Source organism: Marmota flaviventris, chromosome 18 (assembly GCF_047511675.1).
Source record: "Marmota flaviventris isolate mMarFla1 chromosome 18, mMarFla1.hap1, whole genome shotgun sequence".
Taxonomy (NCBI): domain Eukaryota; kingdom Metazoa; phylum Chordata; class Mammalia; order Rodentia; family Sciuridae; genus Marmota; species Marmota flaviventris.
The window spans coordinates 10,450,144-10,585,759 of record NC_092515.1 but is presented as its reverse complement, the minus strand read 5'-3'; the positions used below and the strand labels follow the sequence as shown (position 1 = coordinate 10,585,759).

The following is a 135,616-nucleotide window of genomic DNA, read 5'->3' as shown; positions in this document are numbered from 1 at the left end:
GGTCCCCAAGAGCTTCCTGAGCCTGCTGTCCAGGCCACTCTCCACCGGTTCCATGGGAGGCTCTGGAAAGACCCCAGACTCAGAACCCCAGGGGCCTAGGAGTCCCAGGCAAGGTCAAGTGCCCTGGTAACCGGGGGTGAGTCAAGCTGAGTACAGCAGTGTTTCCCACACTTGCCTGACCACAGAACCCATTAAAACCCGTTCAGAGAGTGAGGGAACACGGGAGGCACAGGCGAGAGTTATGGCTTCGTGCAAGCTTGAGGAGAGGGCGCCTGGCTCCTTGCCCAGCTCCACTCTGGAGAGCAAGAAACTCCCTCCCCTCAGCTCAGGTGCTTCACCTACAGAGGGAGGGTCAGGTGGAGCGCGGGAGGCGGGTGATGAGGAGCTAGTGCAACCAGGACTGTGATGCCCAGGGTGACATGTGCGACACTCCTGCGGCAAGAGCCATGATGGGTTACAATGCTCAAAGGATCCAGGCCCACTACCCCCTCCACAGCACTGGGTCTGCATTCACTTCTGTGATAATCCACACTGAGGACCCACTACGTGATCCACACAGACCCGTCCCAGCTCATGTGGGGCACACAGTCTGGCACAGAAGCACAATTCAGATACAACCTTTCTGAGTGTGATGAAGCCAACCAGAGAGTGAGGAGGGGGCCCAGAATGTGTGAAGGAGACAAAAACTCGCCTGGGGGCTCAGGGAAGGCTTCCCTGAGGAGGAGCATTTGAAGGAACATCTGACAGATTAATAGGTGTTAACTGAGAAGTAAGCAAAAGGGGCAGAGAGGAGGGAGCCTGGGCCAGGGCAAAGGAGTGGACAGACAGATGGGAAACATACAACCAGGGCCTGGTAGAGGGCTGGAGGCAGGGAGAAATGGCAGAGGTCAGGGCCCCTGGGTTTCTGGTTTGAAAGCCAGGAAGTGTGGGGTGCTGAGAGGCTGTTAACACCCTGACCAACTCACCAGCTGCTGCGGCACTGCCAGGCTTTATCTTACAGCAGTTATGCAACCTACCACAGGCTTCACTCGTCTCTTTCCATTTCAACAGACACTCCAGGAGCACAAGGATTTTTGTGTGGTTCACTAAGGAATCCCCAGAGCCTACAGAAAGGCATGGTACCTTGGAGGTCTTAGTAAAAAGTTTGACAAATGAATGAACTCAGAAGAAACTACCCTGATAATAACCAGCAACACTCTCCCTGGGACTCCTAATGTGCAAAAGGAAACCTGAGCCAATAAAAATGTATTGCATAGCCATGCATGGTGGCCCACACCTGTAGTCCCAGCTACTCAGGAGGCTGAGGCAAGTGGCAGGTTCGAGGCCAACTGGGCAATTTTAGGGAGAATCTGAGACCCTAGGTTCCATCCTCAATACTACAATAGATACATTCTTGCATGTGGTGATGACCACGATCACAAAACAATAGTGAAAAAGAGTGACCACCACCCCAATTATTAAGCACCTACACTCCATGAAGCTCCATTTTTTCTCAATTACTGATTTCTTGTTTTTGTTTTTTTTTTTTTTTGGTGGCTGCAAATAAAACCTCAGTACAGTGCAAGGAAGGCAAGCCATATCCTCAGCCTCCCCCAACAGATTTACAGCAAAAGCTCTCGTGTTTCATAGACTATGTGCTAGATATCATATTGAATGCTTTAAAGTTTTGCCAGGCGCAGTGGTGCACACCTGTAATCCCGCAGGTCAGGAGGCTGAGGCAGGAGGATCAAAAGTTCAAAGCCAGTCTCTTAATGAGACCCTATCTCAAAAATAAAATTTAAAAAGCCGGAGGTGTAGCTCAGTGGTAAGGCACCCCTGGGTTCAATCCCCAGTACCAAAAAAAAAAGGTTTTAACTCATTTAGTCTTCACAAGGACTAAACTTCCAAAATGTCAAACGTGCTTCCTCTTCGGAGCTTTGCTCCTCCTTTCCTTCCTGGACTGATCTTACCAACTCACCCCCCCCACCCCCACCCCGCTAGTTCCCCAGATTTGGTGCCTCCTCCCTTCCCTTCAGGCTTGCCCCCACCATCCACCACGCACCCCTCTTCCTTCCTGGACTCTCCTGAAGTTTTCTTTATAGTACTTCTCAACAGCTAGTGGCACGTTTTATTATTTGATTCCTCTACTAAAACCTAAGTTTCATGAAGATCGGCATTTTGATTTAGTGCTTGTGGAGTGAATAAATGTCCCTCCTACCCTGTGACTTAGGTATTGCTGGGAGGCTCATCGTGCAAAGGAAGAAACTGAGGAACAAAAAGATTAAGTCACTGGACTGCATGCCTGGGGAGGGGTGGAGGCGAGTCCTCACCCTCGGTACACGCCCAATAACAATTATTATAATTGCTAACCGCTTACTCTGTGCCAGACCTTGAACTAAGTGCTTTTCCCTGAGTCATCTGGTTCACTTCTACCAATAACCTGCGAGGGAGGCATCGTCGCGAACCCCCACATCCCAAAGCCTGCCCCGAAGCAGAGGCGGGGCCAGAGGTCCGAACTCGGCGGCAGACACCGAGGGCACGCGCCCACCGTGCGCTCCGAGGCCTGCGGTCTTCCCGTCGCTGTCGGCGTCTCCTCCCCCAAGACCTCGCGCTCACCCCCGAGCCTGGGTCGGGGTCGGGAGTCCACAGCTCCGCCACCATCTCGGTGTGCAGAAATTCAAACAACACTGCATCCGCCATGCGTCAGCCTCGCGCGCCCAACTACCACGCAGCAACTCCAGCTCTTATTGGCCGGACTGGGCAAGCCTCGCCTCCCTCGTTCCGATAGAGCCCGCCCACCGCATTCCCATTGGTGTTTTAGGCTGGCCCCGCCTTCCCGCGGCGGGCTCACGCGATGAGCGCGTGAGCGGAGAGACGGAGGGCGGCGTTGCTCTGCCTCTCATTGGCCACACGTGATACCATCTTCCGCCTTTATTTGGACTCCTGCCCTTGTTCCATTGGCCGAATGCCGGATTGCACGTGACATTCTTGTTTTTTAAAAAAGCCCTATTGGTCCGCTCTAGGTTTTCCTCGAAGCACAACACGGAAGACCCTGTCCGACCGCTTCCCTATTGGCCGTGCCTTCGTTCACGTGACTCCGCTGCGCACACGCCCTCAAAGATGGTGCTGGGAACTGGTTTCCTGGTTGGTAGAGAGCGACCCCTCGTGACTTGGCCGTCAAATGCCCGCCCAACCCACTCTCTTATTGGTCGGGACTTTAGCCCTCTGTGACGCCGCACTTCCGCCCGATAGGGGATCCAGCGGGCTCGGAGCTCCTGTGACCTGGTATGGCTTTGGGCGATTGTGCTGACCCTTCACCCCTTCCTCGGGTTAGTGTACCGATCCCAGTCCCCTGGACTACCCCTCTTTTTTGACTGTCACTGGTTCCTCAGCGACTCATGAGCCCGCGTGCCTTCGGGTCTGAGGCCTGAAGGACTCACCGCCTCCGTTGGGAGGCGAATTCCGGAAGAACTGTTTAGAACTCTAGGAACCGGCCCTAGAGCCTTAATCGAGCTCGGCCTCAGTTTCCCATCTGTACACTGAAGAGGTTGGGGTCCGTTGCCCCCGTCACCTTCCAGGTTACGGAAGAGGAAACTGAGGCCGCGACAAAGGAAGCATTGTCCCTAAATCGCTAAGAGAACCAGCAGAGGGACTAGGATTCCAGGTTATGATGCCCTTTTCACGCAGGGGTGCCTCTCACGCGGTGTCTTCGCTTCTCTTTCCTAGCGCCGCGCCATGGCATCCCAGGGTCGTCGGCGGAGGCCGCCGCGGAGGCCGGGGACCGTGGTGCCTGGGGAGGCGGCTGAGACGGACTCGGAGCTCTCTGCGTCCTCGTCGGAGGAGGAGTTGTACCTGGGCCCCTCCGGCCCGTCGCGCGGCCGACCCACGGGGCTGAAGGTAGCCGGGGAGGCTGCAGAGACCGACTCGGACCCGGAGCCGGAGCCTACTGCCGCGCCGAGGGACCTGCCTCCGCTTGTGGTGCAGCGGGACTTGGCAGGGGAGGCCTGGGCCGCCGAGGAAGCCCCGGCCCCCGCCCCCGCGCGCTCGCTGCTGCAGCAGCGGCTGGCCGAGAGCCAAGCGCGGCTGGACCACGATGTGGCCGCTGCTGTGAGCGGCGTGTACCGCCGTGCGGGCCGGGACGTGGCCGCCTTGGCTGGGAGACTGGCAGCCGCTCAGGCGACGGGGTTGGCTGCAGCCCACAGCGTGCGCCTGGCGCGCGGGGATCTCTGCGCCCTAGCTGAGCGTTTGGACATCGTGGCTAGCTGCTGTCTGCTGCCGGACATCCGCGGTGTGCCGGGAAGCGAGCCCGAGCAAGACCCGGGACCTCGGGCCTGAGACTCGACTTCCCCACCTGACTGCCTCTTGGGGGTAGGCCTGGCAGCTTTTGTGACTTGGCTGTGTCCCTGTACCCTTTCCGCATCTTAGTGTCACCCTAGGGCTAAACCTGCCCGGGCTGGATAATGCCCTGGTTTCGCCTCATGGCCCTGACCCTGGCCTCTGGTAAATAGCTGCTCTGTGGTGGTCTATTTCCACCATGTCTCCTGGCTCCTCCTCCTCCTCGGGCTTGGCTCCACCCCTTCAGCCCGGTCTCATCTCCAGAGTCCAGCCGTACCCTTAGGATAGGTTTTGTTTCCTCTTGTTTTTCCTGTCCTGCTTACATTACTTACCTGGTCCTGGAGTTCATGTACTAACTAGTTTCCTTCCTCAGGCCCAAAATGATGCCCCCTCCTGACCCAAAGGGATCCTCCTGCACCAGATCCCCTGGCATGTGGCATCTCCTCCAGACCCAGGAACTTTAGGCCAAGGTGGTTCCCCCTCCTAACTCTCTAGACCTGAAGTGACACCCTTCAGGCACTTGGGCCCAGTTCAGCCCACCGTGGTGCTTTTGGTGCAGTAGGGTCCCACTTGGCAGGTAACTTGGCAGGTGTGCTCTCTGTTGGTCCCTGGGTGCTGAAAGGCTGTGGATTTCTGGCCCAGCTCCTGGGCTGGGGTAGCAGCCTCTGTGTGCACAGTCTGCTTCCTCTTTCAGGCCTGCCTTTGTCCTCAGCAGTCACATTTACACCCTTCCCCCCAGCCATACTCCAAGATCTGAGCCCCAGGATGGAAAGGTGGGAAGAGCTCTCTGTGGTGGACTCATTAAAATCCAAAACATTTCCCAACTTGCTCAGTTTCTCTTCCTCACCCCCCCACCCCCCCAGTATGGGCTGGGTGAGTTAGTGATTTCTGAGTTGAGGCGCCCCCTTTCTAGCCTATTGAAGGTGAAACTGTAATTGGATTTTTCCCTGATTTTGCATTTATTTGTATTTAATTAATTCAGCATACACTTTGGGGTTCCTGGGGTGGGGGGTTGCAACAAGCAGTCCCTGACAATATGGGAGACTGACAGTATTCTATAAATAACTGGAGGAACCATAACTTATTGTTCAGTTTTTTGTTTTTTTTCCTGGCATGCTTAGAGCTCTAAAGAAAGAGCAGTGTGGTAAAGGTTTGCTGGTCTCTGCTGCGCAACCTGGTCTGGGGAGGAGTGGTCATTTAGCTTCTCAGAGGAGGTGACCTTGATGTCTGAGCTGAGCCCTGGAGGTGTCCATAAGTGACCTGGGAGTAGACTGGAGAGGAATGCAGACAGCAGGAGCAGAGCCCTGAGTCAAAGGGGGCGTGACCTAGTGTTAACTTTCCTACACTGACAAAATCCCCAAGACAGTCAACCTGAGATAAGGAGGAAAGGTTTGCTTTGATAAGAGATTCAGAGATTCCAGTCCAAGGCTGCTAGGCCTATTGCCTTGGGCCTGTTGCAAGGTACATCACAGCAGGGGAGCGCCTGGGGAAGGGAACTGCTGAATTCTGCTCACCACCACACCCTGCCAGTGGGAGATCCTTTAACCCAAAGGCTTCCTTGGGGCTTTAAAGAGCCTAGCTATCTGGATATGGTGGTGCACACCTATAACCCCAGCTACTTGGGAGACTGAGGCAGGAGGATCACAAGTTTGAGGCCAACCTGGAAAACTTGGTAAGACCCTATTTCAAGAAAATAAAAAGGACTGGGGATGGCTCAGTGGTAGAGCACCCAAGGGTTCCATCCCCAATATTAAAAAAAAAAAAAAAAAAAAATCTGATCTATAGCACCTACTGAGGTATTAGAGGGAAGAGAGGGGGTGTAGAGGTGAGTGTGACACCAGCAAGAGCCAGAGAAAGGTGGGCTTCTAAGCTAGGCAGGAATTCTTGCTCTTCACTTAGCAACCAGTAAGCAGAGAAGGACAGAGAATCAACCAGCATCCTCAGCCAAGCTCAGAAGAGAAGAGGCAGCTGATTTCCTGAGCTAGAAGTGCAGAGGTAGCTCAGCTCACACTTATCCTGACAGCATTTGTCAATACTGAGACCCAGGCTCTTGGATTACCATAGCTTCCAGGCCTTGCTGTTTGAAGAAAGAAAGGATTTACCCTTTCAGAATGGTCCAGAAAACTGCATTTATAAAGCAGCTCTGGCTCAAACTAAGGAGTCAACATTCAGCTCAGACTGTGTAGCAGCAAAAGGACAGTTGGGTTTCAGCTCAGCCGGAACCTGCAGGAGGGTAAGATGGTGAATGAGCAGGGCTGTGAGCTAGGTCCTTGGATTTATCCTTGAAGAGATGGTCAAAGACTGAATCAGAAATAACACAAGATGCTGAGAAATTCCTGGGGAGACAGAGGGACTCTCCCATACAGTATTCTAATTTTTATTGCTTTGTAACAAATGCCCCCAAACTTAAAGGCTTAAACAGTTGTTCTGTTACACCCAAAGATTCTGTGGGTTGGGGGCTGGGTGTGGTGGTGCAGTCCTGTGATCTCAGTTACTCAGGAGGCTGAGGCAGGAGGATCACAAGTTTGAAGTCAGCCTCAGCAACTTAGACCTTGTCAAAAAAAAAAAAAAGTGCTGGGGATGTAGCTTGATAATAAGAGTGCTTCCCTGTGATGTGTGAGGTCCTGGGTTCAGCACCACACAAGAAAAAAATATATCCCTGGGTTAAGAATTGCAGCAGGGCCCAGTTGGAGGGTCTCCTGCTTCGAGGAGGAAGGGCCAGGCAGACTCTCCAATGGCTGATTCTGTAGAGGTCGTGTTAGACTGTGGTAGTCACCTAGTGCGTGGATTGGCCTGCAGAGTCCCAGGCAGTCGCACTTGGTAGCTGGGCTGGACTAACTCAAAGGGTAGGCCATTGACTTGAGTGTCTGCACGTGGTCCGTGGTCCTGGCTGTTTGGCTTGGGCTCACCATGAGAGGCTTGGGCGGCCTCACCTGGCTCCTGGGAACCATCCCTCGGCGAGCTCAGGGCTCCACAGTTGTTTACCTGGCAAACCAAGCAGATGTGGCCATTTCTGACCTAGATTCCAGAGTCCTGCAGCTGCACTGAATTCTATTCGTTGGGAAGTCACTTAGTTCACCCAAGATCCAAGGACAGCTCTTAATGGGAGTGTCAGAACTGAGAGACTGTTCATCAATAATGGAGCAAAGGAAACAGGCCAAGTCCGGCTCTCTTGGACCCTGTGTTCTGGTTGTTCAGAAGGTGCCTGAAGGAACACTGATGTCCATGTCGGGTCTCCCAGGGAAAGAAGTGATTATGGGTGGGCCCGGAAGAGGGGTGTTTGTGATTGGGGAAGACGTCTGAAGAGATGACCCTGAACAGGATTAGCTCACAGTGGGAGGGAGAACCGCTGGGAAGTACAAGGAGATGCGCGTTCCTGACGCGGGACTGGAAATGCAGAGGCGCAGGAGGAGTGGGGGGGCGTTTCCCAGGTACAGGCAAGGAAGCCACTGGGGTCGGAACAGGGTTTGGGAGGGGAGGTCGCAGAGGCCTGGAGCATAAAGGACCCGGGGGAGGCCTGGGATCCTATTCTGAGTGGATGGCAAAGCCACAGATCTGTGTTCCAGCAGAGAAGCTACTTGGCTTTGCATCTGAAAGGACCTTTCTGGCATCTGTAGACCAAAACCAGGAGACTTTCCGTAAGGGGCCAGCTGCTAATATGCTGCAAATCATGTGGTCTCCATTGAGAGCCTTCACCTCTGCTGTTGCCGAGGGAAAAGAGCCCTGGATGACAGAAATCAATGAGCACGGGTGTGTGACCAAGCCAGGCCTGCTTGGCATACCGTACAGGATGCCGAGTTTTGCAGAAGAGTTTATTCACATGTTTAGCCACATGTGGAGACTGGAGAGGAAATCTCAAATCTGCCTCCCTGAGGATAAGGTTTGAGAACATCTATGGGAAAGGCAATTAGAGGCGAGGAGGCAATCCGCAGTTCACTCATGCGCCATCAAATTTCATCAGCCATCACCACCATGGCCCACATGGGAGAGGAGTTTTCTAGACTCTAAAATTGGTAAATTAATTTTTTTTTTTTTTTTTTTTGGTACTAGGGGTTCAACCCAAGGTTGCTTTACCGCTGAGCCACATCCCCAGCCCTTTTTATGTTTTTAAAATTTTTATTTATTTAATTTTTAAATGTTTAAATTTATTTAATTTTTAAATGTTTTGTTTATTTTTTTTTTTTTATGTGATGTTGAGGATGGAACCCAGCACCTCACAAGTGCAAGGGAAGCACTCTATCACTGAGCCACATCCCCAGCCCCTTTTTTAGTTTTTATTTTGAGACAGGGTCTCGATAAGTTGCCCAGGCTGGCCTCAAACTTGGGATCCTCCTGCCTCAGCCTCCCTGTTACAGCTGGGATTATAAATGTGCACCACCCTGCCCGGTTTAAAATGGATAATTTTTTGCCAGGCATGGTGGTACACACCTGTAATCCCAGGGGCTTAGAAGCCTGAGGCAGGAGGATTGCAAGTTTAAGGCCAGCTTCAGCAATTTAGAAAGGCCCTAAGCAACTCAGTGAGATCCTGTGGGTGTGGCTCAGTGGCTGAGTGCCCCTGCGTTCAATCCCTAGTGCCAAAAAAAAAAAGGAATTTTTAAAGTCAGTAAAGTGAATAAGAGCAGGTGAAATGACTGAAGTGTAGAGGGTTGGTTCAGGTGTGTTTTAATAAAACTTCATTTTCAGAAGCAAGCAGTGGGGTATATTTAACCCTGTGCTACCCACAGAATAGAGGACCAAAATAGAAGGCAGACAGACTAGTTTGAGGACCCTGTAATAAAACTGACAAAGAGGCAATGGCCACCTGGACCGGGTGCAGCTGGGGAGGGGAGGAGCCGCCTTGGAAGGGCACCGGGAAGGCAGAGCTCCCAGGACTCACAGGAGGTGAAACAGCTTGTCCTGGGGAAGCACAGCTGTCTACTGGGAGCAGGTCAGGGGCAGGGGGTGGGGGGGAGATTACAGATCACAAAGAGAAGAATCTGGATGTATTAATCTTGGAAATCTATTAGATATCCACTAAGTACATCAGATGTAGGGCCTGGAGCTCAAGAGAGATTGGTTTTGCAGGAGCACGTTTCTGAGTTTTCCTTTTTGTAGATGGCCCCTTAACCATGGGGTGAGGCTTGGGGGTAGTTCAGTGGAAGAGCACTCGGTCACATGCACAAGGCCCTGGGTTCAATCCCTACTGCCACAATAAAGGGCGGGGGGTGGATGAGGTTCTCTAGGGATGGGTAGAGATAGATAGAAAAGAAAATAGGTCTGAGGGCAGTTTTACAGATGGGTCTCCCAAAGCTCCCAGGATAGTGAAGTTGAAGTCTTAGGTTCACTGTTCCAGGGAATGGAAAGGAGACACATCCTCAGTGTGTGACATTAGCATGCCTTTGTGTCCAAATAAGAATTTATAGGCTACCAGGTGTGGTGATGCACACCTGTAATCCCAGTAACTCTGGAGGCTAAGGTAGGAGGATCCCAAGTTTGAGGTCAGCCTCAGCAGTTTAGCAAGACCCTGCCTCAAAAAGGGCTAGGTTTGGAGCTCAGTGGCAATGTGTCCCAGGTTCAATCCCCAGTATCACATGCACAAAAAAAGAACTTATAGGCTGGCCTCATGGGTAAAGAAGTAGAAAAGACAGAAAAATCTTAATATATCAATGAAGAAAATCTAGAATTTATATGGATCAAGCTATATTTACCCTAGAAATGCAAAAGGGTTCAAATATTAGTCTATTAATAGAATTTACCACATTTATAGATTAAAGAAGAAAGAATCCAGGATCATATGACAAGAAAGCATTTAATGAAATGTAGCTCATGAATAGAAATTTTTTAAAGCTTTTTTTATGTTACTGGGGATGGAACCCAGAGTCTTACACTTTCCACCATTGAACTCTGTCGCCAGCCCTCCAAAAAATGTCTTTAAAAGCAGATAGGGCTAGATGGGGACCTCCCTAACCTGATAAAGGATATTTATCAAACAAAAACATTGGAAGTATTCCTTTTTTATTTTATTTTTAAAATTTATTTTATGTTTTAGTGCTGAAGATTGAACCCATGGGCACTCTACCACTGAGCTACATCCTCAGCCCTTTTACTTTTTTGTTTTGAGACAGGGTCTTACTAAGTTGCCCAGGCTGGCCTCCAACTTTCGAATCCTCCTTCCTCAGCCTCCCAAGCCCTGAGATTAGAGGTGTGCATGTGCCAGAGTGCCCAGAAGCAGTATCCCTTTGTTTTCAAAATCAGGAAGGAAATAAAGATATCAATCATTATCATATTTATCCCATTCAGATGGTCCCTGACGTGGTTTTTCTTTGTGGTTTTTCAACTTTATAATGGCATGAAGGCAAAATGCTCTCTGTAGAAACCATACTTAGAATTTTGGATTTGAGCTTTCCCCAGGCTAGCAATATGCAGCTGGATCTCTGATCCTTCCTCCATCTGAAGCTTCTTAGAATGTCTCACATAATAAAGTTGAGTTGACGCGGGGAGAACACCATGTCCAGTGTCCAATCCCTGGTACAGGCAAGGGTCCAGTTGATGGCGCTGGAGGAAAGATTCCCATTAGCAGCTGATGGGAAAGAGTTGCAAAACAGGGAAAGAGAAACATAGATTAGAAAAAAAGTAAAAATGCAGAAAAGAGCAGATTTAAGGAAATGTCCCCACATTCCTTTAAATCATCCTTCCAACCCTGGGGAAGGTAGCTAATAAGATGGCAAGCCTCAGGTGTTGGTGGAGGGTGTTCAGCTGCTCTTTTCATTGGAGTAAGTGACATGTTATTGCCTGATGTGATTCACTTAGAAGCCGTGTTTTCCATCAATGAATCGATAGTTTCCTTGTGCTAGGCAGTTGGTACCAGGGTCAAGGCACATAGAAGGTAACAACTGTTAACTTTTCTTTGTTACTTTGAAAATTTTTTTTTTAGTTGTAGATGGACACAATACCTTTATTTTACTTATTTATTTTCATGTGGTGCTGAGTACCAAATCCAGTGCCTCACACATGGCAGGAAGCGTTCAACCACTGAGTCATGACCCCAGCCCCAAGAACTGTGAACTTTTGATTGGAGTGAGGCCGGGTTTCCATGATATTATCAACACATTATCACCCAAGAATGGGAAGCTATACTCCCCGAAGGTATAATATGTCAAAATACACTCTACTGTCACCTTTATCTAAAAAGAATAAATAAAAATGTGTTACCAGGGCTGGGGTTGTGACTCAGTGGTAGAGCACCTCCCTTACACATGTGAGTCACTGGGTTCAATTGTCAGAACCACATATAAATAAATTAATAAAATAAAGATCCACCAATAACTAAGAATATATTTTAAAAATATGTTACCATATTTTTGATACCATATCAGTGGCTGCCAGGCACTGTGGCGCACACCTGCAATTCCAGCGACTCAGGAGGCTGAGGCAGGAGAATCCCAAGTTCAAAACCAGGCTCAGCAATTTAGAGAGGCCCTATGCAACAAAGAACCTGCCTCAAAATAAAACATAAAAAAAGTCTGGGGTTGTGGCTCAGTGGTAAAAGCACCCCTGGGTTCAATTCCCAGTATACCTCCAAAATGTAATCAACACAGTTACAACATTACAGTAATGTAATGGAATGTGACTTTTCTTTTTTCTTTTTTTTTTGAGAATTTTTAAATTTTGTTCTTAGTTCTACACGACAGCAGAATGTATTTTGACATATTATGCATACGTGGGTATAACTCCCCATTCTTGTGGTTGTATGTGATGTGGAGTTACAATGGTCGAATTTCTGATCACCTCTTCTAAACCATAAATTCTGAAATTTGGGAATAAAGTCCTCTCTTACCAGCGACCTGCGCAGAAAAAAAAAAAAAAAAAAAGAACTGGGTTTCAAAGAGCTGGCCGCAACATTAAGCTAAGAAAATGGCGAAAAATCACACGATACAGAGAGTAGTTCTTAAACCAAGGGTAAGGGTGGGACGGTCTGCGACCTTAATGTCCAGCTTCCACGCTGGAAAGAGAGCATGAACCCGGAATCTCTCTATTTTTATAAGGGGACCACAAAGGAGTTCTGATAAAATGTTCTTCACCAAATAAGGCAGGCGATAAGGCTCCAAGGGCGGAGTCTTGCTTGGTGGTGTCTTGTGGTCAGCAGGTTAATTGACATCTTGGCGAGTCACACCGTCTCAGTGCTGCGTGGGATCACAGGCCCAGCTGGAGGGGAGGCGCACCTGCGCTCACTCCCTGACAGGGAGCCCGCAGTGCCAGGCCTGCCCCTCAAGTGGCCAGGATGTGCAATAGCTCACACACACAGCCCGCGACGGCTCGTGACAGTCCTCACCGCTGAAAAGAACTAATGGTAACGTGCAAGTGGATTTTCAAAGTAATCTCCTTTGTCTGGCACGACCTTACAAATGAGGGAGCCTGAATTTTTATTTAACTGGCATTTAAGGAGGAGCATGTGGTGACAGGTGGAGCCAGGTAGCAGACCATTTATGTGGGTAGACTTTATATACTTAATTGACACATTAAAAAAAAAAAAATGGGCTGTGGCTCAGTGGCAGAGTGCTTGCCTAGCATGTGTGGGGCCCTGGGTTTGATCCTCAGCACCACATAAAAAAAAAAAAAATAAAGGCACGCTGTCCATCTACAACTAAAAAAAAAACAAGGTGGGTGCGGTGGTGCATACCTATAATCCAAGGCACTCAAAAGGCTGAGGGCAGGAGGATCTAAAGTTCAAGGCCAGCCTGGACAATTTAGCAAAACCCCATCTCAAAATGAAAAGGGGGAAGGGGGGGAGCTCTGCGTGAGACCCTGGGTTCCATCCCCAGCACAGAAATAAGTAATCAATGTTTGCGGTCCAGGCCAGAGTGAAACCTGAGATACCCCAGTTCAGGGGATTTCGCGGACCGACCTTTGTCACTAGCCCTGTTGGCAGCCTCAGCCTCCAATCCACGTGCTCCTGTCAGCCTAACGGCAGGACAGCTTGCAGAGCGGCAGGACAGCTTGCAGAGAGTCTGACAGGAGGCCTGCCCTGGCCTTGGCAGCTCCGAGGTGTGGCTGCTGCCTGACCAAGTTAGCCTGGACCCGGCGCAACTGTGGGCAGCCTCACCACAGAGGAGCGGACCCAACGGCAGGACAGGTTGCACCAGGTGGAGGGAGGACCGACCAGAGCATTTAGCTGTCTGGCCAGTGTTGTGGTCATAAATGTCAGTGCTGAGTCACTTGCGTCCTAGTGAGAGTTGGAGAATGCTGCCTGTGGATCAAACCACAGGGTTTGGTTATAACAGCGTCGTATTTTGTCAGCCAGGAAAGGCCCCATACCATGCCTAGTTTTTTGCTTTTTGTTTTAAGTAGCAGGAATTAAAACCAGGGGCCCTCAACCCCTGAATCACATCCCCAGCCCTTTTTATAGTTTATTTTGAGACAGGGTCTCAGTAAGTTGCTATGGCCTAAGTCGCTGGATCACTTGTGATCCTCCTGCCTCAGCCTCCCGAGCTGCTGGTATTACAGGTGTTTGCCACCACGCCTGTCCATGCCTGTCCATGCCTATTTTGACAAGAGTTCCTTCCCACCCATCTTACCTGTGCAGGATTCTCTGTGGGCTTCCCTAGAAGTTCACTGAGGACCCATTAACTCCATAGAGGGTTTTCTTGGGCTGTGGCTGTGGCTCTGGGTTCGATCCTCAGCACCACGTAATGATAAGTAAAGGTATTGATAAGTAAAGGTATTGTGTCCATCTACAACTAAAAGTATTTTTTTAAAAAAGATAGTGCCCACCTATAACTAAAAAATAAATATTTAAAAAAAAAAGAAGAAGAAGGTTTTCTTTGGGGTTGTAGACACCACGTCTTGCCCATCCACCCTCCGTGCTTGGTCCATCAGGTGCTCACTCTGGCAGGAACAAAACCCAGTTCCGGTTCCTTTTGCCCTGTTAGATGTGGACAACCCGGGCAAGCATGCCCATCAGTGGACATGACCATGTCCGGGGAATGGGCATAAGGCCATGAGGGCTCTCAGAAAAGCAGGAAGGATCAGTGACAGCCAAATGGAGCTTCCAAGACAGGCCACACGAATGTGAGTGCCAACAGGCTGTGACATCCATCATCCCCCTGGCCACCAGGACTTAAAGAGAGTCCATAGTAGAAGGTCAGAAGGAGAAGGGGACACATGAACCAGAAGCAGTTTCCAATCTACTTTTTTTTTTAAGAATTTAACTTTTTTTTATTTGTTGGTTTTTTTTATGTGGTGCTGAGGATTGAACCCAGGCTCTCACCAGTGCTAGGCAAGCGCTCCACCACCGAGCCCCAACCCCGATCTGCTTCTTAATAGATGGGACAAAAGGAAAAGTTTTTGCTTAAAAGGTCAAAGGAGTTTGGCCCTGTCCTTCCACTAGGAGGGGGTCCTAGGGGAGAGGAAAAGTAGAGACAGAGATGAAGATGAAGGTGTTTTTGTTGTTGTTTTTTCTAGTGCTGGGGATGAGCCCAGGATTTGCCTGCTAAGTGCTCTACTGAGCTGACTCCCCAACCCCGAGATGGAGACCTTGGGAATAATGTGCCAATTTTATGGCTTCAGGAGCCTGGGAACAGACTCTGTGAGACCATCTGCAGGGCTGACCTTCCAAGCACCCTGCGGATGGTGAGCTGCGTCCAACTTGGCCCAGCTCCTGGGAGTCCAGAGGGATATTTTATTTAATGGCAGCATTGATGGTCAGTGATACTTCATAAAATCTGTCTTAGCAAGGGGACAGGGAGAATTTTTTCAAACAACCTTGAAGGGCACTTGACCTTCTGGTGAAAAGGGACACCAAGGCTTGTCAGTGGGGGCCAAGCATCTGTTACCTGTGGGTGATGCTCCAGGTACCCCAGAACAATCAGAGCGCTCAGTCACGTTTCCATAATACTCAGTGCGTCCAGGGAGGGCAGGCTTAGAGGTGTCAGGCACAGGGCAACCAGGACACAGGAATCCACATTTCCTATTTGAAGTATGCCAGATTTTTTTTTTTTGGCAGAGTAGCAAGGGCTACATTCAAACCATGAAGTGAACCACTGTTACGTTTCCCAACTGTCAATTTCTACATTCCACTTTTATGGAAAAATGGGCATGACATCTCCAGGCCACTTCCTGGTGAAAGAGGGTGAATTTGGGAGAAGTAACCCAAAGTCCTTGTACTCTGTCAGGTGGGATGTGGACAGTGAAGGGTGTTCAGCATCAGAGCAGTCCAGAGGTCCACAGTGGCTGATGGCAGGTGACTGGACAAAGCATACATAGGGCAGGGACTTAAAGTCCTTTTCATATCAAAAGGTTTCTGTTCTGCCAGGCACAGTGGCACACACTTGTAATCCTAGCCATGTAGGAGGCTGAGGCAGGAGGATTGCAGGTTCAAGGTCAGCCTCAGCAACTTAACAAGTCTCTTTCTTGAAAATAAAATAAGAGGGGCTGGATTGTGACTCAGCGGTAGAGCGCTCGCCTCGCACGGGCAGGACGGAGGTTTGATCCTCAGCACCACATAAAAAATAAAGGCATTGTGTTGTGTCCATCTACACCTAAAAAAAATAAATAAATAAATAAAAAATAAGAGCCAGGGATGTAGCTCTGTGGTAAAGTGACCCCGGGTTCAATCTCCAGCACCCACCCCCAACAAAAAAAAAAAATAATAAGTTTATGTACCACTTTCCCTGATGATCAAGGACAGTTTTGAGTATAATTTACATTTATTTATTTATTTTGTAGTACTGGGAATTAAACCAAGGAACTCTACCACCTAGCTATATCCCAGCCCTTATTTTGAAAAGGGTTGAAAGAGGGTTGCTAAATTGCTGAGGCTGGCCTCAAACTTTCTTCCCTCCTGACTAAGCCTCCTGAGTAGTTGGGATTATAGACATGCTCTGCCAGGCAAACGAGTGGGCTTTTTTATTGTTGTTTGGCTGTTCCTTGGTCCAATTTGATCCACAGAGGATTTGGATCTATAAAATCCGTTTGGCTGGGCGAAAAGAGGAGGGCAGGAGAGGGCAGAAAGGAGGGTGGAGATGATGGAAGTATGCATGTATTAAAGTGCCACAGTGAGACCTGTTAATTCATGCAATTAATATGTGTTAATAGCTATAATTTAAAAAAAAAAAAGAAAGAAAAAAATCTATCCAGAAGGTCACAAGGGGCAGACACAGCTGTGTTAGTGGCCCAGCATGGGAAGCTGGAGGCAAGTGGGAGCCCAGAGTTAAATAACTGCCTCTGTCAATTACAGTAGCAGCTGGAGCCACCACGTGCAGCATAGGGTCATGCCTGCCGCCACAGGGCCCAGCTGACCTGAAAAATCTGCTCTAGAACACATCCGAGAGAGGCTACAGCTCTTCTGAGGATACCTGCAGCAGCCCCATTATTTTCTTGGCAATACAGGTGAACAAGGTTGTCACAATCAGGTAAGCTGAGAGCAGAGTATAGAGACGGTGCCATTTTTTTTTTCCTAGCACCGGGGATTGAACCCTGGGTCAGTCTACCACTGAGCTCCATCCCCAGCCCTTTTTATTTTTATTTTTATTTTTGACACAGGATCTCATTCTGCTGCCCAGGCTGTTCCTGAGCTCCTGGACTCGAGCAATCCGGCTTCAGCCTCTAGAGTTGCTGGGACTACAGGTGTGCCCGGCTGTCCCCGGCTACTGGTGCATTTTTCTGGTTGCCTTTTCAAGAGAGCCTAACAAAATCTTAATCCATTGAGCTGTCAACAAGCTATCAAGTTCTCGGATGTGTAAATCCCGCCTCGCATAAAAGTTAGTATTTGCTAGACCGCAGCAGACATTCCTGAGGATTTTCTTTGCCTTGGCCGATTCTTCTCTTACACAACAGCTTCCTTCCCTCAAAACCTCAGAAAACATCCTCCCCTGCTCCGTACAGTCATACAGGATTTCTGCCGTCTCCAAATGAGTTTTTCTACTGGTGTACAATATTGCATGATAAAAAAAATTAAATAGTAAAATTCTATGTTATATATATTTTGCCACAGCAGCAATAATAATAAAACACGAAGAACAACTGGAGGGAAAAGGGAGAAAGAATTTGTAAGGGAGGTTGAGAAGTACAGTCACAGGGGGAAGCAAAGGCCACTGGAAGGACTTTTTCAGCCTGAGCTGAAAATCTGTAGGAGGCATTTTTGGTTTACATACATAAACCCCTTTGTGATTGACAGTAGAAAGCAAGCGCGCGATGGCGGACGCCTGTAGTCCCAGACACTAGGGAGGCTGAGGCAGGAGTTCAGAGCCAGCCTCAGCAAAAGCGAGGCACTAAGCAGCTCAGTGAGACCTGCCTGTAAATAAAATACAAAACAGGGCTGGGGACGTGGCTCAGTGGTCCAGTGCCCCTGAGTTCAATCCCTGGTAACCCGCCTAAAAAAAGAAAGAAAGAAACAGGACTCCTCCGGTTGGTTGGATTCACCAACCAGCTCGTGAGGCCCTTTGCGGACCCTCGCCCACCAGGTCCTGGGCAAGGAGATGGTAGAGGGCGGCGCGAGGGCGGGTGGGCGTGGTCTGGGCTATGGAATGGGGCGTGGCTAGAATGAGGGGCGGGGCCGAATGCTAGCTGTGAGAGCAGGCCAGCTGATTATCAGTGATGATAACCTGCTAGTCGTGCACGCGCTGGGCCTCGCTGGAGTCCGCGTGGCCTGTGCCCAGCGCCCTGGGGGCGGAGTCCACATCTACCCGATGCCCCAGGCACGCAGGGCCGCCCCTGGCCATGGACAGGTGGGGAGTGATTGGGGTGGGATTGTAGAACCGAGGACAGGAGACAGATGAGTGCCCCCCTGAGGGTGGGGGCGAAGGGACTGCTGGAGGCAGGGGAGATGAAGGCTGGGGCGGCCAGGGCACGGAGGAATGAAGTCTCCGAACCTGTGCAGATGAGGGAGCAGGTGTCAGCGCGCCAGATGCGGGGTGAGGACGAGAGCCCGGGGCGAGGGTCGGGTCTGGGATGCAGAGCCGAGGAACCCGCAGAGGGCAGGATCTGGGGTGGACGGAGGTTGGGCCAGGACACCGGGCAGGGCCCCTGGGGAGGAAGCTGGCCCTTCCTGCCCTCCTCCTTTTCTCTCCCCCAGTGATAACGGGAGCCACCAGCGGCATGGGTAAGGCCTGCGCACCCGAAGTTGGGGTGCAACTTGCAGAGGGTGACAGCTTCTCTGGTCTGTTTGTCCTCAGATGCCCCATAGATTGGAAGGCTATTCCCTCAGGAAGCCTTCTTTCAGTGTCCCCTTTCCCCCACCTTGGGAACAGTGTTTCCACTGGTTTTCTATAGCTTCCTATCAGTCCTTTCATTATCACTCTGATTCACTCCTTCAAAACATACTAGTTGGCCACCGACTCTGTGCCAGGCATCTTCTAGGTACATGCCAGGCATCTTCTAGGTTCATGTAGCCATGAACCAAACTGGTTTTTTAAAAATCAAAAGACAAGAGGGGAGGCAGGTGTAAACACCATAAAGCACGTTCTGTCAAAAGGTTCAAACAGTTGAGGAGAAAAATCAGGAAAGGAGGGCAAAGAGTCCTGGGGATGTAGAAGTTTTTTTTCTTTAGGTGCTGGGGGTTGAACCCAGGACCTTGTGCATTCCAACCTCATCCTCTACCACTGAATCACACCCCCAGCCCCTGAGTTCCAATTTTTATCTACTTTCATCAGAGAGGTTCTCACTGCGAAAACTCTGAAGGAGGTGAGGGAGGGAGTCATGCAGACAATTGAGAGCAGGGAGTTCCAGGGTGAAGATGAAGGCAGCTGCAAAGGCCCTGAGGCAGGGAGCATGGCTTATTGGAGAAACTGGGAAGGTGCTTGCCCATTGTGGCTTTATCAGAGTAACAGGAAGGAGACTGCTAGGAGATGACAACCGAGATACTCCTTCAGGGCTGGTCTTGGGGAATCTGGTGGGTCACTGTGGAGACTGTAATGTTTATTGAGTGACATAGGGTCATGGGAGGTTTCTGAGCAGAAGAGGTAATTCCATAAGGGGTGAGGGTGAAAACAGGGAGATTAGACTAAGAGGCTCTTACAAATTCCAAGCAAGAGATGTTGGTGACTTTGACCAAGGAGATCACAGTAGAGGTACAAGGGATGTTTAGATTATGGATATACTATTAAAGTAGAGCTGATGAGATTTACCGAGAAATCGAACAGGCATGTGAGTACAAGGTTTTAACCTTATAACCTGAAATATAGTTAGACTCACTTTTTGATTCTGTATCATGTCTAACATTTTTAAAGTCGATTTCTTGAAATTGTCTATGTAACCAATCATGTCATCTGTGAACAGTTTTCCTTTCAAATCTGCATACCTTTTTTTTTCTTGTCTTATTGCAATAGCAAGGAACTTCAATATGATTTTAAAGAGGATTATAGAGTGAACAACCTTTCCCTGATCCTGATCTTAGGGGGTACAGCATTCAGTCTTTAGCCATTAAGTATCATGTTAGCAGTGGTTTTGTTCTCTTGTATATTCATTTGTTCAGGTAGATTTATTGCACATTTGTGGTGCTGGGGATGGATCCCAGGGGTGGCACATGCTAGGCAAGTGCTCTACCATTGAGCTACATTCCCAGCTCTTGAAATTTTTTACACTTTGACCAACATGTCCCTTACTTTCCTGTCCCTCAGCCTCTGGTAACCACCAGTCTAATCTTTAATTGCATGAGATCAATGTTTTTAGATTCCCCACATAAGCGAGATCATGCAGATTTGGTTTTCTATGCCTGGCTTATTTTATGAAATAAAATAAGGTTCGTCCATGTTGATGCAGATGACAGGATTTTCTCCTTTTGTAAGGCTGCGTGGTATTCCATTGTGTATATGTACCATGTTTTCTGTTTCCACCGCTGGACATTTGAGTTGATTGATTCTGTATCGTGTCTGTTGTGGATAATGCTGCCACAAAGATGGGGGTGCAGATGGCTCTTGGACATTCTGATTTCACTTTATTTTCAGCACACCCAGTGGTGGGATTGCTGGATCTGACTGTTTTTTTTCAAGTGTTGAATCCACCCAGCATTTCTGTGACAAATCTCGCCCATTCCCAATCTCTTATCCTTTCTACACATGGCTGGACTTGATTTACTAATATTTTATTGAAGATTTTTTACGTGTATGCTCATGAGGGATATCTATTTGCAGGTTTTTTCTCGTGATATCTTTCCTTGACACTGACATTGAGATAATCCTGACCTTATAAAATAAATGGCTCCAAAGGGTTTGACCAGAACACTTCAGACGGAGCTGCCATTTGTACAACAGAGAAGGACTGAGGAGGAGCAGGTTTGGGGGAAAGAGGGTGAGCCTAGGTTTGGAAAAAATGTGTCCTTGGGGACACAGCCCTGAAGTTCAGGGGGGAAGCTCAAGTTGGAGATTGAAATTTAGGCATTGTCAATATGTCAATGTCATTTAAAGTCAAAAGACTAGATGAGAAGACTGTGGGGACAGAGACATGGGAGAAGCACAGTCCAGGTCATCCCTAGAGTCCCCAGAACTAAAAGATCTGAGAAAGGAGACGGAGCAGGAGGAAAACCGGAAGCAGAAAGTGCCGGGTTTCTGTTCTAGTGACTAAAAGGCTCAGGGGTCACTTCAGGGGAACTGGGCTGACCGGGCTGCGCAAAATAACCACACAAAAGACACAAAGACCTTTTGGGGGTCGCTGTGACAGCTCCTCTGACCCTAAGGGTCGGCAGAAAGAGAGAGCGAGAGCACGGCTGACCCCTTTTATTGAGGAGAAGCTATTCGAATGAGGCAAGGGGTCAGGTTTCAGGGGGCTGAGTCTATCTTCATGATGACCACCCAGGTGTCTGTCAGCAGGTTGACTGACACCTGGGTAGGCCACACCCAAGGGCACAGTAAGAGAAGGGGACACACACAAGGCACTTCCATGGAAGATTCTATCCTAAACAGGGCAAGGGGTCATATTACAAAGGAACAGGTGAGCATAGCTCCACCCACGGGGCTGTAGCAAGACACACCCAGGCACGAGACAGGGACCCTGGAACAAAGAAGGGTGGGGAAAGCTCTGCCACATTTCTGTGACTGAGCGCCTCAGCACCCAGCCGGGGAGTGTGACTCAGTCACGTGTGAGGTTGGTCTCCCACAAGAAAGTCTAAAATTTATTGTATTTTATGTTTTGGGAGTAACAATTGAACCGAGGGGTGCTCTACCACTGAGCTACATCCACAGACTTTTTATCTTTTATTTTGAGACAGGGTCTCACTAAGTTGTGTAGGGTCTTGCTAAATTGCTGAGTCTTGCAAGTTGTATTCCTGAGTCATTGGGATTACAGGTGTGCGCCCCACCTCATTCCACATGTATTTACTAACTATGTCTCAAGAGAAAGGACAGTCTAGGCAAAAGGAACAGCATGTGCAAAGGCCCAGAGGCAGGAAAATCCAAGGGTGCTTATGGGAACTAGGTCAGTTGTCTGCTCTTCCTGGTGCTCCCATGGAGTACCACTGACTGGAGATGCAGCTGAAGACCCAGGCAGGAGCCAAGACATGCAGGGCCAGAATGAGGGGCATTGTTTTGCCTCAAGAGCCCTGGGGAGCCATGGAGTGTTCTGAGCAGGAGAGGTACTGGTGCTGCTGAGTGGAGAGTGCCCAGGTGAGCCTCCGTCTGCCGTAGTTACCTTAGTACCTCTCAGGAAAGAGCGGTGCTCAGGAGACATAAATGAGTGGATTTTCTATCATTGAGAATATAAACCGATGTCTTCACTTGGACACAGGAGGCCCCATGGGCTCCTAGACACTGTCCACTTAGGTCAGTGACCCTGGACTCCAACTGTCCCAAAGCTGCTGCCTGCCACATGCCTTCCTGGAAGACCTTCCTCAGTGCGCCCTGGGCAGGTGCTGGTTTTCTCTTTTGTTCTGCGCAGTGTCCACAGAGTCTGTAACGCCAGTAACCTCGCAGGTGGGACATGGTCAGTGTTCGGTGAGTCCTGGATCATGGCGGCTCTCCAGGCAGGGCTGCACATCCTCCTCCAGGTGAAACCTGAGCAAACTGGAGCCGGAGGGGCCTGGCTGGAAAGTTCCAGGATGGGGTTGGGTGGGGACAGGATCCGGGCTGGGACACGAGGTCCTGGCGGATGCCCAGCCAACAGTGGAGGCACAGGTGGAGCTAGGGTCAGGGGAAGGGGCTGGGGCTGGGGCTGGACAGGGGCCGGTCAGGACTGGGGCTCAGGCCTTCACCCTCCAGTCCCCGCCTTTTTCAGAGCAACTTTGTGGCAGGATTATCAAGGATCCCCAGGGGATTGGGGGGTCTATAGGGCCAGGAGACGGGAGGCCTGTGTGTGTCCCTGGACAATGTGCGGCTGAGCCCCCTGCGTACACTGACCTCAGCCTTCTGAGCTTGCCCTCCCACTGCCCCACTCAGTCTTCCCGGGACTGTTAGAGGGACACAGTATGTCCCCCCTCGCTCAGAGAGGGACGCACAGAGGCAGGGAGGCACAATGACATCAACTGTACAGCGCCTCTCGCTCACTCTTTACCGCCCTCTGTTGGAAAACCCACGGAATAGCTGGGCATCCTTAGAACACGGTACTCTATTGCCTTCTACTGGAAAAGTGTCCTAACAGCTGTAAATCAAGATCTGGGACATGCATGAGGGTCCCTTGGATGAGGTGCCGATCCGCAGTGTCCATCCGGCACAAGTGTTCAAGTGGATCTTGGTTCTGACCTTGCATTTTCTCTGGTGCTAACTTTAAAGAATTACCTTCATGGGAAACCAATGCTGCCTTTCTGAGCATGTGGATTATTAAAAAAAAAAGTCTGTGTGTGTGTGCGTGTGTGTGTGTATATATATATATATATATTTGTTTATGGTAGTGGGGATTGAACCCAAGGGTTTTCTATCACTGAGCTTCATCTCAATCCCTATTAATCAATGCATTTAAAAAAATTGAGACAGGGAGTTGGGTACAGTGGTGCACACCTGTGATCCCAGCAGCCTGGGAGGCTGATGTAGGAGGATTTCAAGTTCAAAACCAGCCTCAGCAATTTAGAGAGGTCCTAAGCAACTTAGTGAGACCCGGTCTCAAAATAAAACAAGGACTGGAGATGTGGCTTGGCGGTTAAACAACCCTGGGTTCAATCCCCACTATGAGAGAGAGAGAGAGAGAGAGAGAGAGAGAGAGAGAGAGAAGGAGAAGAAGAAGAAGAAGAAGAAGAAGAAGAAGAAGAAGAAGAAGAAGAAGAAGAAGAAGAAAAAGAAAGTGCAAACCAGCCTGCCCCCTCCAATCCTATTTTTCCAAAGTGGCCCCTAGTTAAACATGTGGCAGGTATTTTTTCCTCTATGCATATGGAAGCATGTTGATTTTTTTAAAATCCAGAATAAAATTTAATTTTCTGCAGCTTTGCCTTTTTCTAGTGGGCACGTGTCTTGGGGAACATTCTAATCTTGAAAAACAATAGGCCACCCATTGTTGTTACTGTCCCACAGTGACCCGTCCATTAGCTACACTGCTCATCTCATCATTCCCTGTTGGTGAGCCACCAGGGGTTCCCTATTATTTGTGCCTACAAACGCCATCACCAGGAATAGCTTCAAGTGTTTGTTGTCCACGTGTGTGAGTATCTTGCAAAGGAACACATTTCCTGAACAGGACTTGATAGGCCAAAGCAGGTATGTGTCTTTTAAATTCTACTAGGTACTATTTTTTAAAAACACATTCTAAAGTTTTAAATAAGAAAACGTGGGAGGTGTGGGGCAGCTGGTGAGGACAGGAAATCGTTGGTCCCATTTTCTTCCCCAGAGCATCTCAGATACTGCAAACTGCAACAGGATGCCCAGGGTCCAGGCGAGTCTGGGCCAGCAGGGGCTGCGCACAGGGCAGTGGCTCCCGCCACTGTGGGTGGTCCCCAGGATCCTCTTCTGGCATTGAAGATTATGTAGGAAAGTACTGAAGTGGGGGGATCGTGTTCCACCTGAGGGGGGCTATTCTAGGCTCGATAGACATCGGAGACACAGTACGAGGGCAAGTCAGATTTCTTTTCTTTCTTTTTTTTTTTTTTTTTTTAAGAGATAGGGAAGCTGGGAGCCCTTGCGAGCCATGGAGTTTTATAGGATGAGACAAATATGGGGCAAAGTGTTCAAAAGAAACGTGACAGGGGTGGCAGTCCAGCAGGAGGCAGTGGAGGGTGTCAGAGAGATGCAGTGACCCCAAGGCTTCTTGCAGGAGGCGTGGTCTCACCCGAGGCAGGGCCTCAGGGGCGGAGCCGCACGGTGGGCCTCGGGGGCGGGGCTCTGGGCAGGGCCTCGAGAGGGGTCTGGGGGCGGGGACTGGGGCGGGGCCTCGGGCCCTGGGACCTCAGCCGCGCCCGGGGCAGGTTGCTGGGCACCTGCGAGTGCCGGCGGGAGCAGGGCGGACTTTCCTTCGCCAGCCCCTTCCCGCAGCGAGCCCCGAGCCCCGCGTTGGGCTTCACAAAAGTCACCTGACAACCCGGCCGTCTGTCGGAGGAGGTCCTGGAAGGTTTCCCTCACCAGGGATTGGTCACCTTTGGCCTTGGGGTGCCTCAGTCCTGCTGTGTAGGTGCCTTAGTGGCAGAGAGCTTCCCCAGGGGACAGGTGCGCAGAGGAGGGGAGACCCCTACCCCGGGCTGGGGAGTAGGTGGGCAAGAGGCCCCGACTGACCCCTCTGCCTTTCCCGCTGCCTGAGTGGATTTTCCCCAGTCGCTGGGGAGTCGCTGCCAACTGTCCTGCTTTCCCTCTCTCCAGAATCCTGGCCCAGAACTGTCGGTCTTAATAAAGATGTCCTCAAAGACGCCTCACGCGGAATAAACGGACAAGAGACCAAGGGACAGAGCCGCCCTCCGCGCCCGCACACCCGGACGTGGAGCGAGGAGGGCGACCTCACTCCAGGGCGGAAAGGAGGGTTCTTAGTATGTCTGCTGACAACTAAATGGCCATTGGGTGAAATGACACGTTAAAAAATTATGCGTAAGGTGGCAGTGGTGTTGTTTGCACGCCCTGAACTGTATACATCAAAGGGTGGATTTTATGGTTTGTGAATTATAATTTGAAAAATAGAACCCATCTATACACGTGTGTGACATATATTTGTATATGTATGATCCCTTCCTCGAATTATGCACAGTATCCAAATGAATCAGAAATTCCCATTGAAAAAGGAGACCAAAAGTGAAATTTCCATTGTGGAGTGGGAAAATCTCACCAGTTAATGCTGAGAATTAAAGCAACAACGAAAAGGACCTCTAGCCAGCATTGGGCTCGAGTTCATAATATGCTCCGAGTTATTTAGAGGAAGGCATCGCAAAGTCAGATGAATGGACAGAAAATCATAAAAGAAGTATATGGTAAAATATGAGAGGAATCTGGGGTGGCCACAGGGGTGATCACTGTGTCAATCCTTCCGTTTTTCTGTGGGTTTGAAATTGTACTAATAAAATGCTCAGGGAAACCCAGGAACAATGCAATAAAATTTATAAATAAATCTACTTTGACAGATTTAGAAATTGCTTAAGATGATACCATAACAAAGGAAAAGTGTAACAATCTCAGAGAAAAATCTTTACAACTTCCATTGTACAGAAAATGTCTATATTGCCTTAATATATAAAGGACTTTGCAAAGTCATGAGGAAAAAGATCCAAGTCCCATTTTTATATTTTATATTTTGTGGTGCTGGGGGTTGAACCCAGGGCCTTGTGCATGCAAGGCCAGCACTCCACCAACTGAGCTCTATCCCCAGCCCCCAAAGCCCAGTTGTTAAAGTGTGTAAAAAAGATGAATAGACAGTTCACATGCAAAGATGCTCAACTTCATCCAGGACAATACCAGTGAGACTGGTGTGTCACTCGGTGGTAGGGCAGGTGGTTAGCATGTGTAAGGGTTCAGTCCCACCAACAGGGGGACAAAAAGGAATAACACCAAAGAAAACTCTTTTAAAGTAGCATTTTTCACCTGTGGAACTGGCAGCATTTCACAAGCTGGAGAACAGGATCTCGGGCATTGCTGGTGGCATACACGATGGTCCAACCTCTGTGGAAGGAAACTTGCCGATAGTCAACGAACCATGTGTGTTTGCTCTTACACCTAGCAATCCTCTTCCCAGGACAGACAGACAGCCACCAGCAGAAGATGAAGATGTTTTGGCCAGGCTTGATAATCTTGAATAACGGAGAGGAGACCCATGTCTTTGGAACAGGGACGGTAGAGGAAGGTAGGGCTATTATTTCAAAAGGACTTAAACCTATAGAAATTACAAGACCAGTACCTATGGATCCTTCTTCGAGCTACACAGCTCACTGAAATTTGCTTATCTGCTTTTTCATCTTTCCAAATACAATTCATGACCATGATGACGAATGGACCATTTGAGAGGAAGTCAAGACATCATGATCCTTTACTCTCAGATACTTTAGCAGGGAATCCCTAAGAACAGAGATGCTCTCTTTTATTTCAGTGCCTTGCCAACTGCAGGAAATTTATCATTGACATAGACTGTGTGTGTGTGTGTGTGTGTGTGCGCGCGCGCGCGCTTGGAATTGAACCCAGAGCCTTGTACACACACAGGCTTTGCCACTGAGCCATTTCTGCAGCCCCAACACATACTACTTTCAAGACACAGTCCATATTCAAAAAGCTCTAGTCTTCTCAATAATGTCTTTGTGGCAATGTCTTTTCCTTTTGTAGAATCCGACCCAGGATCACAAATATAGTTGCTATAGTTGGCATCTTGAGGGTCCCCTGCAAAGGCCCATGTCTTGATGACTTGGTCTCAGGGTGTGGTGCTTTTGGAAGGTTGTGGGACCTTTAGCAGGTGGGTTTAGTAGAAGGAAGTCCGGTCATCAGGGATGTGCCCTTGAAGGGGATATCAGGCCCCAGCCCCTCCTCTTCCTCTCTCTTTGCTTCTCAGCTGCCTTGGGGTGAGCAGCTGCTTCTGCCACGCTCTCCTGCCATGACATACTGCCTTGCCCCAGGCACAAAAGCAATAGGCAAACTGACCAAGGACTGAAGTCTCCAGAACTGTGAGCCCAAATGAACCTTTTCTCTTTTCAACTTGATTAGTTCAAGTACTTTGTAAGAGTAACCAAAAACTGACTAATACCACTGGCATTGGTCTTTAGTTCTTATCTTTTCTTTGTGCTGCACAACATTGACATTTTTTTTTTGGTTTTGTTTTGTTTTGTTTTATGATGCTGGGGATCAAACCCAGGGCCTCTTGCATGCTAGGCAAGTGCCATACAACGGAGCTACACCACAACCCAATATTAAGTTTATTTAAGCAGAAACTTTTGGGGGGGAGGTACTCAGAATTGAACTTTGGGGGGCTTTGCCAGTGATCTACATCCCCAGCCCTTATTTGCTTTTCAGACAAGGTCTTGTTTAGTTGCCTAGCCTGGACTTGAACTTTCAGTCATCCTATTTCAGCCTCCCAAGTCACTGGGATGACAGGTGTATGCCATGACACCCTGCAAAGGCAGAAACATTTTGAAGCAAAACAAAAACAAAACAACAAAACCAACCACTGTGTTTCATGGAATAAGGGATCTACTACCAGAACCAGAACTTACTCAACTGCAGGTGGTGCTAGGGAAAGCCCTCTAGAAAGGAGAGTTAACGGATCAGTGGGAAAGCCCTAGCGAGCCCCCCTGAAGCAGCCTGTGGGTCCACAAGTCAGACCTTGGAGGGAGATCTAGGGAGCGAGTCTGCCAGGGACACCTGGGGGGTGTTTGGAAGGCTGCTGCTCTGCAGCGGGTGGTGGGTCTGGGGCTTGTGTTGGTCAGCAGGGCAGAGGGAGAGGAGAGAGGAAACCGGAGTGTGGGGAAGGGTCTGGAAGACTTGTGCCTCTCACACTGCAGGTGAGAGCAAGGGCCAGTTGTAACCCTCTAAGGACGCATTCACACCTCTTCTGGCTGCACTTAAATAGAACAGCCATTCATGAAAAGTGACCATGACGGTGCTGCACCTTTGACTTCCAGTTTCCGTGCAGTTATGCAGAGAAGAGGAGTCTAATCACGCTAGGCCCCGCTTAACCCATTTGGCCCAGTACAAAAGCACAGGGGTCAAGCATCTGAGGCAGGAGGATCACAAGTTCAAGACCAGCCTCAGCAACTTAGTGAGATCCCATGTCAAAATAACAAAAACAAAAAAGGTTCAATTCTGAGTATCCCCCCCCCCCAAAAAAAAAAAAAAAGCTAGAGATGTAGCTCAGTGGTAAATTGCCCCTGGATTGAATCTCCAGTATAAAAAAAAAAAAAAAAACAAGGGCTGGGGCTGGGGCTGAGCAGCAGCACACTTGCCTGGCATGTGTGAGGCACTGGGTTCGATTCTCAGCACCACGTATAAATAGATAAAATAAAGGTCTATCAACAACTAAAAAATAAATTTAAAAAAACCCAAAACAGCAGAGAAGTGTGCCCTGCTTTTCCACTCCCTGAAGGGTTTCTATGAGAGCAACCCTCCTTCCTTGAGTGTCTGGAAGACTTCAGTCATGAGGACATCTGGACCTGGATTTAGTGGAAATGTTTTTAAGTTTGGGGCAAGTTCCTTTGATAAATACTGTATAAGGACCCTTCAGGGTTTCTCTTTCTCCTTAAGTCAGTTGTATAAACTGACTTTAAATTCTTGACTTTTTCAAAGAATTTTCCCGCTTCATCAAAGTTTTCAAATGTATAATAAAGTGACTGAGAATATTCTCTGTTCACCCTCGTCAGACTCCACAGGGGCGTCGCACTGTGTATTCTTTCCCTCTTCCCTCATGGTCTTGCAAGGGTTTTTTTTTGGTTATATTAATTGTTTTTTTGGGGGTACTGGGGATTGAACTCAGGGGCCCTGGACCACTGAGCCCCATCCCCAACCCTGTTTTGTATTTTATTTAGAGACAGGGTCTCACTGAGTTGCTCAGGGCCTTGATAAATTGCTGAAGCTGGGTTTGAATTCACGATCCTCCTGCCTCAGCCTCCCGAGCCACTGGGATTCCAGGTGCTACCACACCTGGCCTATATCAGTCTTTTAAATAAACCAGTTTGGTTTGTTAATTTTATATCATGTACCCACCACCATTGGCCATGTTCTCCTAATCTGTGGCTTGTCTTTTCATTCTCATAAGGATGTTTTTTGGAGAGCAAATGTTTCCAATTTCAGTAAAGTCTACGTAAGCGCGGTTTCTCTTATGGCTCATGCTTATCCTGCTTTGGGAGTTAATGTGACATGTGTGGGTCTCATCTAAGGCCACAGAGATTTTTCGCCTGTTTCCTTCTTTATAGTTTTATAGTTTTTGACTTGCCGTTCCTCCCTGTGGTCCATTTTGAACTGACTTTTATAGAAGAGGACTTTCTATTTACAAAGAGCATTTGTTATGACAGCATATATGTGGGCCTCGCTCTGTTCCGCCTGACATCTGTCTCATAACTGGACACTCACACAGTCCGGGTTTGATGTGATGATTCTGTGGATCCGTGTGACTGTATCCCTGCTGTCCCTCTTGCCTGTGTGTCCCATCTGGTCTTTGACCTCTTTTTCTACCTTCTTTTGGATGAATCCGGTATTTTTTGTTATTGCATTTTATCTTCTTTGTACATGGATGAGCCACAGCCCCGTTTCCTGTAGTTTCTAGTGGACACCCTTAACTGATCACAGGCTCCCTGCAGGGGACAATTCCAGTCCACACGTGGCGTGCAGACCTGCCCCTCAGCCCCGGTGCCTCAGATTATCCACCCGCATAATGCGTGGCAGTCGCCTGCATTTCCAGTCAATTTTCTTTGAAAGAGATTTAGATAATAAGAAAAGCAGCTTATAATTCCCCAGAGTTACCATCGCCCCTTCTCCATGCCTCTGTGCAGCCCAGATTTCCCTCTGGTATCTCCTCCTCTGCCCGGAAGGGTTTCCTGCAACATATCTTGTCAGGAGAACCGCTGTGGAGACATTCCTTACCCTCTGGAATGTCTGAAGAATTCCTTATTTTGCCTCTGGCTTGAAAAAAAAAAGAAAAAGAAAAACTTGTTTCAGCTGTGGTAGATACAGACCCCCTAAAAGTTACCGTCTTCACTTTTTTTGTTTTGTTTTTGTACAGGGTTTGAACCCAGGGGCGCTTAACCATGCAGCCCCATCCCCAGCCCCTTTTGTATTTTATTTTAAGACAGGGTCTCGCTGAGTTGCTTAGGGCCTTGCTGAGTTGCTGAGGCTGGCTTTGAACTTGTGATCCTCCTGCCTCAGCCTCCCGAGCAGCTGGGATTATAGGTGTGTGCCATGGTGCCCAGCCATGGTGCATCTTAGCCTTTTTAAATTTATAGTTCAGTGACATTAAGTGTGTGTGTGTGTGTGTGTGTGTGTGTTTTGTACCAGGGGTTGAACCCAGAGTGCTTAACCACAGAGCCCCATCCCCAGCTCTATTTTGTATTTTATTTAGAGACAGGGTGTCACTGAGTTGCTTAGTGCCTCGCTTTTGCTGCGACTGGCTTTGAACTCACCTTCCTCCTGCCTCAGACTCCTAAGCCACTGGGATTACAGGCATGCACCACTGATACCCCAGCCCTTTTTATATTTTATTTTGAGACAGGATCTTGCTGTTGCTGAGGCTGGCCTCACACTTGCCATCCTCCTGCCTCAGCCTCCCAAATCCCTGGGATTACAGGCGTGCACCACCACATCTGGCAAGTGCATTTACATTTTGGGGCAGTCATCAGCACCAGGCAGGAATATTCTTGCAAAACTGAAACTTGGTCCCCATTAAACAATAACTCACCCACCCCCGCTTCCCTCCCCATGGCTCAAGCAACCTCCGGTGCACTTTCCCTATCTATGAATCTGACCACACTCAGTTCCTTATATAAGTGGAATTGTGCAAGATTTGTTCTTTTGTGACTGATTCATGTTACTCAGAATAATAAATTTTACTTCTTTTTGTAAGGTCTCCTCTCTGTTCCAGTGTATGTGGAATATTATTCAGTTTTAAAAAGGAAGGGAAAGGGTTGAGGTAGGTCGCAAACTAGAGTAGCTGCACTTGACCAGGACGAATCATTTCCCACCACGGAAGCCAGACCCTTCAGAGCCTTCTGCCAGTGCTCCAAGACGCACAGGGTTTCCGCTCTGGCTGCTGGGAGATGTTAGGATTATCCAACACCTGGCAAGGTTTCTTCTAATTCTTCCAGAAGGTTCCTTCCCCAGTTCTCACTGGCCACTTCACACATGTGCATGCATGAGCACCCTGCTGTGTACTCAGGGAGCCCCTCTGCAGAACTTGGGGTCTCTCCCTGTGCAAATGTCTCCCCGCAGTGCTCCACCCAGTGACCTTGAGCATGGTCCCCAAGCCCCAGCTGCAGTTCCTCAGCTTGGGATTCCTCTGGGCTCAGCCTGGTCCCCACCCCAGGACCTCTCCAGGGCCAGTTGGAGGCCCAGCTGCCTGTTTCCCATTCCTTGGGGGCCCTGGTCCTCCGTGGCCTGACAGTCGACGTCCTCACCGCTGTCTCATACATTTTGTCTGATATTTCCGGTTCTTTCAGGTAGGAGGGTAAAAATGGTCCCTTTTCCTCATTCCAGTCTAAAAGTGGATCAGGGGAAGATGAGCAAAGGGTACAGAGGACCCCTGCGCTGTATTCTGCAACTTCCTATGAATCTATAATAATTTACAAAGAAAAACATTTTCAAAAGGTACATCTAAGCTGGTGCAGTGGCCCACACCTGTAATCCCAGCAGCTCGGGAGGCTGAGACAGGAGGATGGCGAGTTCAAAGCCAGCCTCAGCAATGGTGAGGCACTAAGCCACTCGGTGAGACCTTGTCTCTAAATAAAATATAAACAGGGGCTGGAGATGGGGCTCAGTGTTAAGTGCTCTTGAGTTCAATCCCCAGGACCAAAAAAAAGGGCAGGATTGGCATCCTGAAGAGAAGGGCAAGACCCGAGCTAGATGCTGTTTACAAGATTGAAATATTACAAAATATTTGCTCTGACCATAGCGGAAATCAATAACATGAAGAAATCTCAAAACACCCACAAGTATTATGAAAGTAAATAACCCAGAGGTCAAAGAAGAAATCAAAAGAGGAAGTAGAAACTGCATAAAACTGCATGAATGGAAAATGTATTGAAACACGTGGCATGAGGCACAGTCATGTTAGAGGGATTATTCATAGTTAAAAATACATTAGAAAAGAAGGGAAAGCAGTCAGGAGAGGTTGGTCAAAGCACAACTGTAGCTCAACAGGAGACCCATACACAACAGGGTGACTGTGCTTAATAGTGTATTGTGAACCTGAAAATTGCTAAGGGAATAGATCATAGACGTCCTCACAACACACAAAAGAAATGAGGAGGCGGCCAGGTAACGTATGGTAATTGGTTTGATTTAGCCATTCCACGATGTATACATGTGTTAAAACATAATGCACACCACAGATGTATGTAATTTGTATTTGTAAAGAAAGAGAGAGGCTGGGGTCGAGGCTCAGAGGTAGAGCGCTTGCCTAGCATGCATGAGCACTGGGTTCGATCCTCAGCACCACATAAAAATAAAATAAAGGTATCGTGTCCACCTACAACTAAACAAAAATAAATGTTTAGGGAGAGAGAAAGAAACTAGGCACAATGGTACACACCTGTAATCCCAGAAACTCAGGAGGCTGAGGCGGGAGGATCACAAGTTCAAGGCCATCTTGGGCAACTTAGTGAGACCATGTCTCAAACTTTAGAAAAGAGGTGGGGATGTGGCTCAGTGGTAGAATACCCCTTGGTTCCATCCACAGTCCTGGAGGAAAAAAGAGCTAAACATATATATCCTAGAGAAACACAAGCATTTAGCCAAGAAAAAGCCTGTACATGAATGTTCATAGCAGCATGATTTACAGTAGCTCAAAAGTGGAAACAAAATCCAAATGTCCACCAACTTATAAACATGTAAGTGTGGTACACCTTCCCATGACGATGTGAAAGTCAGCTGTGTTTAGGTTTGACTATGAGGAGTTCCCCAGAAACTTCTGTTAATGCAGGAATGTTTACAGGTGGAATGATTAGATTATGAGAGTCCGTCTTAGTTTGAATGGACTGACTGGGTGGTAACTAGGCAGGTGAGGCTGGTGGGAGGAGGTGGGTCACTGGTGGCCCTTCCCCCCTTCCTTCTTTCCATACTGGGGATTGAGCTCAGGGGCGCTCGACCACTGAGCCACATCCCAGCCCTATTTTGTATTTTATTTAGAGACAGGGTCTCACTGAGCTGCTTAGTGCCTCACTTTTGCTGAGGCTGGCTTTGAACTTGCAATCCTCCTGCCTCAGCCTCCCCAGCCTCTGGGATTACAGGCATGTGTCACAGCGCCTGGTAGGCCCTTCCCTTCTCTTTCTCTCTGCTTCCTGACCCCACCATGAGCTGGGCATCTTTCCTCCCTGGGCCCCTCCCCCATGACGTGCTGCCTCACCTTAGGCCCAGAGCAATGAAGCTGGTCGTCTATGGATCAAGACCTGTGAAACTGGGGCTGGGATTGTGGCTCAGCAGTAGAGCGCTCCCCTAGCATGGGTGGGACCCGGGTTCCATCCTCAGCACCACATAAAAGTAAAGCCATTGTGTTGTGTCCATCTATACTTAAAAAATAAATATTTAGAAAAAAAAAAAACTGTGAAAGTACAAACCCCACATAAAATTTTCCTCCTCTAAATGGTTCTTGTCAGGTGTTTGGTCACAATGACGCAAAACCCAACTAAAACGTAAATTGGTACCAGGACTGGGGGTCATGGTTGTGATAACCTGACCGTGTGGTTCAGAAGCCTCTGCTGCTGGTTTATGGGAGGAATTTTAAACAGTTTAGAGATGCACACAGAAAAGCTTTAGGAGGGTTCTAAGTGGAGTTTCATGGACAGTTCTGTGGGACCTCAGAAAACCAGAATGCTGATCAGAATGTGCTTGTGATGTTTCGAGGGAAATGAGGGCTTTATTGTGAATTGGATTCAAGGCCACTCATGTTATATTTTGGCAAAGAACTGGACTGTATTTGCCCATGTCCTGAGACTTTGTGTCAGGCTGAATTTAAAGATGATGGACTTGTTGATCTGGTGGAGAAAACTTGTGTTTAAAAAAAAATTTAGTTGTTGATGGACATTTATTTATTTATGTGGTACTGAGAATCAAACCCAGTGCCTCACACATGCAAGGCAAGCACTCTACTACTGAGCCACAACCCCAGTGGTAGGTGGAGAAAAATTCAAGATAGCACAGCATTCAGTCAGTGGGGTGAATATTGCTGACAGCTTTTATCAAGGATTACTGTGAGAATTGGGAGCAGAAAACAAAGCTAAAGGATATTAAGGTCTTGTAGTTTGGCCAGAAAAGTGTAGGTAAAGCTGGGGCCTGGGAAGGTGTGGTTGTTGAAGAGATCATAGCCCCTAAAGTGATGCTAAGTACTTTGCACAGAGATTGAGAAGGATGTCTGAGGGCACCTCTGGAATTTACAAGACCACACCCACTGGATAGTTGGCTCCAGGGCACAGAGGAGAAAATTCCTTTGAGAAGAGGTCCTGAGGGTGCACTGCTAGCACAGAGAGGCCGAGGAAGTTGGTTCACCACGTGGAGCCACACAGGTACTCGGGGCTGCTGAAGCTGGGATTCTAGGAGCCCAGGTGTAGTGCATGCTGGCAGCACATCTTGGCATCATCCCTAGGAATAGGTAAGGGGTCATGGTGGCTTCCCTGAGATACCTGAAGAAGGTCTGGGAAGCCAGGAAAAGTGAAGCATGGTCAGAGTCCCTGCAGGCCACCCCTGAGAGGGCCACGTGTGAAGTGTGCAGGAGAAGCTAAAGCTGGAATGGAGACCCCCAAGAATCAAGAGATGCTGGTAACATGGACTGTCCACTGAGAAAAGCTGCTGGCTGTGGAGAGTGCTAGGGTCAAAGAGCCCAGGTGGGCTGCCCAAGAGCCCTTTGGAAATGACATCTCATGGCCAAGTGTCCTAGGTCCTGGTGTGGAGGTAGGAAACCCGTTTGCTCACTGGGTTCCGATCTTTCCTGGTAGCCTCTGTTCGATGCCCCTCTTCCTTCTTTTTGGAATGGGAATGTTTACAGGGTGTCGCTGTCTATGGGATAGATGTAACTTGCTTTTGGTTTTTACAGGGGCTCCCAGCCAAGGGTTTGCCTTGAATCTCACGAGACTTTGGACCTGGACACAACTTCTGGGCAAGGCTGGAACTGTTAAGACTCTGGGACTCTTGGAGATGGACTAGTTGCATTTTTTTCATTGTGAAATAGACATGAGCTTCTGGGGACAAGGGACAGACTGTCATGGTTTGTAAATGAGGTTTCTCCCCAAAGCTCCTGTTAATGCAGGAATTCAGAGGCTAATGATTAGGTCATGAGAGCTGTCACCCTCTTAGTCCATCCTGGTTTGAAGGAGCTGGGTGGTAGCTTTAGGCATGGGGGGTGTGGCTAGAAGGGGTGGCCTCTGGGCGTGTGTTCTGAAGGGTGCGTCTTCTCTGGGCCCTTCCCACCTCTGCTTCCTGACCCTGTTGTAGCTGAGCAGTGTCCCTCTGAGGGACTTCTCCAGGAGTGGCTGCCTCACCTTGGCCTGAGCAATGGACTTGGCTACCTATGGACCAAGACTTCCAAAACCATGAGCCCCAAATAAACTCTTCATCCTCTAGGTTGTCCTTGTTGGGTGTTTTGGTCACAGTGATGCAAACCTCGCTGACACAGCTGAGAGAAGGAAAGAGCCCTGGTGAGCACCGCAGCCCCGATCCCCTGGAAACTGCCACGCTCAGGAGGAAGCAGTCACAAAGCCCACGGATTGCTTGTTTTCATGGACCTAAAGCATCTTCAAATGGTAGATTAATAGAGACCGAGTCACTAGTGGATGGTAAGGGCTAGAAGAGGACCTCGGAGATTGGAAATCCACTGTAAATGAGGATGAGGTTTCTCTCATATTTTTATTGCGGTGAAATATACATAAAAGAGATCATTTAATTAGGTTAAGTGTATGATTTGGTGACATTAACAGGGCTGGCAATGTGACTCAGAGGACCAGAGAGAGGGCAGGACCTCCGAGGCAGAGGGAGGTAGGGAGGCTCAGAGAGAGCAACGGGGACATGAGGGATGGGAGGGCGTCCGTGAAAGGGATCAGGTCTCAAGACAGAGGCTTCATGGGGGACGGCATCTCGGGGAGAGACGTGGAGCCTCCGAGGGTGGTCAGGGGTGGAAAGGTTGGAATGGGGGCCCGGCAGGCATCTGGGCTCTTGGGTGGAGGGTGCATTTGCAGAAGACCCCGGGGTTCAGGCCCAGTGATGGCGGGCGGAGCTCCCCATAGCCTCTCTGCGTCCTCCTCCCTTCTGCAGGCACGAGTCCCTGTTTGGCTCTGGGGTGCTGGTGAAGGGGCCCACACCCTGGCCTTCTCCCACCGTGCGGCCAGGCCCTTCCCACCACCCAAAGGCTTTGACGGGTGGTCTTCAGCAGATGGTTCCATGGGAAATGGGCGCTGGGTCCACAGTCATCATAAGGACACTGGGACCCAGAGGAGGTGCGTCCCCATTGCAGCGCATATCAGCCTTCATTTAATTATTAAGTGAAGGTGTCCTTATGGATGCACTGGGTTTTATTTACCCAGGTGTCAGCTGCTCCCACTCTGGGCACCCCTGGGCACCCCTGGGCATGGCACACGGTGGGGCTCAGTCGGCAGGGGGGCAGGTTCAGTCTACCTGAGGGCTGGACTGAGGGCTGAATCCCAGCCTCTGCCTGGTCCTGGGTTCCCAGCAGACCCTCACCTCCTGAGCCTGCTTCCCCCCAGGAGAAGCCTCTGTTCCCAAGGCCAGGGGACAGTGCCATGAGACTCTTGGCACTGGAGACCCACTGGGTGAGTGCTCTGCACATACAGGAACCCGGCCACCAGAGCCGCCCCACCCCACTCCCTCAGCAGAAGGGGGCCCAGCCAGGATTTGAAGGCCCCTCTGAGTCCGCAAGGCTGATTGTGTTTTCTAGTGCTTTCCATGGGTCAAGGCCGGTGCCAAGTGCCATGCACACACGACCTCCCCTTGAGCCCCCCTGGCATGTGGAAGGGTGGCTGCTCTAGGGGCCTGGGGGATAAAGGCGGGGTCCTGGCTCTTGTTGGGGGGATTGGATGCACGTCTTCCCACCCCCAAGTTTGCAAGCATGTTGAGAAGGGCACCGAGGGAACCCGCGAGAGCACGTGTGTGTTCAGTGAATGCAGCTGCTAGGCTCTTACCGCCTCCACTTCACAGAGGTAAAAACTGGGGGCAAGAGCAAGAAAATGTTTGCAATCTAGAAAACACAGAGGACCAAATTCATCATAGCCCCATAGTGGAGACAACCTAAATGTCTACCCACTGACATAAATAAAACAGGGAACACGGGTGCTGTGGAATATATTCGGCAATAAAAAGAAATGAAACCTTGTCAGATACAGTGGAGATCTCCTCTGATCCCAGTTCCTCAGGAGGCTGAGGCAGGAGGATCTCAAGTTCAAGGCCAGACCGGGCAACTCAGTGAGACTGTCTCACAACAAAGTTTTAGAAAGGACTAGTGATGTCTCTCAGTGGTAGAGCCCTTGCCTAACATTCGTGAAGCCCAGGATTTCAGTGCCAGTACACCCCCTTAAAAGTGTCACTTTTGGGGATGAAGTCAGGGGGGTAGATCTTCCGGACGTCTTACTTCAGCCTGGGCAAAGAGAGGTTAAATGATTTCCCAGGGAGGGACAGGAACCAGAGCCCAGAGAGGGGCAGCTTCCTGCCCACAGCTACACAGCCAGGAGGCTCCAAGAGTCTCAGTCTCCAGATCCCAGAGTTCAAACGTACGTGAGGTTCCAACCCCAGCCCCGGGGCTGACCCCTGGCCGTCTCCTCTTTCTGACTTCTCAGGGAAAAAAAAAATTAAAACAACACAGGCCCGGAAGCATCCATCATGAGCTGTCCATCTCGGGCCGGAGAGGCAGGGGTCAGCAGGGAGGTGACCTCCAGGCCTCCGTGGAGACCTGGATCCGGTGGGGCTGGGGGTAAGAGGCTGGAAGTTTTCCCACCCTGAGATTTTCCTGCATCAACCCAGGAGGGCGCCCTGGATGCCGCCGGCCCCACCCCCAACCTCCTTCCTCTCTTGACGCAGCTTCCCGGCCAAGGATGGATGGGCGGGGAGGCCATGCCAAGGTGCACCCACCAGGACCAGAGTGGACAGGATGATGGTCCCTGCTCAGAGTGGCCAAGGGCTGGCCTCAGAGCCACACAGCCCAGGGACTTGGAGTAAATGGGTGGCCGGCAGCTGCGGTGGCCTCCCACAGCCTCCACTGCCCTGCGTGACAGCTGGACCCCAGCCTGGCCTTGGACGGGTGAGAAGCCTTGGCCCTGGGCCCTGCCCCCGTCCTTCCTCCGCCTCACTCAGGACTCAGCCCTTCCTAGTGTTAAATAGAAACCTCTTTATTCTAAGTATCGAACGTTCCTTAATACGTTGGATGGGGGCCAGACCTTGAGGTGAAGGGAAGGGGGGGCTGGGATATTTTTGTAGAGCCTTCCAGAACACCACCCTTACACAGGGCTGTGGGGGGAGGGAGCTCTGGCAACCAGTTCCTTGGCCTTGGGAAGGCCTTTGCTCCCTCTGGCCTCTGCTTCCCCTCGGTGGGAGAGTTTGGGGCTGGCGGAGGGGACCTCAAAGGCTCTTCCCATCCCAGGGCTCTGTGAGCCGGGCAGGGAGTCTCGGGCAGTGGCACAGGGGGATGGCGTCTCAGCAGCAAAGTGGGGGGCACTAAGGCCGAGGTCTGGGAGAGCCTCAGCGCTGGGCCCGGGGCCTCGACGGGGACAGAGGCCGAGGCCGCAGGGGCAGACAGGCCAGGCTGGGCCTGGCCAACCGGGACAGGGGGAGGCGGCCCACCGAGAGGGGGAGGCTGAGGCAGAAAGAAGGGCGGGGCACAGGGATGTCCGAGAAGAAGGCACGATCCCGAGGGGGCGACAGGGCTCCCCCCTCACAGAGTTCCAGGTCCCGGGCCACGGCCAGGATCTCCTGGCGCGTGGCAGTGTTGTGCAGTCCGCGCACGTCGAGGAGGGCCGCCACGTGCTTCCGCCTGTGGGTAGAGGAATGCACAGGGTCGCAGGGGTCCTGGCTCTGGACGCACATCCAGTCCACCTGCAGACCCCACCTGAGTCCCTTCCAACACAGAATCTGGAGCCCCCTTGCCCTGTTTTCTGAATCGTCTCCTTCCCCAGTCTTTCTCCGGCCAACCATTGCGAAATCCTCCCCTGTGAGCCCAGATGGACAGCACAATTTCAGAACATTCCTCTCCAAACCCAGCACAGGGGTCTTCCTGTTCACCCCAAGTCTCAGCCGCTGGTTAAAATTAACCTTCAGCCCCAATTTAGCTCAGCTCTCCTAAATTTCCATCCGGGTATCCTTGCAACTACTGGATCCTACAACAAACCCTGAGCTTCACCTTCAGGGTCCAACCAAATGGCTCCACAGTCATCTCCTACGTCCAGCCCAGAACCGTCCACCACACTCCAGTCATAGCTCTCACCTTGGTCTGAGGCCAGGACTGAAACCTTCATTCCAAACTTGACTCAACAGCTCTCTATTTGGATCACATTGTAGAACTTTCATTCCCAAATCTGAACCTAGAATGCTCATGGACCTTGTCTCCGGCCCCCACACCCATGCTCCACCAAAATTCCACTCCAGGACTAGAATTCACCTGGGGGACTCTCACTCCCATCAGAAGCCTCAAAATCAACTCTGTTCTGTAACATTCTTCCCTAAATCCTCCTTCCCCTCCGTTCCCCCCTCAATTCCGAATCACGGCCCCAAATGAATCTCTAGAGCCACCACATATTTCAATTCAAAACACTGAGCCCAACACTCATTTCGAGAACTTTCACTTCGTGCAAATCTCTGAGGTTTCCACAGCTTGTACCTCTGACCCACCTCAGTGTCTTCATCTACCCACATCCTGAGTTTGCAATCCTTGCAGCTCCCAAACACAAATCCAAAATGTGTCTCAAGAACCTTCAGCCCCAGCCAAGCTCCAGAACATGGCTTTGAAACTAGTCCTCTCAGCCCAGCCTGTGAACTCTCAGATTTAGCTTCAGATTCAAGTTCGGATCCACTACCCAAGATTCAAGTTCAGAAACTCCAAACCTGGAGGAATGCCCGACCCCTTAGGGCTCCAGGCCTTCCTAAGGATGTGACCCCCCCCCCGCCCCCACTAGGGATCAGTTCCAGACTCCTCGTCCTCAACCTGGAACCCAAACCTGCTTATGCCTCACTCTGGTTTCTGTGGGGCTTGTCCCTCTGAGTGGAAAAGTCTGGGGGCCAGAGCACTGTGAGCGCAGGTGCTGCCAGATTCAGGTCCCCTTTCCACCTGCTAAGTGGGATATTTAGGAAACTGGAATTTCTGCGTGTAGCAGATGAGTTACGAACTGTAAATGGACCTCTTGCACAGTGGGCGTGCAGGATGCACATTTAGGACGGACATACAGACTCTGCAAACTGCCCAGAATAATGATGCCGACCAATTCCCCCAAGAATTCTAAGAAAAACGGCACTATTATCCCTAGGGAGCAGATGAGGAAACTGAGGCTCAGAGAAGGTCACATAGGAAGGAAACGGCCCACCAGGATTTGGATGGCGCCTGCGCCTGCCACTGTCCCAGTGCGTGTGCGCCCGCGTGCCCGTGCCTGTCCCCGTGTCCCCCGCGGCTCCCCTGCCGGGCCGGCCCTTCCTGCCGCCCAGCGGCCCCGCGCCCCCCTGCCCTGGGCTTCCTGTGACCGCCTGTTTGTTTGCGAGTCCTGGTGGCGGTGGCGGCAGCGGCGGCAGCGGCAGGAGGAGGGAAATCGTATTAATAATGCCTTGGTTCCAGCAGGAAACGGCCGTCAGACACGCTCGCCGCCTCCCTCCCTCGCCCGGGGGGCAGGAAACGCAGGGACGGATGCCAAGGCCGCCAGAGACGGGCAGGCGGCGGGGCGGGAGCGCGGGCGGGCGGGCGGCGCTCACCTGATGTCTGGGTAGTCGCGCACCAGCACCCCCACCTCCACCTGGATGCTGGGCGTGTCTTCCAGCTGCAGGACTTCAGCCAGGTGCGGCACCACGGCGTCCAGCCACGAGGCCTGGGACTCCTGGGGGTGGTGAGCGTGCAGGGCTCACGTCTCAGTTCAGAGCCCCCTCCCAGAGCCACCCCTCCCAGGACGGAGCCGTCCCCTGCTCTGGCTTCTCCTGGCCTTGGTTTTTCCCATCTGTACAAAGGGTCAGAAGACGGGCTGGCCGGGGGGTTATCTGGAACCTTCAGATATTTGAAGGACAATCCATACTGTAATCTATACCCGGTTTTGCAGATAATCGGGAGCTGTGCCACATGACTCAAAATCTATTCCAAGTTTGCAAAATGTTGCCATTTGGGGAAAACTGGATAAAGGGTACAGGGAGTTCTGTGCGAGCTTTCTTACAACAAGTGCATGTGATTCCACAATTATCTCAAAAAAGTTTCAAAAAAATAAAAAAAATTCCAAGGACTCCAGGCTAGAAACCAGAACAGTAGTTGACTGGGGACCTTCCAGTCCTGATGGCTACAAATGGGTTCAAAGAAGATTTGGTGGCTTAACATTCTTAGATTAGATGTTAGGGTTCTGAGTTTCTGTCCCGTCCTATTTGTGCTCATAATCATGGTTAACGTTCACGGGTGTCAACGCTGCCAAGGGACTGCCCTAAGCCTTTCACAGGAATTAAGTGATCTAACCCTGCAACAATGGGTGGGGATCGTTATTTTATTCTGCACCTGAGGCCAGCTCAGAGTCCCTGCAGCCGGAAAGCCCGGGTCTGCGCCAAGGTCACGGAACCGCGCGCTACGCCTCGCGGTCCGCCGAGAGTGGTCTTTGAGTCCTGGGAGGGACTCCGGGGAGCCAAGGGCAGCCCTGCTCCGGGGCCCCCACTCACCAACCGCCTGAACAGCCTCTGCAGCTGCGCCGCGTCCTCCCGGAGCCTCCCGGCCACGCGGCTGCGGGTCCGCGCCGAGCGACAGTGCAGGCGCCCGCGGAGCAGCGGCCGCACGTACTCGACCAGCGCCCGCCGGTGCAGCTCCGCCACCAGCGCCTGCGGGAGGCGGGAAGGAGGTGCGAGGGTGAGCCCCACCCGGCCGCCCCGCACCCCGCCAGGCCCAGGCTGCGGGACCCCCATCCCCACCGCCCGCCCAGTCCTCGGGCGCCCAGTCCTAGCACTCAGCCCTCAAGCAGCCCTCCAGACCCCAGCCGGCGGCCCTGTCCTACCCGATGATGCCCTCCCAGGCCCCTTAACAGTCCCCACAGCCCGCCTAGGGGCCCCGTCCCAGCATCTCCTCAATCCCCAAGTTCTACCTCCAAGAGCCCCACTCCGGCTGCACCGGACCCCCACACCCATTCCCAGGAGCCTCCCCTCCAGCCCCAGCAGGTGCCACCTCCCTGGCTCTGCGGAGCCACTCCCCACCTCGAGGGGGTCTCCCCCAGATCCTGGGTCCCCTGCCCCCCTCCCCACCGCAGGCCGCACACCTGGTAGGGCTCATCCTGCATCCTGCGCAGTGCCAGGGCCTGAGCGCCCAGCGTGCCCACGATGCCATCCAGGGCCTCCGGGCTGCTCAGCCACTTCCGGCGCATCAGCTTGTTGAAGTATGGCTGGGTGGGACAGAGTTCAGGGAAGTCACCGCTCTCCTCCTCCCCCTCCCTCTTTCCTCAGGAATATGATCTCTAACCCCCCCCTCAGAGCTTAACCTAGGGTGTGGGGGTGTGGGGACACAGCAGGAGGAGGAGACAGCCCCCACCTCGTCCTCCTGGGGCTCACAGTCCAAAGGGGAGGCAGACTGGTCCCCAGACAATAAGAACCTAGAGCTGGCAGGGCCACAACTGGGGAACCAGGGGTTTAGGAAGCCTAGAGTCCATGGCGGGCCGACCCAGCATGTGAGTCAAGGAGGGCTGCCTGGAGGAGGAGGTCAGGCCCTGACTCTGGCCATGGTTAGGAGCACGAGAGGGAACTGTTTATTCAGAGGGAACAGCATGCTGTCAGAGCACCACAGAAAGGTCCCTGTGGCTGGCCAGACCATCGGCCCAGTTCTCCAGGTGCCCTCGACAGGAAACGGAGACCCTCGTTCAAAATCACCAAGAACTTTAAGGCAATGACAGCAGACCTTTAAGGAAGCTTGGACCTAAGTGTGTGTTGGGGACTGTGCGACCCTGGGGCCCACACTAGTGGCTTTTTCCAGGCTCATGGCTGGGGATTGGAGAGAAGAGTCTAGGTGGCAGGGCTGGAGCACACAGGGCCGTGCCAACTTTCACACTAGGGAGCACTAGGGAGCCATGGCAGGTTCGGGACAGGGGAGAGGAGAGGGTTAGGTTTGTGCTTTGCCCAGATTAACGGGAGGAGGCAAGACTGGGCAGAGGCAGAAATTAGGGAGGAGGCTGAAGGGGAGCACGGAGGAGAAGAAGGAGGGAGAAACGAGGATCCAGGCGGCAGAATTCACAGGTGACAGTTAGTGACTCTGGGCCGGGAGAGAGGGAGTGTCTGGTAGGGCCTAGGGATGGTGGCAGTGGGTCTGTGCCTGAGATGGAGGCAGGGAGGCTCAGGGGACACAGGGGCCGTGAGGTGCTGACATTCAGGTTGGTGTCCAGGCATCTGAAACAGGCCCCCATCCCGCGCGGCCCCCCACCCCCTTCCTCCCCTTCCTCCTGACAGCGGCCCAGTTTCCTGAACCTCCAAAATGGGGCCTACGGGCTTTGGTTGAAAACGCAGGGCGTGAGGTCACAGGGACACGGGCCCTGGCGGCCTTCCCAGGCTCCCCCTGCCAGAGGCACACAATACCCAGGGGTGCGCACTCACATGTGGGCCCATTCCCTCGTCACAGGTGTCACACACTCACACCAGCGCGTGGTCTGGCTTTGAGTCCATCTCTCCCAGTCTCTGTCTCTTCCCAGTGTCCCTCTGTCTCTGTCCCTCTGTCTCTCCAGTCACCCTCATTCCCCCTTCTCCTTCCCCTGTCTCCCTTAGTCTCATCCTCGCTCTGATTGATTGAGATCCAGGACTTGAGCCAGTGGCCCAGGCCCGGCCACTTGCTGTCCTCACTTTCCTGCTCCACACAGCAGGAGTGAGATGGGAATTTAAGGAGCAGGCCCTGTCCGTCTGCATCAGCACCGAGTGTGCTGGGGCCGGGCGTCTGTATAAAATGACACTGTTAGCTGGGCGCCATGGCGCACACCTGTATTCCCAGTGGCTTGGGAGGCTGAGGCAGGAGGATTGTGAGTTCAAAGCCAGCCTCAGCAACTTAGTGAGGCCGTGAGCAACTCAGTGAGACCCTGTCTCTAAATAAAATATTAAAAAGGGCTGGGGATGTGGCTCAGTGGTTAAGCACCCCTGGGTCCAATCCTCAGTACCTCCAAAAAATGACACTGTTGGTTATGTTTGTTTAAAAAGGATTTCTCATCGTTGGGAGATACAGCCTAAAGTGTTGGTGGATGTGAGGGGATTTTAACAGAATTCAGTGGGGTGGGGCCAGGGAGGTGGCTCAGTGGTCAAGGACTTGAAGTGAGATGCCCTGGTTCAATCCCCAGCACCGCAAAAATAGTCAATCGATCAATTAATTAATTCAGGGGGAGAAAGGGACTCTGGATGAAACAAGATTGGCCAGGAGCGGACAGCGACTGGAGGTAGGCCACGGGTCTGAGGGGGTCATTCTGTCATTCTGTCTGCTCTGGCCATGCATGTAGGTTTGACATTTTCCATAAGAAGGCATTTTAGAAAAATTCTCTGAATTCAGAGAACGCCCCTCAGGTGCTAATCATGAGTGTGAGGAAGCAGATTTTTTTAAAGGGCTGGGGCTGCCGATCAGTGGTAGAGCCCCCTCCGAGCCCGCACAGGCCCTGAAAAAATACATAAATAAATACCAGCAAAGGACATAGCATGGTGGGTGGCGGTGAGGGCTTTGGGAGACAAATGTAGCAGGGAGTCGGGAGGGGGAGTCTCAGGGATTCTGGATTTTTAAAGAGACGGGGTTCTCATCATGCTGTCCAGAACTCCTAGGCTCTAAGGAGCCTCCTGCCGCAGCTTCCTGAGTAGCTGGGACTCCAGGTGCGTGTCTGTGTGCCCCACTTAGAGGAGCTTCTGTTTTAAGTGGGGTGATCGGGGAAGGTCTCATTGAGAAGGTGACATTTGGGTCAAAATTTTAAAAAAGGTGAGACAGGGAGCTACAAGGATATCAGAGGGAGAGCAAGCCAGGCAGAGGGAGTGACAGGTGCAAAGGCCCAGAGGCAGGGATGTGCCTGCTGTGGGCAGCAAGAGGCTGGCAGGGCCCGAGTGGAGCAAGGGAGGAGTGAGGTACAAGGTGACGAGGTCTGGGACACTGTGTGGGGCCCTGGGACCATGGAGGGGTTTGGCTTTTGCTCTGAGTGACTTGGGAGGCATGGGAGGCTCCTGGCAGAGGTCAGCTGTACCTGTAGTGAAGGCCACCTCCATGCACCTCCCCACTCGGTCTGGTGTTCGCTCCATGCACTCCCACACCTGGGGACCTAGCCCCTTGGGGCGGGCACAGGGACCCAGAGATGGACAAATGGGACCCCAGGGACCAGGAGAGCTGGGCATGGATTTGGGGGACCTCAGTGTCAAGGGCTCCACCCCAGCCCCCTCCTGCTGGTGGCTGTCTGTCCTTCCCCCACCACATCCTCCCACCTCTTCCTTCCTGCACCCCCCTCTGCCCCCCAAACAGCGCAGGCATGGCCATCACCCCCACATCTGCCTGCTTCCCGAACCCTGAGTCATGGGCTAAAGGGAGCTGCAGAGGGGGGGCTGCCTGCACTGGCACAGCCCCCAGCCCCTCGCCCACTCACCTGCAGCTCCTGGAACAGCATGTCAGCCAGAACACGGTGGCACAGCCTGGTCACGCGGTCCAGGGAGCTGGCGGAGGCTTCCCGGGCAGGCTCGCTTTCAGGGGGCCCCACCCTGGCCAGGCGCTCGGCCAGAGCCCTGCAGAGATCAGTGAAGCCAAATGTCAAGGAGCCCCGACATCTTGGCCCAACTACCTGCCCCAGTCTCCCCAAGGTGGGCCCTGTTTTATGGGGTGCACGAGTGACAGGTCAGATGGGGGGCTCTGGGAAGGTCTAAGGCCTGAGAAATGTCAGGGAATGCCTGGGGCTGGGGTGTCTGGAGGGTGTGCAATGTCTAGGGAATGGGGTGCTGAAGGACTCCGGGATGTTGGGCTGGGGGTGCAGAGGCCTGGGAGATCCTGAGGGATGTTTGGGAAACTGGGAATATCTAGAGGAGACTGGGGCGTTCTAGGCAGAGACTAGGGAACTTCAGGAAGCTGGGGACTATGTGGGGGCTGGGGGATGTTAGGAGACTAAGGGGTGTCTGGGACTGAGGGTGTCAGGAGGCTGGGGACATCAAGGGTCTAGGGGACATGGGGGAATTAAAGAGGTGTCTCTAGGTCTCTGTTTTTCTTGGTGCTTTGTAAATGGGAGTGAAGAGGCCTCCATTCTGTCTGTGGTTCTAAACTTAGTCTGCAATTCTGAATTCTCCCTCTCATTTCTGTCACTGTCCCCTGGGCCCTCTCTGCAGATCTCCTTCTGGGAACATGGCTGCCCAGAGGTCCCGCACTTACAGGGAATGACAAGCAAGCAGGGTTCTGCCCTGGAGCCGTGGAAACACATGTCCATCCACTGGGGATGATTAAACCGTGATGGTGTGGGCAAGCACAGAATGTGGTTCCGATATCAAAAAGGAACATGGTGACCTTTTTTCCCTTTGCAGTATAGGGATGGAACCCAGGGTGCTAGGCCAGTGCCCTACCATAGAACCCCTCCGAGCCCTGGAGCATGGGGACACTTTAAAGCATCAATGGGAAGATCCCCAAGCTGTTAGGAAGTATTCCCCGATCTGTGCGGTCAGCCCAGCGTGTCCACATGCTCCGCACCACGGATTCAACCAACCGTGGATGGAGAAGATTCAGAGAAAAAAAAATGCACCCGTAACAAAACACGTAGACTTTTTCTTTCATCCTTCCCCAAACAATACAGCATAGCAGCTATTTAAACACAGTCACCATCGTATTAGGGATCATAAGTCATCCAGAGATGAGGTCAGGCAGCAGGGAAGAAGTTTGGAGGTTCTATGCAAACACTTCACTTTAAACAAAAATCATTTTGGTATGAGGGATTGAACCCAGGGATGCTCAACCTATGAGCCACATCCCCAGCCCTTTTTAAAAATATTTTTTAATTTAGAGACAGGGTCTTATCAAGTTGCTTAGGGCCTTGCTCAGTTGCTGAGGCTGGCTTTGATCTGGTGATCCTCCTGCTTCAGCCTCCCGAGCCGCTGGGGTTACAGGTGTGTGCCCCTGCACCCGGCCAACACTACACATTCTATATAGGAGACTGGAGTGTCCATGGATTTGGTATCCACAGAGGGGACGAAGCGGGCAGGGGGATGTCCCGAAACCAATCCCCACTATGGATACGGAGGAAAGACTTCATGAAACGGGGGGTGGGGGGAGCAGAAGGAAGGAGGAGGGGAGGAAGAGAATATATATGTATATAGTTAAATAGATTCACTTGTATTTGTATAAATATGTGTGCACATTCATATATACACTTATTTATACCTGTTACTGGTAAATATTTGAAATTCCCCCACAAAACACACACACACACACACACACACAAATACTAGTTGTCCCCAAGTGGGGAGGAGGGGAGGCGGGAAGACTTATTATTTCATATATTTTCATGTGAATGTGTTAGCATTTTTTTAGATGTTCATGCACCATTATTTCACTTATTTATTTATATACGGTGCTCAGAATCAAATCCAGGGCCTCACACATCACAGGCAAGTGCTCTACCATTGAGCCACAACCTCAGCCTCATGTGTCACCATTTTTTAAAAGTGCCATTGAAGAGCTGGAGGTACACAGCTCAGTGGTAGAGATGTGCCTAACAGGTACGGGGCCCTGGGTTCAATCCCTAGCACCAATAAATAAATCAATTTAATTAAATGCAATTTAAAACAAGTTAATAGTCAGGCATGGTGGCACACGCCTGTAATCCCAGCAATTTGAGAGGCTGAGGCAGGAGGATTGAAAGTCTCAGGCCAGCCTCAGCAACTTAGCAAGACTGTCTCAAAATAAAGAATAAAGAGGGCTGGGATGTGGCTCGGTGGTAGAGTGCCTGCTGAGCATATGAGTCCCTGGGTTCCATCCCCAGTACCAGGGAAGGGGCTGGAAGGAAGTTAATTTTTAAAAAAGCAAAATAAAAAGAAATATAGAAATACACGCAATTCTGGAGCCTTTGAGTCTGGCTTCTAGGTTATCTATTATCTTAATACTCCAGTATTCTGATCACTCTATGATTCTAATTTGTGATCCTATGTGTCATTTTTTTTTTCTAGAACTCCCATACTGTAGGTTTCTCAGGTCCCATGTCCCCCTGGGTCAACCTTGTGATTCCCACCCAGGACCTGGACACTCCAAATCAGCTGTCACCCAGAAAGGCACCTCCACAGCCCGACTCTGCGAGTGCTCTCACCTCAGTGGGGGCCCACAGTTGACCAGGGAGATGGTCCTGCTGATGTAGGTGTCAGAGGGCAGCTCCCGGATTCCTGGGTGCTCATGGAATCTCTCCACGCGCTGCTGGAAGCTGGGGGGAGAAGAAGGGGCAGTTGGCATGATAGATGGTGCCCAGTGCCGGGTCAGGGCCCCTGGCCGAGCACTCAGCCTTTCAGTCTGCGACCCTGATCCCTCCCGGGCGCCTCTGCCCATCCTTACTCCTCCTCTCTAAGATCCCAGGTCCCGGTACCCAACCCCCAGCCCCGCCCCCCGCCTCCAGCCCCGCCCCTCGGCCTGCAGACCCCCTACCTCTGCAGGAACTCTGCGAGTCCCCCCAGGCAGCAGTGTGCCATCCGCTCCCCAAATTCCTGGCTGATGCGGGGCGCTCGCTCCGTGTGCTCTTCCAGTAGCTGCGTGGGCCACAGGAGACAGGTGAGGTGGGGGCAGGCACAGCTGAAGGGCGCCCCTTCCCCTCCGCCGCCTACCTCACACACATCCTGGGCCAGGCTGCTGGACCAGTCCGCCGCGTCTGTCCAGTGCTCCTCATCTTCCTGCAGCACCCGAAGAAGGGCTGCCCGCGTCTGAGCCTGGAGGAGGAACACGGGAGGCAGGCGGGAGGCAGGGGCCGCCTGTGGGTCTTTCTCTCTCTATCCACCAGGATCCCCTACCCCTGGAGCCCCAGGCGGTTCTGGATTTTACCTACCGAGGACCCTAAGCTGAAGGTGATGCTGGGGAGAGAGACTGAACCAGAAAATCTATTTAACCCTTTCTGTTCCTAACGAAGTCTGTGGTTTGAAGCTTTTATACTGAGTCTGTGGGTTAAGCTTCCTCCATCTCATAGGGGATCTATGTTTTCACTGTGTGAGGGAGCTAAAATTCTGCTCCCGGGTTCTGCCAATTAGTTCAAGACGCAGCCTCTTGAGATTCAAGAACTCCAAAGGCTTACGCATCTCTCCTTCTCTGGTCCAGTGGATTGTCGTCAATTCAATAAGCTAGCCATGTGATTCTGGACTCTAGACTCTGGGGTTACAAGGATCAGGTTTCTGCGGCTGGGGAAAGATTAGCATCAGCCAAGAAGTCCCACTGTGGCCTGGCCAGGCCGGGTGGCTGGGGCTGTTATTAACTGCATTCACTATCAGCCCAGCCATGATAAAAAGATGTTTTGGTATTGCACAACATGTTTGCATTCCTGAGCTGATGTTCTGTGACAGCTTTCTCCTGATCTAAGATTTGAAGGGTCCAAGGTTATGGAACCTGTATAGACAGTCTCTTCTTCAGGGCTCTGGTGCTTGGCACAGAACATGGAACGGAAATGACCAGTGTGGGCTTGCATGTCTATGGCCTTTGACAGAAGCCAAAGTTCACAAAGGGAAAGGGAGATGGAAATAGTGAATGGAGGAGGGGAGACCCCCCTAAGCCCACTGTGACCCTTCCTCTCTACAGAGCAACTCCAGCCCCAAATCACCAATGCCAAGTCCCAGGTACCTTGACATCTGTGACACATTCATCCTCCAAACCACGAAGAGTGCCAGGGGAGAGAAGGGGGCCCAGCTCCCCATTCTCCAGGGCAACCATGTCCACCAGCCCTAGGACCTCCCTGGAAAGTGGGAGATAAGAGACAGGGAGATCTGTGAGAGGAGGGGCTGGGCAAAGGGACCCACCTGATGACCTCCCACTGAGTTTGGGGCCCTGGGCCACTCCCTTCCTCCTTCAGGGCCAGCTTTGCTCATCCCTCAAAGGAAGTCCTTGCCCTGGCTCCAGATCTCTGAGTCAGCTCCCTGATGGATGGTGTCCGGGCAAGACTTACAGGGGTCAAGTCTAGGCTTGCTGATCTGACACGCAAGGCCTCTCCCAAGATCCACTTAGTCAGACAGAGGCTCCTTTCTGCCTCTGCTTCTAGGTTCTGCTTCTCTCCTGGCCTCAGGGGCTCCCCAGTCCAGCCCCTGTAGTCCTCCTCCTACTTCCCTGCATGCCTGGGCTGAGCAATATCACCACCGTCACCCCTACTCCAGCCTACCCGCACCTGACTTCTGCTCATTGCATCTGCATGAACAGAAAAACTATCTCCCCACGGGGTGGGGGTGGGGTGGCGTGATCCATGTCTCACTGCTCCTGGAAGCTTTCCAGACCCCCACCCTGCCTCCACCTCTCCAGATGGTCTGGGAGCATCCCTGACGGGGAGGAGAAATGGGGTCGATAGGGTCAGTGCTGGTACCACTGCCCTCTCATTCTTCTGATGACAACTTCCCAAACCCCTCACTCACCAAGGTATAATTTGGGGTGGAAAACTCCCTCTCCGGGAGAGGATATGTGACCAAATGTAACTCATCACCAAATTCCCTCCCCCCACCACAAGAAGGGTAAGATTAGGATGCAAAGGTCAGTGGTTATAAGATTCTAGGCCTGGGAGGGTCAACCATGTCCAGGTCTCAGCACCAAGAGCGGGTGAGGCTAAGGTGTGGGATTTGAAGGCTCACAAGGTGCTAAGAAAGAGCCATGAATTCCACAGTTCAAAGATAGGACGAGTTAACAGCCCTAGGATGGAAAGAGAGAGAGAGAGCAGCTAGAATTCTAAGGGCCAAAAGTAGTCAAGTTGAAGGTCAGTGCAGCCAAGGTTCTAGCCCTGGAACAGTCCAGGGTGCTAAAATTCTAGGGCAGGAAGTCTGAACAGCTAGGATTCTAGCTGTGTAGGTGTCATCCCTGCTACTTTTCTGGACTGGAAGAGTCCACCATGCTCAGTTATCAGGACTGACTGCTCAGCTATCAGGACTGCTATGTCAAGGTTGTGAGATTTGTGTGTGTGTGTGTGGTGCTGGGGATTGAACCCAGGGCCTTGGGCATGCTAGGCAAGCACTCTACCAAAGCAGCTATTTCCCCAGCCCAAGATTTTAGAATTGAAACAACCTTTGGTGTGAATAGGTTCTGGGTCAGGAAGTGTGGTGGGTGCCAAAGCCTAAGGACAGGATCGTCAATGTTACTAAGATTCTAGAAGCGTGTCCATGATGGGTCTGGGTCTGGAAGGATCAATGGTGCTAAGATCCCTAAGAGTGTAAATGTCCATATTGTCCAGGGGCTGGGACTGGAATGCCGCTGAGGTTCTGGAACAGGAAGGATCCGTGGTGACAGCTAAGGTGAGAGGTGACAACGCTGAGATTCTAGGATTGTGCTGAGGCCTGAATAGTCAATGGTGCTATGGTGTCTGGTTCTAGGACTGAAGGGCTGGCGTTCCAAGGTCCCTAGGATCTGAGGAGGCCAGGGTGGGGCTGGGGCTCTGTGCGATCTTACAGCGGCGGTCCCGCTCACCTGGGGTACACCTGATTGTGCCAGTGCAGCAGGGCGTAGCGGTCCGCCAGCGGCAGCCTCCGGCGGGCGGAGGCCCCCAGCCACTCTGCCAATGCGCCGTGGTAGCCGCGCAGGTAGACGCCGAAAGCGCCCAGGCCGGTGGGGTAGGCGGGCGCCAGGCGGCCGCGCACCACCGCCATGTCCTCCAGCAGCCGCGCCCGCAGCGCCTCCAGCTGCCCGGCCAGGCCCCCGGGCGCCCCGGGCGCTGCCGCCTCCAGGCGCTCTCGCGCCGCACGGGCCACTGCCTCCGCCCAGCGGGCGCGCAGCTTGCGGGCCGCCCCGGGCCCCCGGCGCCCATCCGCCGCCTCCTCCTGCACCAGCACCTGGCCCAGCTGCGCCACCGCGCCCGCCCCGGCGCCCGCGCCGGGCCGGGGTCCCGCCAGCGTCTCGCGCACCAGCGCCCACAGCTCGCGCTGCAGGGCCTCGTACAGCAGCGCCACGTCCCGCGCTCGGCGGCCCCCGCTCGCGCCCTCCGCCACCGGCGGCCCTGGCGCGCCCCCCGACGACGCCAGCTCCTCCGCCTCCAGCTCCAAGATGTGCTCGTCGGCCCGCGCCAGCTCGCGCTGCTGGATCAAGCTCAGGATCTCCAGCACTGTGGGGAAGAGGGAGGTCAGGGCGCCCGCCCGAGGCCCGGCCCGGGGACCGATGGCTAGGAGAGGACGCAGGGATGGGTTCCGTGAAGGGGCAGGCGAAGGGCAAGGTGGGGGAGGAAGGGAAGAGAATTGGAGTGCGGGTGGGAGAAAGTGGGGACCAGGATGGAGGAGGAAGTCAAGAGAGGGTGGAGGGAAGATGGGGGTCCGGGGTGGGGGAGGGCAGGGGTGGAGGGCCGGGAGGTGAGGTGACAAGAGAGAGGGCCAGGGCATCGAGGAGGTAGGGGGCAGGAGCTTTGGAGGTGGGAGAGGAACCTGCCCACGGGATGTGGGGGCCACAAGACTACAAGGTGTCAGATGAGGAAGAGGGTGGAAAGGAGGAGGGGGAGGCTGGGGGAGGGGGTGCGAGGGGAAGGGGCAGGGAAGAAGGGAAGGGTCTAGGGGTCAGGGGATCCAGAAGGGCTTCAGGCAGAGGGAAGCCAGAGGTTGGCGAGGGAAATGTGTATCAGGGTTGGAGGGAGGGATGGGAGCTGGGAAGGTGGGGAAATAGAGGAGGGTCCCGGAAGGTGGAGGGCTGAGCCAAGACACAAGCCAGGTGAGGGGTGCAAGATGGAGACCACCAGGGGGCGGGGGCAGAGCAGAGAGAGGGAGGAAGATGTGGGGACGGTAGATGGGGTCTTGGGGGGTTGGCATGGCTGTTGGGGTGAGCTGGCACTTTGGAAATGTTAGACTCGCCCGGGGAAAAGGGAGTCCTGGGGTTGGGAGGCTCTGGCAAAGGCAGAGGGAGGGTCCCAGCGCCAGGAGTTACCCTGCACCTCCCCCTCCACTTCCTCCCTGGCAGAGAAACTATTTCCTGGCCAGCGCTATTTCTGCCCATCCGTTTCCAGAAGGCAGGGGCTCCAGTCACCCCCTCCTCACCTCCCTGCAGTGCCCTCCCAGTCCCCAGGGAGCAGGGGCTGAAATAGCCTCTGGCCAGGATGTGGAGGGCATCAGAGGACAGAAGGGGCTCTGGGAGGTCCCCAGCACAACAGCAGCATGGGCCTGGGGGGAGGGCTGGGAACAGCGCAGGGGCTCAATCAAGGTGGGACTGGGGACAGTGCTGGCGGCTGGAGGATGGAGTTTCCAAGATGGGAGGAGGATGGGGTTGGGATGAGCAAGCCCGGCATTGGGACCAGGTTAGGAATCTGCAGAGGGGAACAGGAAAGGAATCCAGAGTGGCACGGGGTGGGCTGGGACCCGAGTTGAGATTGGGGGCCGGGAATGTGGATGGAGTTGAATGAAGGTGGAGGGTGAGGGTGGGGTTTGGGTTTGGGAGTGGGGTGGGTGCAGAGGGTACTAAGGAGGTTGAGATTGGGGTTGGGGTTGAAATTGGGGGCTGGGGAAGGACTGGGTGGTACATGACTTAGTGAGGAGGGGTGGGAGGGAGTGGAGGGTGGGTGCTGAGCTGGGCCTGGGGCTAGGGGTCAGGAGTGAGACCAGTGGGGGAAGGACTGAAACCAAACATGGGGATGGGATTGGGGTGGGAGGGAGTGGAGGCCTGGGAGTGGGATGAGGTGGACCCACTCAGGGCTGTCAAGGTGTTGGGCAAAGAGATGACATTAAAGACGCGGTTTGAAGAGGGGGCACAGGCTCTGATTCAAAGTAGAGACCCCCGAGGGGGCTGCAGTGAGTGCCCGGTGGGTACAGAAAAGCACCCAGGAGGACCCTGAGGCCTGGCCTAGGGATGGGTTGACCGGGCACAGGATGAGATGGGCTGGCGATAGGGATTAAGTGTGCCAGCCCTCCCCCTCCCACAAAAGACACCAAGCCTGGAACCCAGCACTCAAAATGTGACCTTCACTGGAAATCGGGTCTTTCCAGAGGTTATAGGGTCATAGCCCTTAATCCAACATGTCTTTATAAAAGGGGAAATTTAGACACAAAGACACCGAGAAGAGGGGAGGGGGAAAGGCCAGCAAAGTGAAAGATCAGCCTGATCCCCCCACGCCCACCAGAGCTTGCCGTGAGCCCACAGGAGGCTCCAGGCAGTATTTTTTGTTGTTTTAAGCCACCCAGTTTGTGGTACCTGGGAAAACCCATCCTGCGGGTGCTTAGATTTGGGTGGATCTAGTTAAGGGTGATGGTGGAGGTTAGGCAGGGTGAAGAGGTTGAAGGTCACGTCGGGACATGAGTTACCTAATTGAACTTGAAGGTGTGGATTGGGGATGGAGTTAGGATTGGGTTCAGAGTGGGATGGGAATGAGACGGGCCTGGGGACGGAGGAGGAGGCTGAGGTGGGGGCTGGGGTGGGGTGGGGATGGGAATGAGATGGAATCCAGGGGTCAGGGAGGGCCACGGGGTTGAAAGCAGATGCTGGAAATGACGGAAGGTTGAGTGAGGCTGGAGAGGGAACCGGGTGGAATAGGGGGTGGGGAGAGGATGGGACCCCAGTTGTGTTCAGGAATACTGGAGGGCTGGGGTGGGGCTCAGCGGCACAGTGCTTGCCTTGCATACCGGAGGCACTGGGTTCGAGCCTCAGCACCACATAAAAATAAATAAAAAAATAAAGATACTGTGCCCGTGTATAACTAAAAAGATAGTAAAAAAAAAAAAAGAATACTGGGGGTGGGGTCGGGTTTCACTTGGTGAGGGATGTGGGGGATGATGGAGGGTCAGGACCTCCCCACTCACCTGACAATGGCTCCTTCATCTTTGGGGGCTCTGGGACCTTGGGTGGGGGCTCAGGAGCAGCTTCCCCCGCTGGGACCACTCTCTCAGCCAGGGATGCCCGCCGAGGCTTGGGCCCACGCCCCAGGCGCAGGAAGGCCAGTCTCCGGGCAGCCTCCCCAGGCCCCTCCTCGTCACCATGGGCCCGTGTCCCCTGCAGCCGGGCCAGGAGGCCAAAGTCTGCTGAACTCCTTCGGAGCCCCGGGGGCAGCACGCGGCCCAGGAACGAGCGCGGTGGCCCATCCCCAGGACTGCCTGCCCGTCGGCCCTGGGCCCAGCCCAGCCGGAAAGGGGACAGGCCTGCCAGCTTCTCCAGGGTGGCGCGGCGGTGACAAGATGTTCCATTGGGCAGAGTCCCCAGCTCCCCAGATTCTTCTTCCAGCCCCGGAATGTCCTCAAAGGGGTTCCGAGAGGACCTCAGGGGCAGGGTCCCTGCCCGGGGCACCTTAGGGTCTGCCACCCCTAGGCTCTTCAGGATGGGCATTTTGACAGGCGGGCACCTGGGAAAAAGAATGACCAGGGATAGTGATGACCACTTTGGCACATGGATGTGCCAAGCACGTTGTGGGAGGCCTGATCTGAGCTCTTAGTACCCACTGAACCTCATTGGGGGGGGGTGGCACGTAGGATTCCATGATCCTGCAGGGAGCAGTCTCTCCAGGCTGCACAGCCGGGCACCTGTGCCTAGGCCCCTTTGCCACCTCCCCTGTTCACCTGGGGCCCTGTACCCTCTGCCTCCCTCGTCCCTCCAGCAAACACTTCCTAGGAAAATCCAGAATCCTCAGGGACAAAAGGAGATCCGTGGTTGGAAGGGGCTGGGGAGAGGGGCTGGGAGTGCCCGCCAAGGGGTATAGGGTTTCCTTGTGGGACATGAACGTGGCCGGAACTACAGAGGTGGCCAGTGTGCTAAATGCCACTGAATTGCACACTTTACATTGGTGGATTTGGTTTTGTGTATTTGAAAAAAAGTAAAACAACCAAACCCCTCACTAGATCTATGGACCCCTCCTGTGCAGGTGTTGGGGACACAGTGGTCACTAAGGCAGACCTGGTCCCTGTCCCTGCAGGGCTCACAGCTTCCTGAATCCTGCCCGTTCCATCTCCAAGTCTCTCTCTCCAGTCCTGGGTGTCTCAGGTCTGTCCCTCTCCCTTCCGTGGTCCCTGCCCAGCCGAGCCCTGCCCACAGTCTGCCCCAGATCCTCCCTGGTCTCCGGCCTCTAGTCCTGACATCTCCTGGACCCCTCCCCGGCTCCCGACCCTTCCATGGCTCCCCAGTGCCTGAAGACAAAGCTCAGGCCCGTCCCCACAGCCGGTGGTCTCCCCATTGCTGTCCTCCCCTCCTGACTTGGGACTCCCTGGGTGTCAGCCCTGCCGCTCGTCTACACGGAAGCTGGGCCTCAAGCTTCGGACTCGGTTTCCCTGCCCCACTCCTCCAGGACACCTTCCCCCATCCCGAGGCTGGGTCAGAACCCCTCAGGGCTCCCAGAACCCCTCAGGGCTCCCTCATGCCAGCCCTGCCCGCCCCCCCCCCCCCCCCCCCCCCGTCATCACCGTCTGGGGACAGATCTGTTTCCCCACTGGACTGGAGCCCTGGGAGGCCAGGGCTGTGGCGGTCTCAGTCACTACTGCGGTCCCAGTGCCAAGCACTGGGCGGGCGCTCGGGGAATGGGTGCTAGCAGGAAGCAGAGGAAGGAGGAGGCAGACTGTCCCTTCCTCGGGTGACGGGTCCTTCTGGAAGAGGTCAGCAGGGAGCAGGCCACAGGGACTCGGGGAGACTCGGAAGAGCACTCTTTAAAATGATGAAATAGGGCTGGGCTGCAGCTCAGAGGAGGCGCTTGCCCAGCAAGTGTGAGCCCTGGGGTCCATTCCCAGCACTCGTGAAATGACCAACTCACGGAATTAGTAAATGAATTTTTTCAAATGACAAAGTAGTCTGACCATTCAGAAAAGTGTAGAAAACAAACTTAAAACACCCCTGTGCCTGTGCTCCCAGCCACATCTAATGCAACCCTTTGTTCTCTTTGCTTCAGGGTTTTTAGTGGTGGCCCATGCCTGTAATCCCAGCCGCTCAGGAGGCTGAGGCAGGAGGATCCCAAGTTCAAAGCCAGCCTCAGCAACTAAGTGGGGCCCTAAGAAACTCAGCGAGACCCTGTCTCTAAATAAAAAATAAAAAGGGCTGAGGATGTGGCTCAGTGGTTTAGCGCCCCTGGGTTCAATCGTGGGTACCAAAAAAGTTGCCTCACAGATGCAGTGAGTGTGTGTATGGGGGGACAAGTACACAGCCACTCCCTGACCCCTCTCCTGGGTCCCCCTCCATCTAGTCCTTCTCCCAAGGAAGTGGAAAGGTGCTGTCCCTCCATCAGGTAGACTTGGATCTCCTGCCCCATGCATTCAGAAATAATGTCTTGCCTCACATAGTTTCAGCCACTTTAAATTACCCACTTGTATCTTGCAACTTAATGGAGTTTTGTTGCTGCTGTTTTGTTGAGATGGGGTCTCACTTGACTGGACTGGCCTCAAAGTCCTGGGGTCAGTAGTCCTCTGGTCTAAGCCTCCCAAGTGGCTGTGACTCCAGTCATGGGTCACCCTGCCCAGCTGATTTTTTTTTTCTTTTGTTCAAACTACAAACTTGTGGGATTTACTCACGTCCACCATTTATTTTAAGAGCTGTATGATGTTCCATTGTGTCACTATGACGAGACGCAGTTAAATAAAGCATCAGACGTTCACCGGTTCTCATATTGCTGACCTGTAGTTTTTGTTTTGTTCTGTACTGGGATTGAACCCAGGGGCTTTTACCATACACTGGGCCCATTTCATTATTTTTTTATTTTGTTTTTCATCAGGGCCTAATTAAGTTGCTTACATCCTCAATAAGTTGTTGAGGCTGGCTTTGAACTTGAGATCCTCTCACCTCAGCCTCCCAAGCTGCTGGTAGTACAGGCGGGCGCCACCACATGCGGCCCAAGGGTTGTTTTTAATGGTCACAGGGTTCTGTGCACGTGAGGGACAGGGTCAGCATAGTGCAGCGTACACAGATGCATGAGCGGCCAGGTGCTGGGGTCCTGATGGGCTGGGCTGGGCACAGAGTACCTCTATCTGTAGTGACCCCTCCTTCCCACATTTCAGTCTCTGGACTTCAGCTTGTGCTTCTTAACCTCTCTGTTTCTAGAAACACCTTTAGTCTCCATAGTCCCCTGCCCCCAGGGTGGGCAGTCATCATGGCAACCCCTTGCTGGGAGCACCCCGTGTCTGCGTGCACTCAACGCCACCCCCCAAGTACAGCACTGTTCCCAGGTGCTGATTTCTCTCATCTTCAACACTGGCTTCCGCATGCCTCGTCCATCATCCCCCCAAACTGCCTCCCACATCTCTGCAAACTGGCTCCACCCCTCACCCCCATGAGAGCAGGCTCCACTAAGGTCAATGTTGCCCACACACTAGCTTTTTTGTTGGTACCAACGATTGAACTCAGGGGCGCTCAACCCTGAGCCACATCCCAGCCCTATTTTGTATTTATTTAGGGACAGAGACTGACTGAGTTGCTTAGTGCCTCGCTTTTGCTGAGGTTGGCTTTAAACTCGTGATCCTCCTGCCTCAGCCTCCTGAGCTGCTGGGATTATAGGCGTCGGCCATCACGCCTGACCCAAACTAGCTTTGACACTCCCCGGCCTGCTCCTATATCCCCCCAGACTGAATCCAGTACCCCCCCCAAATTATTTCCAACACTCCCCAAACACAGCATCAAGGCTTGCCCCCAACGGGTCCTGACTGTCCCCTTCCTGGCTCCAGCCTCTGCAAGCTGGCTCCCGACATCCTGCCCTCTCCAGTGCCCTGTCGCCTCCAGTGCCGGGGCCCCTGACTCACTTCCGAGGCATCCCGCAAGCAAGCCCCCTGTCTCCCGGCTGGCTCCCCCGCAGGATGTCTCGGCCACCAGAGCTTCCCTCTTTGGGCCCCTCCTCCTCTTCCTCGCTGCCCCCAATCCTCCACAGCAACCCTCACCTCTGTTTGCAGATTCCGCCACTATCTAGTCCCCAGCATCTACATTGGAGCGCTGTCCTCACAGGTCACATGTCCCCAAGCCCGAAGCCCATGATACCACCCCAATCTAATCCTCGCCCAAACACAATCTCATCTTCAGCGTCTCCAATGCTGGCCGATGCTGTGTCCCATCTCGGGAGACGCTGTGCCTTCCCGGCCTCAGTCTTCCCATCTGCATTCAGAGCACATCTGACCCAGGGTCTCGTCTGGCCTCCAGCAGTGGGTTGGGGCTCTCCAAGGCCCCCGGAGCCCCCAAGGCCTCGGGCGAACTTCCTCCTGCCCGTCTCCTCTGCCCTCCCCCTGGCACCCACCAGCGCCAGGCCACTCTTGGCCCCCAGCCCCTTCTTGGTTCAAGGTGCAGGTGGCAATGGCCACCAGTCCAGCCCACCTCTGGGCTGTGCTTCTTCTCTGAAGGGACCCCAGGGTGTGTCCCCCTCCCTGCTGCACACTCACCTCTGTCCTCGGTGCCTGTCTCTGTGTCCCCACTGCTGTCCTGTCCCCAGGCTACTTGGGCCAGGGCTGCTGAGAGCTTAGATCTGGGGGGGGTGGCTTGGAGGAGGACAATTTCCTGTCAGGAAACCCCTCCCTCTCTGGGGCCAGGGGCGGGAAGGACTCATTATCTGTCTGCCCTTTTAGGCAGGCTGCGGTTGGCCTGGGAAGGACAGGCCCACAGCCGTCCCCACCCTCACCGCCCCCCCTGCCCCAGGCCGGAATCCACCCGCCCCCTGCCTGTTCTTCACGCCTCCCGAGGTGACAACACCATCCTGGGCACCCCAGGGAGACACCCCGCCCTGGACTGGAGCCCAAAACCTCTTTCCAGCCCAAGCAAAGCCTGAGGCCTTGGACAGAGAAGCTGGTGGGCATTTCCAGAGGAGCCCCCCACGCTCTGGGGTCTCCCGTTGTGAGGTGAAGACTGGGAGGAAGCCCTGTTGGTCTGGTGGGTGCTGGGCCTGGGGGGGTTATTGCTTTGCCCAGGAAACTGCCCGGCCCCCACCTTCGCCGTCTTCCTAGTCTCAGTTCCAGACTCCCCGCTGCCCAGCCCCTCTCTGCCAGGCCCCGGCTGATCTGTGGGCTCCTGAAGCCATCAGATGTGCCTGCCCTGCTTCTCCTGCTCCAATGTCAACGTGGCAAAGCAGACTCAGTCCACCGTGCTCATGGTCCACAGTAGGCACTAGATAAAGACCTGTTCTCGAACGCAGAATGCACCTGTTGTGGGACACACTGGGATTGAGGTCGGAGGTGGTTCTGGGGATGCTCCTCCTGCCAGGGAGCTGGTGGTGGACACGGCGGCAGGAAGTGTGTGGTTAGGTCTGAGATGGGAGGGGGTAGGGTTGGATGTGGGGGTCAGGTGTTTTTTTTTTTGTTGTTCAGAGGATTGAACCTCAAGTACTTAACCACTGAGTCACATTCCCAGCCTTTAAAAAATATATATTTTATTAGAGTTGCTTAGGGCCTCCTTAAGTTGCTGAGGCTTGCTTTGAACTCCAGTTGAGGATCAGCCTCCCGAGCCACCAGGATTACAGGCGTGGGCCACTGCTCCCAGCTAGGGTCTTTTCCTGTGTGTGTGTGTGGGGGGGGGGGGCTGCTGAGGATGGAACCTGGGGTCTCCTGCAGGCCAGGCAAGCTCTCTACCACCAAGAGCAGGCCAAGGCTGTTTCTAGGTTTAGTCAGTGTTCACCCTGGAACAAGTGTTCACTGGCCGGGGTGAGGTTGTGGTTGCAGATGGTCAGCAGTTCTTCTCTGAGCTCAGTGGACACTGAGGCTAGGGAAAGTGGGTCAGGGGTTAAGATTCCAAGGTCTGAAGGCCCCACTCCAAGGACAATAGTCTGTGGGGGAAGGGCTGGTTGGGTGGTGGAGCAGGAGGGGAAGGAGCAGGCCTCGCCGGCCCCCCCCCCACCCCCCGCACTGTCCGGCAGCCTCTGCAGGAGGTCCTGGGTCACCAGTGGCCCATCGTGGGCTGTGACCACTGTCAGATCCCCTGCCCCCTCTTTTTTAATTTTAAAATTTGTTTGAACTCTATACTCACATAGCACAAAATTTGCCCTTTGCAACACACAATTCGGTGGGTTTTAGTTTATTCACAAGGAAGCTGCAAGCATCACCATTAATTCCAGAACATTCCCATCATTCCCCCAAGGAATCCTGTACCCATTACAGGCACTCCCAGCCCTCTTTCCCCTCAACCCTTGACAACCACTAGGATTTGTCTAAGAATTTGTCTATTTTGTACATTTCTTATGAATGGAATCATTTTGGATCTGACTTCTTTCACTAAACATATGTTTTCAAGGTTCATCTACTTTGTAGCCTTTCTCTGTGTAGGCCTCACTTTTCCCCATCTTGGAAATGGGGTGGGAACAGTTCTGAGGAATGGGGCACAGGGGTGGGCCCCAAAGTGTGTCCTGCAGGTGTGGGGAGGCATGTGCTGCCCCCGTGTGGTCCACGGGAGGACTGCAGCTGTCTGGGCTAGGACTGGGAAGGGCTTGGGGGAGGTGGGTGGTGTCTGACCCCCTTATTCCACCCCAGGATCCCACTCCTCACCCCACAGAGCTTTGGGATCACTAAGCTTCTAGAACCCATCCTGAACTCTCCCCCACCACCTTTGCCTCTATCTTTAATACTCCTTAGGCTTCACGTGCTGAATTCTGATAATAATGAAGTTCTAATCCAGCTCCCGGGAAGCACTTGACTTTAGATATTCTCCTGGATTGGTTGCACACTGCAGTTGCTGCTGTTATTATCCGGAAACAGGAAACCATCGTGGTTGAAAGCACAAGTTCTGGAGTTGGGAGACAGCTGGGTTCCAATCCCAGTCCTACCACTCACTGCCCGTCAGTTTCTGCATGTGATTTGTCTTCCTGGGACCTCTGTTTCCTCATCTACAAATGGGTTGATAGAGTTGACCTCTACCCCATGGGGTGGCAGAAAGGGTCAAGTGCTCAGGGCCTGGCATGGGAGAGGTCTCCATGATCTACAGGGATGAAGATCTCAACCAGAGACATGCTGGGAAATCTTCAATGACCAACTTGCTGGGGGGAGGAGGAGGAGGATTTGTATGTAACACTTGGCAATTTCCATTATGTAAGAATCCCCACTACTAATTTCAAGCTACCAAGGTCAGCCCCAGAAAGCATTTTTGGGAAGAGATACATAGTAGCCCACTCCCACACAGCAGCTTCATCAAACAGCTACAATAGGTAAAGAACCACAGGATCATAGAATATGGGAAAACGGAGCAAAATAATTAGAATGTATGAGTGTATATTACCTTTGTTTTTAATATAATTTATTTAATTGCATGTTTGCATAATTTAATGTTTAATAATGGCCATGGTTAACAACCATCCCAAAATTCCTGAGACTGTAATGATCAGCTTGCTTGAGCTAGCTCCAGCACACTGTTGGAAACATCTGTTTTTCAGAAAAAAACAAAACTGTTTTTCAGAAAGGGAAACTGAGGTTCAGGAAGGTGAGCAGACTTTCCGACAGTTGGAGGCAGGACACAGACCTCCTCCCAGGGCGTGTGATTCTAGGAACAGAACAAGTGGTGTTGCTCTTGCTGTCATCCCACCCTGGTCTAGAGGACTCCCGGCGGTTCCCATAGGCAAAGCTCTTGCCGTCTCTGTTCTGTTTTTCCACCCAGAGAGCAGCATGCCCTGCAGCTATGCACCTGTGCAGGGTTCCTCCGCACCTGCTTCAGCCCGGCCAGGGAGGTCACATGCAGACCCAATCCCTCATTTTATAGCCCGGGAGAGGGAGCCCTGGAAAGATCGGGTGCCTGCTCGGGGTCGTGCGGATGGACAGAGGGTCCTCAGACCCCAGCGGAGGTGCAGAGGACACTGGAGGACACCTCTTGGGGTCTGGGGTTTTCAGGGGGTTGGACGGCAGCACTAGAGAGGCTGGCCAGCCCTCTGCGGTGGCCAGGTCCCCCCGCCATTCTGTCCCACCCTCCCGTGCCCTAAGACCCCCCACACCCCGAGCACCCGGACACGGCGCCTGGGCGAGGATGTGGGGGTGGGCGCGCCTCTGCCTGGGGCCTGCTTCTCGGAGGGGCCGGGGCGTCTCTGCTCTGTCTCCTTATCTCCATTCTCTTCCCAGGTCTCTGCTCTCTTTCTGTCTCGGGGTACGGGACTCTTTGTCCTTCTCCGCGTGTCTCTCTCTGTACCTCTCACCCTCTCTTCCTCCCTGCGTTTCCCTCTTTCTGTCCTCGGTGTTGGTCTCTGTCCTTTGCCTCTCTGTTCACCTCTTTGTGTCTCTGGGTTTCTCCCTCCCTCGGGCTCTGCCTCCGCCTCTCGCGGTCTCTTTGTGCCTCCCTATCTCTGTTGCTATCTCTCTATCTCTCCATCTCTCGGCATCTTTCGGAGCGTCTCTGGCGCTCCGCCTCAACATTTCTCTCCCCTTCTTTTCCGGTGAGTCTCGGCTTTCCTGTGAGAACTTGCTCCCAGTCAGCGCGCCCAAACCTGCCTCCGCCCCCAGCGCCCCCAGCCAGCCCGGGCCTGCGCCTTTAAGGGCCGGCGGCGGGGGCGGGGTCTCAACGGCCCCGCCCTGCCCGCCCCTCCCCCTGACGTCCCTTCCTCCCCAGCCCCTCGGTCGCCTCCCTACGCCGCCGCCCGGGCCGGCTCCGCGCCCCCTCCCCGGCCCCCGCCCGCCCGCCCGCCTGCCGGCCGCCCCCATGGCGCCCCGGGCCCACACTGCACGGGGCCACTAGGACCCTCGGTGTCCCCTCCCCCGCCCTGCCCCCTCTCCCGCGGCGCGGACTTGGGCGTCCACGGCGCCCAGCTTTTGAGCTCGCGTCCCCAGGCCGGCGGGGGGGGAGGGGAAGAGAGGGGACCCCCGGATCCCCGCCCCCCCCACCCGGCCGCCCCTGCCCCCTGGGACCCGGAGAAGATGTCTTCGCGGACGGCGCTGGCCCCGGGCAACGATCGGAACTCGGACACGGTGAGTGGGGCCCGGCCCCTGGGGGAGCCCTGGCTGGGTCCAGCCACCGATCCCGTCGCCGGGTCGTGCCCCTCGCCCCGCTAGCCCCTGCCCTCGTTTCCCGGGCCCGACCCGGCTCGCCAGCCCCTGGCCCCCTCCGACTTCCAGGCCTCTCTGTCCTCTCCCCTCTCGGCCCAGCCTGACCCCTGGGGCGCCCCTCTCTCGGGACCCCTCTCCGGTCCCTCTGGAGACCGCTTCCGCTCGTCTCTTCCCTCCAGGAAGCCCCCTCCCCTGCCTCCCACGAGCCCCTCCCTTCCCGGCTGTTCAGCCCTTTCCCCTCCCGGCTCCGCGGCCGACCACTCGCCCCTTCCTGGATTTGCAGGGCCCCTGACCCCCTAGGCCCAGCCCTGGCCCTCTCCCAGCAAGGCCGCCCAGCCCTGCCTCTGCCCCGGCCCTCGCCGGTCCGGCACCGCCGCCCAGGCCCCCTCCTCTGGCCCCAGCCCTCCCGGCTCCACCGCCCCTGTGGGCAGCTTCTCTCGAGCCGGGTGCCACCTGCCCAGGCCCAGGGCCCTTTCTGGCTTCAAGGTCTCTCTACTCCCAGGCCTGGTGCTCCTCTGCCAAGCAGCCCTGTCCTTGGATTCCCCACGTCCCCTGCCCCCTCCCCCAGGTGCCACCTGGACCCTCTCTGGTCTCTTCCTCTCTCAGGAAGCCTTGGCCTCCCAACTCCAGGCCCCCAGCCCTGGCTCGGATTTCTAGGCCCTGGACCAGTCTGACTCCAGGCCTCATCCTCCCTGTATCTGCTCCTCAGCTCCAGGCAAGCCCCCTCCCCAAGCCCCCAACCTCCTGACCTCCGCCTGCGCCCGGGCTAGGCCCCTTCCCTCTGTGGCACCAACCCTTCCCCTGGAGTTCCAGACCCTTCCCTTCTCCTGCCCCAGGGCCTCCCCTTTCCTTGCCAGGGGTCTGTCTCCCAAGGAAGCCCCTCCTCAGCTTCTGACTCAAAGCTCAAAGGACTAGCTTCCCGTAGACTGGCTTCCAGAAGGCTCCTGGACACAAAGCCTCTGGTCCTGCCCTCCTGGCTCGAAGCCCTCTTCTCTTGGGGTCACTGCTGGAAGCACTCTCCCCAGATTCCTAGGCCTCTTGGTGGCCCACAGGGCTCAGCCCCTGTTGCTCTAGGCGCTCTTACCCGGGGAGCCCCTTCCCCACACTTCCAGGCTCCCAGGCCTCTGTCCAGTTTCAAGGACTGCTCCTAGAAGCTCCCCCTCTCCATTTCTGGGAGTTTCCCCAAGGCTTGGGCCCTGGCCCAGGGATTCCTGGCCTCAGACCTCCACCGCCCCTGTAGCTCCAGCCCTCTCCCCCTCCCCCAGGCCCCTCTGTCACTACACCATGGTCCAGACAGTCCCAGTGAGCCCCTTCCTGATTCCTAAAGACCAGCCACCAAACAGCCCAGACTCCTTTTCTACTAGGGTCATTGTACCTGCCCCCCAGGCCTCTGCTGCCACCCCAGGTCCCCTTCAGAGGTCCCTCCCTTCTTTATCCTGCAGGGCCCTTCCTCCAGAGATGCCCCACTCCATTGTTGCGGTGGGCAGTTTGGAATCTTGGCCAAGGCCACCCGCCTCCCTTCCCATTCACTACAGTGAGGTACCAGGGAGGAACCTGGCCCCTGGTTCTGGGTCCTAGTGTGGCTCTGCATGCTGGTTTGCTCTGTGTCCTCAGAAAACTGGTTCTCCCTCTTTGAGCCTCAGTTTCTTGACCTGGAAAATGGGGGTGACCATTGGGTCCCTCAGAGGATTATCAAGGCAATGTGGGTGAAGCGCTCCTCTGATGTTGGCCACTGTGCGACTGTGGAGATGAGTCAGAAGGCCAAGCACTCGTACCCAGGCCTGTCATTAGTCGTTGCGGGAGCTTGCAGAGCCTGCTCCAGCCTCAGTTTCCCCGACTCTCAGGGGGCTGACGCTGGCACCTCCCTGCCGGGAGATTTTCAGGAGGATGCTCATTGTCATTTTTGCTGCTTAAATTATTCAGATAAACTCGGGTTCCAGTTAGGTTTCTCTTCCTCCCTGGCTGTGTGACCTCCAAACCTCAGTTTCCGTGTCTGTACAATGGGGTTGATACCAGGACTTCCTCTTGTGTTGGTGGTTGTGATCTGTGCCTGGTGGGGACTTAGGATGGCTGGTTCGCTCCTGTCCTACCACTCCAGACAGTGAGGCCTGCCTGTCCCCTGTCTGGAAACCACCTGTCTCCCTCTGGGATCTGAGGTGGCAGCCCCCTCTTCTATCTGGTTGCCATGGTAACAGCCATGGGTTATGCTCTCCCCCCAAGGTCTAAGGCCCCACCAGGGGTCAGCCTCCCAGGTTCCTGAGCAGCAGGCCTGGCTTCGGTGGGAGAGATGGGGCAGTTTCAGCTCCTGCTCCCAACTCCTGGGGGCTTTGTCACCACTGCCCCAGCTGCTCCTCCCAGGGGTCCCTCAGCAGTGCTGCCTCCGTGGGTGCCATCCCACCTTCACTTGTGCCCCCTGACAGGCCCCCTGCGGCCTCCTAGCCCTCATCTCAGTGCCCTGTCACCAGGGCTTCCCCTCCCCTGGGAGGAGGCCTGGGCTGGAGCAGCGCTGGGGTCAGCGCTCTGGGTTCGGATCCCAGCTACTCCACTCACCTGCCCTGTGACCTTGGGCAGGTGCTCTCCCCCCTGAGCCGCGGGGACTCTGGGGTCCCTGCCTGGAGAATGCATGTCTTATTGGCCCCCGCTGGAGGCCGGGGGAGGGCCCGCCTGCCAGGCATGTGCCTGGAGTGGCAGCCCTGGAGGTGGCTCCTGCCCAGGCTTGAGGACCTTGTCTTCTTGCCCCCTGTGAATGAGCTGTGTGACCTTGCCCAGCCCCTTCCCTCTCCAGGGCTCAGCTCCTCTGGCGCGGGGAGGTGCAGGTGCCCCTCACCAGGCTTGGGTGTCAGGCGTGGGGAGCTGCTCACCGCTTGAGGCTGGGCCGCCCTGTGCCTCGCCGTAGGGGCGGGCGGCGTGGGAGTGTGGGCAGGAGCTGGCTGGGCTGGGACCCCGGCCTGGGCCTCAGTTTCCTCCTGTAGAATGGGGGACACTGCTGTGCGGGCGTCATGCCACGTTAATGAAATGTTGGTCGTCACTGCAAGGTGGCCTGGCAGGGAGTCCCTGTGAGGAGCAGTCAGGGCCCCCAGCCCATTGGCTACCTGGCCTGTCCTCCTCGGCGTCCTCTGTCCTCTGATTCCTACCTCTGGCCCTGAGAGGGCACGGGGACGGTAAGGACTGAGCAGAGCCATTTTGGCTGAGCCTCTGACACGCTGGGCCCAGCCCTGAAAGGGAGCCACGGTCCCTGGGGCTCACAATCCAGGACAGGGCAACTCGGAGCAGGCAGGTGACCTGTGGGGGAGGGAGCCCGGGAGGGACAAGATGGCAGGAACAGAACATTGGGGACAGAGGAGTGAGGGCGTGGGAGATGGCGGGGAAGGGTGGTGAGGGCAGCCCGAGGACGAAACAGTGTTTCCCGTGGCGGGCGGGTCTCGGTGGCTGGGCCAGGCTGTTGGGGCGAAAGGAAGGCTTGGAGTAGAACTGGGGCGAGGATGATGGGACTCAGCAGTCCCCTCTGGGTGCTCAGGGACACGTTCCAGGACTTCCAGGAGACACCTGGTATGGGGGATAAGGCAAACCCGGCACATACGTACCCATGTTCAAGTTCAATTATAAATTAGGTACAGTAAGAGGTTAATAATAACCACTGCCGGGCTTGGTCGTGCCCACCTGTAATCCCAGCTGCTTGGGAGGCTGAGGCAGGAGGATGGCAAGTTCAAAGCCAGCCTCAGCAACCTAGTGAGGCCCTGAGCAACTCAGCAAGCCCCTGTCTCAAAATAAATATAAGAAAGGGCTGGGGATGTGGCTTTGTGGTTAAGCCCCCCTGGGTTCAATCCCCAGCACCAAATAAAGAAATAACTACTAATAGGACAATTATAATATAGTATAATAAAAGGTGTTTAAAACTTACAAAATGTTCATTACTGGAATTTTCCATTTAACATTTTCGGATTGTGGTTGATCACGGGTAACTGGAACCACAGCAGGCAACACTGGGTGAGGGGGGACTAGCGCCAATGTCTGGCCATCGGGCTGATGTCTGGGTGTGGAGCAGAATTGGAGGGCTGCAGCTGGGCAGTTATGGATGAAGCCGAACATCAGGATCTGTGGTGGTCGGGGTGGAATGTCATTGACTGGGTTGAGGGTCACAGCATTTAGAATAAACTGGAGTCCCAGTGAGACTGCGGAGGCTGGCTCCTGAGGCCGGGATGCTGCAGAGCCGGGCCTTCCCTCTTGTTCCTGGAGCCTCTTGTATACAAATGGAGGGTCCCGAGGGGATGTGGTTCTCTGCAGCCCGAGTTGGAAAAGGGCCACAAGGGGCCAGGGCCAGGGCCCTCGAGAACTGCCCAGCCACAGGCGCCGCTGGGGGCGGGGTCGGCCGCTCACGCTCGTCTCCCCCGCCCAGCATGGCACCTTGGGCAGTGGCCGATCTTCAGACAAAGGACCGTCCTGGTCCAGCCGCTCCCTGGGTGCCCGCTGCCGGAACTCCATCGCCTCCTGCCCCGAGGAGCAGCCCCACGTGGGCAACTACCGCCTGCTGCGCACCATCGGGAAGGGCAACTTCGCCAAGGTCAAGCTGGCCCGGCACATCCTCACCGGGCGGGAGGTGAGTGGGCACAGGTGGGCCGCACCAGAGTTTCCAGAGAGCTCAGGGTTGGCCTCGCTTCGCCTTATGACCTCAGGTGGGTCCCTGACTCTCAGAGTTTACCCAAACAACCCCAGTGCCCAGAGAAAACCAACTTCAGGCCTTCCCGAAACTCAGGAAATGGGACGGCGGGCAGAGCCCTGCACGTGGCCTCTGCGTGCTCCTGGGCCACCTCATGGCCTTAGTGGTGGCTTGGGCTCTTCCAAGTCTTCTGGAGATCTTGAGAACACACTGACTTTATTCAAGTTTGGCCTCACTCTCCAGAGTCCTGCCCCCCCAGAGTCCTGCCCCGCCAAGTCCCGTCCCCCATGCCCCCAGTGAGGAGTCCTGCCTGCAAACATTATTGCAGAAAGAGCCGTGCAAACCTCCAGCCACACAGGAGAGCTGAGGCGCATGCTTAAAGGGAAAAAAGACCGTGGGTGGTTTCATGGTTTCCTCTGGGCTCTTTGCAACTATGGAATTGGTGGCTGAAGTCCTGCTGGGCATGGACTCTCCCTGCCCCTAGGCAGCCTATGGCATAGGCACAAAAGACTCCAGGCCCCGATGGTTTTATGGGCAAATTCTACCTAACATTCAGATGTCATGCCAGTTCTTCCAGAGTCTGAACAAAGAGGCTCTGCTGCCCAAAGGGTGTGTGGGGTGTGTGCATGGTGAGCCTGCGCGCGCACAGTGCTGGGGATGGAGCCTAGCACTTCACGCTTGCTAGGCACGTGCTCTACCACTGAGCCACGTCCCCAACCCCCCCAACAGATTTGTATGTGCCAGCGTAGCCACAAGAGCCAAACCAGACCAGAACAGAATTATGGGCCAAGCTTACTGGTGAATGTAGGTACAAAAATCTTGTTTATTTTTTTGAGACAGGGTCTCAGTGTGTTGGCCAAGCTGGCCTCAAACCAAAAACCTGAAACAAAATATTAGCAAATAGAACCATCGGCAGATGAGTGGAACAAAGCGGTGCGATAACAAAGCTGGGTTTATCCCAGGAATGCAGAGTTCTTTTCCATTTGACAATTTATTCACGCACTTCGTCACATTCACAGATTAAAGGAGAGAAACCATATGATCTTCTCAATACTGGCATGAAAAGTGTTTGACAAAATTTTTAAAAATCTATTCGTGAGAATATGAGGAAAGCTAAGGGACCCTCTCCCCCACACAGAACATGTAGTTCACCATATGTGGATCCTGCACGTGGTTCCAGAGGTTTCTGAGAGGCCTGGATTATAAGGGAATGAGGCTCCCAGGGAAAGAGCTCTGTAATCTAGTGTATCTGGGGGTGGCCCGGAACCCTGTGGGAGAACTACGGACCTGGGGCTAGAGGAAGACTGGGTGGGTACTGGGGATTGAACTCGGGGTTTCTCTACCACTCAGTGACCTGCCAGTCCTTGTTGTTTATTATTTTTTTAAAAAAAATTTTTAGAATTTAATCTTTATCTCATTTATTTGTTTTTATGTGGTGCTGAGGATCGAACCCAGTGCCTCACTGTGCTAGGCAAGCGTCGACCCGACCATTGAGCTACAGTCCCAGCCTCTATTGTTTTAAATTTTGAAACAGGCTGTTGCTAAGTTGCAGAGGCTGGCCTTGAACTTGGGATCCTCCTGCTTCAGCCTCCCAAATTGCTGGGATTACAGGCCTGTGCCCCGCTGCCTTGTTTAGATTAGGATTTTTTTTTTAAGCCACTCATTGGAAAAGTGCATGGGGTTCTATCCCAATGTGTGATTTAAAATAGAAACTAAACTGTAAAATACGTAAAGTTCAATAATATTTGAATTCTTTTCCCCATTGAGGACTGCCTCAAAGACCTTTTAACAAAAAAAAAAATCTTTAAAGGTTTAAAGAGTTTAAAAGACTATTAAGCTGCATAACCTTGACCAAGTGACATGCCTCAGTTTCCCATTTGTGGGTTTTTGTTTTTGTTGGTACCTGGGACTGAACCCAGGAGCACTATACCCCTGAGCTACAACCTCAGCCCCTATTTTTTAAAAAATTGAGACAGGCTGTTGCTAAGTTGCTGAGGCTGGCCTCAAACTTGTTGTCCTTCTGCCTCAGCCTCCTGAGCTGCTAGGATTACAGGCATTTGCCACTGCACCCAGCTCGGATTCCCATTTGTGAATGGGAGTGGTCCTGGCACTCCTCCTGTGGGGTTGCTGTGAGGGTGAAGAGGTCCCATTTGTGCATCATACAGACCAGGGCCTGGTGTCCAGTGTGTGGGAGTAAAGTGAGCTAGTTGTTATTTACCATTTCATCTTTGAACAAAGATGTGATGGGCTGGGTGTGGTGGCACACATCTGTGATCCCAGCAAGGAGGCTGAGGCGGAAGGACTGCAAGTTCAAGTTTGAGGCTAGTCTCAGCAACTTAGCAAGATGCTGTCTCAAAAAATTAAAAGGACTGGGATATGGCTCAGTGGTAGACCACTCCAGGTACCTCAAAAAAAAAAAAAAAAAAAAAAGGATGGGGTGGGTAAAAGCCCTGAGATCTTGATCACCCTTGCACACACAGACCCTGGAGCAGCCTCTTTGGGGTCTCGCCATGGAATGGGGGATACTTACCTGCAGAAGTAAGTGTGGCACTGGAGATGGGGGACTGTATGTGTGTGCCCCTGGCCAAGGTCCTCATCCTCTAGAAATGGCCTGGATAGAGGGCTTCTCTGAGAAGAGGCATCCAGGGTGATCAGAGTTGGGGACCTCCCCGTGTCAAGGGCCCAAGGAATCCTGATCTGTCCCTTCCTCTCCCTCTAGGTTGCCATCAAGATTATTGACAAGACCCAGCTCAACCCCAGCAGTCTGCAGAAGGTGAGGCCCAGGGAAGGGGAGCAGGGCCGGAGCCAGTTTCCAGGGACAGCCGGGTGACCTGCCCAGCCCCCAAACCCTCCCCCTCACTCTTCTCTGTCTTCCTTTCTGGCCTCGACAGCTGTTCCGAGAAGTCCGCATCATGAAGGGCCTCAACCACCCCAACATCGGTGAGGAGGGGAAGGGGTGGGCTCCGAGGCAGGCCACCAACTGGAGCTCGTGGGAAAGGAGAGAACTGGGGGAAGAAGGACCAGGGTTACAGCACTTAGACCTGGTTCCTCACAGTGGCGTCAGTGCTGTGTGACTTCAACCTCTCTGAGCCTGTTGCCTCCTCTAGAGTGAGGGAGATAAAAAACCTATTTCAAGGTCATTGTGAGGAGTGGATAAGTTCATGCATCCAGAATGCTTCATTCAGGGCTGAGCTTTGGGATCTGATCTGTTTTCATCGGGAGCATCGTTGTCATTATCATTATTAGGCAGGGAGGCGACAGAGGGGTCTTATTGAGAGCCGCAGGGTCTGGCCTTGCAGCATCTGTTGATCCATCTTTTACTCCATAAATACTGGGTGGCTGCTGTGTGCCAGTGCCAGGGAGCAGTAAAGAAAGCGGACTAAGCCCTGGCCTCGCCCAGCTGGTGTGTGTGTGTGTGTGTGTGTGTCTGTGTGTGTGAGAGAGAGAGAGAGAGAGAGAGAGAGAGACGCAGAGTGGGGCTGACCAGTTTGGAAAACCTCCGGCCAGTAGGGAGCCGTTGAGGGTTCTGGAGTGGGGGGCTGTTGTGGTTGGCACATCCTCATCGTTCGAGTCCCGGTGGAGGGTGGAGGGGCGTCCCCTTCCCACCTAACCCTGTGCTCTCCTCTCCCCCACACGGCAGTGAAGCTCTTCGAGGTCATCGAGACGGAGAAGACACTGTACCTGGTGATGGAATACGCAAGTGCCGGTGAGGCCCGCCCCGCCCCGCGCCCCCCGGCCCCGCCCCGCGCGCTCCCGCCTGCCCTGACCCCCTTGGCCTCTGCCCCGCAGGAGAAGTGTTTGACTACCTCGTGTCGCACGGCCGCATGAAGGAGAAGGAAGCTCGAGCCAAGTTCCGACAGGTCAGGGGCCAGGCTAGGACCTGGGGCCAGCTGTGGTCAGGGTTGCCCAGTGACTTGGGGATGCGGCTCAAGTGAGGGTGCAGAGCCGGGTCCCCAGATGTACCAAGGGTGTGTGGATACCGGTCGCAGGTGCTCGGCTGGGTGGGCAGGAGGGAGTGCTGGCCCCGGGCGCAGGCCCAGGTGCACAGGTGTGGGCCGTGGGCCGGCTGGGCGTGCCCAGCTGTGGGCGTGCGCATGCGCAGTGGAGTAGGCCGTGGGTTGGGGGGCCGGGTGTGGGGCTGGTTTGCGGAGAGGGCTGCAGGTGTGCTGAGCTCTGGTGTGGGTGTGCAGGACGTGCGTGGCTGAGTGTGCCAGTGAGCGTGCAGGCATCAGCTAGGGACTGTCCAGCTGCCCTGGCGGCTGTCCTGGGTGTGAGGGGCCTAAGCCCTGGTGAGTTGGGACAGTGTCCATCTCCAGGTTCATAACCCTTTCACCGGAGCTCCCAGGAGTAAGTCGGGAGAGGGCTCCTCCTTGACGTCTTCAATCTGAGTCCCTGTGTGTGACAGTGTCTAGATGTCTGAGTGTGAAAATGTCACGCATCCTAGTGCAAATGTCTTAGTAGGTCCCACAACATCTCCCACTGTGACAGAAGTAGGCATAAGGCTCCAGGGGCTTGGCCTGCACCCAGGGGAGGCTAGAACCAGGGGCTTGGTGGTGATCGGCTTCACAGGCCACTGAGGGAGGCTGACCACTTAGGGCCAAAAGTAACAAACCTTCTCCCCTGCAGATTGTATCGGCCGTGCACTACTGTCACCAGAAAAACATTGTACACAGGGACTTGAAGGTAAGCCCCCAGCCCGCTGTGACCGCAGGGCCCCTAGCCTGGCCACTCTCCCCCCCAGCATGTCCCCTGGCGCCTCCCTAGTGGAGCTGGGCTCTCTGCACAAGCTTTTGAGGTCAAGCAAGGCTGGTGGAGGGGGTGGGAGTCATCCAGGGAGAAATAGAGTATCCTACTGTACGGGGACAGCAGGACACAGTAGTCTGTCCTTCTTAGAGCCTCAGGACTTGGGCCTCAGACTCGAGACCATTTAGGAATCCTTGAGAAGAGGTTTTAGGTCCCCAGAGTCACGCCCTGCAGGGTCTTAGAATCAGGGATCTTGGAACTTGAGAAGGGCCTTGGAGAGAAGCCATGGGGCCAGCGGTGGGCAGGACAGGGATGCATCTGGCCGGACCCCAGCTACCTGCTGAGCTGAGCCTGCAGTCCCTTATGTGCCTCTGTCCCCGGGGTGATACACACCCCACTCAGAGGGACCTGTAGGGACTGGGCTTCTCAGCTGAGACTGGCAGGTCCCGGGCTGGAGTGGGCGCCTGAGTGTGTGCCAGGCCACAGGCCAGGGCCTGGGGAACCTCTCTGTCAGCTCAGGGTTGAAGGACCGTTTTTTTTTTTTTTTTTAAATCTTTGTCCTGGAGACCCAGGCAAGAGGATCCCTTGAACCCAGGAGTTTGAGGCCTGCCAGAGAAACCCAGAGACCCCCATTTAAAAAAACTCTTGCGGACAGGTGCTTTTATAAAATCTGATAAAAATTAATTGCAGGAAAAAATGAGATGAAAAAAGGATATACAAAGGGCAAACTTTGTTTTTAAAATTATTGTTAGAGCCAAACACATAAAATGCCACTGTCCCATTGTTGTAGAAGGTTCTGGCGCTCTCTGTGTGCAAGGAGGCCTGGGCCGGGCTCTGCCCTGAGGGCTCTGGGGCTGCTGGGTGCTAACCTGGAGGCCGCACGCCCCCTGCTGGATGGTCCTGTGAGTGCACCAGGGGACCAGATGTGAGGGTGAGGTGGATTGTGGGGTTTCAAACGCCAGTGGGAAGTGCCACCCCAGAGCCAGACTGAGCTGCTGCTGGGTTCTGGTTTGGGACGAGCTGTGTGAGGTGCCTTTGTTCCCTAAGCCCTGCTGGGGCAGGAGGTGTGGGAGGGTGATACAGAAGCTAGGAGGCACAGGGAGGCCCATGAGGAGGGCACATGCTGGTGGCCTGAGCTGCTGAGGACCTCACACGGGACAGCCAGGTGTGGGTGATGTGGAAAGGCGGCAGAAGCAGCATCTGGTGCTCCTCCTCATGCTCAGGCCTGGTGGCCACCAGCCCCATGGGGCTCCAGCTGGCTTGCTGTGGGCATGAGGTGGCCTCCCCGAGCCTCAGTGTCCTTATCTGGGAAACGGCATTCACAAGGCCACCTTCCTCAAGAATTAGACAAAGCCTGCGGGGCACAGTGGCCCATGCCTGTCATCTCAGTGGCTCACAGGGCTGAGGCAGGAGGATTGCAAGTTCAAGGCCAGCCTCAGCAACTTAGCCAGACCCTGTCTCAAAATAAAACCTTACAATGTGGCTCAGTGGTAGAGCATCCCTGGGTTTTATCCCCACTCCAAAAGAAAACAAGAAAGAAAGAAAAGGATAAAACCTTCTACCAGCGGATAGAGTCGCGCTTCCTGTCAATATAAGCATCTCATGTTGACCCCACTCCACCGTCACCCTCCATTTACACACAGGGAAACTGAGGCATAGGATTGGGTCACCCACCCAGAGTCACACAGCTGGCGAGAGTGGAGCTGGGCTTTCTGCACACTTACCCCCCCTACTATATACTGGGCCTGGCACATAGTAGGCACACAACTGATAGATAAAATTACTCATATTTCATAGATTTTGTGCCGTCTCTTATTCTCATTTCTTAACTGCTGGATAAGCTGAGTCTCGGGGAGGGGCCGGGGGTTTCCCAGAGACCCCCGCTCTGCAGACCACGTGGGGTGGTGGCACCCGCTCAGCTCTCATCGGTGCCAGTCTTGTTCTGGGCCTTTTATGTGGACTTGCTCATTTTGTCCTCAGACTGCATTGTGAGGTGGGGATTGATCCCCCAAGTCCACCAAGAAGGAAACAGGCCCAGAGAGGTGAAGTCACTCCCCAAGGTGAAGTCACTCCCCAAGGTCACACAGAGTAGGGAGCAGTGCGTGAGCATCTCTCATGGACCACACTCTGGTGGCCTCCCCACTGCGCCCCTGCCCCAGGCTGAGCCAGCCCTGTCCTTCCTCCTCTGCTCCAGGCCGAGAACCTCTTGCTGGACGCCGAGGCCAACATCAAGATCGCCGACTTTGGCTTCAGCAACGAGTTCACACTGGGCTCGAAGCTGGACACGTTCTGCGGGAGCCCCCCGTACGCCGCCCCGGAGCTGTTCCAGGGCAAGAAGTACGACGGGCCAGAGGTGGACATCTGGAGCCTTGGCGTCATCCTGTACACGCTCGTCAGTGGCTCCCTGCCCTTTGACGGGCACAACCTCAAGGTGCTGGGCCCAGCTGGGTGTGGGGATCTCACCCCACCATCAGGCCGCACTCTGTCCCCTGCACTGCACCTCTGCGGGGACCAGAGGGTGGGGCTGAGGTCATATGACCAGATGGAGCAGGGGACCCTGTCCCCACCGTCAGGCGGCCAGTCCACGAGGCCGGTGCTGTGTTGGGGCTCATGACCGGTTTGAATCCCTGGCTCAACCCGCTCATTCGCTCAGGAGATAGTTGCCATCCACCTCTGACACGAGGGTCACTTCGAGGCTTTGCAAATACGTGACAAGTGGCAGCAGCCCCTGCCCGCGTGTTTGCCGTTCCATGGGGGGATCTTGGAAGCGCTGTGCCAAGAGACAGAGCCAGCGACATGAGGCTAGAGCGTGTGGCTTCATTTCTATGAAATGTCCACCTGGGGCAGGGGCCAGGTGGGCCAGGGGAGGTGACAGCTGGGGGTCAGGGTTTCTGAACGATGGAAAACGTGCTCACAGTGATTGTGGCCATGATTGCAAAACTTAGCACGTTACTGGAAGTCCTCGAGATGGACGCTCAGAACAAGAAATTTTCTGGAACTGATGTCCCAGCCGCGGAGCCAGGCAGGAAGCAGAATGAAGAGTTGAGGAGATGTGGTGGCAGGTGTTGGCCAGTGCTGGGGACAGACACTGGAAGGGGGCAGCCCGTGTGGGCCCCGTCTTCCTCTGCGTGTTTTTTTTTCCTTTGAACTTTCTGTTTTGAGATGTTGCCAGTCTCCAGAAATGTTGCAAGAATAGAACACAGAACACGTGGTCCCCGGGAGAGCCGCAGAGCTGGCCCCTGGCCACCGGGCCCTATCTGTCTGTACAGGCACATGACGAGGTTGCTCTGGTCCTTGTCGATGGACTGTGGGACAGCTCCTTGCAGACACTGTGTCCCTTTGTTCCCAAAGGCTACAGTGGGTTATCTTCTGAGACCAGGCGCATTCTCCAGACAATGGTCACCTACAGGAAATACATCCACGGCTCAGTCCTGGCCTCCACCCTGTGGTCCACGCTCAGATTCCCCCCACCGACCCAGGAGCCTCCTCACAGCTATTTTTCCTCCTTGCCGGGGACTCGCTCACGCTCTCCAGATGTGCCCAGTCCCTGTGTCCCCCCATCTGAGCAGCTGCCAGCCTCTCTGTCCCCCTGGCATGGCATGGCAGACGGCTTGGCCACTTGTTTGCAGTTGGATTGCCTGGTGCTGTCTCTGGCTGGACCAAGGCCACACCTTTTGGGGAGACATTCTGCAGCTGGGAACTCTGTCTCGCTCAGGGTGGCCCGTGGGGCGTTTGAAATCGGGCAGTCAGGCAAGTGCTTATTGAGGACAGGCAGTCAGAGGCGGCCTGCGTGATGAGCAGGGAGGGCCCTCCTCATGGTGGCCTTGCCCAGGCCGCTGAGCCCTGTAAGCCTCACTCTCCCATTCTGTTGAGTGAGGACCATTAAGATATGCACCTGGAGCTCATGTGGCAGCCCATGCCTGCATCCCTGCGACTCAGGAGGCTGAGGCAGGCGGATCACACTTTGGAGGCCGGCCTCAGCAACTCAGCGAGGCCCTGTGTCAAAATCAGATATAAAAAGGGCTGGGGAGCCAGGAGGGTGGCGCACACCTGTACTCCCAGCAACTCCAGAAGCTGAGGCAGGAGGATGGAGAGTTTAAAGCCCGTCTCAGAAGATTAGTGAGGCCCTGAGCAACTCAGTGAGACCCTGTCTCTAAATAAAACAAAAAGGGCTGGGATGTGGCTCAGTGGTCAAGCGCCCTGATATCAAATCCCTGGTACCAAGAAAAGACTCACCTGGAAGCGCCTGGCGCCTGGACCGAGTCCTGCCTCGGGGTGATTTTTTCTGAGTAGCAAGCAGAAAGCTAAGAGGCCTTTTGGAAGGGCCAGGCTAGCCTCTCATCTGCTCCAGGCCCTTGTCATCTCTCGCTGTCCGGGTCTCCCCACCGGCCAGCCAGCTCTGTCATTTCCTTTCTGAGTGACTTGGGACGAGTCTCTGAACCTGTTTCCCACCTGTAAGATGGGGACAGAAGAGTGACTGCTCGCAGCCAGCCTGGGCCTGGGGAGCCCTCACCAGGACTTGGCATCTGGCCGAGGCGTCACGCCTGGCGGCTGCTGCTCTGGTCACATGACAGGAGTGTGGTTTAGGGCTACGCAGCACGGGCTCGGAGCCCGGCCTCCTGGCTCGGAACCAGGCCCTGCTGCTTTCTGCTGTTAAGCCTCTGACAAGGGCCCACCACTCCAGCCTCAGTGTCCTCATCTGGAAAATGGGTGCTGCCTCCACGATTCAGGCAGGAGGATCGCACACTGGAGGCCAGTGATGTCCTGGCGATGGTGTCTTGTGTCTTGAGTGCGTGGTGCTGGTAGCCAGCGGTCTCCAAGGTGGCTTTATATTAAGTGCTCCCAATCCTTGGGGCCCACATGGCCTGCAGCCCTGCGGTGCTTCCCAGGCGCCCCCTCTTTCAGCCCCGTTAGAACGGCCTGGAAGGTGGCTCCCCTGCCCAGTCCCCGGGCTTGACCCCATGGCCTCCTGTTTGTCCACACTCCACTGCCACCTGCTCTGTCTCCCTGGGAGGGGATGCCTGGGCTTCCTGACCTTGGAGCCTTGCTGGGGACCCTCGGAAAGACCTTAGGCAGACAAACAAAAAGCAGGGCCGCGTGTGCTTCCAGAAGGTCCTCAGACTCCCAACCCTGTGGGGGGCAGGCAGGGAGGGCATGCTGGGCCCCACTCTGTGCCTGGTATTTAAGTAGCACTAGCCCTAGGGCAGCTACTGCTGAGGCTTTCATCGTGACCCCTGTTCACAGATGAGGAAACTGAGGCCCCAGAGGCCCCCTCACCTGCCCTCCTCTCCCCTTAACCAGGCTTGCGGAATTCGCCCTCAAGGTTCTCCCTGAATGAAGAGCTCTGTAGTCTTAAAAAATAATTTTTTTAAATTGCTGCGTCTCTGCAGTGTTCCCATTTTACAGATGAGAAACTGAGTCAGGGAGAGGGCTGGGACTCGGGGCTGCGGTCACTTCTGTCCGAGGGTTGGGAGGGAGGTGGGTGTGTGGGCGAGAGATGGGCTGGGGACACAGCCACCCCCCAGTAACCCCGTCCCCACAGGAGCTGCGGGAGCGCGTCCTCAGAGGGAAGTACCGGGTCCCTTTCTACATGTCCACCGACTGTGAGAGCATCCTGCGGAGATTCTTGGTGCTGAACCCCGCCAAACGCTGCACTCTCGAGGTGAGCCTGGCCTTGCGCCTCCGGCCAGCTCCCCACACTCTGCCTGAGTGTCCCGCCTAAGGTGGACGGGGAGCCCAGGCACAGCCCATCCGCATGCAGCCTCGCCCACTCCCTGCCACGCCAGCAATTAGCTAATGAGCTACTGGATGATTACAGGGTGCGGGGACCCAGCTGCTGCAGAGCAGGCGGGTGGCATCGGGAGGCGGGGGAGGGGCCGGCCCTCAGGATCCCTGGGTGCTGGGTGTCGGCCTTGGGCAGGGTACGCAGCCCCACCTGGGCCCAGCTGAGGGGCCAGCTGTGGATTCCTGGCTCCCTATGACACCTCTCATCCCTACAGCAAATCATGAAAGACAAGTGGATCAACATCGGCTACGAGGGCGAGGAGCTGAAGCCATACACGGAGCCTGAGGAGGACTTCGGGGACACCAAGCGAATAGGTGAGGGCCACCTCGTCCCTCTGGCTAGTGCCTGCAGAGGGGTGCCTCGTGGCCCAGCGCGCCAGCAAGCGTCCCCCTCCGCGCCTCTAGGTGAGGCTGCTGCATGGAGTCACTGTGCATTTTAAACAGTGGATCTGCACCAGCTGTGTGTAGTAGGTGCTGCTGGCTTTGACCTTGACTTTTTTCCCCCGTGAAGAACCCGTTAGAAACCACCCCGTAGCCCTCCTTCTACAGCTGAGGAGGCTGAGGTGACCATGACAGCCTGCTGCATTCCTCAGGACTTGCTTGGTTGCAAGTAACAGAAACCCTAAGAGGCTGTCATTTATAGGGCAAAGTTTGCCAATATCAGCAATTTCATGTTCAACCGAATACTGACAGTTTACTCATTCACATGACTACAAAGGCCAGGGTAGACAGCTTTCAGGCACAGCTGGACCCAGGTGCTCCAAGACAGTTGTTGGGAGTCTTCTTCCTGGGAGCTTCCTCTTCATGGCTCACTATGGGAGGGGAGCTGCCAAGAGCATATGCTGGAAGCCTGATGCCCTCTCAGAAGAGAAGGCAATGGCAGATGGCCTTGGGGACAGAACACTTTGGCTGGCGTGACATGTGTCTGTGTGCCTGCGCCCCAGGTATGGAGCAGTCAGGGGTCGGGAGCCTGCCATGGTAGAAGGGAGATGGCTCCAGACAGACCAAAGGGCGGCCGTGCGGAGCAGATGGAGGGGTCCGGGAGGCTGACCCCGCTCTCATGCCCTCCGCAGAGGTGATGGTGGGTATGGGCTACACCCGGGAAGAGATCAGAGAAGCCTTGACCAGCCAGAAGTACAACGAAGTGACTGCCACCTACCTCCTGCTGGGCAGGAAGACTGAGGTCAGAGGACGCCAGGGGCCTTCGGGAGTGTGCCCTGCCCCGGGTGGAGGGATTTGGAGGGCACAGGGGATGGAGGGCCAAGACTTCTTGTCTGCCAACTTTTTGCAGGAGGGTGGGGACCGCGGCGCCCCAGGGCTGGCCCTGGCACGGGTACGGGCGCCCAGCGACACCACCAACGGGACAAGCGCCGGCAAAGGCACCAGCCACAGCAAAGGGCAGCGGAGCTCCTCCTCCACCTACCACCGCCAGCGCCGGCACAGCGACTTCTGTGAGTTCGCCCCGCCCCTTCAGGCAGGCTCCGCCCCCAGCTCAGGGCCCGGGAATTGGCCAGGCTAGGCGACTGCAGCCCCCAGAGGCTGCGTCTGAAGAGGCAGGAGGGGTCCATCTGGAAGAGCCCCAGAGCTGAGCGCCTTGCTTCCTCTCCCATTTTCTGGGTTTTCGTTTGTCCCTTATCCCACCTTACCTTTTTTCCTGATCCGTGAGCCCAGATTTCTGCTTTTTCTTTTGCTGTACCGAGGATTGAATCCAGGTGCTAGGCAAGCGCCCGGCCTCCAAGCTACATCCACTGCCTTTTTTTTTTTTTTTCCCCTTTAACTGAGAATTGAACCCAGAGGTGCTCTAGTACTGAGCCACATCCCCAGCCCATTTTAGTTTTTATTTTGAGACAGCGTCTCCCTAAGTTGCTTGAGGCCTTGATAACTTGCTGAGGCTGGCCTTGAACTTGCAATACTTCTGTGTCAGCCTCCTGAGTAGCTGGGATGACAGGCATGTGCCACTATGCCCAGCTAGGAGGTTAATTAACATTTCACTTTTAGAGACCAGCCCAAAAGTCCTTGAATCTCTTGAGCTACTCATCTGGGATAATGCACTGATATCAGAGTCTTTGGGGAATTAATTCACTGCAACTGGGGTACAGGACTCATTGTACAAAGTGACTGCTTAGAGACCGCCTTCTCACTTCTCCTCCACACTAAAATGGGGGGAGGCCATTCCAAGTGGAATGAGGTTGGGAAGATACCAGATTGTGCCCTACATTCTGCAGCCAACAAATATCTCATCTGCTGCAGAAAATAAATAGACCCCCACCACTGTCAAAAAATTAGGCATGGGAACCAGGCATGGTGGCACATGCCTGTAATCTCAGCTACTTGGAAGACTGAGGCAGGAGAATCACAAGTTCAAAGACAGCCTCAGCAACATGTTGAGCCCCTATCACAAATAAATAAATAAAGGGCTGGGGATGTAGCTCAGTGGTAAAGCAACCCAGGTTTAATGAGGGGAAAAGATTAAGCACGAAAACTCCCAAAAGGTCTGTTGCCTACATCTTCATCAAATTTAAATTCTCCACTGATTTCTAAGTAGTTTTATTGAGATAATTTACATCCTGTAAAATTCACCCATTTAAAATGTTCAGCCCCCAGCATTACTATACTTCCAGAGTCAAGTCCATCACCATGCTCGCTGTGGGGACTCTTTCATCACACCAAGAATCCCACCCCCCCACCCACACCCACACCCCCCCACCCACACCCCCCCACCCCCACACCCACACCCCCACCCCCACCCCCACCCGGCCCTGCAGCCACTAATCTGCTTAGTCTCTGGATTTGCCTGTTGTGGACATTTCTTTTAAGGGATTCCATACACCCATACACATGTGGCTCCTTGTGGGAATACCTTGACTTATTTGGCCACCCCCCTGATGCTGCTCCCAATCTTTTGACATTAAAAAAAAGAAAGAAAAAAGAAAAAGGCGAGGGGCGTGGCCGGGGGGCTCAGTGGTCAGGCCCTTGCCTGACACTTACGAGGCCGGGTTCCACGGCCTGAACCAGGGGGGCGGGGACCCGCAAAGCCTGTCTGGACCTGAGGTCGTGTTGGGGTTCCTGGGTCCGCGCGGTCGCGTTGGTGGCTTTGACAATATATCAGCGGGACCTGCTCCTTCCCTCCCCCAGGTGGCCCCTCCCCGGCACCCCTGCACCCCAAGCGCAGCCCAACCAGCACCGGGGAGGCGGAGCTCAAGGAGGAGCGGCTGCCGGGCCGGAAGGCGAGCTGCAGCGCGGCGGGGAGCGGGAGTCGGGGGCTGCCCCCGTCCAGCCCCATGGTCAGCAGCGCCCACAACCCCAACAAGGCGGAGATCCCCGAGCGGCGGAAGGACAGCACGAGCACCCCCGTGAGTGGGCGGGGGCGGGCCACCAGGGGTCCATCCTGCAGATGCCACCTGCGGTACGTTTCTCTGACCCAGGGGTCCTGCAGTTCCCAGAGCACTGTGTAGTATTTGGGAAGAGCCTGTTGTCACCAGAGAGCTGGTGAATGGCACCGGGCAGGCCCTGCTGAGGCAGAGACCTGATCTCAGACCTTGACGTCCAAGGGGACAGTGGGATCCTTACACTCCGTGTCTTCATGGAGCTCACCGTCTCTTGGGGTTGGGGACATATTTGTCTGCAGTGGGCACCCAGGAGGCCCGGAGGCTGCCTGGCCTGGGGTGGGCATATTGTGAACGGACCAGGAGATCAGAGGCTGAGTGGGGAGGCCAGCCGGGGGATGTTCTGAGCAGGCGACCCGGCCAGGACACGGGCTCACTGGGGACCGAGTGTAGCATGTCCCTGTACCTGTATGGCCTGTATGGCTCTCCCTCAGCCCCCTCCCCCTAAACCTCGAGTGGCCTCCCAGGCCCACCTCCCGGAGAGCTGGTGAATGGCACCAGTGGGAAGAGCTTGTGGACCTCTCTGCGTTTGGGGGCCTCTGAGCCCTCGCCTGCCTGCCCCCCTGGGTTCCCACCCAGGCCCTGATCAGTCCTCCGGGGAGAGGGCAAGAGGGCTCATGGCAGGCAGCCCTTCACCGCTCCTCTTCCCGCGTGTCCCCCACAGAACAACCTCCCTCCCAGCATGATGACCCGCAGGAACACCTATGTTTGCACAGAGCGCCCAGGGGCCGAGCGCCCGTCCCTGTTGCCAAATGGCAAAGAAAACAGGTATGGGGGCCTGGGAGGGAGGGGCCGGCAGGGGGCAGGCCCCTGGATCTGAGATGATCCCGCCTGGACAGTGGGCGGGTCCACCCTGCCCTTGGTAGGATGTGCCCAGGTACCCTGTCCGTGTCCTCACCTAGTTAACCAGTCACCAGCCTTAGAACAAAGCAGGCTGCCTCGCTCTCGCCTACAAGCGGCCGCGGCAACCCAACCAGATTTTTTGAATGATCCATTTTTAGAACTTGAGAGAAGCCCCAGATCGTCACAGCTTCCACATCATCTGGCTGGGTGGCCTGGCTGGGTGGCCCAAGGCTGTGAGGTCTCTCTAGCTGGCAAGTGAGGGGACCAATTCCAGGGGGCTGGCGCATGGACAGGAAGTGAATTGGTGCCCATCCAGAAGCAGGGCACCTCCAGGATAGCCACACTCCCACCTGCAAGGGCCACTGGCCACGTGACTAGCCAACACGGAGGCCCAGCTCTAGGACGTGCCTGATAAATGCAGGCGGGTGTTACGGTGGCTGGGGGCGGGGTAATGCCGTGGGCGACAGTCGTGATTCTGGGACTACTCAGTTTTGTTTGAGGCTTGCCTCCGCACTTTGCTACTACAATTACTGTTGGGCAAATCTCTGAGCCTCTTTTCTACTCTGTAAAATGGGGCCAACACCAGCTACATCCAGCCCCCGTTAAGATTTCCGATGGTGAACAGGTGTTCCTTTACCTGGCACAGGGCTGATACACTAGGCCCTGGCTGAGCTATTTTGATGGTTTACTAAATAAAAGTAAGAATACTGATCATTCATCAGGCAGCAGTCATGTGCAAAGTACCTTAGCTGACTTAATGCTTCTAATGATATTGCAAGTAGATCCTAGTATTTCCATTTTATAACTGGAAATGAAGCACAGCAAGGTTAAATAACTTGCCCAAGGCCCACTGTAGCTGATGAGTCAAGGAACAAGGGCTGCAGACTGACTCCAGAATCTGCATCAGCAGCTGTAGTAACACAGTCTTCCTGGTCAGTTAGATTATAGCCCAAGCTGCTGGAACAAAGAGACCTTTCCAAGGGATGGTGGCTTAAGAAAGATGGAATTTTGAAGGCTGGGGATGTAGCTCAGTGGTAGAGCATTTGCCTGGCATATATGAGGCCCTGGGTTCCATCTCTGGCACCTCAGCCAGGGGGGTGGGGTGGTGGGGAGACCAGCAGGGTTTCTCAGGGAGCCCAGGCTGATTCTGCAGGTCTTCATGCCGAGACTCCAATCTGGTCTGAATCAGCTCTACCAACTGCCACTATTTCCCAATCTGCAAGAAGTGAGAAAAAACTAGAGGGTACGCAGCACTCTTGAAAGTCATGGGCCCCCACCCAACACATTGGAGCACACCTGTAATCCCAGCTGCTGGGGAGGCAGAGGCAGGAGGATTGTGGATTCAAAGCCAACCTCAGCAACTTGGTGAAGCCCCAAGCAACTCAGCGAGACCCTCTCTAAATAAAATATATTTTTTAAAAATGTCTGGGGATGTGACTCAGTGGTTAAGCACCCCTGGGTTCAATGCCTGGTACCAAGAAAAAGACAAGACCCAGAAATGGTACAAGGCATTTCTGCTTGTTTTCTATTGGCCAGAGCCTAGTCACATGACTACCACCCATGTTGCAAGGGTTGCTGGGAAGTGTAGTCTCTGGGAGGCCATGAGCAGGGTTCATAGGAAGTAAAACAGGGATAATGGATTCTGGGAGAGAGGTAGTGGCCTCTGCCACAGTCAGGCTTTCCTCTCTGAGATCTAGGCTAGTCAGGCTTTCCTCTCTGAGATCTAAGCTGGTCCCTGGAAGATAGAAATTGGAATTCTATTTCAGCTGTCAGGATTGGGAGAGTCAGAAAGGACTGGAGAAAAACTGGGACAGAGGGACTCCTACTTCCCTCATAATATCTTGAAAAAGAAAGGGGGGGGTCCCCTTTGTATTTTCACCCATCAGCAAGTTGTCATGATTGAGCTGGGTGCAGTGGCTCATGTGTAGTCCCAGTCACTCCAGATGCAGAGATGGCAGGATCACTTGAGCCCAGGAGTTGTAAGGACAGCCTGAGCAGCATAGCAAGACCCCCATCTTAAAAAAAAAAAAAAAGAAGAAGAAGAAGAAGAAGAGGAGGAGGAGGAGGAGGTTGCTGTCATAATGAATCCGGGTTTTTGACATTCACATCTGCTCCTTATCCGAGCAGCCTTTGCCAAGTTCATTTGGTTCCTGAAGTGTGGATAGCACACAGCAAGGGAATCATCTACAAGTATATGTAAAATCTATTTGGTTGCCGAGTCTGGAGAGAGGAAAGTTGGAGCAGTGGACAGATTGGAGGAGGTAGAGTTTAAAGAAGGAACAGATTGAAAAAGAGGTAACTTCCTTCTAAAAATCCATAAAATAATGCTGTGGGTCTGTAGTCTACAGCCGGCACAACGGTACATAGCAGCCCCGTAGCTCCAGGGTTTATGGGCTAAGGGCAGGACAGTGAAGAATCAGGGGGATTAGGGCCCAGGTTTGCCTCGGAGTCCCACCCTGACCTGTCATTCTCTCCACAGCTCGGGCACCCCACGGGTACCCCCCGCCTCCCCCTCCAGTCACAGCCTGGCTCCCCCATCTGGGGAGCGGAGCCGCCTGGCACGCGGCTCCACCATCCGCAGCACCTTCCACGGTGGTCAGGTCCGGGACCGGCGGGCAGGGGGCGGGGGCAGCGGGGGCGTGCAGAACGGGCCCCCAGCCTCGCCCACGCTGGCACACGAGGCTGCACCCCTGCCTGCCGGGCGGCCGCGCCCCACCACCAACCTCTTCACCAAGCTGACCTCCAAGCTGACCCGTCGGTGAGCACCGCCGGGCACCAGGTGGGGGTGGAACGGGCTGGCCTGTCTACTACTCTGTTCTGCCTCCTGCGCCCTGACCTCTCCTCCTTCTCCTTTTCCTTTTCTTCCTCCTCCTGCTCCCTTCCCCTGTCACCTCCTCCTCACACTGCAGGGTCACCCTCGATCCCTCTAAACGGCAGAATTCTAACCGCTGCGTTTCGGGCGCCTCTCTGCCCCAGGGATCCAAGATCAGTAAGTCCCGCCCACGCTCTCCCTGGCTCTGCCTCCCGTCTGCATCTGGTGTGTGTGCGGGCCGCAGGGAGGGGCCGTGCATGTGAGTGGGGAACAGGGCCTGGATGTGGGGTCTGCGTGTTCATTTACTCCTTTAATAAAGAGCAGTGGCCAGAAGCATGACCCCTGGAGCCAGACTCTCGGGGTCCAGATATCAACTCTACCGAGTGACCTTGAGGAAGTCACTCAACCTCTCTGGACCTGGTTTTCCTCTTCTGTACAGTGGCAGTCACAATGACAGGTCATTCATTCCTTTGAGGGTGGTTGTGAGGACTGAGGAGGTTGCCTTGGAAAGTGCTTTATGAATGCATTATTTAGAAATAATTTGCTCACTACTTTTATTCATTACTGCTGTTACTTGTGGGGCACCTACTTACTGTGTTCCTGGTGCCATTCTGGACCCAGGAGTGAACAAAATGTGAAAATTTCCTTTACTAGCAGTGCCGACATTCTAGTAGGGGACCAGAGAATATCTAAAATGTAGAGAGAGAGGGTGGGGGGAGGAATATCGGGTCTTGACAAGTACTAAGAAGAAAAATAGAGCAGGGCAGTGGTCCAGGGTGTGGGGAAGGGAGGGACAGGCTCGCTAAGGAGGTGTCTGCCATTTCAGCAAAGCCGACTGTGTGTGAGTGTGTGTGTCTCTCTGTTGCCTCTTCTACATATAGGTGTCCACCCACCCCCTCTTTCTCTGTCTTCCAAATTCTTCTGTGTCTTTTCTACCACTTGCACTAACCCTCTCAGGACGAACCCCCTTCTGGAGATGTAGGGGGTCAGTTCTAGCCAGCAGGGAGGGACTGGGCCAAGGCAGGGCCCGGGAGGCAGTGGGTGGGGGAGGAGGGCTCCCTATGTCCAGGTTAGACACCCTGTCCACCTCCTCCCCAGGGTCGCAGACGAACCTGAGAGAATCGGGGGACCTGAGGTCACAAGGTGAGTGCATGTGACTGCCCCTGACCACCTCACAGCCCCTCCCTCACCCCTGGCCCTCAGATGGGACCTGAGGCCATTTTCCAAGCCCAGCCTTCTGAAATGGCCCATGACCCACCTCCTCTGCCAGTTGCCCTGGATTCCTGCCCTTTGCACCACAGCCCTGAGCACCATCTTGTCCTAGCTGCAGCCCAGCTGCCCTCCTGTCATCACCCCGCCTCCTTTTGCCTCTCATCCATGGTGGCAGAGTAGCTGCCCCACCGCTCTGAACCGCGCAGTGGCAGACAGCACCAGTGTGGGCCCAGAGGGCAAATATCTTAAGATTTTAAGAGCCAGTCTCCGGCATGGGCTCTGCCATTCCACTGAGAAAACCATATTCCCTACAAAAAAATGGGTGTGGCTGTGTCCCAATAAAACTTTATTTACAAAAGCATGCAGCGCAGTATTTGGCAGCCCTGCTTTAGTTTCACCCCTACCAATTTAGAGACCCCAGTGCAAACGAGAGCCTTCCCGTGTTTCCAATAAAGTCCAGACTGACGCTCATTGGCTGGGGCTGAAAGGGTGGGCTACTCTGATGGGTCAGACGTGGCCGTATGCTCGTCATTGATCCAATCATAGTGGGCAGAGCAGTGGAAGTTCTGATTGGCCATGCGTTCTTGGTGGTCCGCCCCCTAGAGAAGAATGCTCGGGCACTTTGCGTTTTGTAAAGGGACCGCCTACACGTCGTAGGACATTTCTCATCCCTGACCTGCCCCTTTCCCCAGCATAATAAATACTAGTGGTGGTCTTATCCCAGGTAGAAAGACCCGAGAAATTTCCAAACACCCCTTTGTGCCGAAGGTACTTCTAAGTGAGTCCCTGGTCTAGAGTGAAGAGCGCTGGTCCCCCGAGAGAAGGGATTGTCATTACCACAAGAGTATTAGGTAGGAAACAAGCTCGCCTGCTCCAACGAGACCCCAAAATGCAGTAATAGATTTCTTATCCAAGCCGTGTGGCAGGGCCACTCTGTCCCATATGGTCATTCAGGTGTCTGGGTTCTTCACCCCCATTCCTTAGTCATCTGTACAGGCGAGGCTGGCTGGTGCTGCTGCCAGTCCCTGGGCATGGGGACTCTTGTGAAGGACACCAGGTGGAGTGGCAGGCCTCACTTCTGCCCATGTCCCAGAATTTAGACCCGGTCCTGCCCGGCTGCAGAGGAGTCTGAGACATGTGATCTCCAGCCAGGCAGCTTTATGTCCAGCTGAAATTGTCACTGCAGGTGCAAGAATGGTTTTGAGGGCACAGCTAGGCGTGTGTCCCAAAGTGGAGAGAGTTGTCCCTTCAGTTATCTACCCACCTAACCTTGGTCTCCCGTCTGTGACCCCTACTCTCTTCCCACCCCAGTTGCCATCTACCTTGGGATCAAACGGAAACCGCCCCCCGGCTGCTCCGATTCCCCTGGAGTGTGAAGCTGACCAGCTCGCGCCCTCCCGAGGCCCTGATGGCAGCTCTGCGCCAGGCCACAGCAGCCGCCCGCTGCCGCTGCCGCCAGCCACAGCCGTTCCTGCTGGCCTGTCTGCACGGGGGTGCGGGCGGGCCCGAGCCCCTGTCCCACTTCGAAGTGGAGGTCTGCCAGCTGCCCCGGCCGGGCCTGCGGGGCGTTCTCTTCCGCCGTGTGGCGGGCACCGCCCTGGCCTTCCGCACCCTCGTCACCCGCATCTCCAACGACCTCGAGCTCTGAGCCACCACAGCCCGGGTCCCTTCCTCTTCCTCTCTCGTTCCCTTCGCTTCTACAGGAGGAAAAGGGGACAGGGAGGGGATTCTCCTTTTGTCATCACCTCGGTTTCCGTGGATTTGGTTGGGGACAGAAGTTATCCCCTCTGCTGTTCTCCGGGGCTGCTTGGCACAGGAGAAGGATGAGGGGACTTGCCGGGGGAGCTGGCACCCTCCTGGAGGCTCCAGCCAGTCCTGCTCCCCCTCACCCTGCGTGGGGGCACCTGAGGAGACTTTGGGGGCAGGACAGGCAGGAAGGGACCCGAGGAGAACATTCCTCCAGCAGCTCAAGAACTAGGCCTCTGGCAGGGCAGGGGAGCTGCTGAGCCCAAGACTGGAGACTCATGGGGGGCTGGGAATGGGGTCAGAGAGGCAGAGTCCTTCCCCTCCCCCACCCCTTATGCTCGAACCCCAATTCCTGCCCCAGGCTGGCGCGGGGCACTTTGTACAAATCCTTGTAAATACCCCACCCCCTTCCTCTGCAGAGGTCTCTCAAGCTGCCGCTGACACCTCGGGTTTTTAAGTTATTACCCCCCACCCTCCTTCCACCAGCCCCTCACCTGCAGCCCAATAAACTTAGGAGAGTCCCCCACACCGACCCGGGGCTTTTCCTTCCCTGCCCTCCCCTGCAGGTGAGCGGAGAGGAGGTGTGTGACTGTGGCTTCTCTCTGAGCCTGTTTGGTCATCTGCAGGGCGGGAGTGGCGGCGGGTGTGAGGGTGAAGGATTGTAGTGGGAAAGGGCAGGACAGAACTTGGCCCCATCCAGGAGGCCCCATCCAGGTCCTCTCTTGGGGACCCCCATTTGTCAACTCCCGCCAACTATATTACACTGGACTCAGCCTCTTCCTACTCCAGTAGTAAATTTATTCAATAAACAGTCATTGACCAGTGCCTACTCCGTGCCCGGCCAGTGCTGGACCGGGAGACATGGGGTGCCCTGTCTGTGGGTACAAACACTAGGGAAACTATTGTCTTGGGGAGCCTGGAGAGAGAGTGAGGAGGGTTGGAAAAGAAGCTCCAGAGGAGCTCATACTGGAGTTGGGCTTTGAAGGATGAATAGGAGTTGGTCAGGACTTGGTGATGCCCTGACCAGAAGCCCAGGTGGAGGTGGGAGTACATGGTCTGACTCCAGAGAGCTGCAGGTAAGCTCAGTGTGGCTGCTGCTGGGCATGTGTGGGGAATGGAGATATGCTGCATAGGAGGAATAGTCCATCTCCACCGCTTAAGCATAAAGGTATTTATTTGCTAATCAGTAGTCCAGGAGCTCTAACTTCAGGTATGGCTGGGTCCAGATGTCAGGTCATCTCAGCTTTCATCAGTGTAAATGTAATTCTAATGGAGTCCAATAGAAACTCCTTTCCTGATGGCAAGAGGTGACCCCAGCAGCCCCCAAGCATCTGTCCCTCCTCAATGCCAACTTCAATAAAAGTCCTGAGAGACCTGATTGGCCAAGATAAGTCATGTGGTTATCCCTGAACCAATCACTGGCTTTAGAGTGGCTGTGGCCCCTAACTAGAGCTAAACTTAGGTTCCTCAAGGAGAGGCTTCCTGAGCAGTAGAGAGGTGGGAGCTACACTCCTTCAGCCCGGGCCTCTGGGGCCCCAGTGGGCACACTAGGCTTTCTTCCAAGGCACTGGGAGAGTTTTGCACAGAGAAGTTTAATTGATCCCTGAAGGCCTCCTCTGTGCAAGGATGTCTCCATCCCTGCCCTTGTGGAGCTCACGTTCCGTTGGTAGAGATAGGTAGGTATGTCTTCAGGCTGACCATCCAGAGGGGCAGAGTTGAGTCCAGTGGGTGCCTGCCCTAACCTAGGAGGGCATCCTGGAGGAGGAGGAACTGGCTACCCACATCAGATGGCATGTGAATCAGGGTGAGTATGGTCACTGTGAACAATGATGAGAGTAGAGATGTCTGAAGGGCCTTGAAAATCATGGAGAGGGGCTTGGGCTTGCTTTCACGGGCACTGGGTGCCACAGTGAGGTTATGAGCCAGGGAGAGTAGAGAAGGTTTGTGTTGGGATTTGGGGGAGGGGGAGAGATGACAGGCAGGGAGGAGAGCAGAGTGGGACAGAAGATGGGGAGAGGAAGAGTGGATTTAAGAGGCTTTTGAGGCAAAATGGGCAGGACTTGGTAACTACAGATGCCTGGACTTCGATGTGGCAGGCTCAGATTGTCAGGCTGGAGCATAGTGGTCTCTTTGGCTTCTGGGGGTGGAACTGTGACTAGAGATGGGATCTTCAGTTGGGGATAATACTCTGAAGGACATCCCTGCATCTGACAGGTTCTTCATGCCTTGGTCTTTGGGTGTCTTCTAACCTTCCTATTTCAGCCATCCTGAGAACTCACAGAGACAGCCCTGGGCCTCAGTTTCCCCTTTGTAAAGCAGAAGGCAGATTGATCTCTAAGGGCCCTTAACCTCTCTTTTTTAAATTTTTTTTAGTTGTCAATGGACCTTTATTTTATTTTTGCAGTGCTGAGAATCGAACCCAGTGCCTCACACATGCTAGGCAAGGGTCTGCCACTGAGCCACCACCCCAGCCCCAACCTCCTGCTCTTAAAGTTTGAAAAAGTGCCTCTGCCAGATTCCTGAGGGCTCGGCTTCATTTCCTTCTGAAACTTCTGTCTCTTTGGGGGTCCACCCCCAGTGTTTTGTGGAGGCCTTGGCCTGTTTGGCTGACAGGCAGTTAGTGGCATCCCAACAGAGCAGGCCCAGACACTAACTGATTTCTGTTAACTCCTCTTCCTCCCCCAGTTACTTTGCCATATTCCGTTTGGCTCCTTCCTGGGACCAAGCTCTATAAAAGACCCACCCCTAAAGACCACATAGGAAGGCTCCCTCCCAAGTCCCAATCAGGAGGAGCAATACGTTGAGCTGGGAACTGCAGGGTACACACAGTGAAAATCAAGCAATAATGAGGGGAGAACTGAATGATGAGCCTTCAGCAGATCAGATGCATTTCAGTGTGACCTTAAAGGATCACAAGTAAAAGGAGTGCTAGGAGATTCGGGCGCCATGGAAGGTTCTTGAGCAAAGTAAGAGAAGTTCCAAAGACTGGAAGCTACAGAGCGATGAAGTCAAACTGGACAGGAGGAGACCGGTGAGGAGCACACAGAGGTAGATGTACTGGATGTATGTCATGGGGAGGTCTCAAGCCGGAGGCCCATGGGCCAAATTCAGTCTCTTTGTGTGTGTGTGTGTGTGTGTGTGTGTGTGTGTGTGTGTCTGCATCTCTCCCTCTCTGAACTCTGAGCATGAGTAATTCACAGCCGAGGCTGGGAAGTCCCCGGTGTTTGGCTAAGTGGCGGTGGGCCACTCTTCTGAGTCTCCGACTCCTCATAGAGGCTTAAAGTTTTTGTCCAGGTTCTGTACCCTAATTCCGCCTCATTTTAGAGATGGGATAAAGCAAGCCTAGCACGTGCCTAGAGAGGGCAAACCATTTCAAGCACACAGTGGCCGATTACAAAACTGCTCCCTCCGCGTCCCTCAATACTGTGCCACACAAAGCTAAGGCCACCACTGTTTTTATTTATTGCTTTCCGTGGAGAAGCAGGAGCTCCAGCAGTGCTGCGGGCGCCGCGTCGGCCAGAGCTCCAGGTGGTGGGCGGGGCCCTGGACACCCAGAGGTGAGGGAGGTTTTTCATTGGCCAGAGCCCAGAGGGTGGAGCCCATTGGCTGGAACTCTGGGTGGAATAGGAACTCCAAGTAGGGCGGAGAGAGCGTCCAGGTAATGGAACCATGGTGGGCGGGACTCTGGGGAGAGGGGCGGAGCAAGGGATGAAGGATTGGGCCTCCAGTGCGCCGGGTCCTCCGGAAGCCCGGGCTCCAGCCTTTGGCGGCGGGTGGGCTGGGTGCCTACTTCTGGGCAGGGATCATGTCGTCGATGGACTGGCCCTTTTCCAACTTCTTCTCCATTTCCACCATGAGCTTCACACCGTCCACCACCAGCTGCACTTGTTCTACCTCGGATGAGCCCAGCCGGTCGGCGTTGGATATGTCAAACACAGAGCCCACTGCAGCTGTGTCCACGCCACCTGTGGGAGCAGGGGCCAGAGGCGTGAGGAAGGAGTCGAGGTTCAGGGGGGCCGGAGGCTGCCCCTGTGTCACCTGCAACAGGCGCGCGTATGAATGCCTACCATGTGACCGATCACCTGCACACAGAGCCTCCTTATGTCTGTTTACTTGGGGTCCAAGTGTCCGGCTTTAGGTACCTCACCCCTCAACCATCCAACATGAAAATAAGCCAAAGTGTGCAAGATCCCAGCAGATCCCTGCTGCCTGGGGGCGAATCCTGACCACCCATTTACCGTTGAGGAACGGATTCCCGGGTATGCAAAATGCATATTATATGGCCATGACCATACTAACTCAGAGGAGGAACAGGCTCACAGCAGGAAGCCCTAACCGATCCCAGAGCTCGCGGGGATGCTCCACCTCCCCTTCCTCTACCTCAAAGGACCTGCCCCAGACACCGCGGGGTAGGGGATGCGGGGCTGTACCTGTGCCCCGCTTCTGCAGACGCAGGCGGGTGAGAATCTCCTCGAACTTGGCGTGCTTGCTCAGGTGTGCCAGTTTCACATGCACGCCTCCACGCAACCCAGTGCCCAGGTTGGATGGGCAGGTTAGCACGTAACCCAGGTGCTCATTCCACATGAAGGGGTGGCCAGCCTTCTTAAAGATCTCCTCAATCTGAGGTGGAGGGAGAGGACCGGGGATCAATGTCCGCTGGCACTCCCAGCTACACCAGGGTTCACAGGGCCGAGGCGCGGACAAGGATGGAGGCGGGCACCAAGGGGGCGGAGCTGGAGAACTGGGAGGAGACTCTGCAGGGTTTCGGGACGGGTTCTTGGAGGCTGGCCTTGGACATAGGGGTGGAGCCTAGTTTGAGGGTGTGGCCTTGGAGGGGCGGGGCTTCCGGATGCAGTGGGAGGTCAGTGCGAGGGGCACACACCCACCTTCTGCAGCCCCACGCAGAAGCGACGGAAAACTTCCTTCATGTTGCCCCCCTTCTCCATCGAGATGACCCGGAGGTGATCCTCCTCATTCACCCACACCAGGAAGCTCTTGTTGTCATTGTGCCTAGAGTGGGGTGCAGCAAGAGGCAAGGGAGTCAGCTCTATGGGAACCCCATTCCCCCACTGTCGCCCGAGCACAACCCGGCCCCCTCCCGCTGAAGGAAGCAGGCCTGAAGGATATGAGGTGAGTGACATTGTATTTCTCGCAGAAAATTAAACCCAAAGACTGCACCCTCACAGGATATCCAAATCCTCGAATCTGGGATCAAGGACTTGTAGGGGCTTAAAAACCTCTGAACGTGGGGCTGGGGTGGTGGCTCAGTGGTAGAGCCCTGGCCTAGAGGCCTGGGCTTCATCCTCAGCACCACATAGAGATAAATAAATAAAGGTATTGTGTCCATCTACAACGAAAACTTTGAACATCATTAAAGACTCCTGGGGCTGGGGTGTGGCCCAGTGGTAAAGCACTTGCCAACTGTGTCCAAGGACCACAACACACACACATACACACACAACTCTTGGAATCTTAGCATCTTTAGCACATAGAAGCTTAGACTCAGAAACGACAAATCTTGGCAATCCTACATCTGGGATTTGAGCCCAAGGAATCTGACCAGTGCCTGGGTACACAAGCGCTTGGCACCTGCCATTAGGATTATCTTGGTTACTGTGACCACTAGTTATGCTTTCTATGAATCTTTGAATCCCTAAATTAGTTTCACATAAATCAGCTTTTTTAGATCTTGAAAGAATTCCAAAAGCTGAGAGTTACTGGGATCCCCATTTTATAGAAGGGGACACTATGGAGAAGGTAATTAATTTTTCCAAGTCACTTTTCTTTTTTCTTTCTTTTCTCTTCTCCTCTCCTCTCCTCTCCTCTCCTCTACTTCCTCTCTGGCTCTCTCTGTCTCTCTCTGTCTCTCTCCCCCCCCCCCAAGGTCTGGCCAGGCTGGCCTTGAATTCTCAGGTTCGAAGGATCCTCAGCCTCCCAAGTAGCTGGGATTACTGGCACCACAGGGTCACATAGCTAGTAAATGACAGAGCTGGGATTGGAGCCCACGGAATCTGGTTCAAGTCCATGAATGTTTAACTGCACTTCTCTAGTCCAAGTTTCCCAAAATGTGACACACAAACCCCAGGATAGGCAGAGTGGGGGAAAGGTCAGGGTCTTTGATCATGGGGTAGGAGAGGGGACATCCTGGGGGGACTGCAAGAAAAGCTGGGGCAAGAGGAAGCTGAGGGCAGGAGGAGCTCACCAGATGCCTCTGGCGTCGGGCCAGTCGCGGGCCATGCCCGAGGCCAGCAGCAGTGGGGACACAGGCTTGTCGAACAGGAAGTGGTCATCGATGAGCTGCTGCTGCTCCTGCTCGGTCATGCCCTTCAGAGGATAGTACTTCCCCTTGAACTCGCCCGTCAGGCTGTTGAGGGCTAAGGAGCCACAGGAGGCACTGGTCAACAGCCTGACCCCCTTCAACCCAGGGGTGGAGGCTGGGGACCCCACACTGCCACCCTTGATGGTTCGACCCCTTGGGTGTCCTGAAGGCACCTAAACACTGTGACTGTGGCACAATCTGTCCCTCCCCTGTCTGCCCAGGGCCCAGGAGCAGACAGATAGTCCCACCCAGTCCACCTGCAGGGGCTCTGTGCTTCGGGAAGACAGAGGGCCAAGCCTTGGGGTTTGGGGAGCCATTAGTAACCGTTAGTCTAAGACTGCCTGTGTGCTATTTGTATATATTCACATGTATAAAATATATTATGTAAGGAATAGATTTGTATACATATATGAAAAATATATATATTTATGTAATATCTAGATGCATTTTATACATTCTTATATGTATAAATGTACTATGTATAGAAAAATTAACATATAAAACAATAAATAATATGTAACATAATATATATCATATAACCTGTTATATATGTTTTATGCTATAGTATATATTTTATATTTATATATTAACATAACAAGTCATATAGCATAATGACATTATATATTATATATTAAGCTGTTAAACGTATTTTCTGTATTGTTGAAGTTTTTCACTATTGTGTCTGTGTGCTGGAAATACTACCTACTGTGTGCATCTCTTCTGTGTGTATGACGTCACATTAACAGCTCACGATCAGTCATGGTAAGAGAATTTAGATCACGGAAAAACCCTGAAAAACAGGACTTTTCCCGCCTATGGAGCCAGCGGTTAAATATTTACCAGAACCATGCCTCCTGCAGGTCCTGGCAGTGCCACCTGCGAACACACTTGTGCTTCCCCTGCCCTGGCCTGTTCTTCACCCTGGACTGGCCCCCTCAAAGTCTCTGCTGCCACCATTGCCTGCACCCCCATGGTCAACAGCTCAAGGAATCTACACAAGTGTGTCCCTGTCCCTCTCTGCACACCACCCTCCAGTGGCTTCTGCCTAGCTCTGAGTCAAAGTCAAAGCCCTCCCAACAGCCCAGAGGGCAGAGTCTGGCCACTGGCACCTCTCCAACCTTGCTCCCCACTTGGCCACCCTGCTCCAACCACCTGTCTCCTTGCTCCAGCAACACACAGTCCCGCCCCAGGGCCTTTGCACTTTCTGTCCTCCTGCCTGCAGCTCTTCCCCACAGTGCCTTCCTGCCAGGGACGTCTCAACACCTCCTTTTTCAGGGTGCTCCCCTCACCTCCCAGCCTGCCCTGAGCTCCTTCGCCTCACTTCCCACGGGGACCAGAGCAACCAGAAATTGCACCAGAGAGAAAGTGGGGACCCTGGGACCGCTGGGGTGGGACCCCTCGGGACCCCTCAGGACCACCGGGACACAGGTAACGCTGTCAGCCATCACTGGCGACGCCCCCGGCTGTTGGAGCACGGGAGCGGGAGGCTGGCCCGGGCGGCGCTCACCTTCCACCGACAGCTTCTCCACCGCGCGCCGCTCGCCGCGGGAGCAGTGCGGGGGCAGCGAGTAGCCCTTGATGCTGCGGCCGGTGCGCACGCGGCTGCTGAGCACGTAGTTGGGGTCCAGGTCGTCTCCGCCCTGGACGGCAGGAGGCGAGTCAGGGCCCCCGCGAGCCCAGACCCCCAGCTCGGGCCTCTCCCCTCCCTCCTGGGTCCTCCCCTCCGCCCTCTCTGCCCTCCTCCCGGCCGCCTCTGTCCTGGTGGTCTCCAAACTTCCTTCCACCGTCTCTCCGCCTGCCCCTCCCGCGGCTCCCTGTGGATCTGCCTTCTCCCTGTCCCCGCGCCCACTGCTGCCCCCCCCCGTGCCTGTCCCCCTTTTCCATCTGTTTCTGAGTCCCCCCCTCTGCCCCTCCCGGCCCCCCTCTCCAGGTCTCCCCATCTCCGTGTCTGGCCCCGCGGCCGGCTGGGAGCCCACCTTGAGGTTCTCGTGGTTGAGGTCCGTCTTGTGCTTGTCGGTGGGTTTGTAGCCCCCGTGTCGGTCCTGGATGATGGGGTCGAAGAGATCCTTGAAAACCGTGTAGGACTCCTCATCCCCGGCCACGCAGCCCACGGTCATGATGAAAGGGTGGCCTGGGGGGTGGGACTGAGATCAGAGGTGCTTGTCCCTGTGTGTGTGTGTGTGTGTGTGTGTGTGTGTGTGTGTGTGATGTGTACGGGGGGGCTTCGCTGGGAGAGATTGGGGTGGCATCTGGAGTGAGTAGAATATGCTAGCAGTGGGCAAAGGAGAAAGGGAGTCTTAGGGACTAGGTACAAGGTTCTGGTCCCCAAATCATGACATCTTAGCCTAAAGTACTAGTAATAAAAACCCTGAAAGACCTAATTATGGGTTGGGGGCAGCTTGTAGCCCTTGATGCTGCAGCCGGTGTGCACAGTGCGTACAGTGATAGAGCATGTGCCTGGCAGGTGCAAGACCCTAGGTTCCATCTCCATCATGGAAAAAAAATTCAAAAAGAATTGCCAAGTGCAGTGGCACATGCCTGTAATCCCAGCAGTTTAGGAGGCTGAGGCAGGAGGATCACAAGTTTGAGGCCAGCCTCAGCAATTTAGCAAGGCCCAAAGCAACTTAGACCTTGTATCAAAATAAGAAATAAAAATTCTGGGGATGTAGCTCAGGGGTAGAGCGTCCCTGGGTTTAATCCCCAGTACTCCCTGGCAGTCCCCCCAAAAGGAGCAGCGGCTGGGTCTCTTCAGTGGAAGAGCGCTGGCCCAGCATTCACGGGGTTCCAGACACCAGCAGGAGAAGCAGAGGACTGGAGCGGGGGGGGGGGGGGGGGGCCTTCAGGGTTTCAGGGTGAGTTGCTGCAAGAAGGGACTGGGGCTCTCCGGGCGGCTCCAGGAGTCCTTAGAGAAAGACCCTGGATGCTGGGAGTGCGCATGCTGCAGGCGGCGGCTCAGCGCCGAGCCCTGGGTGTGCGTGGGCCCTGGAGCTTTCCCAACATGGGCCCCCATTTTTCAGGGGAGGAAACTGAGGCTCAGGAAGATTCCGTGACCTCCTCAGGGGCCTCACTTTATAATTGTGCACAGGTATCGAGTGCCATGTGCCCGCACTCACCGTGCGCTTTCCGTGTGTCGCTCATTTGGAGTATCTCACAACTGCCCCAAAGTGTGTCCCCATGTACAGACGGGAGGACTGAGGAGGGGGTGGGGCTGGCTGGTGGCCTCCAGCCCCCCCGTCCCCACGGTGCTCCCTGGGCGGCTTACCTGGGTTGTCCACACCTGTCTGGATGACGTCATCCAGGGTGAAGCCCGATGGCGTCTCCTTGTCCCGCAGCTTCTTGTACAGGTCAGGGGTCAGCACCTTGGCCATGTGGTTGTTGTGCTTGCTGAGGTCTGGGTATTCCTCCTCAGACTTGAAGTTCAGCTTGAACTTGTTGTGGGTGTTGCCGAACGGCATGGTGGCTGGGGGGCAGAGAGAGCAGGTGGAAGGACAACGCGTGTAGTTTTAAACTGCACATTTCTTTCCAGGCCTGTCGCTCCCAAGTTTCTGGGCATCTGTCAATCTTAAACTTACCATCAATTCACTCACTTTTGAAAATTGTGCGCTGTTAACTAGCCCACCGAGCAACAGACTAAGAGAGGTGTTTTAAGAAGTGTAAAATCGCCTGAAATCCCAAAGGCTTGGGAGGCTGAGGCAGGAGGATTGCGAGTTTGAAGCCAGCCTCAACAAAAGTGAGGTGCTAAGCGACTCACTGAGATCCTGTCTCTAAATAAATACAAAATAGGGCTGGAGACGTGGCTCAGTGGTCGAGTGCCCCCCGAGTTCAATCCCCGGTACAAAAACAAACAAAAAAAACCCTCTGTGCTTCTGATACATTCCTTCCTAAATTCATTTCTGCTCTGTTTGTCAAAAACCCTGCTTGTCCTCAGTTGAGGTCCTCCTCTCTGGGAACTCCTTGGACCTCCCTGGTGACAGTGTTGGCATGGGGATCCTGGTGGTAGGCAGGTGAGGAAGATTGGCTGCGATCTGGCAGAGAACAGCTAGGGAACCAGGCAGACTGTGGGGCTTGGAGCAAGAGCGGTCACCTCTGCGCCTGCATCCTGTCAGGAAGCATCTGGAGTCTTAGGGCCCTGATTCTGACGCATCTGGGCTAGGTGAGCCCGGTCTGCTAACCTTGAAAGAACTCATTTTCTGGGTAACAAGAGGGAACCCCCAGGTCAGAAAAACACCGTGACATAGAGAAGAATGTAGGTTCTGGAACCAGATGGCCTGGGTTCAAGTCCCAGCTCTGCTATTTATGACTGTGTGCCCTTGGGCAAGTTGTTTAACCTCTCTGTGCCTCAATTTATTCATCTGTAAAATGGGGATTGATAACAGTGCTCACTTCATGGGAGTATTGAAAGGATTCAATGAGTTAAATGCAGGTCAAGCTCTTGGGAGGGCCTGGCACACCGCACACCTACTTTTGTTTGGCTGTTGTTACTATGTACAGGTCTGCGTGGAGCCTGTTGAGAAGGCGGAGGAGAGGGCGTAGCTGGGAATGAGGTTGTAAGCAGAGAAGGGACATGGACTTCATGAAGATCCTCAATCAAAAGATGAGGAGAGGGGGTGGGGGTGCTGGGCATCTGTCCCCACTTCTGCCAGCCGCCAACTCTGCAGGGCTCAGTCAGAGAGAAAAGTTCAACCTTGGGGTCAGCAGAGCAGAGTTCAAATCCCACCTATACCATTTCCCTGCTGTGTGACCTCAGGACAATCAATAGGCCTCTCTGAACCTTGGTCTCCTCTGAGTGGAGCCCTCCTACTGGGGTGGCCAAGCCCTGGCGTGGAGTGGGCCCCTGGGACTGCGATTGTTAGTGTTATTGGGCTCGCTAGACCCTGGAAGGAAGAGGGACCCTCCACAGAGATGGTGGAGGGCAGCAACGGGAAGTAGGTAGGGGGTGGAGGCCAGTGAGGTGAGGGTAGGGGTGGGGCCGGAGGGCGGGGACCCGCCAAAGTCCTGGGCACTGCTGTCCAGGGTGGCTATTTTTAGGACCTGGCGGACTCCGGCTTCCACCCCAGCTCCCCCCACCCCCACATTCCAGGTCTCAGCTTGCACCCCGTCAGCAGCCCAGGACAGGTGGGCCAGCGTGGCTGGAGGACAGCATGCTGGCCTCGGGCTCAAGGACATCCCGGGCTTCCAGCCCAGACCTCCCTTCTGAGGGTGTCCCCACCCCCATCCCTGCCAGGGACACCCCAGGGGAGCTGAGGCAAGGTAGTGACCCCCAGGGGACACCCCAGATCTCATGGAAACCGAGGTCCACTGTCACACCTCCAGGCTGGGGCCACACCAAGGCAGAGGCATGCAAAGGAGAGTCACAGAAGTCAGGCACAAGGTCACAGGGACACCACGGGAGCCCATGCCACCCAAGCGCCCCCAGCACCTGCTTTAGCAGCCCCGACAGGTGACATGCAGACACAGACGCCCCCTGGGGCCGGGTACCCAGCTCTGGTGACAGACTGTCATGCGCACAGGCCTGGGCCACCCGCGCCTTGCAGGGGGTGACGGTGAGCAGCTGTCCAGACCCGGTTTGTCCCCGGGGATCCCTCCCCCTGCCCCACAGCTCCTGCTGCAGGAATATCAAGTCGCAGTGGGGACAGGCGGGCCCACGGGCGGAGAGGACTTGGAGCCCCCGTCCACCCCTCACGGCCAGCCCGCCCCAGGGGAGCCCGACACAGGCCCTTCCAGAGCCAGGCCGCCTCCGGCCCCCGGGGACCCCGCTGTGGCCACCCTGACTCCCCGGGCAGTACCTGGTTGGGCTGGGCTGAAGGGGCTCTCTGTGTCCTGCAGGCGACTGTGACCCGGGAGGGGCCTGCAGCTCCGGCCCTATATAGAGGGGCTGTCCCTAGGGAGGGGGCCTGGAGGTGCGGAGCCTCTCACCCCATTGCCCGGGCGCCGTGCCCACCCTGGACCCAGGCGTGCCTCTCGCCCAGCCCATGGCCTTGTATGGGCTGTCCCCGGGCTGGCCCGGCCCCCCATCGCCAAGCCGGTCCCCAGATCAAGTGCTGAGTCGGGCTGGCAGGGACAGCTGGCCCCCCGCCAGGAACATGGGACAGTGACTGCCCATGTCCCGGCACGTAGAAGCCAGTCTCCCCTGGCCCCTGAAGCTGCTGCAACCGCCAGGCCCCTCCTGGGTCCCCACTCAGCCCCCAGCAGCCCTGACCCTGGCCGGGGGCAGCCCTGGTCCTCAGCACGCGTCCTGGGCCAGCACCTGGGGAGAGGAAGCGGTGGCCTCAGGAGAGCCGGGGACCCTGTGAGCCAGAGGACACGGAGCCCCAGAGAGCGGCGACTCGCCTCCTGCCACCCACCCACCAACCCAGGAGGAGGAAGGCCCAAGCCACACCTGGACGCCAGGGCAGACCCTGGACGCCCGCTGCTCCCCTGGGTGGCACGGAGAGGGCGGGACCCCAGCTGTGGGCTGACCTGCAGGTTCACACTCAGGGTGGGTTGGCAGAGGTGGCCACCCTTCCCCCGCCATGTCCCTGGGAGATTTCCACTGGGGAAGGGACAGTGAGGGACAGGCCAGCTCGGAGAGGAGCTATTTTTAGGGCCAGCTCTGCTGTCCCCTCTGGGAGGCCGGGCAGAGGCCTGGGGTGCTGGGGGGGTCGGGCGGCAGGTGTCGGGGTGGTCGCCACGTGTCTGGGTTAATTATAACCTGGTGTCTCGGGTGTCCCCAGGCCGTGCCTCCTTACAAGGGCAGCCTTGGGCCGCTGGTGGCCGCACCCATGCCCGGGAAGGGTGGGCTGGGCAGAGCCTGTCACCCCGCACTGGAGTGGAGCCGTGGAGCTGGAGCAGGACCTTGGGGCAGCCCAGTGGTGACCGGGACCTCAGGGGCTGAGGAGGGGCTCTGTCAAGTGGGGACGGCATTGAGGAGCCAGGAGCCTCCCCAGGAAAGCAATGGAGAAGGGGGTTCCTGCCCTCCTCGTCCCTCCTGCTGGGGTCTCCGCCTCCTCGGGCATCTCCCTGGCCTCCCCCAGGCTCCCGGGCAGTTGAGCTCTGGGGGGTGAATGGAGCCTCTCCTCTCCCCAGACTCCTGACGTGGGGAGCAGGGACAGGAAGGAATGCTTGAGAAATGTCCCTGGGGTCCCACTCCTGATCTCCGCACCTACCTGCCCCTTCCCAGCAAGGTCAGATTAGCAAAGGCCTCCTTGGTGGTTAGAGAAGCAGAGGCCCAGAGAACTAAAAGGAACTAGAAACAGTTATTTACTGAGCATTTATTGGGGGTACAGAAGAATACAGCCACGTTCCCTCCCTCACGGAGGTGATGTTTCAACAAGGATTTTTGAAGGAAAATAAAGGAGGTAAGATGACAGTGGGGACGCAGCAGGGGAGGTCAAGGCAGGTGTCTCTGGGAAGGTGTTATCTGAGCAGAGGCCTGAAAGAGAGGAGGGAGCCCGCCATGGGAAGTTCTGGGGGAGTAGCTGGTGCAAAGGCCCTGAGGTGGGAGTGGCTTGCCCATCTGAGGACAGGCAGGAGGCCAGAGTAGGAGCAAATGTAGCCAAGGAAATGTGGGAGAAAGAAGATGAGGTTGGAGAGGGGACAGGAAGAGGCCCGAAGGACCCTGGGGCTGAGGGGAGAGCTTCAGCACACTCTGTGTTTATGGAAGCCAGGGAGGGCTGTGGGCAGGGGGGCGGGGAAGCCAGTTGCATCACACACCTGGCAGGTGGCACAGCCCAGCCCCATGGGCTCCTGATAATCCCCAGTGGGGCATTTGACTTCTTGTTTTTGGCCACACAGTGTCAGCAGACCTTTTAAGCTTGGGGAAGTCCCCATCCTAAACCAGCCTCCATTGGAGAAGCCCAAACTACCGGAACTCAGTTTCCCAGAATCCCTTGTAGCAATGGTTCAGTCATGTGATCTGGGCTGACCCAATCAAAGGCCAGGCCCTGACCCTGCCCTGTATCTGCTGCATGTTGAATCTCACAGGAACAAGTGACTCTGGGGAGCTTATGATCCCTCATATTCATATAGTCCGTCTCAGTCCCCAGGGCCCATCCCTTCTCTGTCTCCCCAGTGCCTGCCCTAGCTCAAGACCCCCTCCATGGTCCTCTGTCCTGGACTCCTGTCCCAGTCTCCCCCTCTCCCACCTACTCCCTAATGCCAACCCCACCTGTTGATAGCCTGCCATGGCTCTCTAGTGCCCTGGAGATAAATTAGTGTTTGTTGACTAAGTAAAAAAATAAAAGAAAGCCTCTCATGACCCCCACCTGCCCCACCCCAGGCCCTCCACACCAGTCTTCACCATCGGCTACGCATCTTCCTCCGGGTGCTGCTGTAGCTGCATCCCCCAATGTGTTTGTTTCAAATGTATTCTTATATTACATTTGGAGTGTTTGGATATTCATATCTATCCATATCATGGTTTCTCTTCCCAAATCTACTTTTTTTAAATTAAGGTAAAACTTACATTCCTTGAAGTGCTCTAAGGATCAATGAACTTTTATACATATGTACACCTGAGTAGATAGAGGATAATTTTCACCTCCAAAAAGATAAAAGATGAGACATCACTTACTGGAATACTATGCAGCTGTATATAAAATATGAATAAAGCTAATCTGTATGTTCTGCTTCAGAAAAATTGGCAGGATATATTGGAGGGTTTTTGTGGGGTTTTGTTGTTGTAGTTGGTTTGTTACCAGGGACTGAACCCAGGGGTGCTTAACCACCGAGCCCCAGCCCCAGCCCTTTTTATTTTGTTGAGACAGGGTCTCGCCAAATTGCTTAAGATCTTGCTTAGTTGCTGAGGCTGGCCTCAAACTTGTGATCCTCCTGTCTCAGCTTCCCAAGCTGCTAGGCCAAAATGTATTATCAAGTGGGAAAAATTATGAAAATATACTTATTTTCACCAAAATGCTATGGAAAACACCATTCCAAAATCCAGAATGCAGTCTTTGTGTGTGTGGTGCTTGGGATGGAATTCAAGTTTACTCAGCATGCAGAGGCGCTAGGTTTCAACCCAACACCAAGAAAGAAATTGGTTAAAAAAAAAAGCAGCTGCTCAGGAGGATGACGAGTTCAAAGCCAGCCTCAGAAACTCAGCGAGAAATTAAAAATGAAAAGTGCCGGGGATGTGGCTCGGTGGTTGAGTGCCTATGGATTCAATCCTAAGTACCAGTAAATAAATAAACAAAGAACAGACGTGGATTGGGTTGATCTGTGGGTCCAGCAGGGATGCTCTGCTTGGAAGCCGACTTGGGTGGGTGCAGGCTGAAGGGGGAGGAGCTCTTCTCTTGGCCACGCTGGGGCTTGCAGCAGGACGGGTTCAGGTCTCTTAAGGTCTAAACTCAGAACTGGCGTGACTGACACCTGTGCCCCTCTACCCCTGACCAAAGGAAGTCAGGTCACGGAGCAGCATCCAAAGCCAATGTCCCCTCCATGGTGATGATGATTTCTTTTGTGTTTTCATTAAAGGGACACACACTTCTCCTACATCCACACACAACCCACATCCATCTGTATCTCCGGAAGGATGTTGGAAACTGCTAACTGTGTTCGATTCTGGGAAGGATGGTAGGGTTAAGGAGAGACAAGATCCACTTTTTGCACTCTGGTATCTACAAACATATTTTCCTTTTTCTCTTTCTTTCTCTCTTTCTCTTTTGTTTTGTTTTTATATCAGAGATTGAACCCAGGGTGCTTAACCACTGAGCCACATCCCCAGACCTTTTTTATTTTTTATTTTGAGACAGGGTCTCACTAGGTTGCTTACAGCCCCACTAAATTGCTGAGGCTGGCCTTGAGCCATCCATCCTCCTGCCTCAGCCTCCCAAGCCACTGGGATTGCAGGTGAGAGCCACCATGCCTGGCTTTTCTTTCTTTATTAAAAATTCATTTTGAGGCAGGGTCTTGCTAAATTGCTGAGGTTGACCTTGAACTTATAATCCTTCTTCCTCGGCCTACCAAGTAGCTGGGATTAGAGGCGTGCACCACCATGCCTAACAGTGCATTACTTTTTTTTTTCTTTTAGTTGTAGATGGACACAATACCTTTATTTATTTGTTTTTATTTTTATGTGGTGCCAGGGATCGAACCCAGTGCCTCACACATGCTAGGCAAGTGTTCTACCACTGAGCCACAACCCCAGCCCCAGTGCATTACTTTTTAAATTAAACTGTGGCCAAGAGTTGGAAGTAGAAAAGCCCCCAATTTCTCCACTCACTATCCTGACCAGGCGAACTGAGGCCCTAAGGGATAGAATGGGGTATTCATTGAATGCCTTCTAGACTGTGGTCTTTGAGAAATCATTTATTCCCTCTGAGCCTCAGTTTACTCATCTTTAGATGGGACTGGTCAGAGTGGGTGGCTGTATGGATTCCACTAGTCCTTGGCTGTGGAACCTTGGAAGAGTCACTCAACCTCTCTGTGCCTCATCTTCCATGTGGAGTGGGGGTAACCGGCATACCTGTGGTAAGGACTAAGGGAGGTGACCTACCGCATGCAGGATTTGGCACAGGGCCTGTTCTGGGTAGGAATTCAGAACTCCCAGCCCTCACTGGCCTGTGCACCACGGCTTGGCCCAGGGCCAGCTGGAGAATGTTTGCCTTAGTCAACACCTTTCCCTTTCCCTTTATCTCATTTAATCCTCGCTGAGGTGGTTGTTTTACAGATAAGGAGATAGAGGTTCAAGAGATCATTGTTGCCCCAGGTTACATGGAGAGGGAATGGGAAGGCCTGGATTTGAACCCACCTCTTCCTGGGCCCTTCTCCCTGCCTCTCCCCACACTGTTGACCACCACCTACTCTGTTCTAAGACTGTTTTGGATCTCTCCATGACCGTCCCAGCAGCCTCACTGAGTAGGTTGCCCCTGGGAGTCTGGTTTCACAGACCAGGAACCTGAAACCCAGAGAGGTCACTTCCTAGCTAGTGATCACACAGCCAACAATGACCAAGCTGGGCCACCTGACTCCAGTCCCCTCACTACCTAAGTGTGACCACATCCATGATGAGCCCCTTCAACCCTGTGGCTAGTAAGACCTGAGAGAGTTAGAATGTGAGTTTGTTTTTTTCCATGATCCAATCAACACTCAATCTGCAGAATGCCATCTCTGTTTGCCCTCTGTAGGGTGGCCCTGGGGACAGCGTGGTGACGGACTGGCACCTAGCCCTGTCCTGCCTTCCAGGAATTCACAGTCCAGTATGGGAGACAGACGGGTCCCCAGACAGTGATGACCCAGAATACGCAGGCTAGGGGTGTGGGAGCCCCAGAGGCTGCAGGCCTAGGCTGGGGGTGGTCCCAGAGGGCTTCCAGGAGGAGGAAGTCTCTGCGCTGGAGATTGTCGGAGGCAGGTTGTGGGAGATGCAGGTTCCGAAAGACGCTGGGGTGGGCCTGGTCCACGGAGCAGCGGCGCCCCCTGCTGGAAGAATCCCACAGTGCAGTGAGCTGGGCCTGCAGGGGATTCCAAGAGCTCGGCTTGGCCAAGTTCAAATCTTGTACGCACCCAGCTCACGACTCTAGAACTTGATTCGTTCATTCGCCCAACGAATGTCCATTGAGTACCTACTTTGCATCAGGCTCTGTTCTGGTGCCAAACATACACTGTGGACAACAGAGTCCTGCCCTCAGGAGCTGACAGGTCCCTAGGGGGGAAAAGGAACCAGTAATACGATAGTAGCTAATTGGTACTAAGTACTTCCTTCGTGCCAGGCCCTGATTAAAAAAAAAAAAAAAAATACTGTCCACATTAACCAATTCAATCCTTGCAGACTTCAACTGTTCCCACTTTACATATTAGATAAACCGAGGCACGGGAAGTTAATTGCCTAAGGCTGCACAGCCAATGAATGCTGGAATCACTTTGAACCCAGAACCCAATTCTTACCCAACGCGTCCCCAGCCCCGAGGATGTCATATGTTATGAAACATGTTATATAAAATGATCTTAGACCCTGAAAAGTTTCATGAACAAAATCAAGCAGAGAAATGAAGCAACGTTTTGGTAGGAAGGTGCCCTTAAAAGGAGCAATCACAGCTGGGAATGGTGGCCCATGCCTGTCATCCCAGCAACTTGGGAGGCTGAGATGGGAGGATAGTTCCAGATCAGCCTCAGCAATTTAGTGAGGCCCTAAGCAACTTAGCGAGACCCTGTCTCTAAATAAAAATAAAAAGGGCTGTGGCTGTGGCTGAGTGTTTAAGCGCCCCTGGGCTCAACCCTACGTACCCAAAAAAATAAAAATAAAAAAAATAAGAGGAGCCACCAGGGAAGGGCTCTCAGAAGAGGCGGCCTTTGTGAAGAGACCTGACAAACGACGGGATCGGAGGGAAGGGAGGTAAATCGAGGCAAAGGCCCGCGGCAGGCGCTGAAAGAATGTCGTCGGTCCGAGTTTTCAAGATTCCAGCGTGGCCTTTCAGGCCCCAGGTCAGGTTCGACGTGGCCGGGAGGCTGCGGGCCACGGGAGCCTGAGGCTCTGGGATCCCGGGGGCCGCGCGGGGGCGGGGCCGCACTTCCCGCGGGATGTGGGCGGGGCCGCTCACCTGCAGGGGCGTGGCTCGAGGTCGCCCCGCCCCCGAGGAGCCGCCCGGCCGGGCCGGGCCGCGGGCGCAGCGGGCGCAGCGGGCGCAGCGGGCGGCGGCCGGGCGAGAGGGGCGCGGCGGGCGGCGCGGCCGAGCGGTCCGGAGCCCTCCGCGGCAGGTGGGCGCCGGGGAGGGGCGCGGCGGCGGGGCGCCGCGGTGATGGGGCGCGGGGGGCGCGGCGGGGCCTGGCGCGCACCCTGGGCCGCGCGCCTGTGGGCCCGACGGACCGCGGCCCCTGGACGCCGCCGCCGGACCTGGGGCTCCCGGGTCCCGAGGCCCCGCCGCGCCGCGTCCTCCCCCGCGCAGGTAAACAGGGCGAGGATGGGGCGGGGCCTGGCGGAGGGAGGGGACCCTGGTGACCTGCGCGAGGCCACCGCCGCCAGAGGTAAGGTGAGGGGCTGGGGGCCGCGCTGGGGTCCTGCTGCGCCGGCGCGTGAGGCCCGAGCGACTCGGTGCGCGCGCGAGTGTGCGGGGTGTGAGTGTGGAGGGGAGATGGGCGGCCGCATGACCCCGGGACCGGGAACTTTTCTGTGATGTGACCTCTGGTTGTGTCTGTGATGGAGGGGGGTGTGCGTGTGTGCGTGTGTGTTGGGAGTCGGGCTGGTAACAGGACTTCGTGTGTGCAACCCAGAGATCATGTGGCTGTCGGTGACTTTCTGCTGGCAGCTGTAAGATTAGATATGGGTGTTGTGTGGCGGCCCTTGTCCTTCTGCCTGTAGGATGGAGTGTGTGTGCATAGGGGACTGAGGTTGACTTCTGAGTTGTGTCACAGTGCTGGTGTCCCGGAGTTGTGGGTGACTGCCCCGAGGCTGGGCTCTTGCCTGGGTTACCAAGTGTGGAGCCATGGGGCTGGGAGAGTGAGGTGTGTATGGAGAGGAAGCCAGTGAGTGTGTGTGTGTGTGTGTGTGTGTTCTCCACAGTTGCTGTGGATTGGCACCAGCGAGCGTGGAGTCCTCTCTGTGGGGAGTGATGTGTGGTTGGGATTGTCCCGTGCCTAGATGACAGGATGGAAGAGGAGAGCCATGTGTGGGCTGTGCCTGTGATTACTACTCTGCTGGCGGAGCCCATGAGGCTCTATATGAGCACATGCAGGGGCTGGTGTTTGTCTCGGTGACAGCCTGAGTGATGGGTGGCTGTGGCCCAGCTGCAGCGGGGCTGTGGCCGGGCTGTGGTGCCCTGGCCTGGGGTGGTATGCGGGAGGCCGGGTCTGATTGCGGGTGGTGTGTGGGGGGGCGCAGATTGTTACATTAACAAAACTGGGTGAATACTTTATGTGCTTGTGGTTGTCAGGCTGGCCCTTGATGGATTTGTGTGACTGTGAATGTGACCATCTATGTGGCTTGTGTGCGCAGGGTGAGAGAGCAGGGTGTGTTACACAAACCTACAGCCCCCACAGAAACTGGAGATGGTACCTGACCTACACTAATGAGGAGAAATCCACTTACAATCTGTGAAAGTGATTTGTGTTCAGGAGAAGCTGTTCTTCAAACTCTGAGTTGTGAATTTTGATTTTTTCCTTCCTGGGCTAGCACTACACCGTGCCATCCTCTCTTGTGATGCTGGGCAGCGGCAGTGGCCAGTTGGCCAGTGGTCACAGAGGAGCTGACCAGTGCTCTGCAGTGCTATGTTGTCAGCTCAGATGTCCAGGAGGCAGCTACACTAAATCCGTTTTCAGCTTGTGATATTTTCAGTTTACAATGGGTTTATGAGGACGCTGTGCCATCGATCATGGGGGGACATTCCTATATACAAATGTATAGCTATAGGAGAGTTTGGTGGCCATTGGACTCTGTGGTGTGTGAAGTGCACGGGACACTCTTAGCATATGTGACCATGGTCCAGCCAGCAGGTGCGGGGAGCTCAGGGCTGCTTCTGGTGGACAGAGCCCGGGCAGTGTGCAGGGAGACAGGGAGCTGCCCGACCTGTAGGGCACCCCACACTGTGGGCACCCATGGCCCGCAGAGTAACTGAGACTGAGTTTGGGGCCATCTGTGTGTCTAGGTATCTGGGTGCCTGTGTGTGAGTTCTGCTGGACACAGGGTGGAGGTGGAGGGACTTAGAGGAGTGGGGGACACGAGGAGGGGTCCCCAACAGATTCTTGGAGTGTGTTTGGAGGGGCTTCAAGTACATAAGGAGGAGGTGGCCGCTCGGGGACTGTGTGTGTGAGAAAGTGAGTGTCATGGATGAGTGCAGGGACACAATTTGTGAACTCTTGGGGATTTGGTTGGATTATTGGAGGTGAGGGGCAGGGGAGTCGACAGAGCAAAGCAGAGGTGTCTGTGTGGTGTTTCCGGTGGGCAGCGGGCATGGGTGTGGGAGATGTACCTGCATGTACCTGATTTCACAGGTTGCATTAGGTCATATTTCTGCAAGAAGAATGTGGATGCATATGAGTTTTTGAGTTGAGCTGTATTTTGTGGCATTGGACGTGGAACCCAGGGGCGCTCTACTACTGGCCACATACCCAGCCCTTTATAATTTTTTTTATTTTGAGACAGGGTCTCGCTAAGTTGCTCATGCTGGTCTCAAACTTGCGATGCTCCTACCTCTGCCTCCCGTGCCACTGGGATTACAAGTGTGCCGTTACACCCAGCTTGAGCTGTATTTTTAAGAGGAGAAAGTGTGTGTTGTGTTTCTGATAAGAATGTGTACTGTATTTCTTATGAGGGTGTGTATGTTAAGAGAGGGTATGTGTGTGTTGTGTTGTTTGAAACAAGGGAGTGTGTGAGTGTGGGTGTGTTGAGTTGTGTTTCTAAGGGGAGAATGTGTGTGTTGCACTGTGTCTTTAAGAACTCAGGAGGCATCTGGTGTGGTGGCCACACCTCTAGTCCTATCCACTAGGGAGGCTGAGGCAGGAGGATTACAAGTGGAGGCCAGCCTGGATAATTTAATGAGACCCTGTCTCAAAATAAAAATGGCTGGGGTTCAGTGGTAAATCACCCCTGGGTTCAACTCCCAGCACCAAAAGAAAACCTCGGGAGGACATGTGTGTAGTAGATGCTCCTGCGCCTCTGGTGGCCACACATTCTGATAAAGCCATCATAAATGGAGGCGGGTTTGAGGACTGTTGTCTACCCGGACCCCGGAGGCACCAAAAGCTAAGCACTGGACCTGGTCACTCACATAAAACCACACAAAATCCCCATGTGGGACCTCAACTCATTAGGAGGCTTTAGACCTCTACTGTCACACGGACAGTGACATCCATGGGCCACACCTGTGCCATGCGCATGTTCCAACAGGCGCTGGGCTGGCTGAGCCTGTCTGTGGTGGAAGGTGGAGCCCCTGTTCCCTCAGGGTCCATCAAGACCAGGAGCCACCATGCCGGCCCCCTCCTTCTCTCCCCAACTTAGAGGCTTCTCTGCTTCTGGTGCCCCAGCCCCTCGCCCTGGCCTCCGGCCCCACCCACCCTCAGTGGCCTGACTGGTTCCCAACAAAAACACCCTGAGAATGAGCTCACAGGGAGCTGCCGCCTCCACGTGCCCCGCCCCCCACGCCCAGCAGAGGAGGTGCCTCTGGTCCCAGGGCACACTGCCGGCTGGGAGCTCTGGGCAGGGTGCTAGGGACCTTGGAGAGGGAAGGGCCAGCCCCGCGAGCTGAGTGCAGGTGGAGGGGATCAAGAGCCAGCTGAGTGCCCTCTTGGTTAATTACATACAGTAAAATTTTGGAATTGTCCTCAGGGCAGAGCCCTGGCTTCAGAAGACAGACAGAGGTAGACTAGAATGTTCCCAGTGAGGGCTGGCTGGGGCGGATGCAGAGCTGGTTTGGCTGGGATGGAGAGGGCTCGGAGGCAGAGACTGGCCGGGTGGGTGGGCAGAGGAGAGCGGGGATGCGGAGAGGTTGGGGTCCGACTGGCCATCCTAGTGTGGGAGCTGGGGACTGGCCTGCCTTGGCAGTGACACCCCACCTCCGCTGCCACCCCCAGGAGCAGCCATGTCGGTGCAGGTGGTGCCCCCTGGGAGCATGGGGCTGGGCTCAGAGCGCCTGAACCCCGAGGAGCTGGTGCGGCAGACGCGGCAGGTGGTGCAGGGGCTGGAGGCCCTGCGGGCAGAGCACCGCAGCCTGGCTGGGCACCTGGCGGAGGCCCTGGCAGCACATGGTCCTGCGCCTGGCTTGGAGCTGCTGGAGGAGAAGCAGCAGGTGGTGGGCCACTCCCTGGAGGCCATCGAGCTGGGGCTAGGCGAAGCCCAGGTATGAGGGGCCTGGTGGGGGCGCTCAGGCCTGGGGCTTAGACCAGGTGTGCAGGGAAGCAGGAGGGAGGTGGGAGGCACGGGGACAGCAGCCGGGAGGGCAGGCTTCAGGCCACAAGTGGAGTCCCCAGGCAGCATCACGATGCCCTGAGCTAGACGGCACCCTCTGGTGGAGCTGAGGGTCTCGGGAGACTTTGGGTTACAGGGGGAAACATGAAGTGGTCCTGAGATCTGCCTCCTGGGTGAAGTCAGAGGGGTCCCCGAGCCTCAGCATCACCGCAGTCTGCGGAATCTGCAGGGCCCCTGTGGGACGCCGGGCCAGGGCTGTGAGAGGCCAGGGCAGCCCCCAGCTCAGCTCCTGACCGCCCCTCGCAGGTGCTGCTGGCCCTCTCGGCGCACGTGGGTGTGCTGGAGGCGGAGAAGCAGCGGCTGCGGGCGCAGGCCCGGAGGCTGGCGCAGGAGAACGTCTGGCTGCGCGAGGAGCTGGAGGAGACGCAGCGGCGGCTGCGGGCCAGCGAGGAGGCCGTGGCGCAGCTGGAGGAGGAGAAGCACCACCTTGAGTTCCTGGGGCAGCTGCGGCAGTACGACCCGCCCGAGGAGAGCCAGGTGCTGGGCAGGACGTGGCGGGGACACTGCCCTCCCAGAGCTCCTGAGGCTCCGCCCCGCCCCAGCACCCCAAGGCCCCAGCCTCTGTAGACCCCTCAGACTCCCAGCATTTGCCAGAAAGCCCCCCCAGCTGCTCACAAAGCCCCCCATCCTCCTCGACCCCCAGGAGAGCCCTAAGGCTTCTGATCAGCACTCCTCAAACCCCACGAGGGATTCAGGACCCAGGCTGTGTTTAGCCCCAGTTCTCATGGCTCTCGCTTTCCTGTCCTCCCTGTAGCGCCCCGAGTCCCCCCCTCGCCGAGACAGCCTGGCCTCCCTGTTCCCCAGTGAGGAGAGGAGAGGTGGGTGTGAGGGCCGCGTGTGACGTGGGAGCACAGCCAGGCAGGACCACAGGCCAGGCTGGGAGGGACCCCAAGTTCTCTGGTGAGGGAGGGGGAGGGGAGGGCAGAGTCAGGAGGAGGATGGGACAGGTGGCTGGCATTAGCGGGGATGACCAGCAGGTGAGGCCCGGAGCTGTGAACCAGGCAGCTCCCCACACACCTCACAGGCCAGGTGGGCACCGTTCCTGTCCCAGGCCAGGACACATCCCACCAGCTGGCTGGATGCCTGTGTTCCCCAGCTCAGAGGTCAGTGTGGGGACCAGCAGTTGCGAGGTGTCTGTGGCGCCTGAGGTGACTCAGTGCCTGCCTCCCCCAGGTCCTGAAGCAGCAGGGGCCGCAGCAGCCCAGCAGGGCGGATACGAGATCCCTGCCCGCCTTCGGACCCTGCACAACCTGGTGATCCAGTATGCGGGCCAGGGCCGCTACGAGGTCGCTGTGCCTCTGTGCCGCCAGGCCTTGGAGGACCTGGAGCGGAGCTCAGGCCACTGCCACCCTGATGTGGCCACCATGCTCAACATTCTGGCCCTGGTGTACCGGTGAGGGCCGCACTGGCAGGGCCTGTTCTTGGGTGAAGGACCTGGCATCCCCTCAACATGGAGCACCAGGGGTAGACGGGGACAGGGACAGGGCAGAAGAGGACAGGAAAACAAAGAGGAAGGCAGAGATCTCGGGAGTGGCTGGGACCCAGAAGTCAGCAAGGGCCCCAACCCCAGGTGGGGAAGAGAGGGGTGGCCAGAGGCTTGGCAGAGACCTGGTGGTACGGGGACACTCCTGGAGACTCAGGAGGTTTGGGGAGGCCTGAAGGGACACCTGGAGGGTGCCACCCACGCCTGGCTCAGCCAGGTCCCAGGACCTGTCTGGACCAGCCCAGCCGTAGTAGCCCAAGCTTGGCTGTCCCCGCCACCCCTTTGACTGCCTCACAGGGACCAGAACAAGTACAAGGAGGCAACAGACCTTCTCCATGACGCCCTGCAGATCCGGGAGCAGACACTGGGTCCTGAACACCCTGCAGTGAGTGGGCCCCCACCCGCAGGGACGGGAGGGAGGCCGCAGTGCCCGCCCCCTCCAACCTGCACCCCCCCTGCAGGTGGCCGCCACCCTCAACAACCTGGCTGTCCTCTACGGGAAACGTGGGCGTTACCGGGAGGCAGAGCCCCTGTGCCAGCGTGCCCTGGAGATCCGTGAGAAGGTCCCCTACCCAATCCCAGACGACCCCTTGTCCTCTGAGGCTGTGACTTGGTGCTCTTCCCTTTGATCATCTGTCTCTTGGGCCCCTGTGTGGGCCTAGATCGCCCACCGCATGGCCTGCCCCCAACCTTCTAGTTTCATCTGGACTCTGCTGCCTGTGACCTCACACGCCCCCCTCTCAGCCCTGCCCTCTGACCCCCCTGGTTGGCGGTCTACCCCTGTATGCCACCAGTGTCTGGAGCACCGCAGCCTCTGCCCCTCCTCCTCTTTCTGTAATCCCCACCTCCTGTCTCCCGGCATGGCAGTGCCATCATGGGGCCCACCAACCCCGTGATTCCAGTGGCTCGTGACCCCCAGGTCCTGGGCGCTGACCACCCAGACGTGGCCAAGCAGCTCAACAACCTGGCCCTGCTCTGCCAGAACCAGGGCAAGTTCGAGGACGTGGAGCGGCACTACGCCCGCGCCCTGAGCATCTACGAGGCCCTGGGTGGCCCCCACGACCCCAATGTGGCCAAGACCAAGAACAACCTGGTGAGGCGCTACAGGGGGCAGGGGGCTATGGGGCTGCAGGCAGGTACGACAGGAGCTCCAGGGGATGAGGTGAGGGCCCTGAGGGAAAGGTCCCCTCAGCATCAGGAAGTGCACCAGTTTATGGCCAGAGAACGGTTCCAGCAAAGAGGCCACTGGCAGGACCAGATGCCAACGTCACATCTTTATTGCACCCACCGTGGGCAGCCCCTTCTTAGCTCGTTACAACAGGGCTACCGTCACCCCCTACACGGCCAAGGCAGGGCGGGGCCCGTCTGTTGCAGCAGCAGATGCCCTCTGGGCAGGCCCCAGGAGGCAGTGTGGCCAGGCTTGCACTTAAGATGGGCTGGGGGTCCTAAGAAGTCCCCAGATTACAGCCAAGGTCCCCCTGCCCTGCCCTCCCTGCAGGCCTCCGCCTACCTGAAGCAGAACAAGTACGAGCAGGCAGAGGAGCTGTACAGGGAGATCCTCCGCAGGGAGGGCCTGCCACCAACTTTGGGTGAGCCCGTCTGCCCCCCTCCCTCCCAAGGGCTCCTCGGTGCCCCTCTCAACATCCCCTCTGTCCCCCAGGAGCTCCTAACACAGGCACAGCTGGTGAAGCAGAGCAACAGGTGAGGAGGCCCTGCTTTGGTTCCTGAGGGGGGATGGGGACTGGATGGGCCAGGTGGGGGTCAGTCACTGTCCCTGGCTCCTCTTCAGGCTCTTCGAAGGAGCAGCTCATTCTCTAAGCTCCGTGAGTCTCTCCGGCGGGGAAGTGAGAAGCTGGTGTCCCGCCTCCGAGGGGAGGGCTTGGCAGGGGCAGCAGGGTGAGTGCCGGCTCGGGTGGCCAAGCCCTGATGGTGGTGGCACCTGCAGCACCCTCCCCCAGTCCTGCTCAAGAGCTTTCCATGGCTCCCATCTGCCCTGTGACACAGATCTAACCTAGTCCTGGAGAGGACCTTCCTAGAGGGGCCTGGACATTCACCTGTCCTTCTCTGACCCATTCTCTGCAGGATGAAGAGAGCCATGTCCCTAAATGTGCTGAATACAGAGAATGTCAGAGCTCCGGGGGCTCAGGTGAGAAGGACACCTGTCAAGGATAGAGCAGAGCCACCGTGGCAGGCTCAGAGAGGCAGGGGCTGACAGGTGGGGGTGGAGCAGAGCCCAGGACAGAAGGGAGGGTGTACCTGGGGTAGAGGCAAGGGGACGGGCACAGTGACAACTGGAGCAGAGATCTGCTTGCCCGTCACCCACCGCTCCCTGTGTCTGTCCCCAGCTCCGCAGTCGGCCCTTGAGTGAGCTCCCTCGGACCCTCAGCGCCAGTATCCAGGACATGAGCCCCCGCTAACACGGATGGGACCATGCAGCTTCTCCAGAATGGGGGGTGCCACCCATGTCCTTGGCTCCCCTGCCTGGGAGGCGGGGGGCCAGTGGGTCGGACATCAGTGCTGCCTTCTTCCCCGTAATTAAAGGCTATAGATTTGGAATGTCCACCTGAGGGGTCCTCTGTGCTGCTGGGACAGGGCCAGGCAAGACGAGGGCGTCACCTCACACTGCTCTGATGAGCCTGCCCCGCTCACATCTGCTGGGCGATCTGCTCGATCCTCCGCAGCGTCTCCTCCGACTCCAGCTGCTCCAGGCTGAGCAGGGACAGCCCCAGCTGATCCTCCTGCAGGGATCAGAGGGAAGTTGGCCAGGGCCTGAGGAAGCTGCTGCAGCGCCACAGCAGGGGACCAGGACTCCAGAGGCAGTGGGGACAGGAGGGCTAAGGGACAGAATTTTGAACTGGGAGCTGTCCACGAAATCCAGAAGACAGGGCACTGGGCCTCATCTGCCCTCCCCAGGCAGCTGCACAGGGAAGCAGTCACACAGCTCCCCCAGGGCCTGGCATGTGGCGCAACGAGGCGGCAGGCTGGGGGAGCACAGCTGGGAGGGAGCAGGGCCCAGGGCTCACCCGGTGGAAAGGCTGCGCCATCTGCCTCAGGAAGTACTTGGCGACCTGGACGCCCTCGTCGACGGTCAGGTTGAGGTTGGCGTCGGTGAGGTGCTCCTGGATCCAGCGCGGCAGCTTCCCCCGCTTGTCCGCCCTGGCGAACCGCTTTGCGTGGGAGGGTGGGGACAGGGTGTCAGGCCCAGGCTGGAGAAGCCTGGCCACCGCTGCCCCTGCCACCATACCCTGCCCATCTGATGGCGAATGGGGAAACAGCGGGGCTCAGAAGCCAGGGTGGGGTGCAGAGGCCCCTGAGCCCGTACTTTGTCGGCGAAGACCATGAGGCCGTAGTCCGTCTTGCCCCGGATGGCCCGGCCCACACACTGGGCCGCGTGGCGCATGGCGTCAAAGGTGAGGAAGTCGTTCTCGCGGATCTGGAACTGGTCCCGCAGGTATTCCAGCCGTGCCTGGGGCCAGGGGGTGAGGAGGAGAGGGATGGGGAGCCATCCCTTCCCAAGTGCCTGTGCCCTCCTCCAGCCACCCCACAAACCACCTGTGTCCCCCCTCACGTGGCTCACCTTCAGAATGCGGCTCTGGGTGTAGACATAGGGGACACCAAACATGATGACTGCCCGCCCGAAGTGGTGCACTGTGGGCAGGGGTGAGAGGTCACGAGTGAGCTGCAGGGGGCTGGGGGCTGAGGCCCTCGCCAGGCCCAGGCTGTGGGTGGCTGGTCCCGCGAGGGAGCAGACAGGTGTAGAGGATATGCTCTAGCGCTAGGCAGGGGAAAGCAGGCCCACTCACCGAAGTCGATTCCCTCAGACACTTTGCCCCGGGCCACTGAGAGCAGGATGGCCCCTCGGCCATTCTCGCAGGCCTGGGGGGTGGGGCAAGCTGAGTCACCCTCAGAGCCACTACCTGAGCCCACCCAGCGCTGCCTCAGCCTCCCCATCCCACACCGACCTCCTGATACTTCTCCAGGGCAACACTGGTCTCCGCCCCATCCTGGGTCTCAATGAAGAGCAGCTTGTTCCTCTGGATGTTCTCAAGGATGCCCTGAGGGGGGACAGCAGGCGGTCAGGGCTGGCCGTGGTTCAGGGCATGGCCATGGCCGTACCTGGTGAAACCCATCCCTGCCTCAGACTCCTGTGTAAAGGACCGTGTCTCTGGGCCTCAACCTGCCTGTCTGGGACACAAGAAGGAAGGGACAGAACTGTCCAACTTCACCGTGGTGAGCCCAGTGGGGTAGGCACATGGCCCATGGTGGCCAATCAGGACACAGGTACCCAGCCAAGGGGGTGCAGGGGCTGACTAATCCACCCGGGGCCAGTGGAGGCTTCCCCGAGTGCACACACCACACTGTAGTGGACACAGGGACAGACACAGCCAGAGACGGAGACCAGCCCCATGGTCACCTGTGCAGTTCAGTGGGGACAGCTCTTTTCAACGAATCATATGGAAGCAAATGGGTTTCAAATGGGAAATGAACCTGACCTTCACCCCACACAGCCGATGCAGGCTGCCTCAGACAGGTGTGGAAGCTAAAGCTGCAGAGCATCCAGGAGGAAATGGGAGCCCATTTTCAAGGCCTTGGGTAGGCAAGGTTTCTTAACAGCACACAAGTGGCTCCAGCCATCTTTCCTACTGTGTGGAAAGAGTCTGGCCGTGGCTCTGAGGGACAAGGCTCCTGCCCCAGCCCCAGCGCTCCCTGAAGCCTGGACTAGTGAGTCCACTCATCTCACCTCAAAGAAGTGTTCTGGGCCCTGAGAGCTGGCCAGGGGCGCTCAGAGACGGGCAGGATGTGCCCCTCCCACCACCTCCTGCCATGGCCCAGGGTGGCCATGCTGAGTCCTGCCCACCATGCCCAAGCCCGTCCTCACACTTCCCAGAGGGTCTGCAGGTTCTCCAGAGGCTTTGCCTGGAGTCCTGGTCCAGCCTTAATTCCAGAACCTTCACCCAGCAAGAGCCACACTTGCTTCCCATGTCCACAGCGAGCACTATGTGCTGGAGGGACAGTCACAGGGGTAAGCCAGGGCACCAGGAGCCCAGAGGCTGCCACAGGTTGAGCTCCAAATCTGGTGGGGACGGAGCAGGGCACAGAGGCGTGTGGGGTTTATTTTATGCACATTCCCGTGTTTTAGGCCACTTGTCACCTGACACATCGGCACTGAAAACAGGAAGGACGCCCAGGCAGCACCAAGAGTGAGGAGAGGGGCTTCCCAGACGGGATGCAGGGTGGCTGGGCGTACCTGCTCGTACCAGGAGGCCACAGTGCTCTCCATGTACTGGTAGCTGGTGAAGAAGGCCACGATGCCATCAGGGACCACGGCGGACATCTCCAGCAGGAGGTTTCCATAGTTCCGGATCACAGCTGTAGGGTCAGAGGTTGGGCCCCCTCCTGGCGCAGAGCCCCCTCCCCCTCCCAATCCTGAACTTGGGGTTCTCAGCAGCCCCGAGGCTGTCTGAGGGCTGCTCACACACCCACCCCCTTCTCCAGATCCAGCCTCCTGAAACAGGCGTGGCCTTGTGACTTGTCACAGCCAATGAGGGCAAAAGTGGCTGCGTCACTTCCGGGTGAGCAGCTTTAGGAGCCCGTGCACAGTCCACTACAATCCCACCGGAACCCACAGAAACCGGCCCCGCAGGCAGCATACCAATATCTTCCCGGGTCTCAAATTTGGAGCTGATGGCCACCTGGTCATTACCCCTGCCGATAATCTGGAGAAAGCAAGAGGTCACAATAAAGGAAGCAGCGGCCACTGTCACAATGTATGAGTGCTTACCCCCTGTTACTGTCATTCAAAGCTTTTAATAGATCCAGTGTCACTAGGTGAACCATTAGCTACCTGTTACAGATGACCTGAGCTCAGGGAAGGTGAGTCACCTGCCCATGGTCACACAGCAGAAAAAGAACCGACCTGAGCCTGTCCATGCCTCCAGCCAGCAGCTATGTCCAGCCCACCGCAGCTGCTGGGCTAGTTGGTTCCAAAACACTGCTCGCCACCAGTGCCCCTGCTGGCTGTCCTCACAATGCTACCATGCAGCTGGTGGTCACTACAGGGCCCCAGTCCCTGAAGGGCAATTCCAAAAGCCAAAAAACTATTCGGCAAAAACTGCACTGACCAGAGTCCACTCAGAGGCCAACTCACCCCCTTCATGTGACTCTTCAAAAGCTTTTACAGGGCGGGGCTGCAGCTCAGTGTCAGAGCGCTTGCCTAGAGTGCCCGAGGCCCTAGGTTCCATCCCAGCACCAAAAAAGGAAAAAAACCTTCTAAAGCCTGGAAAATTCCAAATTCCAAAATATATCCAGACTCTGGGCTTCAGAGCCTGTGACCTGAGGCCATTTACCACAGAGATTGACCCAGAGAGAAGGCTTACCTACCCAGGTCACAGCTGGGCAAGAACTGGGCAAAGCCACGTAAGCGAGATGCGGGCTACATTCGTGTTTTACACTCTCTGAATCCTGTCAGTGGCCCTGGGAGATCAGGGAGGAGGCATTTCCACTTCACAGATCAGAGCCAGGCACAGTGGCACAGGCCTGTAATCCCAGTGGCTTGGGAGGCTGAGGCAGGAGGATCAAAAGTTCAAAGCCAGCCTCCAACTTTAGCAAGGCCCTAAGCAAGTCAGTGAGATCCTGTCTCTACGTGGAAAATAAAAAGGGCAAGGGGGGTTCAGTGGTTAAGTGCCTGGGTTTAATCCCTGGTACCAAAAAAACAAGAAGTGCAGAGGAGAAAACAGGCTTTGCGAGTCAGACACACAGGAGCAGGCGGAGCCCACCTGGGCACCCCAGCGGATAGCTCTCCTGCCGGAGGAGGGGCAGACAGGCCACAGGAGGAAGGCAGCCCCTAATCCCATCCTCTACACTCACCATGGGGCACAGACAGACCCGGGCCAGTGTCATTGTGAAGGTTGCCATGGTGACAGGATGGAAGTCCAGGATCTTGGGGTAGATGTCCAGTGGGGACAGTGTCTGTAGGAGGGATAGAAGAGGGATGTCATCAGACCAAGGAAGGACCGAGAACCCCATGGTGGAGGACTGGAGGGGCCAGGGAAGGGTCCTCACCCCAGAGGTGATGATGACAGATTGGAAGCGCTCGAACACAGGTTTGATGGCCAGGGAGGCGTCCATGCAGCTGTGGAGAGCAGACCCGGACAGTGAGGGCCAGGCGGGGAGGGCGGGGCCTGCCCTCTGTCATGCCGGCTCAGGCCCAGGGTCCCACCTGAAGTGCAGGATGGGGTTGGCGATGGTGGGGGTCCTGTCATCAAAAGGCTCAATGATGATGGTAAAGCCTGGAAGGGACAGGCAAAGGCCGGTGAGACCCTCACGGAGGTCACCCGTCCCATTCCCGCACAGGAACTTGCTGGCAACCAGTCCCTGCTCCAGGGGCAAATGGGACCGAACACCAGTGGTCCAAGCCCCAAACGCAGGCACCTGAGCGCGAACACCCCAGCCTGCCTGCTCTTTGTGGCGACCTCCGAGCAGTTCCCGAGAGCACTGAGCTACGTCCTCGAGCTGTCCTGGGAGGCCCACTCAGCACCCACGCACAAGTCGCTGCCACAGCCCTGCCATCCGGGCCGTTGGCAAGCCCACCGCTCTGCCTCCCAAATGCCCCTGTGACTGACCACCTCCACAATCCTGGCCAGCCGCCATCTCCTCCCTCCCAGGCCACCATGCTCCCTGCTCACCCCCAGGATCCAGAATCGCCGTGGGACCCAGCACGCCGCCCTCCCCTCCTCCCTCACCAGCTCACCCTTCCCACTGCCTCCCACAGGCAGCCCGTGCGGCCACTGGAGCCCTTATTCAAAAGTCGGCTCCTAGGACAGGGTGGCGCGCTTGGTGGAGCGCTGTCTAACGTGTGCGAGGCCCTGGGTGCCGGCCCCGAACTGCAGAAAGCAGCTCCTCCAGAGGCTGCCCCCACCGGCCACAGGGACGCAGCAACACCGCCGTCTTTCATAACCAGGCCTCCTGGACTAGGCCGTCTTTGTTTTTGCTACTGGTTTCCCCTCTAGAATACCGCTCCCAGCAGGGCAGGGGTGAGGCCTTTTTTGGTTCCTGCTTTCACAGTGCGTCGCCAGGCTTTTGTTAAGCAAATAAATGAATGAATGATTTGCATGTTGTTTCACTTATTTAAAAAAGAAATCAAGTCCTCTGTGCCTGGCCCTGTGCTGAGGACACAGTAGTGACCAGAGACAGTCTCAGCCCTGCCCACAAGGGCTCCTGGTCCAGGGGGGAGAGAGAACTCCCAGAGAGCAATGATTCAGAGTGGAGAGGGCTGGGCCAGGGCAGATCAGACAGGTGGCATGGTCCAGCCTTGGGCTGAGGGAGGGACGGAGGGGGCACAGCTGCTGGGTGGAGACTAAAGATGGGAGAAGCATGTTCCAGGTCAGTGATGTGAGCCTTGGTAGATGGGGAAACGGCGGGAGGAGGGACTGGGGGAAGCGTCCAGTGCTCATGGCAACAGCCCTGGTGGGAGGGCAGAGACTCTGCTCCTGCTGAGGCCCAGCGCAGGGCAGGGCAGCAGGTCTGACCTAGTTTCCTGTAATCCCCAGGGATCAGGCTGAGCCCTTGGTCAGCTAAGGAGCGGAGGGAACCTGGCTGGCTGAAGCCTTCAGAACATCCCCCTCTCCCACAAGCCAGAGGCCTGAGTGTCCTCACACCACTAACGCGCTCCCCATCTGGGCCTCTCCTTCCCATTTCTCTCTAAACCTACCTTTCTCTGCCTCACCGTCCTGCCCCCTCCTCTCTTGCTCGGTACCTGCTGTCTACCCCAACGAGTGCCTCCAGTCCCTGCCAGAATTTTTTTAAAGCACTAATCTGACCTGGCACCTCTCTTGCTCAGAACCTGCCATGGCTCGCCACCGCCCTCCGTTACAGTGACCAGCTCTTGCCATGCCCTCAGGGCTCACCTCGTTCCGCTGCCCACCCCATCCTTCCCCACTCTGTAGCCAGAGGGAGGCTCTGCGAATACAAATCGGAGCTCGAGGCCTGCTCAGCTCCCAGGGACTGTCAAAATAGAGCCCAGCCTCCCAAGCCCAAGCCTTCAAGGCTTGTGTCCAAACCCCTGCCAACAACAGTGGAGGCTTGTCTAGGACCCCGATGCCAGCTGCCAGGGACTCAGCAGATGCAAGAAGAGGGGAGCTTACCCTTGGCGTAGGTGCTGACCAGGGTGGCGAAGTTAGCAAGTAGAGTGAGCGGGGAGAAGTCGGCCAGGTCGGCGATCTCCAAGGTGTGCAGGAGGGACCGCAGGCGCTCAGCACAGAACCTGTGGAGGGCAGGGCCGGGGGCAGAGGGAAGGACAGGCTCAGAGGCCCCTTTTCTGCTGTCAGAGCTTGTGGCCGCATGTGTCTCTCCTGGCAACCGGGTGTTTCATGAGGCCAGGAACTAGATCTGTTCCAGAAACTTCTGTCCTCACCTCGAACACTGGCACATTATGCTGAGCCTCCACTTCGTGATGGCAAACAGAACATGGCCACTTGTCACACATGCTCATGGCCTCACTGGCAGGGTCTACTCAAAACAAGACCCACAGCCACACCCAGTCACATCATTAATCCCGCATGACCACAGGTCCCGAGCACACACGCACACACATCAGTTTCTCCTATCTCTCAGGAACCTTGGTGACACTGTCACAGTCCCCCATACTCAGAGTAACACAACCACACGTGTACAGCCTCACGTAGACTGTGTCAACCACACAGACACACAAGGCCACCTAGCCAGTCACACACAGGTAGGCCTGCAGTGCTTGCCCCGGAGGGACAGGTCCGGAGCAGGAGCGCCTGACTGGAGCCTGGTGGCAGTCAGACTTTAAACATGCTGCAAGCCTGCCTTTGACCCCAGGCTGGCTCAGGTCCCTTAGGCTCTGTCATCCGCACCTGAGGGGATCACCACGTCGGGGATATGTCTGTCTCTTCCACTGCGTCACAGCCCCATGAGGGTGGTGTAGGCCACCTCACTCACTTCCACACCCGGGAACACTGAGGCACTTGGGGAACATGTGTTGAGTGGCAGAGCCCCTCTTCCACCCTCACAAGTCCCCTACCTGGGGGAGAGGCACAAAGCCACACCAAGAGCTGCCCCACTCCCTTGGGGACAGAGTAGCCAAGCCTCTGAAGTTCTATAGAGCTGGTTTCAAAGTTACAACTTAGCACATGCAGTGCTAAGCCTGGGTAATGGCATCCTCTCCCCGAGGCCCATGTCCTCATCTGCAGCATGGGGACATCACACAGGGGATGTAGCTGAGGTAGGGAACACGGAAAACTTGGGCTTTGCTGCCCTCTCCTTTAAGCAGCACAGAATCTGTGAAGTAAAGACCACACCCACCTTGACACCCACCCACGTTACAAAGACACCGAGGTTCAGAGAAACCAACGATTTGCAAATCCAGATCAGCAAGGGAAAAGTTCCGCGCCCCCTCTGCCGATTCCTGAGTCCATTATCTGCTAGCTCCATGCCCCAGGGGTCTGAACCCCACTAAATGATCCCCGAATGCACCTCTGGGAGGCCCCAGCCCCGGCTTGGGGGTGAAGGCAGTGTGGCACGGTGACTCCCTGCAAAGGAGACATGCATCTGGGGGCCCAGGGCGGTTTCCCAGAGCTCCAGTCCTGCTGGGCCTCCGGATTCTGGTCTCAGCCTCCATCACAGCCTCTCTCCGGGTTTGTCCCACTGGCTCCAGGCCGGGCTGCAGCTCACGGGAGAGCACCCGCCTACATGCTGGAGGCCCTGGTCCCTCCCAGCACCAAGAGCATCCAAAGGGAAAAAGCATCAATACTGCTCCCTCCCACCCCCTCCACAAACAGCGCCTCTGTGAAACTGTCTTCAGGCAAATTCCCAGGTCCGGCTGTGCTGCCTGCCAGGCCCGCCCAACACAGCCACCCAGGGCCACTCCATCCTTGCCCAGCTGGACTAGCCAGCGTCGTTCCTGACACAGGCAATGCGGTGACCCACGGAGCAGGTGTGCACAAGGCCTGGCGGCACGTGGCTGGGATCCGCCCCAGCGCCTGCAGGCACCAGCTCCCCACGCGGGCCTCACCTGAGGGGCTTGCGCTGGATGCACACGCGCTGCGCCAGGCTGCTCAGGAAAGCGGGCGGGCTCTCCTGGACCACGTGCTGCACGCGCAGCCGCCACTTGACGAACTCCAGCAGCCGCCGCAGGAAGCCGAGGAAGTGCTCAGCTGTGCGGATGGAGCCGGGCACCGCCTCTGCGAGAGAGGAGGGGAGAGGAGGGTCAGCGGGCAGGAGGCGGGTGGGCAGGGTGGGCAGGCGGGGCGGCGGGGCAGAGCACGGCTCACCCTTCAACACCTCATCGGGCAGCACAGGGTTGGCCAGGTGGGCGTCGGTCTCCCGGGCAGCACTGGCCTCCCGCAGCCCCTCCACCAGGCGGCGGTACTCATCGCGCAGGCGCTGTTCGTCCGTCTCCTTGATCCTGCAGGGAAACGGGTAGGGGTCTAGAACTGCACCCCGTCCCTCGGGGCTGGTGGTAGGTGGCCCGGCAGGCACCAGGCCTCCCAGCTGCTCCCTCCTGGCACCTGAGCACCGTCTTCTGCAGGGTCTCCAGGTTGCCCTGGCACCTGTCCAGGGTCCGGCGGGTGAGGTTGACACTCATGGAGTCAATACAGACGTTGTCTAGAGAAGAAGGGGCGAGGGCTGGGCTGCAGCCAGCAGGGTGGAGGTCTGGCCGGCTGCCACCACCTTTGTACCCCGTCTCCCTCCTTACCAATGTTGTGGGCCTCATCAAAGACCACCACGGCCTTGCGGGCCAGCTCCTTAGACACCAGGTCTGCTATCTTGGGGTCCAGGAGATAGTGGTAGCTGTAAACCACCACGTTGGCGTGCAGGATCTGGGGGAGGAGGACAGGGTGCTCTAGCCTTCGTGACGCCCTCCACTGACACATTCCTGCCTCACAGGCAGAGGCCGAGGACACAAGGAGACAGAGACAGGTGCGCAGGCCCCAAAGACATAGGCTCCCACAGGCAAGGCTCAGAGGCACAGGGAGAGATACCAACAGACACAGGTGCTGGCCAACAGACAGACACGCACACAAGCAGACAGACAAGGGATAGGCAGCCCACAACCCTCACACCCACACTCTGCCCACCCCCACAGCCTCACTGAGTAGCGGGCGAGGAAGTAAGGGCACCAGCCCTGGCGCCGCCCCAAGGCCTTCAGGTCATCCAGGTTGTAGATGCCGGCAGGGAGGGGTGCTTGGCGCCCATGGGCGTCGAATTCCTGGGGTGAGGAGAGGGTGGCAGGGGTCAGCAAGGCCGGCTGCCCTGAGCATCCTGGCCCTCCCAGCCCCACTCAGCGGCCCCCAGGCACCTCATAGAAGCGGCAGTGGGGCAAGCTGGCGTCCTGTTGGTATTGCGCCCGCACGTAGGAGGCCGTGAGGCTGTGGCATTTCCCATCAACATCTTTCCCAAAGCGCAGCGGTGTCACCTAGGGGCATAGGGGACGTCTCAGTCCTGAAACAGGCTTGCCTGGACTTTTGGACAATTTGAACCTCAACCTGCTTTATTATTGGTTAACATACCTAACTTACTGCAGGGTACAGACTGCAAGCACCGTCACACTCCCGACTACCCCCGTGACTGCGCCTGTCTGAAATGCTTGGGGCCAGAAGTGTTTTGGACTGCAGATGCTGTTTGGACTTTTGGAATGTTTGCATATACATAATGAAATATCTGGGGATGGAACTCAAAGTTTAAATGTGCAATTCAGTTGTGGTTCATTTAACATACACAGGCTGTTTTATACAGTCCTTTCAGTATGTCTGCACTTTGAGTTTCACCAATCATACAAAGTCAGGTGGAGAATGTTTCACCTGTGATGTCATACTGGCACTCAAAATTGTTGTTTTTGTTTTTTTTTGGATACCGTGGATTGAACTCAGGGGTACTCAACCACTGAGCCACATCCCCAGCCCTATTCTGTATTTTATTTAGAGACAGGGTCTCACTGAGTTGCTTAGTGCCTCGCTTTTGCTGAGGCTGGCTTTGAACTCATAATCCTCCTGCCTCAGCCTCCCCAGATGCTGGGATTATAGGCGTGCCCCACTGTGCCTTCATCATGATATATATTCTTTTATATAGAATATAGATATATATTCTTTTAGGTCTTTGTACACGTTACAGGTTTCAACTGCACCATCTCAGTTAAGGGCTGGGGGATATAATTCAGTTGGTAAAGTGCTTGCCTGGCATGCACAAGCTCTGGGAAGGAAGGGAGGGAGGGAAGAAGGAAGGAAGGGAGGAAGGAAGGAAAAAAACATATATACAGCTAGTAAGTTTCAGAGTCAGGAAGTCAGGTCTCTAGACTCCAGGAGCTGGAGGAGTCCACTCACCTGGGCCATGAATGAGGAATCAGAATTTGCAAGAAAGAAATTCTGTTCATGGCAACCTTCCTGAGAAATTCTCATACTTCCTGACAGCTCTTATCTTGGGACCTAGGACTCATGGTTGGAGGGAAGAGGTCCCTCGACCCTGGGACTTAGGACAAGAGGAGGGAGTGGATAATCACCTCAGGATGAATGCACAGGTTCTTGCGGGAGCTCAGAGCCAGCCCTAAAAATGGCAGCTTCTCATCTTCCTGCTTTTCGTAAAAATTGAGCAACTTGCGAAGCTCCTCAATCACCTGCTCAGATGGAGGAAGGGAGGGGCTCGGCTTCACTGGAAGCTCCAGCCCCTGCCCTGCCAGGCCCCAGCCTCTCTCCAGCATCCCAACCCCGTAAGGCTAGGGAGTGCAGCCATCAGGACACCAAAGACATGGGGTCCACCCCAGCCTACCTTCTCAATCTCTGGCACTGTCCTCGAGCAGTAGATGAGTTTCGTCACCTCCAGTGGATATGCCTGCCAAGGACGAGTGTGCTCAGTCCCGGCCCAGCACCCTCCCTCCTCCCAGGCTCAGGGGCTCACTTACCCGCTGGTAGGCCATAATCAGCGCCAGCAGGGACACTGTCTTGCCAGTGCCTGAGGGCATCTCCAGGACTCCATGACCCTGTGTGTGGGGGCAGAAAGACAGACACAGGCTCTCAGAACCTGAAATACAAACTCTGGGGACCCTCCCTCAAATGCCACCAACTGAGAACGGCAGGACAATACAGCAATTAAGGTCTGCACTCCAGGGGCAGTGAGTTTGCACCTCATTTCTGTCACCTCCTTGTTGAGTGGTCTTCGATAAGCATCTTTTTTTTTTTTTTTTAACATTTATTTTTTAGTTTTCAGCGGACACAACATCTTTGTTTGTATGTGGTGCTGAGGATCGAACCCGGGCCGCACGCATGCCAGGCGAGCGCGCTACCCCTTGAGCCACCTCCCCAGCACCCACCCCCACCCCCCCACCCCACCCCCCCCCCCGCAATAAGCATCTTTAACTCTCTGGGCCACAGTATTCTCACCTCTAAAACAGACCTATTAATGTGCCCTTCTCAGCATGACAATGAGGATCAGTGAGAAATTTGTGGGTTAAATATTTGGAACAGCATCTAAAGTACAGTGAACCCTTTTTCTTCTAGCTTACAAACCTTCCACAGACTTACTCTGTGCTTAGTGCTGTTTCCACATATCTTTGCTATTTGGAGCCAAAAAAATATTTGGTTATGGGGAAGCTGTTGTGTGTGCAGCAGGATGTCCAGCAGTGGCTATGGCCTCCACCTATACCCGATGCCAGTAGCTCCTTTTCTCCTGGGATGACAACCAGGAATACACCCAGACATTGCCAAATGTCCTCTGGGTGTCAAAATCATTCCCATTTGGGAATTCCTGCCTTTTGTGTATTAAGTTGCATAACCCTCACAACACCCGAAGAAATAAGTACTGTGTGCGCACACATGCCCTGCACGGGAGGCTGACGTTCTCAGGACCCAGGACCTCACCCATGCTAGGAAAGTGCTCTCTTCATTTTACAGAGGTGGAAACCATGACAAGAGGTTAAATGATTCGCCCAAGGATGCATGGCTGAGAGCCTGTGGGTCCAGCATTCAAAACTGTTAGTACCCACTCTGAAGTCTATATATTGGTAAGTACTGGAAAACTCATCCTTCAATCAATGTTAGCTGCTCCATTATTAACCGTTATTGTTTTAGCTTCTTGATTTTCTTTTTCCCTGGTATTGGGTGTTTGGACCCAGGTCTTATGCATTCTAGACAAGAGTCCTGTCACTGATCAAACCATTATTGTTTTAGATAACAGGAGATTTTAGAGTCCTGGATTCTTGAGGTCCTCGGATTGACTTTTTTTTCTAGTATCGGGGACTTAACTCGGGGGCGCTCTTCCACCAAGTTACATCCCCAGCTCTTTTACAATTTTTTATTTTGAGACAGGGTCTCGCTAAATTGCCCTGGCTGGCCTCGATCTTTTGATCCTCCTGCCTCAGCCTCCCGAGTCGCTGGGATTACAGGCGTGACCCACCACGCCCAGAGGGTCCTGGATTTTTAAAACCCAACGACCTGCAACCTCGGCCTTAGATCCCCGCAAGGCAGCCCTACCCGTCAAGTGGGCAGCGCGGGCCGGACCCACCCACCTTGGCGTCCAGCGTGCGTTTGAGCTCCAGCATGTAGGAGAACTGCTCCGGGTAGATGTAGTCGTAGGGGAAGTAGACCAGCAGCCCGTCCACGTTGAGCCTGGCGGCGGGGGCTAAGGGGTCAGTCCCGTCCCCTCAGCCCCTCTCCAGCCTCCACACTCCCCCGCCTTGTGGTCCGACATCCCCAAGTTTCCCAGGAGACCCTCGTCCCCCTCGGCGTCTCCTCGCTACAGTCTCCTTACTGCCCCGCCGGTCCCCGCAGCGACTCCCACCCCACTCCTCCAGTCTCCCCTCGCCCCGCCGGGTCCTGAGGCGCGCCCACCGGACCCCCATCTTCCTTCCATCAATTGTTCCTCCCGTGTATCCCCCCGCTCTCGATCCCGAACCGCTAGCCCCCACTCCGCTCTCACTTCATGGCGGCGGCCGCGGCGTGCCTAGGCGCAGACCCGCCTTCCTTATGAATATTCAGAAAGGGGCGGGGACGTGGGTGTCCTGGAGGAGCCGCTCCACCTTTGTCACTCCACCATTGGCTGAATCTGCCCATCACTCCACCGGGAGGAGCCAATCGGAATAATGCGCATGCGCACGGAGAGGCAAAGGCGGATTTCTGGGCGAGGCATTACTGTCACAGGCATTACTGTGGATCCTCGAGGACTATCAACAAAACAAGGAAAGAAGAGAGCCGAGAGAATCGATTCAGTTCATTACTTGGATCTTCAGGTAGGCACAGATCTGTAGTCCCAGCAACACAGGAGACTGAAGTGGGAGGATCATAACTTCGAGGCCAGCCTGGGCAATTTTATTTATTTATATTTTGAGGCTGTCTAGTTAAATACATAAAATTGGCTAGGGACTTAACTTACTGGTAGGGTGGGTGCCCCTGGGTTCAATCCCCAGTAACGGGGTGGAGTGGGATGGATTAAATCTTCCTAGGTCTGTCCAGATTGAATAGTAAATGGGTTCTAGGGAGAATGACAGGGAAATTAGGGACACTTTCGAAGCCAAAAGTTCGCAACTTATAAAATACTTGCTGTGTCCTAGACTTAGGATAAGTAATTTATAAATAGTTCCTCCCATGTATCCAGCGCCTACAGTTTGCCACTCTGTGCTGTTTTAATCAGGAAGTAATGGAGAGGCAGTACGGTTTGGTGGCTAAGGTGTGGGCTCTGAATCAGAACATCTGGGTTCAAATCCTGATTCCACTTTCCATTAACTGTGACCTTGATCAAACTACTCTGGGATTCCACCTCAGGAGAAGCAAAGAAGGAACAATTAAACAATAAGATACTTAAATGAACCCATATGAAGCAGTTAAAGCTCCAATTAATACAAACTAAGTATTTGATAAATGCTAGTTTCTATGTGCTCAATAAGTAGTTATGGGGCATCTGTTGTGTTCCTGGAACATATGTCCATGACTGCTCTGGTTCCTGTCCTCAAAGAACAATACTAAGTATACAAAAAAATATATGAAGCCAGGCATGGTGGCACATGCCTGTAATCCCAGTAGCTGGGGAACCTGAAGCAGGAGGATCGAAAGTTCAAAGCCAGCCTCAGCAACTTAGTGAGGTGCCAAGCAACTTAGTTAGGCCCTGTCTCTAAATAAAATACACAAAGGGCTGAGGATGGGGCTCAGTGGTTAAGTGCCCCTGGGTTCAATCCTTAGTACCAAAAATAAATATGATTATAAGCATGGCAAATACTGTGAAGGAAATTTTCAGAAAACCATAAAGTCTTCACTGGGGTGCCTGTTATGGTCTGTGGGGTATACTGACCAGAGTCATCAGGGAGGGCTTCCTAGAAGTACTGAGGGTGGGGCCAGGGTGACAGCTCACTGGTGGAGCCTGTGTTTAGCACTCATGAGACCCTGGGTTCGATCCTTAGCACCAATAATAAAAAAATTTAAATAAAATGGAGTACTGGAGTCAGGCAAGGTGGCACACGCCTGTATTCCCAGCAGCTCAGGAGGCTGAGACTGGAGGATCTCAAGTTCAAAGCCAGCCTCAGCAAAAAGGAGGCACTAAGCAACTCAGTAAGACCCTGTCTCTAAATAATAGCCCTACAAACTAGGGCTGGGGATGAGGCTCAGTGGTTGGGTGCCCCTGAGTTCAATCCCCGGTACCCACCCCCACTCCCAAAAAATAGAGTACTGGACTGACATATCCCAGGCCCTGTGCTAAATATCCCATTACCTCCCTGACGCCATCTTCTACTGTTCTCTCTCCACGCTGCTCCTCCAGGCACCCTTGGGCCCCTGGTTTTGCCATCCAGGCAGCAGGCACTTGCATTAGTGAGCTATTTCTGCATAAATTATCCCCAAATATCATGCCTCCCCGTGCCCTCATGGTGGTCACCATTGGATCTGAAGTAGATTTTGCTCATCGTTTGGTTTATTTATTTATTCATTTTTACTGTGTGTCTCTTGCACTAGAAGGTCAGCTCTCCTTATCCCATTTCTTTTATTTCCTCTGTGTGTGCGCGCGCGCCGCGCTTGGGGTGGAACCCCGGCCTCACACGTGCTAGGGAAGTGCTCTACCACTGAACTATTTCTCTAGCTTTAAAAAAAAAAAGTTTATTTTGTGGTAGTGGGGATGGATCCCAAGAGTGCTCTACCACTAAGCTACATCCCCAGCCCTTTTTCTAAATTTTGAGACAGGGTCTCACTAAGTTGCTGAGGCTGGCCTTGAACTTGTGATCCTCCTGCCTAGCCTCCTGAGTGCCTGGGGTTACTGGCATGTGCCACTGTGCCTGGCTTATTATTTGTTCTATAGATCAGGAGTTGGACACAGCTGCAGTCCTCTCAAGTCCCCATTGGGCAACGTGTTACTGACCTCCCCAGGGGGTTCCTGCCGGATTCAGGTCCTCGCTGGCCCCTGCCATGTGGATGTCTTCAAAGGCAACTTGACTCATCAAAGCCAGAAACCTAGACTCAGGTTCTTGGATCCAGAGCTTTAGGAATTTAAGCCCGGACAAGGCTATGTTAGGGATATTGTATCTGCTAGAGCCAGAAGGCAGGCAGCACAGAGCCCGTGCTGACTCCAGGGAAGAGCAAAACAGGAGGGCTGTTGAGGCCTGTACAGGAGGCAGGAACTCAGTCCCTTGATGTCATCACACGTAGAGATAGGACTTCGTTTGCGCCTATGCTCTTCTTCATCATGGGCCACAGTAATTACCATCTTTTTTTTTTTTTGATACTGGGGATTGAACCCAGGGGCGCTTAACCACTGAGCCACATCCCCAGCCCTATTTTGTATTTTATTTTGAGGCAGGGTCTCTCTGAGTTGCTTAGGGCCTCGCTAACTTGCTGAGGCTGGCTTTGAACTCACAGTCCTCCTGCCTCAGCCTCCTAAGTCTCTGGGATTACAGGAGAACACCACTGCGCCTGGCCCATTACCATCTTAAGTCTCCATCTACAAGTGTGCATTTTGCTGTGCTGATAAGGTAAAGGTAACGGTTTTATGCATCCTTGGCTTCTCTGCATCTGGAGTTACCTTTACCATTTGGGAAAGTCTCTGATATTATTTTCCGAATTGCGCAGACCCTGCTTTGGCTGGAGCTGGGATTTATGGCTGCTAACCGCATAGTCTCAGAACTGACATTCCAGCACCCCGTCTTCTCCTTCCCGCAGCCTTGGAGACTAGCTTATCTTTTAACTCCTAATTTTCTAGTATAGCTGTTAACCTGGTAAGACTGAGAGCTAGTATGGCTGTCTTATTTCTCCTGAGATGTTTTTCCCTTCGTCCTTAAGGGGTCCTGTCTTTCCGGAAGGTCCCTGGCTGGGTCAAGAAGAGCCAGAGAGATATGGGAGCAAAATGGAAGTTACTATTAACTTTTAGAACCGGATTTCAGAAGTGCTTCTGCTGTGTTCTTAGACTATGTCACTACATCCAGCTCAAGGGAAGAGAATTTCTAAAAGGGGTGAATAACAGGAGGCAAGGAGGATGGGGAAGGATGATCTTAGGATGACTGACAACTGCCTGCTCATTACAAATGCAGTTTTCTTTGCTGGGGTGCAGCTCTGTGTAGAGGGCTTGCCTAGCATGCTTGAACCCTGGGATCATGGGATGGGGAGACAATCCTGGGGTAGATATCCCTGGTCCCTAAACATCATCACAAATCTAAGAGGAAGGTTCCTTTTGAAGGTGAAGGAGGGGGCTAGGAGCCAAGGAATGCAAAGAATGCAGCTCTAGAATCCTAGAAAGGAAGGACCTGATTTCTCCCAAGAGCCTCTGTGGGAAGATGGCTCCCCAAGGTCTTGGTTTCAGCCTAGTGCAAGCGAGCTGGGACTTCTGACCTTCAAAATAGTCAGAAAGCTGGGCAAGGTGGTGCATGCCTGTAATGCCAGCGGCTTGGGAGGCTGAAGCAGGAGGATCTCAGCTAGTCAAAACTAGCCTCGGTTACTTAGTGAGACCCTGTCTCTAAATAAACATAAAAACGGCTGAGGATGTGGCCCAGTGGTTAAGTGCTCCTTGGCTCAATCCCTGGTACCAAAATTGGAGGGGAGGTCAGAAAATAAATGTGTGTTGTTTTAAGCCACAGAGTTTGTGGTCATTTGTTATGGCAGCCACAGGAAACACACCTCCTGACTTGGCCCGAGGGCTCCGCCCTCTCCCCGTGCCCTCATTGGATCTGAAGTAGATTTTGCTCATCGTTTGGTTTATTTATTTATTCATTTTTACTGTGTGTCTCTTGCACTAGAAGGTCAGCTCTCCTGCAACGGGGATTTTTTTTTTTTTTTTTTTTTTTTGGTACCAGGGGGCGCTTAACCACTGAGAAACATCCCCAGACTTCCTTGTATTTTATCTAGAGTCAGGGTCTCACTGAGTTGCTTAGGGTCTCACTAATTTGCTGAGGCTGGCTTTGAACTCATGCTTCTCCTGCCTCAGCCTCCTGAGCTGCTGGAATTACAGGCATGCACCACTGTGCCCAGCCAGCAGGGACATTTTTTAGCTGTGTCAAAGACAATTTCAAACAGACACACAGTTAAGAGAAGGGTAAAACATGGGCTGGGATTGTGGCTTGGAGGTAGAGCGCTCGCCTAGCATGTGTGAGGCACTGGCTTCAATCCTTAGCACCACATAAAAATAAAATAAAGATATTCTGTCCCCCTATAACTAAAAAATAAATATTTCTTAAAAAAAAGAAAGAAGGGTAAAACACGTACTATAATTCAGCAATGTTCAACCCTGGGCTTATCTTGCTTCCTCTACACACCCTTACTGTCGCCCACTCCATGATTTTGAAGCAAATCTCATACATCATTTCGTCCAGAAGTATTTTAGAATGTCTCTCTAAAATTAAGGACTCTGTTAGAACATAGGCATAACTCATTAGTGCAACTCAGAGAATATTAATAATTGTTTAGTATCATCAAATGTCCAGAGAGTGTACGAATTTGATAGCAGGGACCCAGCTTTAGACAGTGGCAAATAGTAGGTGCTCAAAAAAATGGTAATGACTGAATACTCATGATGATCCCTACGATACTTACCAGATCCATTTCTTTATGATGGGAAAACAGGCCCAGCAAGCAGAGAATCTTTCCTACATTTCTCCAGTGAGAAATCTAGATTTTCTTCCTTCCAAGCTAGGCTTATGTCACTCAGAGATATGAAGGGGTGCGTGGGGAAAGCTTAGGGTTTGCTCAGAGTGGCCACAGTGTCAGGCTGAGGGCTGGCGGAAGAGCTGCAGCCAGGGAGACTGGTGGGAATCAGAGATAGGGGACCCTGGAGACCTAACCCACCCCAGGAGACACACCACGTGACCCCTCCTTCCTGCACACCCTCTGGCCAAGTGCCA

General features: G+C 54.7%; 8 protein-coding genes across 14 annotated transcripts in view; 3 read left to right on the top strand and 5 right to left on the bottom strand.

The window, feature by feature from the left end:
• Positions 1–2,789, bottom strand: part of Trappc6a (trafficking protein particle complex subunit 6A) — a 7,722-nt gene extending 4,933 nt beyond the window's left edge. The window contains exon 1 of one of the 3 annotated variants that reach the window (XM_071604148.1): positions 2,596–2,789. In XM_071604148.1, the coding sequence (XP_071460249.1) occupies positions 2,596–2,679 (84 nt within the window). In that variant the 5' untranslated portion in view covers positions 2,680–2,789. The remainder of the gene's footprint in view (positions 1–2,595) is intronic. The other 2 variants (XM_071604147.1, XM_027945899.2) reach the window with 2 other exon arrangements.
• A 175-nt stretch (positions 2,790–2,964) lies between these two features.
• Bloc1s3 (biogenesis of lysosomal organelles complex 1 subunit 3) lies at positions 2,965–5,394 on the top strand. Of its 2 annotated transcripts, none has more exons than XM_027945897.2 (2): positions 2,965–3,308; positions 3,706–5,394. In XM_027945897.2, the coding sequence occupies exons 1-2, from the start codon at positions 3,267–3,269 to the stop codon at positions 4,312–4,314; spliced, it is 651 nt and encodes a 216-aa protein (XP_027801698.1). In that variant the 5' UTR covers positions 2,965–3,266; the 3' UTR covers positions 4,315–5,394. The 2 variants fall into 2 exon arrangements, with proteins under 2 accessions (XP_027801698.1, XP_027801699.1); XM_027945898.2 differs by having other exon boundaries at positions 2,966–3,264.
• A 33,214-nt stretch (positions 5,395–38,608) lies between these two features.
• Positions 38,609–59,953, bottom strand: Exoc3l2 (exocyst complex component 3 like 2). Its single transcript, XM_027945900.3, has 12 exons — positions 59,880–59,953; positions 55,350–55,885; positions 52,051–52,681; positions 50,233–50,344; positions 49,233–49,334; positions 49,057–49,157; positions 48,728–48,838; positions 46,037–46,172; positions 42,716–42,838; positions 42,129–42,284; positions 41,193–41,314; positions 38,609–39,270 (listed from the first exon to the last, which is right to left on the bottom strand). The coding sequence occupies exons 2-12, from the start codon at positions 55,867–55,869 to the stop codon at positions 38,979–38,981; spliced, it is 2,406 nt and encodes an 801-aa protein (XP_027801701.3). The 5' UTR covers positions 55,870–55,885; positions 59,880–59,953; the 3' UTR covers positions 38,609–38,978.
• A 4,096-nt stretch (positions 59,954–64,049) lies between these two features.
• Positions 64,050–90,450, top strand: Mark4 (microtubule affinity regulating kinase 4). 3 transcript variants are annotated; one of them, XM_027945812.3, is made up of 18 exons: positions 64,050–64,364; positions 68,839–69,039; positions 71,819–71,872; positions 71,991–72,039; positions 72,740–72,805; positions 72,889–72,959; positions 73,726–73,782; positions 76,037–76,273; positions 79,385–79,504; positions 79,842–79,941; positions 80,700–80,809; positions 80,918–81,077; positions 82,762–82,979; positions 83,677–83,780; positions 86,335–86,613; positions 86,765–86,844; positions 87,766–87,810; positions 89,191–89,338. In XM_027945812.3, exons 1-18 carry the CDS (start codon positions 64,314–64,316, stop codon positions 89,253–89,255), a joined length of 2,067 nt encoding a protein of 688 aa, XP_027801613.1. In that variant the 5' UTR covers positions 64,050–64,313; the 3' UTR covers positions 89,256–89,338. The 3 variants fall into 3 exon arrangements, with proteins under 3 accessions (XP_027801613.1, XP_027801612.1, XP_071461275.1); XM_071605174.1 differs by lacking the exon at positions 86,765–86,844 and adding an exon at positions 65,049–65,157 and having other exon boundaries at positions 64,249–64,364; positions 89,191–90,450; XM_027945811.2 differs by lacking the exon at positions 86,765–86,844 and having other exon boundaries at positions 89,191–90,450.
• A 2,625-nt stretch (positions 90,451–93,075) lies between these two features.
• Positions 93,076–99,399, bottom strand: Ckm (creatine kinase, M-type). Of its 2 annotated transcripts, none has more exons than XM_027945940.2 (7): positions 99,207–99,399; positions 97,890–98,075; positions 97,452–97,616; positions 95,828–95,999; positions 94,512–94,635; positions 94,056–94,245; positions 93,076–93,590 (listed from the first exon to the last, which is right to left on the bottom strand). In XM_027945940.2, the coding sequence occupies exons 1-7, from the start codon at positions 99,397–99,399 to the stop codon at positions 93,412–93,414; spliced, it is 1,209 nt and encodes a 402-aa protein (XP_027801741.2). In that variant the 3' UTR covers positions 93,076–93,411. The 2 variants fall into 2 exon arrangements, with proteins under 2 accessions (XP_027801741.2, XP_027801742.1); XM_027945941.2 differs by having other exon boundaries at positions 97,452–97,584; positions 97,921–98,075.
• Positions 99,400–108,452: 9,053 nt separating this feature from the next.
• Positions 108,453–109,001, bottom strand: LOC139702645 (sterile alpha motif domain-containing protein 1-like). Its single transcript, XM_071604172.1, has one exon. It carries the CDS (start codon positions 108,999–109,001, stop codon positions 108,453–108,455), a length of 549 nt encoding a protein of 182 aa, XP_071460273.1.
• Positions 109,002–112,428: 3,427 nt separating this feature from the next.
• Klc3 (kinesin light chain 3) lies at positions 112,429–116,721 on the top strand. Its single transcript, XM_027945883.3, has 12 exons — positions 112,429–112,686; positions 113,061–113,291; positions 113,569–113,632; positions 113,988–114,207; positions 114,595–114,682; positions 114,759–114,860; positions 115,217–115,390; positions 115,796–115,886; positions 115,958–115,998; positions 116,087–116,193; positions 116,380–116,443; positions 116,643–116,721. The coding sequence occupies exons 1-12, from the start codon at positions 112,429–112,431 to the stop codon at positions 116,712–116,714; spliced, it is 1,512 nt and encodes a 503-aa protein (XP_027801684.2). The 3' UTR covers positions 116,715–116,721.
• On the bottom strand, positions 115,557–130,262 carry Ercc2 (ERCC excision repair 2, TFIIH core complex helicase subunit). The gene is made up of 23 exons (XM_027945880.3): positions 130,228–130,262; positions 129,818–129,917; positions 128,216–128,293; positions 128,083–128,145; positions 127,817–127,930; positions 126,620–126,736; positions 126,413–126,529; positions 126,017–126,140; positions 125,829–125,925; positions 125,592–125,725; positions 125,333–125,501; positions 123,441–123,559; positions 121,517–121,586; positions 121,360–121,429; positions 121,165–121,266; positions 119,951–120,014; positions 119,546–119,667; positions 118,260–118,352; positions 118,101–118,173; positions 117,875–117,945; positions 117,620–117,763; positions 117,321–117,464; positions 115,557–117,035 (listed from the first exon to the last, which is right to left on the bottom strand). The coding sequence occupies exons 1-23, from the start codon at positions 130,230–130,232 to the stop codon at positions 116,943–116,945; spliced, it is 2,283 nt and encodes a 760-aa protein (XP_027801681.1). The 5' UTR covers positions 130,233–130,262; the 3' UTR covers positions 115,557–116,942.
• Between the last annotated feature and the right edge of the window lie 5,354 nt (positions 130,263–135,616).

Coding starts and splice junctions, on each gene's coding strand:
- Bloc1s3 (XM_027945897.2), top strand. CDS start 3,267: ATGGCTTTGGGCGATTGTGCTGACCCTTCACCCCTTCCTCGG. Junction 3,309..3,705: donor ACCCTTCACCCCTTCCTCGG/GTTAGTGTACCG, acceptor TCTCTTTCCTAG/CGCCGCGCCATGGCATCCCA.
- Exoc3l2 (XM_027945900.3), bottom strand. CDS start 55,869: ATGCCCATCCTGAAGAGCCTAGGGGTGGCAGACCCTAAGGTGCCCCGG. Junction 49,335..50,232: donor AATGTGTCACAGATGTCAAG/GTACCTGGGACT, acceptor TTCCTCCTCCAG/GCTCAGACGCGGGCAGCCCT. Junction 49,158..49,232: donor TGGCCCAGGATGTGTGTGAG/GTAGGCGGCGGA, acceptor TGGCCCACGCAG/CTACTGGAAGAGCACACGGA.
- Mark4 (XM_027945811.2), top strand. CDS start 64,314: ATGTCTTCGCGGACGGCGCTGGCCCCGGGCAACGATCGGAACTCGGAC. Junction 71,873..71,990: donor ACCCCAGCAGTCTGCAGAAG/GTGAGGCCCAGG, acceptor TGGCCTCGACAG/CTGTTCCGAGAAGTCCGCAT. Junction 79,942..80,699: donor CGGGGACACCAAGCGAATAG/GTGAGGGCCACC, acceptor TGCCCTCCGCAG/AGGTGATGGTGGGTATGGGC.
- Ckm (XM_027945940.2), bottom strand. CDS start 99,399: ATGCCGTTCGGCAACACCCACAACAAGTTCAAGCTGAACTTCAAGTCT. Junction 97,617..97,889: donor GCCGGCCGCGGGGCCAGACA/CGGAGATGGGGA, acceptor GGGTCTGGGCTC/GCGGGGGCCCTGACTCGCCT. Junction 94,246..94,511: donor TCTGCGTGGGGCTGCAGAAG/GTGGGTGTGTGC, acceptor CCTCCACCTCAG/ATTGAGGAGATCTTTAAGAA.
- LOC139702645 (XM_071604172.1), bottom strand. CDS start 109,001: ATGCGGCCGCCCATCTCCCCTCCACACTCACACCCCGCACACTCGCGC.
- Klc3 (XM_027945883.3), top strand. CDS start 112,429: ATGTCGGTGCAGGTGGTGCCCCCTGGGAGCATGGGGCTGGGCTCAGAG. Junction 115,391..115,795: donor CCAAGACCAAGAACAACCTG/GTGAGGCGCTAC, acceptor CCCTCCCTGCAG/GCCTCCGCCTACCTGAAGCA. Junction 116,194..116,379: donor GGCTTGGCAGGGGCAGCAGG/GTGAGTGCCGGC, acceptor CATTCTCTGCAG/GATGAAGAGAGCCATGTCCC.
- Ercc2 (XM_027945880.3), bottom strand. Junction 125,502..125,591: donor GCCCGATGAGGTGTTGAAGG/GTGAGCCGTGCT, acceptor CCTCTCTCGCAG/AGGCGGTGCCCGGCTCCATC. Junction 121,267..121,359: donor CTGTCATCATCACCTCTGGG/GTGAGGACCCTT, acceptor TCCCTCCTACAG/ACACTGTCCCCACTGGACAT.